The sequence below is a fragment of the Podarcis raffonei genome, chromosome 18, assembly GCF_027172205.1.
Source record: "Podarcis raffonei isolate rPodRaf1 chromosome 18, rPodRaf1.pri, whole genome shotgun sequence".
Classification (NCBI taxonomy): domain Eukaryota; kingdom Metazoa; phylum Chordata; class Lepidosauria; order Squamata; family Lacertidae; genus Podarcis; species Podarcis raffonei.
Window position 1 is genome coordinate 11,120,543 of NC_070619.1, and position 140,963 is coordinate 11,261,505.

Consider the following 140,963-nt stretch of genomic DNA (forward strand, 5'->3'; position numbering starts at 1 on the left):
CACCGCGCCAACCCCTTTATTAAGAACCCCCTCTGTGTGACTCTCTAGAGTTAACAACCACCAAGTCCTCAGCACCCCCCTCCCCCGTCTTCACAACCCAGGAAGGATTTTGGTGTGTGTCCCCCACCCCCGGCGATGTGACCTAGCAACTAAATAACCCCCGGTTTATTTTATTTTTTAATTATTTTACCAAAAAGAGAGAGAGTGAGGAGGGGGGCCGAGGGGGCGAGAAACCATCCCCTCCCCTACTTCACTGACATCTGGGGAGGGCCACGGCGCAGCGGGTTCTCCTGAGCTGGGACCTTAAAAGATGCTGTCGACCCAGCCACGGAAGGCGCCTGGGCAGAACTGACCCGACGCTGAAGGGAACGAAGATCTGGCTCCGCTTTTCGGGTTGTTGCTGCTATTATTTTTCCTCTCTCCGGGGAGGAGGCGAGGTTGTTCCCTTCCCTTCGCCCTCCGCAAATTAAAAACAACAACAACAACTTGGTGGGACCTTAAAAATAAATAAATAAGCCCCTTCTCTCTCTGCCGCCGGCCGCCACCTTAGTTTCCTGTTGGCATTCAGCCGCTCTGCCGCCCTGGTCAATTTCGCTTGGGTGATGGTAAGTTTTTCGCGTCAGTTTCCAAATCCTTTTTTAAAAAATAATAATAATAATATCCCCCCCATACACACCGATTTCCTTGGTGGGGTGTGGCGGAGGAGCGGGTCGGTGGGCAGGATAAGTTGATGGAGGTGGGGTTTGTGGGGGGGGGGGGGGAGAGAGAGAAAGTCCGAGGCAGGTGGGCTGGGGGGGGGGAGGAATAGGGTGCTGGCGGTGGGGGGAGGGGAGAGCCTTGTTAGAATCAAAACAGAAAGGATCTTGGCACGACCAGGGTGGTTGGAAAAAGGGCATTACTCTCAGTCTTTGGGGATGCCCCGTTCCGGAAAGAGCGCGCCCCTATTCGGAAAGCCCCCGTCGCGTTTTGCCGTAGTGCCTTGCCTAGATGAAGACCACCCTCCCCCCCCCACACCCGTCCTTGGTGCAAAGTGTCAGAGTTTAATGTGTGGGGGGGGGGGGACTGGTGCGCAGAGGTGGAGAATGCAAAGCGCTATAAAGTCTGCGGAGTGTCCTACCTCTCCAAATCCGGTGCGCTTTTACGCATGGAATTGGGGAGGGGGGAGAATGCGTAAGAATCTGCGATGGAGGAGGGAGAGAGACGGGGGAGTGTGTGTGGCAATCATCTCTCCCCCCCTCCCTCCCTTCCCCCCCTCTCTTTCTCTTGGCAGCTAGCTCAGCAAACGGTAGATGTAGCGGAAAATGGCCGCTCTGGCGAAGGGGGCGGAGGAGGAAGGGAGCCGAGCTGAACTTGAACATGACGCCTAGCGGAGAGCAGGAGAGAAGAGGGAGACGCCGGGGCTTCTCTGGGCGCCGCTAACTGCTGCCTTTGGCCCCGATCCAGCTCTCGAGCTGAAGAGGGCAGGGCCCCCCTCCCTTTCCCCTCCAACCTTGGAAAGATCTCCCTCTCTCCAACGCCCTCCCCTTTCTCTCTCTATCCTGCGCGTAAAAATTAACTGTCTCTCTCTCTCTCTGGCTAAGCGAGCTGGGCCCTGCGGCAGACTCGGCGAAGGCCGCTTCGTCAGCAGTAAGGTCTTGAGCTCTGCGGAGCCCAAGGTGGACGGGAGAGGGAGAAAGGCGCGCGCACGCGTGTGCACACACACAGAGAGACACACAAACCGGCTGGGCTGCAGCCTTTGCAGCTCCGCCCGCCCCGCACGGGAAAAGGAGAAGAAGAAAAAATTCTTCCTCGCTCTAACCTTTACCCTCCTCCGTCCATTTTCCTCCGCACACCCAACTCCAAGCCGGGTTCAATTCTAAAAATAGATCTCTTTTAAGTGCGGCGATCTATCCTTGGGAAGCCAAGTCGCAGCGAGTTCAAAGGGGATTTTTCTCGCCTCTCCCCTCCCCACTTCGCGCCGCCTGGTAATTCCGCAGGGAGCCTTCGATCGAAGAGAACGATCGCTCGATTAATCGATGGCGATCGGTTTCTGTATCCCCGCGCTGCCCGCGCCTTCCTGGGATGAGCTCCGGGCTCCCCCCCCCCCCGACCCTCTCACGCGTTTACTCTAAAGTAAAGCTCTGTGGAACTCAACGGGACAAGCGTGCCACCGCCGGAGGGCACATCGTACGAGTCTCGAGCTGTTTCGCTCAGGAACAAAATCTCCATTGCTGTCCGTGGGAGCTTACTCCCGAGTAAACACGTGCGAGTCGGATTTGCCCTGCAAAGCCAACTTTAAACTGGCTTTGCTCAATATTAAGCCTGCGGGCTGCTCAGAAGTCGAGGGTCCTGCACCAATCTACCTGGAAGTAAGCCCCATGGGGCTTCCTCATGAGTAGGCACTATAGGGCCTACTCCCAGGCTAAAGTTCCAACGGGTCCTTTGAAAACCAGCGGGGCTTCCTCGCGAGTAAATCTGCCTTTTGTCCTGAGTCAGGAAGTTTTTCCACGGGATGAGCCACGGTCTTGTAGAAGCTTGGGGAGTATTTTTTTTTAAGGGCACGATCCTCATTCGCTTACCTGGAAACCTCATGGAACTGAACGGGGCTTGCTTCTGAGCAGACACGCTTAGGATCGGGGCGGCGGGGGGGGGGGAGAACGCCGTGAAGTTTGCGGAGGGGAAAAGTGCCGCAGTTAGTCCGAATTCTTTCCTCCCGTCGCCGCCTCTTCCAGTCGCACCTCATTCCCCCCAAAAAAAACTCACCCCAAATTCTTTGACTTTGAAGGAAATCTGGAATTTTACGTGGCTGTTCCCGACAGCCGCATAATAATAATAATCCCCGCGCGCTGTGGCTTGGCTAAGCGGTGTCATCTCCCAAACTTTTAAAAATCCGGATTGCGTGGAACACCCTCCCCTCCAAAATAAAATCGGAGTAGGAGAGAAATGAAACGGGAGGGGGAGCAGAAGAAGGTTTGAGGCTCCCATTAGTGATATAGATTTGGCTTTTGGAGTGGGGGCTAAACGCCAGCCGAGGCCAAAAAAATAAAATACTTCGTCGTTTGCAATGTGGAGCAATAATAATTGTAGGAGCTTATAGCGGGAGGATGTAGAAAAATGTTGGAATGAACGTATGAATCACAGCCCTCTCCTTCCAAAGCAAACACACCACTCAAACATTCCAGACAAACCACCCACATCAATTAATAGATATAGCGAATTATCGGCATGTTTGATCGTTCACGTGAACAGTGGTTGTCTGAATGCAAGTCTGCATCTCAGTAAATGGCCCATGAGGTGATAGGTCTCTGGTTGGGGGCCCTACGTCTACAAGACTGTAAAGCGGGGCTCCTCATACACGGCTGAAGATCACCCATGCCCTAAAATAAAATAAATCCCTGCAGATAGAAATCTAGTTCCACAGGGACATCCCTGTCTGTCAGTTGCAGCAAAGGGGGGGCACCTCAAAGACTGGCAGTTTGACGGAGCCAGAGGCCTTGCAGCGGCCGGAGGCAGTGATTTCCTAGTTTCCCTCTTCCCCTTACCTTCCCCCGACCGCAGAATTATGGCTAAATTCTTAATGAAAGGCTACTGTATAAATCATTCTCTCATATATGGCAGTCCTGTAAACAGAGTCGAAAGTCCAGCCCTGCGGATCAAAAAACAACAACTTGATATTTCAGGGCTAGATGTCCCTTTTCATAATGAGAGAGAGAACTGTTTAAATTAACCAGGGTTTTTTTTTACGCTTCTTCCGCGCAGCTATTCAATTGCGCCATTAGAAAGTTCCCCGCTCCTCCAGCAAGCCGCTAGTCCTCATTGTGACCTCATTTTACGCTTCCTATTCATCCTCCTCCTTATTTTGCGCCGGTTTCAGAAGTAAACAGGGCCGGTGTTATTACCTCCAGGCGGATCCTTAACTTCCCAGGAGAGGCAGCGAACTCGCCACGCTTTGGGGAGTTCCCAAACCTCAGCCTTCCTTAAGAAGCCGAGCTCAAGTCAGAAATCATGCGCCTTTTTCATGCGTAACAGAGAGCCGGGTTATGGTTCCATTTCTACAGAAACTCACACCCCTTTTTTAAAAAATAAAAACCCTTCCCCTTTCCCCCTTCTTTTTATTTTATTCTGCTTCCAACTGCCGGCCATGTCCGGAACAAAAGTTTTGTGGTTCGGGAAAAGTTTGGGAGCCGAGTTAATTTTTCTTCTCCAAACGCCTGGCAGAAAGGGAACTGGGCCGCGTTTTCTCTTTTCGGGGGATGGGGGAAGGACATATCAACCTCTATCCAGCCCTCCTCCTGGGTTTTTTGAGGTGGTTTTTGTGTGTGTGTGTGTGTGTGTGTGTTGTGTTTTTTGACACACACACACCCCTTTGCAAATAAGGAGGTGAAGTTGGCGAAGCATAGGTCTTGAGAAATCTGCAACTGGCGAAGGGGAAAGCAGATGGGAGGTGTGGGGTTAAGTCAATCGCGCCTCTTTTTGGGATTGTGCCCTGGTGTGTGTGGTGTGTTGTGTTGTGTTGTGTTGTTGTGGTGTGGTGTGTTGTGGTGTGTGTGTTGGTTTGGGACACACAGACTCACACACACACACACACAGAGAGAGAGAGAGAGAGAGAGAGAGAGAGAGAGAGAGAGAGAGAGAGAGACTGAGTACCACCTTGGCCCTGCGACCCCGGGTGCCCTGCAGCGTGCATGGCCCTGGCACCGAAATTTGTGGGTACCCGGCCCCCTCATGGGGAATTTTGTGGGTGCTCGGGGGTACCCAGAAAGTTAGCTCTTGCGCTGTGGTCAGCATTCCTAGCCGGTCTCTGAGAAATCTCTCTTTGTGATTTTCACAACCCTTTGCAGACAGAGCCCTGAAAGAACCCCCGTTCCAAAAGAATAGGGGGGGTCTCCTTGTTTGTTTATTTCTTTGTAGGGGGTGTCTCCCCTTGTCGTCTGACTTGCTGGGCCGCTTTCCAGCATCTGCTAAAAGTGGTTTTCCAGGGAGCGAATCACTTCACTTTCTATTCGGAGTGGGGTCTGGACAGATCTCCAAAACCCATGGACGCCGCCTCCCATCCCACAGACCCTAATTAAACGGCCTGCCCCCCCTCCCAAAATCCACCAACAAGGCAATTCTGTGGGTGCCTACTCGGAAGTAAAGCCCCATTGAATTCAATGGGGGAGGGCTTACTCTCAAGCCTATAAGCAGCTGAAGGCCCCATTGAACTTAATTCATTTCTGAGCAGTTGGCCTGAAAGGCCGCGATCCCGCGCACATCTTCCTTACCTGGAAGTAAGGCCGGCGAGACTTCGGAGCAAACATGCCCAGGGTTATGTTGAGAAACATCCTGGTTTTATTGCTACTGTTACCAGAATCAACAGCCTGCTGTTACATTAGCTTACCAAAGTATGATTTTTGTTGACGCTGGCGCGGGGGCAGAAGGGAATAGAAGTTGGGAGAGAGTTAGGGCTTCTTTGCCGAGAGCTAAAAACTGGGTTGGGGGCGTAGGAGGAAAGAAAAACTACTTTAAGTTTGGAATTCCCTCCTCTTCAGATGATAGCTGTCTATATACAAGCGCCCTTTCAGGCAATTGTGCGTCGCTCAGTCCTGACTTAGGAAACTTTGGGTACGCGTGCGTTTTCGCTTCGCAAGGTGCGTGCGGAAGGTCGGTGGCAATAATGGGATTTTTTTAAAAGGCGAGAGGGAGGGCGAGAGTGCTCCAGAATAGGAAGAGGTTTCGTTTATTCCTCTCGAATCCCTTTTCCTCGCGAAAGGTGCGCGCGAGCGGGTAGTTTCCTGAGCTGAAAGCTTTGGAGACGCGGTTCCTGCAGCGCGTCGTTCCCCTGTTCCGGCGATTCTCGCCCGGATCTAGAGTGCTGCTGAGTCCAGCCAAGGTCTACTCGGAAGTAGAGCCTCTCAAAGGAATGGGGAGGTCCTCTTCTCTCGGTTGGAGTAACGCCGGGCACGCCTCACGCACCCCTTTCTCGGAGGACTTGATTCTGATTTCTAAACTCTCCCCCCAAAAACCCCACCACTCGGAGAAACTGAGTTTCTTTTTGGGGAGTTTAGCTGTAAGGATCTATGCAAATCCAGATGATTTTTAAAAAAGCAAACACCTTTCTCTCACTCCAAAGTTTGCTCTTTCATTTCAAATCCCCTCCCAGAGGGAGAATATGGGAGTTCTCTCCACCGCTCCGAAATGGACATTTGACTGATTATTATTATTATTATTTATCATCTCAGGCCTGTTTGCTTCACACCTTATAAAAATTCCCAAGTCTGCATCTCAGCTTTTTCTTTTCTTAAAAGTGGTTTCTTTTGGGTGGGTGGGGGGGGGGGTAAACTCCATCTCTTCCCCTCCGTTCTTCCCTTCCCTAGGATGTTAGTACAGCATTTATGGATTATTGTTTTTTAAATCATATTATTTTTAGCCCCCTCCCGGGTTGTGAACCTATCCCCCCTTTTTAAAGCCCATAAATAAATAATTTAAAATAATAATAATAATAATTGTGGACCTTTCCTCTTTTCCCGGAGACGTTGCCGGAGTCGCATACGATCTCATTTCATTATATATATTTTTTAAATCGCCTGCGTAAAGGCGCGATCTTTGGGCACGTCTCCTCGCGAGGAGGAAGGCGCCCCCACCCTCCAGCCCCGGAGTTCGACACGACCTTTGCTCCTAGCTAAAACGTGGGTGCGGGATCGCAGCCTTCGGGTGCTTTCGCGCCGGCAGTTGTGGTCCCTTACCTACCCACCTACCTATTATCATCGCTGTGAATTACCATCCCAGGTTTCCACCTTTTCTCGAAAAGCGACGCGTTAACTTTTTACCAAAGCGCATTGCATGCACGCGCCCTGTGCGCGCTACGCGTAGGGTTGGATACGATTGCAGCCACCCCTCCTAATTTATTTATTTTTTAAAAAGTTGGATTTATATATATATATATAAAATGCTTCTCTTTCGGAGGGTTAGGCGTGCTTTCCTCTCTCTCTCTCTCTCCCCCCCCCGCTCTCCCTGGTCCCACCCCTCCCCTCGGACACCCTCCCCCTCGCCGTCTCCTCCCCTCCCCCCCGCACCGATCCATCGCCGGGAAAGAGAGAGTGAGTGTGTGTGTGTTGGAGAGAGGGAGAGGGAGAGTGTGAGAGGGGGAAACTGTTCCAGCCTCCGAAATGACTCAGTAACTTTTACGCTTGGAGCTGCTTTCTCAAGCCTCTCTCTTCTCCCCCCCCCTCAAAAAAAACCCCTCCTCAACGGTTTACTCCGCGACAGCTTGGAGATGTATTCTTCACCTCTCTGCCTCGCCCAGGTAATTAAGGCCTTTTTCCTCCCCCCCCCTTTTACCAGAGATTTCCTTTCCACCCCCTCTCCTTCCTTCCTTCCTTTTTGCATTGCTAATTTGTATCATTTTTTGGGGGGGGGATTGAAATCTGTTTCCTCTTCGCAGCTCGGTTCCTTTCACCCACCGTCCCCCCTCTCAAAATCCTTTCTCTCCACCCCAACACCCCCCCCACCGGAGAAAAGAGTTTTGTCCATTGCAGAAAATGCGTGGCGGGGCTGCGGGCTTGTGGCGCGCGCGCGGGGGGGGGGGGGCGTTGTTGGAGACAGAGAAAGCGGTCTGTGCATTCGTCCGCCTCTGAGTCAGTTGAGCTTTGCAAAAGGCGCCCGATCTCTGTCAAACACCCCCCCCCTTTCCCCACTTTGCAGGTCGATTGCAATAAGTTTCTCTTTGCATCCTACCCTCCTAAACCACCACTCCCCCCCCCGAAAAAAACCCACCCTCCTTCCCTCCTGGTTGTTGTGTTTTGAGCCGAACTGCTTGCTTTTAACAATGCACGAATCTGGATCAGTATGAGATGTGGGGAGCAGGACACCCCGTAATCTGCACTCCTTAGGGAGCATGGGCTGGTGGTCTGGTGACCGCAAGAACAGCCTCTCTTTCCACACTGGGGGGCGGGATGGAGTGGGCGGCTAGGGTTTCTCGGTGGAGGAGAGGAGAGGCTTAATATCAACTGTTTCCCCAACTATGCACCAAGTTCTGATAAGTTGGCAAAGAGAGAGGGCTGTGTGTGTCTGAGAGAGCACATTTTTGCAAGAATGCCGAGCGCATGAGTCCCAATGTGCCGGAGTTTGCAAGGCTATTCCATGCCACCGTGCGTAAGGGTGAATTCAGTGTGCGCGCTGTGGGTTTGTAAGTATCGGTGAGCCTTCGAGTGCCCCAGAGGTCTCAAAATCCACCCCAGTGCACCAGAGCGAGTGTGCATATGTGCCGTGCGCTGCTGCCATAGGCCCCCCCTGCATGGAAGGATGTGAACCTGCGCACATGGAAGTGAGAATGCTCGTGTGTGCCAGGCGAGGCGGCGTGCAAGAGCTCGGGCGAGCGAGTGTGCAAAAAATGCGCCGTGCGCTGGTGCCACAGGCCCCACATTCCTCCCTGCATGGAAGGATGTGTCCAGGAACCTGGGCACATGGAAGTGAGAACGCTTGTGTGTGCCAGATGAGAGAGAGGCGGCGTGCAAGAGCACGGCGGTCCAGCGCACGTGTCGCCCAGACGATAGTGTCTGTGCGGGGCCCTCGTGCAAAGGCTGCGCTTCGTGCAAGCGTGCAAGCGTGTGAGAGACAGCTGATTGCGAGTGAGGGGTGTGTGTTTGTGTGTGTGTGTGTCTTCCTTCCTGTGCCTACCCCCCACATGCCTGTGGCATCGATGTGCGTCGGCCACCGATCTTCAACGACACTGTTGCACCATGAGGCATGAAATATTCACATGCCATGCTGTATATTTCATGGGAAAAGTCGCTGGTCGGGTTCTCCTGGCGTCATCAGAGCAAGCACAGTTTCTTACATTCCTGTTAATTTTCGGAGGGGTCCCTTTGCTTAGTTGTGAACACATCTGGGTCTCCCCACAAACCTGTCTTCCTCTGGTGCCCTCGTTGTGTTGCCAGTCACGGGATGTTGTGTGGTTTTCCTCGGCTGTTTGTTTTTTCTGTGTGTGTGTCAAAATCCACTGTGGGTTGCAGGTCTCCCTTTGCAAAGGACACAGTGTTCACCCTTCCCTCGATGTGGCCAGCTATAAAATCTTTTTCCCACATGCGAGTTTTCCTTAGCGGTGAAGCATTGCCTTATTGTGCCGGGGGCCTGATATTATTGCGGGCTCCTTCCGACTTTTGCAGCGTACTCTTGCGTCCCCTCCAGCGGGGCAGCCTCTCCTCCTTCCCTCCCTGATCGATTCTTGATATTTTATTTTAATTATTGAACACCCGGCCTCTTATGTAACGACTTCCTTGCTGCAAACTAAGGGTGATTCTTCTGATAAGTAACTCCCAAACAAAGCGGCGTCTCGCAAGAACCTTGACATCCTTTTCTATCAAGGGCGTGGATTTTATTTTATTTCTAAGTGCATTTGTTGTGTGTGGGAGGGGGGAACAAACTGATAGCAAACTCAAGGATTTTTCCTGCAGCGGGGAGAATTTGAATTAGGCCGCCCCAAAAACATAAAGAGGCATCTAGAACAGACAAGGCCCGTGTTGATACAAGCTGGCCTGAGCTTTTGATAGTAGATGTGCAAAGATGTGGCCCAGCCAAGTCACAATTTGGCCCAATATCAATATTCCGTTATCAGAATTCTGGACTCCCTCTTTTTTTAAAAAAAAACACCCTGTTTTTGAAAGCTTTGAGACTTAAATCTTCCCATTGCTTGTAAATCCTTTTTGCTAGTTTTTTTTTTAAAAAAACAGCCTGGTGTTCTAAGTCCTGTCCCTGAGATCGAATAAAATGCCTGGCTTTCCAAGTTTCAGAATAAAAAAAGGGAAAAATCTTGACTTAAATCTTCACCTTGGATCAAACACATGTGAGCCTGTGTAAGATATCAGCCAGTAGTTTCAAAACCCAGCTCTGTGAAACGATTGCAGTCATGGTTCAAGAAAGGGAGGTTCGTTCAGAGTTGTTGTTTTTTTAAGGGTTTTGTTAGTTCAAAACACCTATCCGTGTAGGAAGCTACTCGCCGCAACCCTGTATGATGTATTGCTCTCACTGGGGGAATGGGACAGGTAATTTTGCACCAGATATGGTTTGGTACATGGGACGCGGGTGGCGCTGTGGGTTAAACCCCAGAGCCTAGGACTTGCCGATCAGAAGGTCGGCGGTTCAAATCCCCGCAATGACGGGGTGAGCTCCCGTTGTTCAGTCCCTGCTCCTGCCAACCTAGCAGTTCGAAAGCACATCAAAGTGCAAGTAGATAAATAGGGACCACTCTGGCGGGAAGGTAAACGGTGTTTCCGTGCGCTGCTCTGGTTCGCCAGAAGCGGCTTAGTCCTGCTGGCCACATGACCCGGAAGCTGTACGCCGGCTCCCTCGGCCAATAAAGTGAGATGAGCGCCGCAACCCCAGAGTCGGCCACAACTGGACCTAATGGTCAGGAGTCCCTTTACCTTTAGCTTTATGGTTTGGTACAGTCCATCATGACAGATAACAGGGGCAGAGTACGCTGCCCTGTGCAGAAGAAGGTACCCGTTGTGTGTCTGCAAGAGTCTCTGCTCTAGATTGGCTCCTCTTATTTTTAACCCAGGCAAAAACCAGCTCACTGTTACCAGATGGTTAGGAAACAGCGAACCAAGCAGAACATTTTTTAAAAAATGAATGTAACCGCCTTAAAGTCCCATATACATGGAATGACGTGGGGGCCATATTTGCAACGGAGGAATATTTACGTTTTTCAAGTTTGAAATGTGGAGATGTGCTGTGGATCACTTTCAGTTTCAGCCGCGGGGGGGGCCAAGGTGTGCGGTGTGGAGCCCAGGAGCCAATCGCCAAATAAAATATTTGAGGGGGCTAGCTCCCCCCAAAGTTGACCATAGCTGTCAACATTTCCCTTTTTAAAGAGAAATTCCCTTATTCCAAATAGGATTCCTCGCAAGAAAAGGGAAAAGTTGACAGCTATGCAATTTCCCAGTACAGTGGTACCTCGGGTTAAGTACTTAATTCGTTCTGGAGGTCCGTTCTTAACCTGAAACTGTTCTTAAACTGAAGCACCACTTTAGCTAATGGGGCCTCCCGCTGCTGCTGTGCCGCCAGAGCACAATTTCTGTTCCCATCCTGAAGCAAAGTTCTTAACCCGAGGTTCTATTTCTGGGTTAGCGGAGTCTGTAACCTGAAGCGTATGTAACCCGAGGTACCACTGTAGTGATGTATGGAAGTGAGAGCTGGACCATCAAGAAGGCTGATCGCCGAAGAATGGATGCTTTTGAATTATGGTGCTGGAGGAGACTCTTGAGAGTCCCATGGACTGCAAGAAGATCCAACCTCTCCATTCTGAAGGAAATCAGACCTGAGTGCTCACTGGAAGGACAGATCCTGAAGCTGTGCAATAGCACAGTGTTTTGTGTTGTGTAGGCTCCTGTGATGTAAGTCATGGGCCCCGTTTATTTCCTTGACGTCTGATGGGAGGGTGCCACCACCGAGAAGGCCCTCTGCCTGGTTCCCTGCAACCTCGCTTCTTGCAGGGAGGGAACTGCCAGAAGGCCCTCAGGAGATGGACCCAGGTGTCCGGGGTGGAGACGCTCCTTCAGGGATACTGAGCCATTTAGGGCTTTCAAGGTCAGCACCAACACTTTGAATAGTGCTCGGAAACGTCCTGGGAGCCAATGTAGGCCTTTCAGGACCGGTGTTATATGGTCTTGGTGGCCACTCCCAGTCCCTAGTCTGGGGACTTAGTTGCAGTTTCGGGGTCACCATCAAAGGGACCCCCACATAGAGCACATTGTGGTAGTTAAGACCTATATAGCTTAAGCCCAGGCTATATGAAGAACTGTATTCTCCCGTACGAACCTGCCCTGGCTCTGAGATGTTTGGGCGTTCCCTTCTCTCGGTCCTGCCAACCTCACAGGCTCGCTTTGTTGGGGGTGCAAGACGGGGCCTTCTCTGTGGTGGCTCCTCCGAAACAACTTTGGAACTCCCTGCCGAGAGAAACCAGGCTGTCTCCCTTCTGGCTTTCCTCCCTCCAGCAAGCGAAGGCCTTCCTATTGCAACAGCTGCCGTTTTGAAAGGAAAGGGCTTTCAATAGTGCTGCCATACTTCTATTACATGCATTTTAATAGATACTGTTTTAATTTTATTAGGGTTTAATGAATGACGGCCTTTTATAGGTTTGTAGCGTTTCTGCATTTTTATCTATGGCTGTTTTAACCTCCCTGAGTCCTGATCTGGGGGCTGGAGGGGGAAGGCAGGATATAAATAAAATGATGATGATGGTATTCATGTAATTAAAATAGTAAAAATAAAAATATTCCATGATGGTCAGTGGATGAGGGCACCTATTCTGAAGCCCATTGGGAGTTCAGGTGAGGTTCAGGTGATTTTCTGAGCCAATTTCTCTGTGATTCGTGCAGGAAGAGGGGGAGAGGGCCTTTGAGTGTGTACAGAGTGCATTGGCTATGCCTCTCAAAGGAAAATGAATGCTGCTTTTAAAATCCCATTTTTCTAGGGAAACTCTCTTCTAAGACAGTGTTTATCTTAACAGCTGAATTTTTTTGAAGTACGTGCATTTTTGGATGTACACACACACAGAGAGAGAGTGAGACCAACTCAATTTGGAGGCAATTTAAGGAATACCCCCACCTCTGAGCATACCCAGAGTGCTGCCTCCCCCTCCCACGCAACGGCCCAATAATTCCCAACTCAGGGTAACCAGGTCACAGGTATCCCTGAAGGAGCGTCTCCACCCCGGACACCGGGGTCCATCTCCCGAGGGCCTTCTGGGGGTTCCCTCCCTGCGAGAAGCGAGGTGACAGGAAACCAGGCAGAGGGCCTTCTCGGTGGTGGCGCCCTCCCATCAGATGTCAAGGAAACAAACAACTATCTGACTTTTAGAAGACATCTGAAGGCAGCCCTGTATTGGGAAGTTTTAAATGTTTGACGTTTTATTCTGTTTTTAATCTGTTGGGAGCCGCCCAGAGTGGCTGGGGAAACCCAGCCATATGGGTGGGGTATAAATAAACAATTATTATTATTTATTATTTTGCCCCTTTCTCTCTTTCCATCCCCGCCCCCCAAGACACAACTTCCAATTGAGCGATTTTAAACCCTTGGCAAGGAGTTTGCGCAGAGACATTTCTTGGGATGGGGACGTCATCTCGCATTTGGGAACGTCTGCCTTGCTGGCAAAGCCACAGCATCCAGGCCCAAAAATAGCCCTGGCACACTCGGTGCCACTCCTAGCCAGGACGACGCAATGACCTGCTTGATTTGAGTCCAGGCCCTTGATGGCAAATTCTCTCTCTCTCTTTCTCCAGCTGTCTCTCAGCACCTTGGGACTTTCCCTCGCTCTCGTCTGGGCTCAGCTGCCTCCTCCCTCGATGCCGCTTTTAGAAACCTAGGTCATGATTTTGCATTTCTTCTTCTTCCTGGCTTCCCCGACCTTCTGGTTTCCAAGTTCGTTTGCTTGTTTACTCTCAGGGAAAAACAACAACCCAGAGACATGCATCCCCTCCAACGTTTCTCCCCTGAAAATAGGGACGTCCTATTCCATCCCCTCCAACATTTCTCCCATGAAAATAGGAACGTCCGATTCCATCTCCTCCAACGTTTCTCCCCTGAAAATAGGGACGTCCTATTCCATCCCCTCCAACGTTTCTCCCCTGAAAATAGGGACGTCCTATTCCATCCCCTCCAACGTTTCTCCCGTGAAAATAGGGATGTCCTAAGGAAAAGCTTGACCTTTCGGGATCAAATCGGAATCTGGCACTGCTTCTGTGAATCCTGGGCTGTCCCTGGAAAATAGGGACGCTTGGAGAGTTTTCCTATTGCTTCTGCATGAGTTTCTGTTCTGAGCGGGCCTCCCGATTGCTAGATCGGGGACTCGTGTAGAGACATGGCGGGCTTACCCAATTCAAATCTCAGAGTTTTTCCGCAGCAGAGACTTTCTTGAAATGCGAATACAGTACAAATGTTGGAGTCTGTACATTTGTATCAAAATCTACTAGCTCCTCCCTTGGTGTCCTTCGATTTTAGCTAAGTTTTCCCAATTCCCTGTGCTTTTCTAAAATAAAAATAAAAACAGGAGGTGAGGGGGCTTCTCAAAGAGTTGTTGTTGAGTCATTTAGTCATGTCCCACTCTTTGTGACTCCCTGGACCAGAGCACGCCAGGCCCTCCTGTCTTCCACTGCCTCCCGCAGTTTGGTCAAACTCATGCTGGTCGCTTCAAGAACACCATCCAACCATCTCGTCCTCTGTCGTCCCCTTCTCCTTGTGCCCTCCATCTTTCCCAGCATCAGGGTCTTTTCCAGGGAGTCTTCTCTTCTTGTGAGGTGGCCAAGGTCTTGGAGCCTCAGCTTCAGGATCTGTCCTTCCAGTGAGCACTCAGGGCTGATTTCCTTCCGAATGGAGAGGTTTGATCTTCTTGCAGTCCATGGGACTCTCAAGAGTCTCCTCCAGCACCAGAATTCAAATGCATCCATTCTTCGGCGATCAGCCTTCTTTATGGTCCAGCTCTCACTTCCATACATGAGCCATGCCTGCAGGGCCAACCAAGACGGACAGGTCGTAGTGGAGAGTTTTGACCAAATGTGATCCACCTGGAGCAGGAACCGGCAAGCCACTCCAGTATCCCTGCCAAGAAAACTCAATGGACAAAGACAACAGGCATATAAAAGTTATGACACTGGAAGATGAGCACCTCTGGTCAGAAGGCACCCAACATGCTACTGAGGAAGACCAGAGGATAAGTACAAGTAGATTCAGAGCTGACGAAGCGGCTGGGCTAAAGCCGAAAGGTCGCTCAGTTGCGGATATGCCTGGAAGCGAAAGGAAAGTCAATGATTCAAAGAAAAATATTGCATAGGAAGCGACCAGCATGAGTTTGCCCAAACTGCGTGAGACAGTGGAAGACAGGAGGGCCAAGCGTGCTCTGGTCCAGGGGGTCACGAAGAGGCGGACACGACTAAACAACAACAACATAACCAGAGTTCATTGAACAACAGGAAATGGACACGAATATTCATTTCCTCCTTTCCCCCTCGCTTTCCCCAATTTTGCTCTGTTTCCCCTCTCCATCCTCCCTAAAGGTAAAGGGACCCCTGACCATTAGGTCCAGTCGTGGCCGACTCTGGGGTTGCAGTGCTCATCTCGCTTTATTGGCCGAGGGAGCCGGCGTACAGCTTCCGGGTCATGTGGCCAGCAGGACTAAGCCACCTCTGGCGAACCAGAGCAGCGCACAGAAACGCCGTTTACCTTCCCGCCGGAGCAGTACCTATTTATCTACTAGCTCTTTGAAGTGCTTTCGAACTTCTAGGTTGGCAGGAGCAGGGACCAAGCAACGGGAGCTCACCCCGTCATAGCGGGGATTCGAACCGCCGACCTTCTGATCAGCAAGTCCTAGGCTCTGTGGTTTAACCCACAGCGCCACCCGCGTCCCCTCCATCCTCCCTAGTGAGGGGTATTTAAGGTCAAGAGCAGGGCAGGCTGCTTTGAAGATCCCACCCCTCCCTTTCCTTTCCTAGTGAAAGTTGCATTCAGGGCATCTGGTCAGCAGACGGGGAAGTCAGAACAAACGCAGTCCAAGCGGGAAGGAGCGAGGGAGGGAGAGCGAAGAGAGAAGGAGGAAGGGTATTTCCAAAGAAAGGGCCCAGTGTTTTCTTTGAACAATGTTCAGCAACTAGACTGGGGGAGGCTGGAAGAAAAAAAAGTTGTGCAATCTTATCTCTGCCCTTCTCCTCTCTGCGCACACTCCCTCCCTCTCCATACTTTGCAATCCCGCCCCGTAACTCCCGGGCCAAGTCAAGGATGCAATTATTTTTTATTTTCCTTTCGGCATGTGACGCTCTCCGAACAAATTGGGACGGCGAGAGGGAAGGGCGGAGGCAACTCAAGAGGAAGAGGGGGGAAACGCGCCTTCAAAATCCGGAGGGGGTCTCTCCAGGTCATCCAGCCTGACCCTCTTCAGGGGGGCAGAGAATTTGGAAATTAGGGAGGTGGCGCTGTGGGTTAAACCACAGAGCCTAGGACTTGCCGATCAGAAGGTCGGCGGTTCGAATCCCCGTGACGGGGTGAGCTCCCGTTGCTCGGTCCCTGCTCCTGCCCACCTAGCAGTTCGAAAGCATGTCAAAGTGCAAGTAGATAAATAGGTACCGCTCCAGCGGGAAGGTAAATGGCGTTTCTGTGCACTGCTCTGGTTTGCCAGAAACGGTTTAGTCCTGCTGGCCACATGACCCGGAAGCTGTACGCCGGCTCCCTCGGCCAGTAAAGCGAGATGAGCGCTGCAACCCCAGGGTCGGTCACGACTGGACCTAATGGTCAGCGGTCAGCGGTGGAGATCTCACTGTGCCATTGCACAATGGCTCTTGCTGATGTTTCCCCAAAATCTAGTCCCCCCCCCGTAACTTAAGACCCAGTTTTCTGCTGTAGTTTTGTCAGCAGGAATACCAGAAGCTACCTTTTGTACCGTGTCAGGTTGTCGGTTCCATCAAGTTCAGTCCTGTCTGCACGGTTTGGCAGCAGCTGTCCTGGGTTTCAGGCAAGGAATTTCTCCCAGGGTGCCGTTGGAGGTTGAAGCCAGAACGTCCTGCATGCAGGACATGTGCTGTTCCGTTAGGCTAGGATCCTTCCACTACAGATAAAGTAAGATTAATAATAACAATAATTAACAAGATGAATAATTTATTATTTACACCCCGCCCATCTGGCTGGGTTTCCCCAGCCACTCTGGGCGGCTCCCGACAGAATATTAAAAACACGACGAAACATCCAACATTAAAAACTTCCCTAAACAGGGCTGCCTTCAGATGTCTTCTAAAAGTCAGTTGTTTATTTCTTTGACGTCTGATGGGCGGGCACCACCACCGAGAAGGCCCTCTGCCTGGTTCCCTGTAACTTGGCTTCTCGCAGGGAGGGAACCACCAGAAGGCCCTCAGAGCTGGACCTCAGTGTCGAAGGTCCAGGTTGAAATCTCGGCGTCTCCATTTGCAGTAACCGAGACAGTTGCCTTTAGCGTACGGAATAAGCGGCGCACGACTTCTGAACTTTGCTTAGAGTAGACTTCTTGCCATCAAACACAGAGCTTCTTGCAGGTAAAAAACAATGAAGTTGCTTATGTGATAGAAAAGGCTTCTCATTGTTGTTGTTTTTAAATAACTTTTATTCAAAATTAAAACAAAACATATTATCCAGAAACATATCATCCTTATTTCCCCCCATTTTTCCTCCCTCCACCCACAGAACCCCCCCACCCCCCCGACTTCCCTCAGTTCCAGTCTTTGATTTCTCTAAAAAGGCTGTTGTATAAATCCTCAAACTATTTAGGTGATTATTATCAATAAAAGGTTTGTGAATGTTTATTCAAAGCCAGCCAAGGAGTCCAGTTCGCTTTGTTGGGTCTTCAAATACTTTGCAAAGGGTTCCCATTCATCCTTGAAGTCACAGTTATCTTTGTCCCGCAGCTTGTATGTCAGTTTTGACAGTTCTGCATAGTCCCATCAATTTTTCTTGCCATGATTCTTTGGTTGGGGTTTCTTCAGTCTTCCATCCTTGTGCTATTAAAACTCTTGCGGCCGTTGTCGCATACATGAAGATGTTTTTCAGCTTTTTTGACCGATCTTTCCCTACAATCCTTAATAAAAATGCTTCAGGTTTTTTAACAAATGTTAAATGGGACACTTTCTTCAATTCGTTGTAAATCATTTCCCAAATTTTTTTAATTACCTTACCATCCCACCACATACGAAAAAATGTCCCCTCCTTTTCCTTACACTTCAAACATATATTTGAACTAGTTTTGTACATTTTCCCTAACTGCACTGGTGTTGTGTACCATCTGTACAAGGTTTCTCGTTGTAGCCTTAACTTTCTCACCTTGTGGGAGGGAGTTCCGTAGACCGACAACGTGAAGGAGTCGTTTCTCTCATCCGACACTCAGAGTGAGAAAAAGCTTTTCCTCTATCCTCTTTTTTTCCGTGCCACAGAGGATTATACAAACATTTATCCTGCCGCTACTTGCTCGTCTCTTTCTCGTAAGTCCCAAATGCTTCTGATCGCCGAAGAATTCAAAAGCATCCATTCTTCGGCAATCTGCCTTTTTGATGGTCCAGCTCTCACTTCCATACATCACTACTGGGAAAACCAGAGCTTAATTGTCCAGTAACACCTTAGAGACCAACTAAGTTCGTTCTTGGTATAAGCTTTCGTTTGTATCTGAAGAAGTGTGCATGCACATGAAAGCTTATACCAAGAACAAACTTAGTTGGTCTCTAAGGTGCTACTGGACAATTTATTTTATTTTTTTGTATTTTGAAAATTATTATTATTAATTTTAAAGGAGAAGAGAAGGGGCTTCAGAGAGTGGTTTTCTGAAATGCCTCCATCTTTCCGTTAAACTTTTTTTTGCGGCCACATTTCACAGCGAGTAGAGATGCTCCGCAGAGCAGTTTGCTAAACTGCTCCCTGAAGCAACACTCTGCTATCTCTTAAGCAGAATCCTTGCCTCCCATTCTGCTTGCTCGCTCACCCGCCTCCCTGTTTGTTGTTGGCCACGCAGGAGTTGACGTGGCCCCCTACTGGCCGAAAAACTGAACTTCAGCGTGACGACAGACTTACGTTTCAATGGATAGAGGAAGAAAGTATGGAGACACTAAAGTCCTGAGAATAGTTGGTTAAAATGAATGGGGAAAGCTAGATACTTGTTCGTGTGTGTTTGTGTGTTTTAAATCAGTGGTGGCTAGTCCAATGGGGCAAATGGGGCACTGCCCCACGAACCTCAGTTGTGTTTTGTAGGTCAAAACCAGGAATTGGGGTCCGAAAAGTGGTAGCCAGCTCAGTGTGGCCAGGATTGTTACGTGCTCAGACTATTTTAGAGTCATAGAATTGTAGAGTTGGAAGGGACCCGGAGGATCATCTAGTCCAACCCCCTGAAATGTAGCTGACCTGTACAGGGCTCGAACCTGCAACCATGGCATTATCAGCACCAAGCTTTAGCCAACTGGCCAGCAAGCTACCTGGTTGCTGAATTCTGCACCAAATGCAGCTGATAACATTGCAACCAAGGTCTTTTTTTCCAGCCGGAACTCAGTTCCGGCACCTCTCAGGTTGCCGTTCTGAGAGAACGAGGGAGAAGTTTGTGGTGAGTCCCGGAACCTCTTTTTCTGGAAAAAAATAGCACTGACAGTAACATTCCTGGGGGCATTCGCCACTAGAGAAATTCATGGAGGAGAAAAAGGCTATCGAAAGCCACTTGCCCCAGGGACTATGTTCTCTCCCAGTGCTTTTGCATTGTGGTTGCTGCAAATCGCAGGAGACGGTTTGCTTCAGCCGAGGTGTGCTGGTCCCGAGGGTTAAGCGTGTGGTGAGGTCTGAGTCCAGTCTGAGGTCAAGGGTGCGGTATGGAGGCTGTCCGTCAAAGCTGAAGCTGGGTCCAAGGCAGGGAGTCGGGTGAGGTCAGGAACTCTGGCAGAAGAGCAGGACAGGGTGCAGGCAGGAACAGGCTACCAACAATGTTGCTCCCGCAACCTGGGACTGAGGCTGGCTGGCTTTTATCTGCCCCAAGGCATAGGGCAGCCCCGGTCCACAGGTGACTCGCCTCTCCTGGCCTGGAGGCGAGCCCTCCTCCTGCGGGAACTTAGTTCCCTCTGCCTCTCTGTCCTGAGCCTCCGCAGCTCAGGAGAGGCTGGAGGGTTACCGGACCCAGAGGCAACCTCAGCTTCCTCTGACGGGGCTGAGAGTGGAGCATCTGCAGGCAATGGGTCCTCCATCACCTCAGGAGCCAGAGCAGACTCAGCTGATGCCTGCACCTGCGGATCCAGCACAGGTGAGGACCCTTCAGGCTCAAGCCCCAACCCCGGCTCAGCTGGTTCTGGAGGTGGGGACTCCTGTGCACACTGGGATTCCTCAGGTTCAGCCTCTGAGTCCGAATCCCAGGCCATCACATGAGGCGTCCCCGAAGGAAGTCAGGGCAAGACGAGGGACCTGAGCATGCAGGCTGAAAGAAATCGAAAGATCCATCTGTCTCGAGATGGTCTAATCTCTTTAGCAGGTCTGGGTTCTTATTTTTGAAAGGGAGTGAGGAGACAAAGAGAGAGCTCTGCCCTCATGGCTATAGATAGCCAACGTGTTGAAAGAGCTTTGCAGAAGTCCAGCTCTCTCCCTTTCCACCTCGATGCTTATGGGATGGAGTCACTGGACTGTGAGTGACGGCACAGGGCACCCACTCATGGGACGCAGCGTCAGAAACCTGGAATGGGAGGCGATAGACAAATAGAAGAGGAATGGAAGGGTTTGGAGGTAGCCGTGCCAAACGATGGCCACAAGAGTTGCTGGCTTGGGGGTTGTTAAGGGAAAAATCTGAGGGCTCCCTTGAACAAAAAAACAAAGACACCAACCAGGATTAAAGGTAAAGGTAAAGGTACCCCTGCCCGTACGGGCCAGTCTTGACAGACTCTAGGGTTGTGCGCCCATCTCACTCTAGAGGCCGGGGGCCAGCGCTGTCCGGAGACACTTCCGGGTCACGTGGCCAGTGTGACAAGCTGCATCTGGCGAGCCAGCGCAGCACACGGAAACGCCGTTTACCTTCCCGCCAGTAAGCGGTCCCTATTTATCTACTTGCACCCGGGGGTGCTTTCGAACTGCTAGGTTGGCAGGCGCTGGGACGGAACAACAGGAGCACACCCCGCCACGGGGATTCGAACCGCCGACCTTTTGATCGGCAAGCCCTAGGCGCTGAGGCTTTTGCCCACAGCGCCACCCGCGTCCCACCAACCAGGATTACTTGGAGCAAAACAGCAGCCTGTAGGCTTGATCTTTATTGATCTGTTGCAACAGGGTGCTCCCCTCGCCTGCAGGAGAGAGGAGGGACCCAGAAAAATGGTGTGCAAGGCCTTATAAAGCCTTTTGAAATCGCCACCCTGTAGATCAAGACCACCCCCAGAAACATCATACATACATCACAGAAGGGGTGTAACCTAAGATCACCCCTCAGATACATCACACCTACATCACAGAAAAGGCTGTCTAAAACAGAAAATTTGAACGTTGTTTTTCTCCTGTTGTTGTTTATCTCCTGTCTGGCAGGTTACTTGATTGGATTTCCTGGGGAGCCTAGCCAGTCTTTTGTAGTGATAAATACTTAGTTCCTGGGCCAGGCCACAGGCTCACACCCTATTCAACCACAGACATACCCTTAAGACAGGATTTGTGAAGGAAAAGACAATGGGGAGGCTTTTCTACTTTGACCTTGCAGAGAAAAGATTTGGTCAGTTTAGGAATCAAATGGAGAGGTTGGATCTTCTTGCAGTCCATGGGACTCTCAAGAGTCTCCTCCAGCACCAGAATTCAAAAGCATCAATTCTTCGGCCATCAGCCTTCTTGATGGTCCAGCTCTCACTTCCATACATCACTACTGGGAAAACCAGAGCTTGAACTATACGGACCTTTGTTGGCAAGGTGATGTCTCTGCTTTTTAAGATGCTGTCTAGGTTTGTCATTGCTTTTCTCCCAAGAAGCAGGCGTCTTTTAATTTCGGGACTGCTGTCACCATCTGCAGTGATCATGGAGCCCAAGAAAGTAATGGAGGCAGTGAGAGATTTTACTTTCTTGGGAAGGACTAGACCATGTGAAAAATGAACGGAATATTTCAGCTGCAGTTCATTCATTTTCAGCTTTGTATTCTTGTTATTAAAAAAAGCACCTAGGCATTCCGTTGTTGCACCTGTAACTTAGGTTCAAGGTGCCATTTAGCTCCTAGTTTTCATATCTCAGTTTCTAAGACTATCTTGGCCTCGGCCCAGTACACCTGAAAGAGCGTCTCCACCCCCATCATCCAGCACGGACACCTGGGTCCATCTCCCGAGGGCCTTCTGGCGGTTCCCTCCCTGTGAGAAGTGAGGTTACAGGGAACCAGGTGGAGGGCCTTCTTGGTGGTGGCGCCCTCTCATCAGATGTCAAGGAGATAAACAACTATCTGACTTTTAGAAGACATCTGAAGGCAGCCCTGTTTAGGGAAGTTTTTAATGTTTGATGTTTTAAAACTTTGTTGGAAGCCACCCAGGGTGGCTTGAGAGACCCAGCCAGATGGGCGGGGTATAAATAATAAATTATTATTATTATTAATTATTACAGTGGTACCTCGGGTTACAGACGCTTCAGGTTACAGACTCCACTAACCTGGAAATAGTACCTCAGGTTAAGAACTTTGCTTCAGGATGAGAACAGAAATCGTGCGGCGGCGGCGGGAGGCCCCATTAGCCAAAGTGGTGCTTCAGGTTAAGAACAGTTTCAGGTTAAGAACGGACCTCCGGAACGAATTAAGTTCTTAACCCGAGGTACCACTGTATTTTCAATTTATACCCCCCCTTTTATTTCCCCTTCTCCCTCCGCTGTCTATTTGTCAATTCCTGCTTGTATATTTTCTGATTCCCTTAAAATTAAGTTCTTAACCCGAGGTACCACTTGTATAATAATATTTAGAAAGCACAATGAGGTGATTCGGAAGCAAAAAATATTGTTGTTGTTGTTGTTGTTGTTGTTGTTGTTGTTGTTGTTGTTGTTGTTGTTGTTATTATTATTATTATTATTACTGTTCAAGGCATCCCAGGGCGCCATGCTGGTTGAAAACCACTGCTTTTGGGCACCTCGTTGAGGAGAAAACGCTAGATAGCTTCCCCGGTAGAACACGAGACTCTTAACCTCCAGGTCGTGGGTTTGAGTCCTGCATCGCGGAAAAGAGGGGTTGGGCTAGATGACCCTCAGAGTCCCTTCCACCTCGATGATTCTATGCTCCTATAACTAGCAGAGCCATTGGCTCCTTCTAGGTGCTTTCCCCCAATTGCAACAGCCCCCAGCTGCATCTCAACTCTGAGACTCTCCTCCTTTCCCTTCTCTCTCTCTTTCTCTCCTTCCTTGCCCCCCTCCGCTGCCAATTTCCTCAGCTCCCTCTCATGTCGTGGGGGCAGGCGGACGTGCCCTTTTCAACTCCCGGAGACCTTTGCGGGGGGCCCTGGCAATCCCGTAGCGCCGTGCCAGCCAAACTCTGTCGCTTCCTTGGCAGAAAAGGACGGCAGGCTATTTTTAAATCCAGGAGCGAGAGAGAGAGAGAGGCTTTCCTCTCCTCCAAGCCTGGGGTGTTTTCTGCTTTTTGGAAACCGCCTTCTTGTGGGTCCCAGCTGGAGGGGGGCCATTGGGTGACAGATGGACCCTCCGTGGGTGAGTAGGGCCACTGAAGAGGGTGGGTAGATTTCAGCCAGAACACAGAGATCCCTTATTATTTCCCCCGCCCAGAACAAGGAAGTTGTGTTTCCTGATAGATTCCGCCCCTTCTCTGATTTGCTGGCCTGCCTGTGACTCTGATGTTGCGCCTTTCATGAAAAGCCGACAATTTCCCCTTTGCAATCTCTTCTGAGAGGTTTTCCTTCCCACTTTGACTGCCCCACCCCTCCTCAACCCCTAGGAAAAGTTTGCAAACTGGATCTTTAGGGAAGAAATTCCCAATATTTTAAAACTCGTCATAGGCTGAACTTCGGCACCTGTCTCTAGCGCCGCGACGGTGGTCCTTTTTGAGCACGTGCAGAGTGATTTTTCCTTTCTGCCGAGTCACGCAGACGGTTTCAACGCTTGTAGGCAGTGATATCTGATCCTGGCTCTGTCTGTGTGTGTCATCCGTCATGTGTTTCTGTGTGGCTGGGTCTGGGAGATACTCGATTTTGCATTTTAAATAGGAAGACAGCAGCAGCTTGGTTCTCAAACTTAATCCGTTCCAGACGTCCCTTCCAAAACCAAAGCGTTCCAAAACCAAGGCACACTTAGAAAGTCATGCAAAGCGGATTAATCCATTCCAGGCTTTTAAAAACAACCCCTAAAACAGCAATTTGACATGAACCACTTCTGGCGCAACGGAACACCGTGACGGAAACCAGCGCGCATGGAAATGCCATTTACCTTCCCGCCGGAGCGGTACCTATTTATCTACTTGCACTTTGACGTGCTTTCAAACTGCTAGGTTGGCAGGAGCAGGGACGGAGCAATGGGAGCTCACCCCGTCGCTGGAATCGAACCGCCGACCTTCCGATCGGCAAGCCCAAGAGGCTCAGTGGTTTAGACGTGCCACCCACATCCCTCCTAGCTCGACGGCAGCATCTTTCTGGCGGGGCTAATCTGGCGGGAGGGAAAGTTGTCGGAGTGGCTGATCGGATTTCAAGCCCTGTCCTGGTTCATTGCTGATCTCCCCCCACCTCAACTCCCGTCACCTAATCCCTGGGCTGAACCCAGATTGGCACAGACCGGAGAGAGCTTTTAAAAGCTTTCCACCGTCCTGGGAGGCTGGGCTGCGGAGGTTTATGGCAAGGCATAACAGATTGAGGTTGAATCCTGACAAGACAGAAGTACTGTTTTTGGGGGACAGGAGGCGGGCAGGTGTGGAAGACTCCCTGGTCCTGAATGGGGTCACTGTGCCCCCGAAGGACCAGGTGCGCAGCCTGGGGGTCATTTTGGACTCACAGCTGTCCATGGAGGCGCAGGTCAGTTCTGTGTCCAGGGCAGCTCCATCTGATTCGCAGGATGAGACCCTCCCTGCCCGCAGACTGTCTCGCCAGAGTGGCGCACGCTCTGGTTATCTCCCGCTTGGACTACAGCAATGCACTCTACGTGGGGCTCCCTTTGAAGGTGACCCGGAAACTACAATTAATCCAGAATGCAGCAGCTAGACTGGGGACTGGGAGTGGCCGCCAAGACCATATAACACCAGTCTTGAAAGACCTGCATTGGCTCCCAGTATGTTTCCGAGCACAATTCAAAGTGTTGGTGCTGACCTTGAAAGCCCTAAACAGCCTCAGTCCAGTATACCTGAAGGAGCGTCTCCACCCCCATCGTTCTGCCCGGACACCAGGGTCCATCTCCCGAGGGCCTTCTGGTGGTTCCCTCGCTGCGAGAAGTCAAGTTACAGTGAACCAGGCAGAGGGCCTTCTCGGTGGTGGCGCCTGCCCTGTGGAACACCCTCCCACCAGATGTCAAAGAGAACAACAACTACCAGACTTTTAGAAGACATCTGAAGGCAGCCCTGTTTAGGGAAGCTTTTAACGTTTAGTAGGTTATAGTATTTTAGTGTTTTGTTGGAAGCCGCCCAGAGTGGCTGGGGAAACCCAGCCAGATGGGCGGGGTGTAAATAATATATTATTATTATTATTATTATTATTATTATTATTATTATTATTATACTTCCCACCTTTCCCTTCGAGGAAAACAAAAGCCCAGAACAGATTGGCACCCCCACCCGGTAGGCTCACGTCTCCCAGTCTGTCCAACACTCAGGTATGGTTGGACTTGTACGGTCGTATCTTGGCTCTCAAATGCCTTGGCTCCTGAACAAATCAGCTCCCGAGCCATCAAAAGTGAGCTTTCCAGTTTCCGAACGATTTTCAGAAGCCGAACGTCTGACAGCGGCTTCTGCAACTTCCAATTGGCTGTGGGAGCCAACCGGAAGCCGCGCTTTGGTTTCTGAAAATTTTGGAAGTCGAACGGACTCTGTTATACTTGCATGGTACGACTGTAGTTCCACAGAGTTGTTGGTACTACAGTTCCCAACACCACCCCCTGACTAATCATCATCATCATCATTTTATTATTTATATGACATCCGTCTGACTAGGATGCTTCAGCCAATCTGGGCAGGTTTCCAGCGAAATAGAAAAACACTGTAAAACATCAAACATTTTTTTAAAACCCACTTCCCTAGAAAGGGCTACCTTCAGATGTCTTCTGAAAGTCCATTTAACAATTGCAGACCCTCCAAGTCTCCCTATTTTCCAGGGACAGTCCCGGATTTACAGAAGCTGTCCCGGTTTCTGATTTGATACTAGAATGTCCCACTTTTCCTTAGGATGTCCCTATTTTCACAGGAGAAACGTTGGAGGGGATGGAATAGGACGTCCCTATTTTCAGGGGAGAAATGTTGGAACGGATGGAATAGGACGTCCCTATTTTCACGGGAGAAACGTTGGAGGGGATGGAATAGGACGTCCCTATTTTCAGGGGAGAAACGGAGGGGATGGAATAGGATGTCCCTATTTTCAGGGGAGAAACGTTGGAGGGGATGGAATAGGACGTCCCTATTTTCAGGGGAGAAACGTTGGAGGGGATGGAATAGGATTTCCCTATTTTCACAGGAGAAACGTTGGAGGGGATGGATAGAACGTCTCTATTTTCAGGAGAAAACAAAACAAAAAGCGCCACAAATACAAAAACGCAAAATAAAAAGCAAAAACAGACAGACCTCAGCGTAACGCTCAAATTGGAAGCGTAACACTCAAAACGGATCTATGGCTCTCAAAACGGAGCACGTTCTGCTTCCAAAAAAAGTTCGCAAACCGGAACGCTTCCTTCTGGCTTTGCAGTGTTTGGGTTCCAAGTTGTTTGAGTACCAAAGGCGTTTGAGAACCAAGGGGCCCCTGTAAGGGTTAGTAACAGCTGGCGCAATCCTGTGTCCCTTGCCACGGTTTGTGCTTTTGCGGCGTTCTTGTTCAGGTTACTTATTATTACTCCCCCTTATCTCGGCGCCTTTCTTGGGCTAAGAATGCAAGGCCGCTGGGTTTTCCGTCGCAGGAAGGGGGTGCAGAACAGAGCCCAGGGCGCTTTGATGGTGTGTGGCGGTTTGGTGGCGGAGTGTGTGTGTCTGTGTGTGTGTGTGGACCTCCGTCGCGAGATTATCGAAGGCACAGATGTACACGTCGGCTAATGAATTACTCCCAGCGGAGACCTCACCTGACTTGACCTCCGCTTAGACTGCGCCCCGGTGAGGGAGTGCTGTCCTCTTGTGACCTTGCCTCCGGGAACTGTGGCTTTTGTTGCATGACATCGCGGCCTCTTATCTCCCCAAACCGCCCCCTCCCAACCTTGAACGAAGGGGGGGTGTGCAAGCAGGAAACACGCAAATCCTAAACCGGGTATGTCGGTGACGTCTTGCGCAAATTAATATTCTTATCTCTGTTGGTTGTTTTATTTTACTGCCCCAAAGCCCCAATGCGCAGCTTCGTTTGGAAAACTCGCCATTATCGGGAAACCCAGTGGCATCTAATAAAATGCAACAGAAGTTCGTGCAGTTGTTTATGGGATGGTTGCATCGCCTGTCTTTTATGCACTGGCAGTGTTGGGCTGGCTTTGAAAGAGCATTTCGGCAACTTCACGGAGGGAAAGGAATCTCAGTTGCTGGGAACCGAAGGAGGGGAGAGGGTGAGGCCACACCTGGAATACCGCGCCCAGTTCTGGGTTCGAATCCTGTTTGTGGGTTCGAGGGGCTTCTTGGTTGACCACTGCAAGAACAGGAGGCTGGGATAGGTGGGCCACAGGACTGCCCCTGAGGACGTGGGTGGCGCTGTGGTCTAAACCACGGAGCCTCTTGGGTTTGCCGATCGGAAGGTCGGCGGTTCGAATCCCCGCCACGGCGGTGAGCTCCCGTTGCTCTGTCCCAGCTCCTGCCAGCCTAGCAGTTCGAAAGCACGCCAGTACAAGTAGATAAATAGGTACCACTGTGGCAGGATGGTAAACGGCGTTTCCGTGCACTCTGGTTTCCGTCATGTGTCAGAAGCGGTTTAGTCCTGCTGGCCACACGACCTGGAAAGCTGTCTGTGGACAAACGCCGGCTCCCTTGGCCTGAAAGCGAGATGAGCGCTGCAACCCCCTAATCGCCTTTGTCTGGACTTAACCGCCCAGGGGTCCTGTACCTTTTTTTACCTTACTCTGGATGAATTGACTTTTCTCAACATGTGAGTCCCCAGACGTTGTTGAACTACAACTTCCATCACCCCTAGCTAGCAAGGCCAAAGGTCAGGGATGATGGGAGTTGTAGTCCAACAACATTTGGGGACCCACAGGTTGAGAACCGCTGCTTTAAAGGTTTTGTCTACCAGGGGTGCTCCTCACGTCCTCCGTCCTCACAGCCCTCCCATAAGCTCACAAGGTACTGTAGTTAAGCGTGCCTAAAACGGCATATATTAAAGGAAACTTTGTACCCAAACGTGGGATGTTGGTGGGGGAAATAGCTTTGCAAAAAATGCAGCTGTCGAGCAAAATTGCACAATCAGCGAACAGGTGTCGATAAACCTGTGCTGAGGCGCTGATGTATTTGCACAGGGACCTGATTAAAAAACAACAATGACGAATAAATTTGCAAACTGAAACGTGGGAGGCGGAATTTAAGATGGGGGGGGGGAAACGAAACGAGCCACTGAAATGGGCAGGTTTTGCCCCTCCGTAACTGCTAGGGGGCTGGGAGACCAGGAAACTGCGTCGGGCAAGGCAAAGACATCGCGAAAGGGTTGAAGGATAGACATTCCCAATTAGCAGGGCAGCTGCACGGTTTCATATTACCTGCCCTGGGAAAAAACAGCCTGGCAGCCCCTTTAGATGAGGAAAAGCCATTTCCGTGGCAGGGGCCACGCTTAACCCTTTCCCAGAACTTTGAATTCCTTGCTCCAGTTTTTCCAAATGCCTCCCTTCCCTCCCTCAGCTTGTGTGGTTTTCCTGATTGGGAATTAATTCAGCACTGAGAAACCTGAGGCCTTGGCGGTGTGTGTGTGTGTGAATGTGGCCCTCCGGTGTGTGTGTGTGTGAATGTGGCCCTCCGCGCCTTTCTGACCGGCCCTCGGGACTCTCCTACGGCCACCACACTCCTTGCCAGCTCTGCTTCACATTTCTGGCTGGGATGCCTCTTCTGATCATAGAATCGTGGAATTCTAAAGCTAGAAGGGACCCTGTGAGGTCATCCAGTCCAACCCCCCTGCAGTGCAGGACCATGCCGCTCTCGAACCTGCAACCTTGGCGTTCATCAGCACCACGCTCCAACCCACAGAGCTATTTGGGCCCACAAACTCTTGCCGCCTGGGTGGGGGTATATAAAAAATCGTGTGCATGTGTATTTGTGTAGAACCTAGCGTACTGCGCATGGGTAAAATTTGCATCTGTTTCCACGCCCACTAACACCTTCTGGACCCGCCCACCAAAGCCATGTGGCCCCTGGAAGGTTTTGCAGGAGGGACTTTGGCCCCTGGGCTGATTAAACTTCCCCAGCTTGGATTGAGAGAGAGAGAGAGCAGGGAAATTATTTGGGTGTGTGTGAGAGAGAGATGGAATCTGTAGTTACAGCGGTACCTTGGTTCTCGAACGGCTTGGCTCCTGAGCAAATCGGCTCCCAAACAGCGCAGACCCAGAAGTGAGTGTTCTGTTTTGCAAACGCTTTTTGGAAGCCGAACGTCCTACGCGGCTTCCGGTTGAGCGCAGCTTGTCTTGATTTCTGAATGGTTTTGGGAGTCGAGTGGGCTCCCGGAACGGATTCAGTTCAAGAACCAAGGTACTGCTGTAAAAGGTAAAGGTAAAGGGACCCTTGACCGTTAGGTCCAGTCGTGACCGACTCTGGGGTTGCGGCGCTCATCTCGCTTTACTGGCCAAGGGAGCCGGCGTACAGCTTCCGGGTCATGTGGCCAGCAGGACTAAGCCGCTTCTGGCGAACCAGAGCAGCGCATGGAAATGCCGTTTCCCTTCCCGCTGGAGCAGTACCTATTTATCTACTTGCACTTTGACGTGCTTTCTAACTGCTAGGTTGGCAGGAGCAGGGACCGAGCAACGGGAGCTCACCCCGTCACTGCGGGGATTCGAACCACCGACCTTCTGATCGGCAAGTCCTAGGCTCTGTGGTTTAACCCACAGCGCCACCCGCGTCCCAGGTACCGCTGTATTGATGTGCAACTCTGCAAATCCTGGGAGGTCCGGCAATTTGGGCTGCTTCCTCTCTCTCTCTCTCTCTCTCGCCGGTGCCTCGGAGCGGATCGCTGTGTTTCCACCAGCCCTGCCAAAACCTCCTCCGCCGCAGCAGGTCGGGAGAGCCGCAGGCCGTGGCGTACGAGTGGAAACTGGGGCTCCGTCGGCTGCCCAAATCTGCCGCCTGAAGCTGCAGGCTTTGGGTGGGGCATGTAGGATGAGGGGGGGGGAGGGAGAGAGAAACGACATTTCCAGTCAACCCGTGCGGAGCCAAATTTTCTTGGCACGGCAGCAGGGCGGGGCGTTTGGCTGCTTGGTTTCTGACCCAAATGCTCAATTACTCCTAAGGGGAAGCAGACTTCAAATTGTAGCTGGAAGCTCCTCTGAAGCGGCTGCTTGTTCCGTCCCGTCCCGTCCCGTCCGTATCCTGTCTCCTCCTCCTTCCCACTTGCTCAAGGTCCCTCCCGTTCCCCGTTTTCTTTCCACAACGGCCCTGCCGGGTAGGCCCGGCAGAAAGCAGGCAGTTGCTCTTAACTCGCCAGCTGCAGCGGATGAACAGAAACACTGGCCTCCATTTTTATAGGGTCGCTGTGACCTGTCTAACTTGCAGAGCCGGTCTCTTGCAAATAGTGTTCCCCCAGCTGAGAAGACGGGGATAAAAGTTCCTTAGCTATAAGCTATGAGTGTGGGACGCAGGTGGCGCTGTGGGTTAAACCACAGAGCCTAGGACTTGCCGATCAGAAGGTCGGCGGTTCGAATCCCTGCGACGGGGCGAGCTCTGGTTGCTCGGTCCCTGCTCCTGCCAACCTAGCAGTTCAAAAGCACGTCAAAGTGCAAGTAGATAAATAGGTACCGCTCCGGCGGGAAGGTAAATGGCGTTTCCGTGTGCTGCTCTGGTTCGCCAGAAGCGGCTTAGTCCTGCTGGCCACATGACCCGGAAGCTGTATGCCGGCTCCCTCGGCCAATGAAGCGAGATGAGCACCGCAATCCCAGAGTCGTCTGCGACTGGACCTAACTGTCAGGGGTCCCTTTACCTTTACGGTGGTCTCTATGGGAGTATATTGTATTTAATTATGGGGTATCAGAGTTTTTAGGGGGCTAACCATTCTGGGATCGCTGGGATAGCAGGCTTGTTGGTTTCTGATTGAAATGATTTTTTCAATTTCATTGTTCTGTATGGCACGATGACTAGAAAGATGATCGTATCGTGTACAGAAGAGGCAATCCTTGCTGAGAGAGGTGAATGCCTCTTCTCAGATCAGGCATGAATCCACCGGGGTGTCCATGAAGGAATGCCACTACGCAGAAGAGGCAATCCTTCCTGAGAGAGGCGAATTCCTCTTCTTAGAGCGGGCGTGTATCTACCCAGATGTGTTTGGAGGAATGCCTGTACGCAGAAGAGGCAATCCTTTCCGAGAGAAGGGAATGCCTCTTCTTCGACCAGGCATGAATCTACCGGGGTGTCCTTGAAGGAATGCCTCTGTTCAGAAGAGGCAATCCTTTCCGAGAGAGGCGAATTCCTCTTCTCAGATCAGACATGAATCCACCGGGATGTCCTTGAAGGAATGCCACTACGCAGAAGAGGCAATCCTTCCTGAGAGAGGCGAATTCCTCTTCTTAGAGCGGGCGTGTATCTACCCAGATGTGTTTGGAGGAATGCCTGTACGCAGAAGAGGCAATCCTTTCCGAGAGAAGGGAATGCCTCTTCTCAGATCAGGCATGAATCCACCGGGGTGTCCTTGAAGGAATGCCTCTGTTCAGAAGAGGCAATCCTTTCCGAGAGAGGCGAATGCCTCTTCTTAGACCAGGCATGAATCCACCGGGGTGTCCATGAAGGAATGTCTCTACGCAGAAGAGGCAATCCTTTCCGAGAGAAGGGAATGCCTCTTCTCAGCTCAGGCATGAATCCACCGGGGTGTCCTTGAAGGAATGCCACTACGCAGAAGAGGCAATCCTTCCTGAGAGAGGCGAATTCCTCTTCTTAGAGCGGGCGTGTATCTACCCAGATGTGTTTGGAGGAATGCCTCTATTCAGAAGAGGCAATCCTTTCCGAGAGAGGCGAATGCCTCTTCTCAGATCAGGTATGAATCCACCAGGGTGTCCATGAAGGAATGTCTCTACGCAGAAGAGGCAATCCTTCCTGAGAGAGGCGAATGCCTCTTCTCAGATCAGACATGAATCCACCGGGATGTGCTTGGAATGTCTCTACGCAGAAGAGGCAATCCTTTCCGAGAGAAGAGAATGCCTCTTCTCAGATCAGGCATGAATCCACCGGGATGTCCTTGAAGGAATGCCACTACGCAGAAGAGGCAATCCTTCCTGAGAGAGGCGAATGCCTCTTCTTAGACCAGGCATGAATCCACCGGGATGTGCTTGGAATGTCTCTACGCAGAAGAGGCAATCCTTTCCCAGAGAAGGGAATGCCTCTTCTCAGATCAGGCATGAATCCACCAGGGTGTCCATGAAGGAATGTCTCTACGCAGAAGAGGCAATCCTTTCCCAGAGAAGGGAATGCCTCTTCTCAGATCAGGCATGAATCCACCAGGGTGTCCATGAAGGAATGTCTCTACGCAGAAGAGGCAATCCTTTTCCAGAGAAGGGAATGCCTCTTCTCAGATCAGGCATGAATCCATGTGTTTGGAAGAATGCCTCTATTCAGAAGAGGCCTTCCCTCTTGAGAGAACGGATGGGGGACTCCCTCTTGACCGCCTCTCTTTCTCTCTCTCTCTTTTCCAGGATGAGTTCCACCCCTTTATTGAGGCACTACTCCCCCACGTCCGGGCCTTCGCCTACACCTGGTTCAACCTCCAGGCCCGCAAGCGCAAGTACTTCAAGAAGCACGAGAAGCGCATGACGAAGGACGAGGAGCGGGCCGTGAAGGATGAGCTCCTCAACGAGAAGCCCGAGGTGAAGCAGAAGTGGGCGTCCCGCTTGCTGGCCAAGCTGCGGAAGGACATCCGCCCGGAGTACCGGGAGGACTTTGTCCTTTCCATCACGGGGAAGAAGCCCTCCTGCTGCGTCCTCTCCAACCCCGACCAGAAGGGCAAGATGCGGAGGATCGACTGCCTCCGGCAGGCCGACAAAGTCTGGCGGCTGGACCTGGTGATGGTCATCCTCTTCAAGGGCATCCCCCTGGAGAGCACGGATGGGGAGCGGCTGGTCAAGGCCGCCCAGTGCACCCACCCCATCCTCTGCGTCCAGCCTCACCACATCAGCGTCTCCGTCAAGGAACTGGACCTCTACCTGGCGTATTTCATCCGAGAGAGAGGTAGGCGGGAAAGACTCGCTTCGCGCCTCGGCATCCGCGGGACTTCTTGGCGCAAACGGAGGGGCAAATGGAGTTAGGGGAGGGCGTTTTGTGGCGCCGGATTAAGGGAGGGGCATTTTGTAGTTGTGAAAGAAAGGAGGGCATTTCACAGTTGTGAATTAAGGGAGGGCATTTTGTGGTTGTGCAAGGGCATTGCGTAGTTGTGAATTCAGGAAGGGCATTTTGTGGTTGTGAAAAGGCATTTTGTGGTTGTGAATTAAGGAAGGGCGTTTTGTAGTTGTGAGTTAAGGGAGGGCATTTTGTGGTTGTGAGTTAAGGGAGGGCGTTTCATGGTTGTGAATTAAGGGAGGGCATTTCGTAGTTGTGAATTAAGGGAGGGCATTTTGTGGTTGTGAAAAGGCATTTTGCTGTTGTGAATTAAGGGAGGGCGTTTTGTGGTTGTGAATTAAGGGAGGGCGTTTCATGGTTGTGAATTAAGGGAGGGCGTTTTGTGGTTGTGAATTAAGGGAGGGCGTTTCATGGATGTGAATTAAGGGAGGGTGTTTTGTGGTTGTGAATTAAGAGAGGGCATTTCGTGGTTGTGAATTAAGGGAGGGCGTTTTGTGGTTGTGAATTAAGGGAGGGCGTTTTGTGGTTGTGAATTACGAGAGGGCGTTTCATGGTTGTGAATTAAGGGAGGGCGTTTCGTGGTTGTGAATTAAGGGAGGGCGTTTTGTGGTTGTGAATTAAGGGAGGGTGTTTCGTGGTTGTGAATTAAGGGAGGGTGTTTCGTGGTTGTGAGTTAAGAGAGGGTGTTTCGTAGTTGTGAGTTAAGGGAGGGCATTTTGTAGTTGTGAATTAAGGGAGGGAATTTCGTGGTTGTGAATTAAGGGAGGGTGTTTTGTAGTTGTGAATTAAGGGAGGGTGTTTCGTAGTTGTGAGTTAAGGGAGGGCATTTTGTAGTTGTGAATTAAGGGAGGGTGTTTCGTGGTTGTGAATTAAGGGAGGGTGTTTTGTAGTTGTGAATTAAGGGAGGGTGTTTTGTGGTTGTGAATTAAGGGAGGGTGTTTCGTGGTTGTGAATTAAGGGAGGGCGTTTCGTGGTTGTGAATTAAGGGAGGGTGTTTCGTGGTTGTGAATTAAGGGAGGGTGTTTCGTGGTTGTGAATTAAGTGAGGACGTTTCGTGGTTGTGAATTAAGGGAGGGCGTTTCGTGGTTGTGAATTAAGGGAGGGAATTTTGTAGTTGTGAATTAAGGGAGGGAATTTCGTGGTTGTGAATTAAGGGAGGGCGTTTTGTAGTTGTGAATTAAGGGAGGGAATTTCGTGGTTGTGAATTAAGGGAGGGCGTTTTGTGGTTGTGAATTAAGGGAGGGAATTTCGTGGTTGTGAATTAAGGGAGGGCGTTTTGTGGTTGTGAATTAAGGGAGGGCGTTTTGTGGTTGTGAATTACGAGAGGGCGTTTCGTGGTTGTGAATTAAGGGCGGGCGTTTCGTGGTTGTGAATTAAGGGAGGGTGTTTCGTGGTTGTGAATTAAGGGAGGGCGTTTCGTGGTTGTGAATTAAGGGAGGGCGTTTCGTGGTTGTGAATTAATGGAGGGTGTTTCGTAGTTGTGAGTTAAGGGAGGGCGTTTTGTGGTTGTGAATTAATGGAGGGCGTTTCGTGGTTGTGAATTAAGGGAGGACGTTTCGTGGTTGTGAATTAAGGGAGGGCGTTTTGTGGTTGTGAATTAAGGGAGGGCATTTCGTAGTTGTGAATTAAGGGAGGGCATTTCGTGGTTGTGAATTAAGGAAGGGTGTTTCGTGGTTGTGAATTAAGGGAGGGCGTTTTGTGGTTGTGAATTAAGGGAGGGCGTTTCGTAGTTGTGAATTAAGGGAGGGCGTTTCGTAGTTGTGAATTAACTGAGGGCATTTTGTGGTTGTGAATTAAGGGAGGGCGTTTTGTGGTTGTGAATTAAGGGAGGGCATTTCGTAGTTGTGAATTAAGGAAGGGCGTTTCGTAGTTGTGAATTAGGGGAGGGAATTTCGTAGTTGTGAATTAAGGGAGGGCATTTCATGGTTGTGAATTAAGGGAGGGAATTTTGTGGTTGTGAATTAAGGGAGGGCGTTTTGTGGTTGTGAATTAAGGGAGGGCATTTCGTAGTTGTGAATTAAGGGAGGGCATTTCACAGTTGTGAAAAGGCATTCCGTAGTTGTGAATCTGAGGAGGGCATTTCTTGGTCACAAATCAAAGGATCTCCTCTTGCAGTCATGAATTTTGTAGTCATTTTACAGTCATGAATCACAGGACAGCCTTCCTTGGTTGCGAATTAAAGGATAGGTTTTAGTCATAAACTATGGAACAGCATTCCTTGGTCACAAACTGAGGGGCAAATGGATCTGTCTATTTTGGTTTTTCTTGGATCTTGACCCCTTCCCCTTCTCAGCATTGAGTTTGTCCCATTTCTGCTTGCAATACCAATTTAAAAATTCTGCGTGGGATTTTGCACAGATATTTGCAGGCGTTTCTCCTGGTACAGTGAGGGTCATAACTTTCAGACATTTTTCTTGCGCCAGTTCAGCTATATGACCGTAAAACTGTCTGGTGGGTGGGATCCTGGCTGCAGGGCACATTTTGAGGGATAACACTGTCTCGGTCGACCCCTTCATTTGGGAAAAGTGCAATCCGGGGTCGCGTTGTGTTTTAAACATGGGCCGAATAATAGTGTACCCAAAGGTTGGCGTATTTCAAAAAGTAATATTCCTTAAAGCCCCCAAACTATTGAGCTTTTCAACCACCAACATTGTTGAACCTTTGGGGGTGACCTCCCCCCCAAAAATAGTGATTTTAAGCTTACATCCGGGTTTCCCCAGACATTTTGCAGCATTTCCCCCGGCGCTATTTTTACACCCGAAAACCAGGACATGTCGGGAATTTTCCTGACGGATGGTAAAGGGACCCCTGACCATTAAGTCCAGTCGTGTCTGACTCTGGGGTTGTGGCGCTCATCTCGCTTTATTGTCCGACGGAGCCGGCGTACAGCTTCCGGGTTGTGTGGCCAGCAGGACTAAGCCGCTTCTGGCGAACCAGAGCAGCGCACGGAAACGCCGTTTACCTTCCCGCCGGAGCGGTACCTATTTATCTACTTGCACTTTGATGTGCTTTTGAACTGCTAGGTTGGCAGGAGCAGGGACCGAGCAACGGGAGCTCACCCCGTCGCCGCGGGGATTCGAACCGCCAACCTTCTGATCGGCAAGCCCTAGGCTCTGTGGTTTAATCCATAGCGCCACCTGGGTCCCTATGACAAGCCTAGTGCAGCCCTAATCTAGCCATGCTAATAAATTGCCCCTCTTTGTATAAAAGCAGTATATCTGTCAATAGAACAGGGGGACTGGACAAGAAAGGCATTTCTGAAAAGTAAGAGCTGTTTGACCGGGGGATGGAAGGCAGTTGCGGACTCTCCTTCCTTCAAGGTTTTTAAGAGAGGTCAGATGGTCCCCTTTCAGGGATGCTTCGGCTGAGATTCCTGCATCCCAAAGGGGGTTGGATTGGATAGCCTCTAGGGGTCCCTTTCAACTCTGCAATTCTGTGATTCCGAGGAAAACTGGCCCGAGAAGCAACCCGTTTTGCAGTTCCCTTATCTGGAAAGCAAATCATGTCTCTTGACTTCCCTTGCTCTTCTGCCGGCGGTGAATATTAAGCACTGATAACTTTTAACCAAAAAACCTTAACTTTTAACCAAAAAGCAACAACAACGAGGGATAAAGTGAAGGGCGATCGCTGCACAGCATGCAAAAAATGTGTGGTTTTTCCCCTCCGCTTGCTGCTTCCTGACCCTGACCTCAGCCTGTCTGGGTCCGCAGCCTTGAAATCACCTGATCTAATTGCTACCAAACCCCAGGCAGTAAAATCACAGCTGATAAGGCCTCTTGTCACTTTCGCTCTCGGGAGAGAGCAGCCCTCCCTCCTTTTCCCTTTTAAGGTAGATTCTTCCCCGTTTAAGGCGGAACGGGGATTCGTTCTCGGTCTGCGGCTGCAAAAAGCATGTGTCGTCCCCCTGCAGCCTCAAATTTCTTTGATTCTGTGTGAGTCTCCGACGGGCAACCCTGGTTGTTGAGTTAATTCAGAAAGGGGGGACATGTTTCTGCTGGGGGCTGCACGGTGGGTGGGTCAAGTCGCAAAAGTCTGTGGAGCCAGAAATGCAAGATTTCTAGTGGGTTAAACCACAGAGCCTAGGGCTTGCTGATCAGAAGGTCAGTGGTTTGAATCCCCGCAATGACGGGGTGAGCTCCCGTTGCTCGGTCCCTGCTCCTGCCAACCTAGCAGTTAGAAAGCATGTCAAAGTACAAGTAGATAAATAGGTACCGCTCTGGCGGGAAGGTAAACGGCGTTTCCGTGCGCTGCTCTGGTTCGCCAGATGTGGCTTAGTCCTGCTGGCCACATGACCCGGAAGCTGTACGCCGGCTCCCTCGGCCAGTAAAGCGAGATGAGCGCTGCAGCCCCAGAGTCAGCCACAACTGGACGTCATGATCAGGGGCCGAATTTAGAAGGCAATTGGGCCGGATCCGGCCCCTGGGCCTTAGTTTGCCTATCCATGGTCTACAAAGTGAGTTTCATGGCTGAGGTGGGATTTGAACCCAAATCTCCAAGGCCTTAGCTCGGCACTTGTGGCTGGGGCAACCCAGCCAGATGGGCAGGGTACAAATATTATTATTATTATTATTATTATTATTATTATTATTATTATTGATACTACAGTTAGCATTGGTCGTAAGTAACCTTTATTAAAAGCTTTTAACCACATATCCCATCGCTATGGCGTCTGTTTGCTAATAATCCATGCCTTTGAGCCAATTCGCCCGAATAGTAGATTGCTTTACGTGCGTGAAAATCTTTTGCCCCTCTTTCCTTTTTAAAAAGATCTTCACAAACCCTTCCTGCCATTTACAGCTATGATTCAGGCCGATCTGTGCTATGCATTGTGAACCACGTTTTTCCTCCCCTGCAGAATCCTGGGAGACGTAGTTTGCTAAGGGCGCTGGGAACTGTAGCGTTATTGCGGGGGGACGGACGACGACTACAGACCCTGAGATTCTTTGCAGGCGATGGCGACGCATTTGCTTTAAACGCGCAACCTTCGTTTTTATCCGAAACCTATTCACCTTAATGAATTCAGCAAGGCCCAGAGGATGGCGACTTTTCAAAGCCTGATAGTCACTGACACACCTGCAGCCGCCCACTAGGCAATCCCACTGCCTTGGGGGCTTGGGAGCGACTGCTGCAGTCCAATAACTTTATCTAGATCTCTTGCTGGCTCCCTGGTCCTCCAACTCAGCCGGCAGAGACTCTTGATCTCTGGAGGTCGTGGGTTCGAATCCTGCCTTGGCCCAAAAGATTCCTGCATTGCAGATTCTAGCATTCTAATACGGAGTGGGAACTGCGGCTATGCCCTAACCCTAACCCTGCCTTTTGCCAGCACTGCATTTCACGAGCCGACTTTGCAGGCTGTGTTTGTGGGTTTTTTTGGGGAGGGTGGGGTGTCGGCTTGCGGGCGACGCATAGTTTTAAGATGCAGCTCTCGTTGTCTCTGACATTATCAGTCTGGAGCAGTCGCAGCCGGTCTCTCGCCAGCCCTCCTTACGATATACGATAATGTGTTCTCTCTCTTCCCCTTCTTTCTCCTGCGTCAGCAAAATAAAAAAATTTTTAAAATAGATTCTCAGCCGATTGCTCTGCAAAAGGCAACCCCAGCTGGTTAGAAAGATCTTTTGCATCTCAATTCTTTCCTGGGCTGGATTTTATTTTTTAAAAAGGGGGCAACAGAGGGTGTCTCTATCTCTCCCCGCCACACTTTCCACAAGGGCAGTTGGGTCATTCCCCTTTGCTATTTTCCTTGTTTATATTTTAGGGAGATAATTGCAGGCTGCTGACACTCCTTCGATAACGATAAACGCATCAAGGTGGCACGCAATAAAATAAAATACATTCATAAGTACCGGTCAGTAAAAAGGGAAAAACAAACACTTTTTAAAAGGGGATGTTTAAAAGAAGGCGGGACTGAACTTCCGGTGGCAGGTAGTTCCGCAGGACAAAGCCTCATACTAAGGCCGACTTTCACTAACAAAATGAATAGGGGCAAATGTCAGGTTCTGCACTTAGGAAGGAAGAACCAGATGCACAAATATAGGGCATCTGGCTTACTAGCAACAACCCAATAGCCCCCCCCCAAAAAAAAACACATTTTAAGAGGGCATAGGGTGTAAATCAGATCACCCAAAGACCTGGTTAAAATGGCCCTCAAAAGTGTGTAATGAAGGCACCAGGCAAACTTCCCTGGGGAGAGCATTCCATAGAAGGGGGAGCCACTGCAGAAAAGGCCCCGCTCTCGTGTTGCCACCCTCCGGACCTCTTGAGGAGGAGGCACACGAAGGAGGGCCTCAGAAGATGATCTCAGGGTCTGGGTAGGTTCATATGGAAAGAGGTGGTCCTTGAGGTATTGTGGTCCTGAGCCGCTTAAGGCTTTATAGGTCAAAACCAGCACTTTGAATTAGGCCTAGGAAACTAATTGGTAGCCAGTGCAGTCAGACCAGGATTGGTGCAATATGCTCAAATTGTCCAGTGAGCAACATGGCCACTGAATTCTGCACTGGCTGAAGTTTCTGAACCATCTCCAGAGGCAGCCCTATGCAGAACGTCTTGCAGTAATCTAACCTTGAAGTTACCAAAGCATAGACAACAATAGTTAGGCCATCCGTGTCCAGGTAGGGGCGTAGCTGGGCCACCAGCTGAAGCCGATGGAAGGCGCTCTGGACCACTGAGGCCACCTGAGCCTCGAGCGACAGAGCCAGGAGGACTCCCAAGCGACAAGCCTGCTCCTTCAGGGAAGTGTGACCCCATCCAGAGCCAGCCATCTGGTCTAAGGAACCCCCCATTAACAGAGCCTCAGTCTAATCTGGATTGAGCTTCAGTCTGTTGGCTCACATCCAGTCCATTGCTGAAGCAAGACACTGGTCCAGTATTTCCACTGTCTCTGGTGAGCAATCTGGCCGCTGAATTCTGCACCAGCTGAAGTCTCCGAACCGCCTCCAGAGGCAGCCCCACGTAGAATGGGTTGCAGTAATCTAACCTTGAGGTTAACAGAGCATAGACAACAGTAGTTAGGCCATCCCTGTACAGACAGGGGCGTAGCTGGGCCACGAGACAAAGCCGATGGAAGGCTATGTTCTGCCTCCACTTTTTGCTTCTGAATACCAATGGTTGTTAGGGAGGCAAGTGGCGCTGTGGGTTAAACCGCAGAGTCTAGGACTTGCCGATCAGAAGGTCGGCGGTTCGAATCCCCGCAATGACGGGGTGAGCTCCCGTTGCTCGGTCCCTGATCCTGCCAACCTAGCAGTTCGAAAGCACCTCAAAGTGCAAGTAGATAAATAGGTACCGCTCTGGCGGGAAGGTAAATGGCGTTTCCGTGCGCTGCTCTGGTTCGCCAGAAGCGGCTTAGTCCTGCTGGCCATATGACCCGGAAGCTGTACGCCGGCTCCCTTGGCCAGTAAAGCGAGATGAGCGCCGCAACCCCAGAGTCGGCCACGACTGGACCTAATTGTCAGGGGTCCCTTACCAATGTTTGTTAGCCACAACAAAAATGCTATGGTGATCAGGTCCATGTGGGTTTCCGACAGCCACCTGGATGGTTGCACGAGAGGAGGACACAGGATGGGGCGTGCTGTTGTCCCGATCCACCGGCGTCCTCCTTGCAGGTTCAATACCGTCACCATTCTTAATCTGGCCGGAGAAAGCAGCAAATTCAATCGCACCCTTCTCTTCCTTCCCCTTCCCTCTGCCGTTCAATATTTTCCCCTTTGGATTTTGGATCTGCAACCGCAGTGGGGGGAGGGGGGAGGGACGGTGCGTGCGTGTGTGTATATACGTGTGCCCGGAGTTCCTTCCTTCCGCACGCCTTCGCCTCCTCCAGGACGGCGAGGTCACGGCTGAAAGTCAAAAGCGTTGCAGCGTAATGGTAATCAATCTCCTGCCATCGATCAAATCATATTGCGCCTTTTGCTTAGTGCTCTGGCAAACAAGGAAAGGTTTTACGTAGTGGGAGGTGGTTTATATTTTGCACGGGCGTGGAGCGGAGGGCGCTTGTGCATTGGGGGGTGTTTGGTGGGGGGAGGTTTTTTGGAGAGAGAAAAAAATGCTATTTTTGGAGATGCAGACTTGGCCACAAGGAGCCGGTCAAGAAGATTTTGACCTCCTTGCAGGCAATCTTGAAAGGATCGTCCAGCAAAAATGTGACTCCTGATTGCTGGGAGGTGCTCCAGATCACTGTTGGAAGCTATGAGCCAAGCAAGCCAGCCTCTTGGCTTTAATAATAATAATAATAATAATAATAATAATAATAATAATAATAATTTATTATTCATACCCCACCCATCTGGCTGGGTTTCCCCAGCCACTCTGGGCGGCTTCCAACAAATCACTAAAATACAATAACCTATTAAACATTAAAAGCTTCCCTAAACAGGGCTGCCTTCAGATGTCTTCTAAAAGTTTGGTAGTTGTTTTTCTCTTTGACATCTGACGGGAGGGCGTTCCACAGGGTGGGTGCCACCACCGAGAAGGCCCTCTGCCTGGTTCCCTGTAACTTGGCTTCTTGCAGCGAGGGAACCGCCAGAAGGCCCTCGGCGCTGGACCTCAGTGTCCGGGCAGAATGATGGAGGTGGAGACGCTCCTTCAGGTCTACTGGACCGAGGCCGTTTAGGGCTTTCAAGGTCAGCACCAACACTTTGAATTGTGCTCGGAAACGTCCTGGGAGCCAGTGTAGGTCTTTCAAGACCGGTGTTATGTGGTCCTGGCGGCTGCTCTCAGTCACCAGTCTATCTGCCGCATTCTGGATTAGTTGTAGTTTCCGGGTCACCTTCAAGGGTAGCCCCACGGAGAGCGCATGGCAGTAGTCCAAGCGAGACATAACTAAAGCATGCACCACTCTGGCGAGACAGTCCGCGTGCAGGGAGGGTCTCATCCTGCGTAAAACCATAAACAGACCCTTACTGGTCTTGCTTCTCTGGAGAGGACTGTGTGTACAAAGTTAAAATTCGCACCCACTGCTCCGCCCCCTTTGACAAACCGCTCCGCTAAGAGCCACTTCCCAATCTGCCCTCTCACCTGCCTGCCTCCCTGTTGTTCATTACGCTGTGGTTGGCACGGCCACCTACTGGCGGTTGCAGAAACTGCAGCGTGACGACAGCCTTAGGTTTATATTTATAGAGGAAGAAAGTGCAGGTGCTTCTTATTCAGAAAGCCCCGCGGATATTTGGTGAGGGGTAGGAGGCAGACCTATGATCACTTTTCTAGGTGGTGGCTGGTCCGTTAGGGGAAATGGGGCACTGCTGCCCCCCTACCAGCCTTTTTTGCCCCTCCTTACAACCAGTCCGGAGGGTGCCCTCCGCTGTCAGTTCCATCCACCACCTCCTCAGCCTCAGTGTTGCCCTTGCAGAACTCAGGAGAGACCAGGATGCAGTCAAACTGAGAATCATTTGGTGCTGCTGGTGGTTGTCTATGGCGCCCCCTGCTGCTGGGCTCCCTGCCTTCTAACCTATGAGCCCCACTGGGCGCCAGCCAACTCGGGGAAGTGGGTGTATTCAGCGCTGAGCCCCTCACATTGGAACAGAGGACTCTGCCTTCTATCTATCCCATCAATGTCAACACTGGCTGGAAGTCACTTTCCGTGGGTTTCAGATGGGGAACTTTGCGACCCTAACTGGACACGAACAGGGGTCGAACCTGAGGTCTTTTGCATGCAAACCGGCTGCTCTCCCACTCAGCTCTTCCTCTAAAGATGAAGCAAAAGCATAGTCCTCATGCTTTTGAACGGACAGCTGCTTTTACAGAGGTAGCTAGGAATCGGTTTGAAACCAAGCCAGGGTATCGATGCAGCGAGTCCTCAGGTTCTTCGTAAAAAATGTGGGTTTCTATTTATCCCCCCTCTGGACAGAAATGACCCACAGCTCTGCCCAAGATAAATCACAGGGGTTTGAAAAATATTAGGAGTCCATTCCCCCTCTTCTATTCCTCAAGTTTGCGGAAGGGTTTGCTTCCTAGGCCTAGCGACCGGCGGAAGACGAGAAACTGGAACGCAACGGTGATGAGCAATTTAGGGTCTTACCAGCCTCGTCTGAGACCCTCCCTGCCCACAGACTGTCTCCCCAGAGTGGTGCATGCTCTGGTTATCTCCCGCTTGGACTACTGCAATGTGCTCTCCGTGGGGCTGCCTTGGAAGGTGACTCAAAAACTGCAACTAATCCAGAATGCGGCAGCCAGACTGGGGACTGGGAGTGGAGACCATATAACCCCGGTCCTGAAAGACCTACATTGGCTCCCAGGACGTTTCCGAGCACAATTCAAAGTGTTGGTGCTGAACTTGAAAGCCCTAAACGGCCTCGGTCCAGTAGACCTGAAGGAGCGTCTCCACCTCCATCATTCTGCCCGGACACTGAGGTCCAGCTCCGAGGGCATTCTGGCGGTTCCCTCGCTGCAAGAAGCCAAGTTACAGGGAACCAGGCAGAGGGCCTTCTCGGTGGTGGCACCCTCGCTGTGGAACCCGTCAGATGTTAAGGAAATAAACAACTGTCTGACTTTTAGAAGACATCTGAAGGCTGCCCTGTATAGGGAAGTTTTCAAAGCTTGGTATTTTATTGTGTTTTTAATATTCTGTTGGGAGCCGCCCAGAGTGGCTGGCGAAACCCAGTGAGAGAGACAGCATACAAACAATAATAAATTATGATGATTATTATTGTTCTCCACTTGGGGCAGCGGGGACGGCTTGCTCCTGTGTGTGTGCAACCATCTGCCAGCTTCTCACCTTTCCAAGGAGGCCGGGCTGTTGAGAGCCAGCGTGGTGTAGTGGTTAAGAGCGGTAGTCTCGTAATCTGGGGAACCGGGTTCGCGTCTCCGCTCCTCCACATGCAGCTGCTGGGTGACCTTGGGCCAGTCACACTTCTCTGAAGTCTCTCAGCCCCACTCACCTCACAGAGTGTTTGTTGTGGGGGAGGAAGGGAAAGGAGAATGTTAGCCGCTTTGAGACTCCTGAAGGGGAGTGAAAGGCAGGATATCAAATCCAAACTCTTCTTCTTCTGTTAAGTGGAAGTGACTTGTTGCCAGCTTTGGGGTCAGGGGAGACGAGTTGCGGTATATCTCCCCCAAACTGAGGTCCAGCTCTGAGGGCCTTCTGGCTGTTCCCTCCCTGTGAGAAGTGAGGCTACAGGGAATCAGGCAGAGGGCCTTCTTGGTGGTGGCACCCGCCTTGTGGAAATAAACAACTATTAGAAGACATCTGAAGGCAGCATAGCTTTCTGGGACGGCTTCTGCAAATCAGGAATGCCCCTGGAAAATAGGGACACTTGGAGAGTCCAGAGTATGCATCGTTCTGGCGAGGAGGGAGCGTCGTTCTATGGTTCTCCTCGTGTGCCCAAATGTCCTGCACCGGCCCTGAGCACAGGGACGCACCTCCCTCCAGCTCCTAGCCAATTTGATCTCAAGAATTCCCATCTGCTGGGAGAGGACTAAGCGGATCAGGGCAGGAAGGGCAATGCAGTAGATTCTCTCCCTTGCGCGATGTACTATGCACTTAAACTCTCTCTCTCACACACACACACACACATTCATGTTTTGCAAGCTTGTGGTCACGGCCCCCTCCCTTTCCCCATGCATTAGTAATAAGCTCAACATTGCAGACTGCGGTTTCAGTGGATAGAAAAAACTAAAAACCTCAGAGAAATTCAAGTTTTCCCGGGGCTAAGCGAGAGGTGACCCTTATTCGCTCTCTTCCCCCTTTTATAATGTACCCTGAAAGAGAAACGCAGAATTGCAGAGTCAGAAGGGACCAAAGGGTCATCTAGTCCAACCCCCCCAAAAAGAGGGTTCCTGGGTGGCGTAGCTTGTTACGGGTGCTGAGAGCTGCGAGGGGGCGAGAAAGGAGAGCGAGGGGGGTGAGTCGCGAGGTGGGCAAATTTGCCAACGACACTCAGCCGCTCGTGGGCGAAATCACGAAGAAGGAATCTTTCCAAACTGCAATTCTGCATCAAGAAGTGTAAAGTCCAGGAGAGAAATCGCAATTTCATGTCAAGTAGCAGACCAGGAGGGATGCGGGTGGCGCTGTGGGTTAAACCACAGAGCCTAGGGCTTGCCGATCAGAAGGTCGGCGGTTCGAATCCCCGCAATGACGGGGTGAGCTCCCGTTGCTCGGTCCCTGCTCCTGCCAACCTAGCAGTTCAAAAGCACAAAGTGCAAGTAGATAAATAGGTACCGCTCCGGCGGGAAGGTAAACGGCATTTCCGTGCGCTGCTCTGGTTCGCCAGAAGTGGCTTAGTCACGCTGGCCACATGACCCGGAAGCTGTATGCTGGCTCCCTTGGCCAGTAAAGCAAGATGAGCGCCGCAACCCCAGAGTCGGTCACGACTGGACCTAATGATCAGGGGTCCCTTTCCACAGTGAAAAGGGGACAGACAGATATTGGGGGTCCCCTCTAGCTCAGGCCAAAGGTGGGCTGCCCATATAGACCAGGACTCTGTCCTCACACTGGCCAAAGCGACGAGCAGGAGGATTCGAACGCAAGAGCCCTCTCCCCTCTTGCGGTTTCCCAGCCGTTGGAGGCGAGGCACAGCCGCCGTGGGTAAACCGGTGCTGCCCCCCAGATTGTGTGGGTGCCTCCTCCCCTTATCCCCTTGAATTAAAGATGAGGTTTTTTTTGGGGGGGGGAGTCTGGCCTGCACCTGTCTCTCCCGCCGGCCAGATCTCCCCAAGCTTTGGCAACCTCCCTGCCCCTCTAATGGGCTTTCAGTTCCCCACTTGGCAGCCTGCCCCCCTTCCATTCGATGCCACGCTTGGCGGCAGCTGCCAGGACACCCCCCTCCCTCCCTCTCCCCCAGCCGCCGCCAAACCAGTCTCCTCTCCAGCCCAAAATGCCGCCGTTTCCCTGCCAAGAACTCCATTAGGGAAGCTCATTTCGCCTTGGCAAAGACGGGGATGCCAGCTTCTCGGGGCAGCCAGGAGGGCGCGTAAAAATGATTTCTCTTGGGGATCCGCTATCTGACACTGACAGCTGCCGGGGTTTTCCCCCCCTCTCCCTTTTTTTCTTTTTGGGTGGGGGGCTGGAAAGGGGTGTCTGCATGGCCGAGACCTAAGAGGGGAGCCAGTTCTGTTGCAAGGGCTTTTCCCAGGCAGTTAAGACCCACGGACACCCAATATTTGACTTGCTTCAGGGTCAAGGTCTCCCGTGCAGGTGGTCTGAGTTCGAATCCTCGCTGGCATTTCCAGAAAGGCAAAGGCGCCCTGGGAGCGGCTGCCAGTCTGTGTCTGCAATACTGAGCTAGGTGGACCTAGGGGTCTCACTCTGCACCCCTCCTCTATCCCAAGATCACAGCCCGTTAAATCATCCGGCAGCCAGTTTTTTTGGAGCAATTGGCCCATTTGGATTCAGCCATGCTGGCATTCTTAGAGTATTACCTTATTTATATTTTTATATGTAACTTTTTGTTAAATTTTCTGTCTAGCAATTTAAAGCACTCGCTTTACATCCTTCAGATATCAGTGGCTTCCTTCTTCATTTTGCATATCATAAATCCCTGCATATTTTACAAAAGCCATACCAATCGGTGTTCCATTATTGTATCCATCGAAACTTATTTGCACTGTTGAGTTTATCTTAATGCTGCCCCTGTTTTCAAATATACACAATTTTCACCCATATATTCAATAAACGTTTTCTAGTCTTCTTTAAACGTATGTTCTTCTTGTTCTCTTATTCTATATGTTAGGTCCGCAAGCTGCGTATATTCCATCAGCTCAAATCACCATCCTTCTTCGGTTGGGACCTCGCTCATTTTCCATTTTTGGGTTAACGAAACACGGGCCGCAGTAGCAGCATACATAAATAGCCTTTTTTGACACCTGGGAATTTCCGTCTGAATTATCCCCAACAGAAAGGACTCTGGATTTTTTGGGGGAAAGTATTTTTAAACCACTTTTTCAGTTCATTATGGATCATTTCCCAATGCCATTCTTAAATCCTTTCTGACCTTTGGACGGAATCGCCCCTGGTTTCTTTTCTCCCTCGTTCTTTTTCATATATATGTATATATTCTCTTTAATTCCCACCATGCCTCTTAAAGCAGTGTTTCCGAAACTTGGTTCTCCAGCTGTTTCTGTACTACAACTCCCATCATGCCTAGCTAGCGGGACTAGGGATCATGGGAACTGTAGTCCAAAAAACCCTAAAGCTAAGAATTATAGAATTGTACGGTTGCAATGCAGCTGAAGAGTCACTAGAGTGCTTGTTCTTTTCCTGGGTAGTAAAGAAATCTACAGATTGCCGCTCCCAAAATTCTGCAACGAGACCGGCGTCAAAGATGGCAGCAGTGCTTCTGCGGACTTAAATATTTTATAGAAGGCTTTTAAACGCACTAAGTGCTGGATGGGTTTTTGGGCCTCGATCCAAATGGCGGGTGCTCTTCTGTGTCTTTGGTAGCAGAGAATCGGTTTCTATTTTCATGGGAGAAATGTTGGAGGGGATGGAATAGGACGTCCCTCTTTTCAGGGGAGAAACGTTGGAGGGGATGGAATAGGACGTCCCTCTTTTCAGGGGAGAAGCGTTGGAGGGGATGGAATAGGACGTCCCTATTTTCAGGGGAGAAACGTTGGAGGGGATGGAATAGGACATCCCTATTTTCAAGGGAGAAACGTTGGAGGGGATGGAATAGGACGTCCCTATTTTCACAGGAGAAATGTTGGAGGGGATGGAATAGAATCATAGAATCATAGAGTTGGAAGAGACCACAAGGGCCATCGAGTCCAACCCCCTGCCAAGCAGGAAACACCATCAGAGCACTCCTGACATATGGTTTTCAAGCCTCTGCTTAAAGACCTCCAAAGAAGGAGACTCCACCACACTCCTTGGCAGCAAATTCCACTGTCAAACAGCTCTTACTGTCAGAAAGTTCTTCCTAATGCTTAGATGGAATCTTCTTTCTTGTAGTTTGGATCCATTGCTCCGTGTCCGCTTCTCTGGAGTAGCAGAAAACAACCTTTCTGCCTCCTCTATGTGACATCCTTTTATATATTTGAACATGGTTATCATATCACCCCTTAACCTCCTCTTCTCCAGGCTAAACATGCCCAGCTCCCTTAGCCGTTCCTCATAAGGCATCGTTTCCAGGCCTTTGACCATTTTGGTTGCCCTCCTCTGGACACGTTCCAGTTTGTCAGTGTCCTTCTTGAACTGTGGTGCCCAGAACTGGACACAGTACTCCAGGTGAGGTCTGACCAGAGCAGAATACAGTGGCACTATTACTTCCCTTGATCTAGATGCTATACTCCTATTGATGCAGCCCAGAATTGCATTGGCTTTTTTAGCTGCCGCGTCACACTGTTGGCTCATGTCAAGTTTGTGGTCAACCAAGACTCCTAGATCCTTTTCACATGTAGTGCTCTCAAGCCAGGTGTCACCCATCTTGTATTTGTGCCTCTCATTTTTTTTGCCCAAGTGCAATACTTTACATTTCTCCCTGTTAAAATTCATCTTGTTTGTTTTGGCCCAGTTCTCTAATCTGTCAAGGTCGTTTTGAAGTGTGATCCTGTCCTCTGGGGTGTTAGCCGCCCCTCCCAGTTTGGTGTCATCTGCAAATTTGATCAGGATGCCCTTGAGTCCATCATCCAAGTCGTTGATAAAGATGTTGAATAAGACCAGGCCCAGGACAGAACCCTGTGGCACCCCACTAGTCACTCTTCTCCAGGATGAAGAGGAACCATTGATGAGCACCCTTTGGGTTCGGTCAGTCAGCCAGTTACAAATCCACTGAGTGGTAGCATAGTCAAGACTGCATTTTACCATCTTCTTTACAAGAATATCATGGGGCACCTTGTCAAATGCCTTGCTGAAATCAAGGTAGGCTACATCCACTGTGTTCCCTTCATCTACCAGGCTTGTGATTCTGTCAAAAAACGAGATCAGGTTCGTCTGACATGACTTATTTTTCAGAAATCCATAGGACGTCCCTATTTTCAGGGGAGAAACGTTGGCGGGGATGGAATAGGACGTCCCTCTTTTCAGGGGAGAAACGTTGGAGGGGATGGAATAGGACCTCCCTATTTTCACAGGAGAAATGTTGGAGGGGATGGAATAGGACCTCCCTATTTTCACAGGAGAAATGTTGGAGGGGATGGAATAGGACCTCCCTATTTTCACAGGAGAAATGTTGGAGGGGATGGAATAGGACCTCCCTATTTTCAGGGGAGAAACGTTGGAGGGGATGCACCCCAGTTTCCTGTTCTCACCGCGGCTGACCAGTTGCCCTTAAGCGGGTTCGAGAAACAGAGCCACTCTCCTCTTCTGCATTTTCCAGAAGCTGGTCAGAGGCGTTTAATTCCTCTGACTATGTAGAGCCTAGCCCTTGTGGCTCGATAATCCTTTCCACCTCCAGGAATTTCCCCCCATCCTCAGTCGAAGCCATCTAGGTTGGTCACCGTAGTTCAAAGCCGGACGTTTTCTTTTATCCGTCCTGAAAACAATACGGCGGGCAGCCGGAGAGATAGACAGATATTGGGGCAGCTGCTATCTCTCAATTCCCCTCTCTGGAAAGACTTTTGATAAATAAGCGGCCGTTTTCGTCTCCCTAATTGCACAATTAACAGCGCGCGATTTAATTCGCGTGGCCCCAACACAAAGACCTCTCCGCTCTGTATGTGTGTGTGCCTGCTTTAATCCCCCCCTCTCCTGGCATGATAGAAGACCCCCGCCCCACCCAAATGGGAACCGGACGCCCACGGCTGGCACCATTCGACACCACTCTCTCCAACGCAGGCCGCCGTTGAGAGAGGCCCCAGAGCCTTGGCACCGGTGCCCGTCAGGGAAAACCCGACAGCAGCTGTTGGTCTTGGCACCCCACAGATGAGGCCGCGCAGATGGCAGTGCCAGCCTTGGGCAGATGGGCGGCAGGTGGTGAGGCGACGCTCCCCCCCCCCAAAGCCAGCCCCGGAGTGGCTGGGAAAAGAGCCCCTCTCTTGTCTCTGTCCTGGAAAAAAAATATCAAGTTTTCTCCATATGGCGGCTGGGCACTGCTGGCATCGGCCAACTGGCGAAGCAGAAAACAATGGCTGTGGGGGCTGTGTCCCCCCCCCCCATTGTGGAGGGTGGGTTTTGTTTGTTTGTGATGGGAGAGGGACCCCACTCCTTTTGAATGGGCGCAGATTGCAAGACCCAGACGCATCTTAGTTTAGTGGGGCATCGTCGAGAACGTAAGACGCTGGCATGGGTAAGGATAAAAAGCATAGCTGGTAGATTTGGGGCAAATCTCTCTTCAACTCAGTGTGCTGTTGGCAATCCCGGGTTGACCTACGGAACTCTCCACCACAAGGCGCTGAAATGGATGGAGAGGGGAATCGCCCCTGGGCTTGCTAAAATCTCTTGGCCGGCTGGAGAATTTGTTGTTGTTGTTGTTTAGTCGTTTAGTCGTGTCCGCCTCTTGGTGACCTCCTGGACCAGAGCACGCCAGGCCCTCCTGTCTTCCACTGCCTCCCGCAGTTCGGTCAAACTCATGCTGGTAGCTTCGAGAACACTGTCCAGCCATCTCGTCCTCTGTCGTCCCCTTCTCCTTGTGCCCTCCATCTTTCCCAACATCAGGGTTTTTTCCAGGGAGTCTTCTCTTCTCATGAGGTTGCCAAAGTCTTGGAGCCTCAGCTTCAGGATCTGTCCTTCCTGTGAGCACTCAGGGCTGATTTCCTTCAGAATAGAGAGGTCTGATCTTCTTGCAGTCCATGGGACTCTCCAGAGTCTCCTCCAGCACCAGAATTCAAAAGCATCCATTCTTCGGCGATCAGCCTTCTTGATGGTCCAGCTCTCACTTCCATACATCACTACTGGGAAAACCAGAGCTTTAACCATACGGACCTTTGTTGGCAAGGTGATGTCTCTGCTTTTTAAGATGCTGTCTAGGTTTGTCATCGCTTTTCTACCAAGGAGCAGGCGTCTTTTAATTTCGTGGCTGCTGTCACCATCTGGAGAATAGGATGGCAGAATTGGAATCACGGGATGGCAGAGTTGTGAGGGTCCTTCAAAGGACATCTAGTCGAACCCCGTATGATGAAAGAATCCCTGATTGCTTGCTTACTTGCTTGCTTGCTTGCTTGCTTGACTGATTGATTGGTCCCAGGGCTTTCTGTTCTGAGCTGGGGCTTCTCCTTAAAAAACAACAACACGGTTCTGAATAAAGGGCCGATTTAACTTGAAGCAGATGAATAGGGTCCTAGAATTGTAGAGGTGGAAAGGGACCTCATCCATTCCAACCCCCTGCGATGAAGGAATCTTTTGCCCAATGTCAGGACTCGAACCCATAGCCCCATGATTAAGAGTCGCATAGCTAGGTTTTCAGGCAGGGGGCGACCTCAACAGTACCCAGAGATTCCATTGGGAGTTATTATTAAAACGAGTCCGCATTTTAAACTGTGTTATTAACCTGTATTTTAAATTGGTCCGTCCCCCCAATATTATGTTTTTATTGTAATTTTACTGATGTTAGCCGCCCTCTGGCCGGGGACGGCGGGATATAAATAAAAAAATATTACTATTATTATTGTTTATTAAACTTATTCGTGGCTCGTCACTCAAAGGTCTCGAAGCGACTTGCGGCAAAAGGGGGAGATATTCCTGCGTTTTGCAGCGGGTTGGGCTGGATGACCTTTGGGTGCCTCCTCTGAAATCTATGGGAAATATATACAATACCGTAGGGGTTTTAAAAAGGGGGGGTGTCACATAATTTTTTTAAAATGCCTTTTTTGAGTATTTGGAGCAAAGGGTGAAATTCTAAACCGGCTCTGGGGGAGGAAAGGAAAAAGGGGGGAAATCCAGCTCCTCCTCTCTGCTTTTCCTTTCCTCCTCGCCCTGGCCAGGAATGTGGGTCAGACCCGCCCAGGGAATGGGCTGGGGTTTGCCTGCGCCAGGGGTCAGGCGAGGACGAGGCGTGGCAGAGACGCAAGCACATTCGGGGTTTAAAGGCGCAGGGACCTCGCCTGGCCACCTCTCATCTGTGGAACGCCCTCCCACCAGATGTCAAAGAGAAAAAGAACTACCAAACTTTTAGAAGACATCTGAAGGCAGCCCTGTTTAGGGAAGCTTTTAATGTTTAATAGGTTATTGTATTTTCGTGTTCTGGGGTAACTGTGCCCCTGAAAGACCAGGTGCACAGCCTGGGAGTTATTCTGGACTCACAGCTGTCCATGGAGGCGCAGGTCAGTTCTGTGTCCAGGGCAGCTCCATCTGGTACGCAGGATGAGACCCTTCCTGCCCACAGACTGTCTGGCCAGAGTGGTGCATGCTCTGGTTATCTCCCACTTGGACTACTGCCATGCGCTCTCCGTGGGGCTGCCTTTGAAGGTGACCTGGAAACTGCAACTAATCCAGAATGCGGCAGCTAGACTGGGGACTGGGAGTGGCTGCCGAGACCATATAAGACCGGGCACAATTCAAAGTGTTGGTGCTGACCTTTAAAGTCCTAAACGGCCTCGGTCCAGTATACCTGAAGGAGCGTCTCCACCCCCATCGCTCAGCCCGGACACTGAGGTCCAGCACTGAGGGCCTTCTGGTGGTTCCCTCACTGCGAGAAGCCAAGTTACAGGGAACCAGGCAGAGGGCCTTCTTGGTAAACCATCACTTGAACTATACAGACCTTTGTTGGCAAGGTGATGTCTCTGCTTTTTAAGATGCTGTCTAGGTTTGTCATTGCTTTTCTCCCAGGGCACACATTAGGAACCGCAAAATCGGCCCCATACTCCGAAGAGGAGGCAAGCACCAGCTTCTACAGAGTTGCACCGGGCACCCTCCTTTTGAAACATGCCTTTTTGGGGGCTCACGAGTATTTCATAAAACGCTGGCGCACACACACACACACACCCGGGCACCACTGGGGTGGTGGTGGAAATGCTAACCCTAAGATATTGCAGCCGCTGTTAAGGCGCAGGCGCAAAGGCAAGGGGAGTAAGTTGGCAACCGCCTTGATGCTGCCCTTCCTCTCGCTCGCTCTCCCCCTCCACCCCCCCCCCCAAAGCTTCAGGCTCCATCGGCCAGACCAACTCTGGCAGATTCAGCCAGGATTTGCAGCAGGAACAAATTGTTTCACCCTGGCGATTATATAAGCGGCGGAGGCGATTATACAATCAAGGATCTTCCGGGTTTTATATAAAGGGCTGTTGTGTTCTCTGTGTGTGTGCTGAAACTCAGACTCTGTGGTCCTGGGAAATGTGTTTTGTGGGGAGTTATTTTTTTGCAGAGGGAGAGGGTTGTGTTTCTGCAAAAAAAGGGGGGCTGTTCCAATTTCATATATACATTTAAACACATGCACACACGTATTTGATTTCTACACACACACACACACACCCGTGCCGTCTGAATTTCTGCAGCCAACAATTCTCGCACCCTTGTATTTGAAAGTCTGAACTTCCGCTCAAATGAAGGAAGGGGGGGGGAGAGAAAAAATCTTAATTTCCAGCAGCCCGGGGTGTGGGTGTTTTGCAACGCCTCTCCTGCTGGGCGTGTTGGACGCATTGTTAAAAAGTTTGCAGACTTCAGACTCGCTTTCTGGTTTTCCTAAAGAGTACACTCACACATGCTTCTTCAGAAACGGGGACGGACTGCTGTTGTGAGTTCTGTGTCTTAACTTTTTCAATCTTTTTTAAAAAAAATATTAAAGATTTTCTTGTGATACAAGTTCGACAAAATTGGAGAAAAGTACAATGGGCAGAAACACTTTTTTCCCAGTCTTAAACTCCGTCCCCCAGATTTCTGCAGCGGTGATATCCATTTCTTCTTTCTATCTCTCTTTTAATAGGAGAGTTCGAAGGGACCACGTAGGTATCTATTATCTATTCCGACACCCCATCTCAATATAGGAATCTTTAGCCCAACGTGGGGTTCGAAACCACAGCTCTGAGATTAAGAGCCTTACGCTCTTATCTCAGCCAAATTTTCAAAAAAATATATGCATATTTGGTCTGCGAATCTTTACAAAAAATTGTAAAAAAAAATCCTCCTGAAAATTCGTAAAGCGTCGACTTACGGCACTCATATTTTGCATACTGCTGAAATTTGGGAGCCCAAACCTCACTGCTGGTGGTGAGAAGGGGCATTAAGTTTGGGAGGGTCGCAGTTACCCCCGAGCCTCAGTGGTGCTCACCTGTAAAATGGGCAACCTGGACAACAGAGGCTTCCTAAGGGTCACAGATGGGGAAAATTGTGTCCCTCCTGGGCTACACTTATAAACACCAACTCCTCGAAAGATTCCATCAATGGTATCTCCGAAAAATGTTACACATCACTTGGGAAGGCGAACTAATGCCAGTGTCCTGGAAGAAGCAAAGATCTCCAGTGTCGAAGCAAGGACTCTTCAATATCAACTTCGTTGGACTGGTCATGTTGTGCGGATGCCTGATGATCGTCTTCCAAAGCAACTACTCTATTCCGGACTTAAAAATGGAAAGCGTAATGCCGGTGGTCAACAAAAGAGGTTTAAAGACTCTCTCAAGGCAAATTTGGGGTGTGGGTGGCACTGTGGGTTAAACCACAGAGCCTAGGACTTGCCGATCAGAAGGTCGGCGGTTCGAATCCCCGTGACGGGGTGAGCTCCCATTGCTCGCTCCCTACTCCTGCCAACCTAGCAGTTTGAAAGCACGTCAAAAGTGGAAGTAGATGAATAGGTACCGCTCCGGCGGGAAGGTAAACGGCATTTCCGTGCGCTGCTCTGGTTCTCCAGAAGCGGCTTAGTCATGCTGGCCACATGACCCAGAAGCCGTATGCAGGCTACCTCGGCCAGTAAAGCGAGATGAGCGCCGCAACCCCAGAGTCGTCCGCAACTGGACCTAATGGTCAGGGGTCCCTTTATCTTTACCTTTAACACAATTTTTAAAAAATGTAGTATAAACACCAACAACTGGGAAACACTGGCCTGCGAGCGCTCCAGTTGGAGAACAGCCTTTCCCAAAGGTGTCCTGGGCTTTGAAGACACTCGAACTCAGGACGCGAGGGACAGACATGGTAAGAGGAAGGCACGCTTGGCAAACCCTCACTGGGATCAATTCCCACCCAGAAGCCTGTGTCCCCACTGTGGAAGGACGTGTGGATCCAGAATTGGCCTCCACAGTCACTTACGGACTCACTGTGCAAACCGTGTTTATGGGAGACAATCTTACTCGGCTACCAGGGATCGCCAAAGAAGAAGATGAAGAACTCCAAGCAACCTTGACCATTGGGCTGGCAACATCTGGAGGGGCACAGAGGTTCCCCTACTTTTGGTTTAGCAGCTGTCAAGAGCCGGTGGCTGGCAGCCTCAAAACGGTGGCTGCAGACTAGGTGGACATTGGGTTTTCGAGTTGGGGGCAAAATTCCCAGCTTGAGTAACTCCTGTCTACTCCAACCCTAACATTCTTGCTTGCTTTCCTTCTCTTCCTCTTCTTCTCCCATTTGCTTTCTCTCCCCCCCCTCTGCGCAGAGGGGGCCCTCCCTCAGCTAGCCGCCTCTGATGGGAACTGCGGCCTGTCGTAACCGTAATTGCTCGGGAAAACATCCAAGCCCAAGAGGCCTTTGAAGGAGGAGGCAGTGGCAAATGTGCAGAGCGTACGGCTATCGGCGGGTAGCCACAATGGCCGTGTCTGCCCCCCTGCTGCCGCCTTCACTGACAGAGGCCGCTGAATGCCTATTTCTGAAAAACCACAAGAGGGGAGAGTTGTTCTCAGGTCAGAAGACGAAGCAAACATGTTTCCTCCTCCGGTGGAGGGTAGGACTCGAACCCACGACTTCAAGCGACAAGTAAGGAGCTTCCGACTCAACATCAGGAAGGACTTTCTGACAGGGAGAGCTGGTGGATAGTGGTGAAGTCTCCATCCTTGGAGGTCTTTAAGCAGAGGTTGGAGGGCCATCTGTCGGGGATGCTTTGGCCAAGATCCCCGCATTCCGTGGGGTTGGACTAGATGCCTCTGGGGGTCCCTTCGAACTCTAAGATTCTACGATGCTACGAAAGCAAGAAAAACACCGTAAAAATTCGAAGGACGGTTGCTCCGTCGGTCGTAACGCTGTACAGTAATTCTCCACCCGGAGAAAGATAAAAGATGGAGACTGTTTTTGGGACTACAGTTCCCATGATCCCTTGTCCCGCTAGCTAGGCATGATGGGATTTGTAGTGCAGAAACAGCTGGAGAACCAAGTTTCAGAAACACTGATTTAAGAGGCAAGGTGAGAATGAAAGAAAATATATACAAATATGTGAAAAAGAACGAGGGAGAAAAAGAATCAGGGGCGATTCCGTCCACGGGTCAGAAAGGATTTAAGAATAGTATTGGGAAATGATCCATAATGAACTGAAAAAATGGTTTTAAATTACTTTCCCAAAAAAATCCAGAGTCCTTTGTGTTGGGGATAATTCAGACGGAAATTCCCAGGTGTCTGAAAAGGCTATTTATGTATGCTGCTACTACGGCCCATGTTTTGTTAACCCAAAAATGGAAAACGAACGAGGTCCCAACCGAAGAAGGATGGCAAATTGAGCTGATGGAATATACGCAGCTTGCTTTAAGAGTCATTGTGGGAATTGAAGAGACTAATAATAATAATAATAATAATAATAATAATAATAATAATTTATAACCTGCCCATCTGGCTGGGTTTCCCCAGCCACTCTGGGTGGCTCCCAACAGAATATTAAAAATAGAATCAAGCATTAAAAGCTTCCCTAAACTGGGCTGCCTTAAGATGTCTTCTAAAAGTCAGATAGTTGTTTATTTCCTTGACATCTGATGGGCGGGCGCCACCACCGAGAAGGCCCTCTGCCTGGTTCCCTGCCAACTCGCTTCTCGCAGGGAGGGAACCACCAGAAGGCCCTCGGAGCTGGATGATGGGGGTGGAGACTCTCCTTCAGGTATATGAAAATAATAATAATCACTTATTATTTATACCCCGCCCATCTGGCTGGGTTTCCCCAGCCACTCTGGGCGGCTTCCAACACAATATTAAAATAAAGTAACGCATCAAACATTAAAAACTTCCCTAAAAAGAACGAGGGAGCTAGAGAATCAGGCATCCCTGGAGGGATTAAAGGTAAAGGGACCCCTGACCGTTAGGTCCAGTCGTGGCAGACTCTGGGGTTGCGGCGCTCATCTCGCTTTATTGGCCGAGGGAGCCGGCGTACAGTTTCCAGGTCATGTGGCCAGCAGGACTAAGCCGCTTCTGGTGAACCAGAGCAGCGCCCGGAAACACCGTTTACCTTCCCGCTGGAGTGGTACCTATTTATCTACTTGCACTTTGAGGTGCTTTCGAACTGCTAGGTGGGCAGGAGCAGGGACCGAGCAACAGGAGCTCACCCCGTCATTGCGGGGATTCGAACCACTGACCTTCTGATCGGCAAGTTTTGCATTGTTTTGTAGGGGGTCAGAATAGATGACTAAGCCGCTTCTGGCGAACCAGAGCAGCGCACGGAAACGCCGTTTACCTTCCCGCCGGAGTGGTACCTATTTATCTACTTGCACTTTGATGTGCTTTCGAACTGCTAGGTTAGCAGGAGCATGGACCAAGCAACGGGAGCTCACCCCATCATTGCGGGGATTCGAACCGCCGACCTTCTGATCAGCAAGCCCTAGGCTCTGTGGTTTAACCCACAGCGCCACCCAAACCCTCAGAGAGGTTTGTAGTCCTCAGGTTTGACTTGCAACCAAACCGCAGGGCCTTTCCCCGTCCGGCCAATGGGGAGGGAACAAAGGCTGTTCTCTCCCCAGCTTTCCAAAGGGCGAGGATTCGAAACAGCAGCAGCAGCCAGGATGTGCGCAGTCCAGGCCAGTGCTTGAGGTTTTTAAAATGCATCTAGGTGTCTGGTGTTGCAAATGAGATGTTGAATCAATGGCTTCGATCCAGGTCACGAGAGTCAGGGCTGGGCTCCTCTCCTCTCCTCCCTTCGAAGAAGAAAACAAGCTATCGATTTGCTTGGCTCAGCCATTTCCTCCTTGCCTGCACACACACACCCCCAAAAAGAACTTTTTGAGGGCTCCCTCGCTCCGGTTTAAGCCGTTCCTTGCCAGCTGCCGGGGGCATCTGCCAACAGCCGAAAAAATAATGGTATTGATTGTCAAAAGGAGCTAAGGAGACGCCTCTCCAGCCCAGCACCTCGCAGCGGGGCAACCGGGTGCCTGCGAAAACCCCCGAGAGCAGAATTCGAACTCAAGAGCAGCTCTCCCCTCCTGCGGTTTCCCGCAGCTGGGATCCGGGACTTGATCAAAGGGATCTTTGAAATTGTAATAGGGGCAGGGGGAGAACTAGAAAATCAGAAGGAAATGATGAGTGCTGGGAGGAAGGAGGAGGAAGGAAGAATAAACAGGTGATGGTGGAAGATAACGAATGGAAGTTCTACAACACAGTAGAGTCTTAAAGTTGCGACCAACAAGATCGTACTCAGGGTTGAGACACCTGTCTGTCTCAAGAGACAATGTAGTGTGCCTTCGGGTGGGTGTGGGGGACTCCCTGGTCCTGAATGGGGCAGCTGTGCCCCCAAAGGACCAGGTGCGCAGCCTGGGGGTCATTTTGGACTCAGAGCTGTCCATGGAGGCGTAGGTCAGTTCTGTGTCTAGGGCAGCTCCATCTGGTACACAGGATGAGACCCTCCCTGCCCGCAGACTGTCTGGCCAGAGTGGTGCATGCTCTGGTTATCTCCCGCTTGGACTACTGCAATGTGCTCTATGTGGGGCTGCCTTTGAAGGTGACCCGGAAACTGCAACTAATCCAGAATGCGGCAGCCAGACTGGGGACTGGGAGTGGAGACCATATAACACCGGTCCTGAAAGACCGACATTGGCTCCCAGGGCGTTTCCGAGCACAATTCCAAGGGTTTTTGCTGACCTTCAAAGTCCTAAATGTCCCAGTATCCCTGAAAGAGCTTCTCTACCCCCATCGTTCTGCCCGGACACCAGGGTCCATCTCCCCAGGGCCTTCTGGCGGTTCCCTCCCTGCGAGAAGCGAGGTTACAGGGAACCAGGCAGAGGGCCTTCTCGGTGGTGGCACCCGCCCTGTGGAAAGATAGCTGCTTATTTCCTTCACATCTGAAGGGAGGGTGTTCCACGGGGTGGGCGCCACTACCGGGAAGGCCCTCTGTCTGGTTCCCTGTAACCTCACTTCTCACAATGAGGGAACCGCCAGAAGGCCCTCAAAGATGGATCTCAGTGTCCGGGCTGAACGATGGCGGTGGAGACACTCCTTCAGGTATACAGGACCGAGGCTGTTTAGGACTTTAAAGGTCAGCACCAACACTTTGAATTGTGTTCGGAAATGTACTGGGAGCCAATGCAGGTCTTTCAAGATTGGTGTTATGTGGTCCCGGCACCCTTTCCCAGCCCCCAGTCTAGGTGTCGCATTCTGGATTAATTGCAGTTTCCAGGTCACCTTCCAAGGTAGCCCCACGTAGAGCGTATTGCAGTAGTCCAAGCGGGAGATAACCAGAGCATGCACCACTCTGGCCAGACAGTCTGCGGGCAGTGAGTGTCTCATCCTACGTACCAGATGGAGCTGGTAGACAGCCATCCTGGACACAGAACTGACCTGCGCCTCCATGGACAGCTGTGAGTCCAGAATGACCCTCAGGCTGCACACCTGGTCCTTCGGGGGCACAGTGACCCCATTCAGGACCAAGGAGTCCCCCACACCCGCCCGCCCCCTGTCCCCCCAAAACAGTCCTTCTGTCTTGTCAGGATTCAACCTCAGTCTGTTAGCCTCCATCCATCCTCCAACCGCCTCCAGACCCTCACACAGGACCTTCACCAGTTCTGATTTAAAAAGTCCCTCAAGAGTAGACCCCATGAAAACCAATGACTCTTAAGTTAGTCCTTCCATTTTCTCAGATCTGCTGTGGAAGGACTAAATTAAGGACTAGCGCTGGGGGACAAAACCCTCCCTCCGAACAATAATTCGCGCCGAGAAAAGCCACTTCACCTCTCGATCCAGATAGCAACAGATTCGCTCTTCCGGCCGGCGAAGAATTCAAACGTCTACCGGGGAGGAGGGAGCCCGCCGGAGGCATGGCGATGCTGCAGACATCAGAAGATTAAAGGGCCTTTAATGAATAAATGGAACATTTGCGTCGGACTGGTGTAGACAGGGTGGCGAGCTCAGAATGGCAGCGAGGGAGATATTCACAATAAGCACCTCTGGAGGAAGAAGAAGAAGAAATGAGGGAGAGATTCTGTCCACCACTCACCAGTTTGGAAACTGGTTAAGGGGCTTCCGTGCTGGTCTGGAGTCTGAATTTGGTTTCACGCACGGTCTGAAACAAACTGCTAAGGAGAGCCTTGCTGCATCGATCCATTTTTTTAAAAAAGAAATTATTTATTTGGTTTTTCAGATTAAAATTTTAATCTGTCTGAAACAAACTGCTAAGGAGAGCCTTGCTGTATCGATCCATTTTTTTTAAAATAAGAAATTATTTATTTGATTTTTCAGATTGAAATTTTCCAACATAAAAACAAGATTCCAGAGAATCTCCTGGACTTCCCCTCTTGCGCTTTGTGCGTCCCATTGTCCTCCTGCATCTTTTATGATAATCCAAACGCGGATGGCAAAACCCCGCATCCCTCCCAAAGGGAGTTGGAGTCAGTCCAGTCAGTCCAGTGGCGTACCATGGGTTGCGGTGCCCCGGGGCAAGGGCCAGACATTAGTGGCGATTCTGGTGGGGAAGATTATTATTATTATGACATTTTGACACCCTTTGGTTGATTTAATAATAATATAGTGGTACCTCGGGTTACATACCCTTCAGGTTACAGACTCTGCTAACCTAGAAATAGTACCTCGGGTTAAGAACTTTGCTTCAGGATGAGAACAGAAATCGTGCTCCGGCGGCAGCGGGAGGCCCCATTAGCTAAAGTGGTGCTTCAGGTTAAGAACAGTTTCAGGTTAAGTAGGGACCTCTGGAATGAATTAAGTACTTAACCTGAGGTACCACTGTAATAATAATAATAATAATAATAATAATAATAATAATAATAATAATAAATTTGTTATTTATACCCCGCCCTTCACGGCTAGGACCGGCTCAGGGCGGCTAACATCAGAATATATGATACATTGAAACATAAAGTCAAACAATCGATTAAAACACAGCTGAAATTCAAATTAAGATCAGAATAAGATCAGATGGTGACCCACGAATTATAACTACGACTATAGGGGCTGGGAACACCCAGTCAGCTGGGAGGGATATAAACAGTAAAATTATTATTATGGTGATGACTGAATAGGACGTCCCTATTTTCGTCAGAGGAATGTCAAAGGGTATTTTCTCAGGCGCTTCCCAGTTCCTGTCCTGCGGTTGTTGACAACCCTCCATGGCTTAACAGCTTCCGGAAAACCAGCAAGAAAAACTGAGGGATCATGCGGAATTGGCGAAACTGACGCATAAACTACGTGGCAAGGATAACTGTGACTTTAAAGAAGAATGGGAACCTTTCACAAAATCCTTAAAGAAACAACAAAGTGAACTGGACTCCTGGGCAGATTTTGAGCAAACGCTCACAAACTCTTTATTGGTACTATAGGTAAAGGGTAAAGGGACCCCTGACCATTCGGTCCAGTCATGGCCGACTCTGGGGTTGCGGCGCTCATCTCGCTTTATTGGCCAAGGGAGCCGGCGTACAGCTTCCGGGTCATGTGGCCAGCAGGACTAAGACGCTTCTGGCGAACCAGAGCAGTGCACGGAAACGCCGGTTACCTTCCCGCCGGAGCGGTACCTATTTATCTACTTGCACTTTGAGGTGCTTTCAAACTGCCAGGTTGGCAGGAGCAGGGACCTAGCAACGGGAGCTCACCCCGTCATTGCGGGGATTCGAACCGCCGGCCTTCTGATCGGCAAGCCCAAGACTCAGTGGTTTAACCCACAGCGCCACCCGCGTCCCTTATTGGCAATATGTTGTTGTTGTTGTTGTTGTTTAGTCGTGTCCGCCTCTTGGTGACCCCCTGGACCAGAGCACGCCAGGCCCTCCTGTCTTCCACTGCCTCCCGCAGTTTGGTCAAACTCATGCTGGTCGCTTCGAGAACACTGTCCTACCATCTCGTCCTCTCCCGTCCCCTTCTCCTTGTGCCCTCCATCTTTCCCAACATCAGGGTCTTTTCCAGGGTATTGGCAATTTATAGACAGATAAATTGAGGATTTTTACAATTTTATAACATGCCGAGAAGAACATGTGCTGAGAAACCAGAGAGGAACTGAGGGGGGGGGGGAGAGAATGGGTTTCTTTTTAGGGGGAGGGAAAAAACAGGGGGGGTATGAGGATGATGTATTTTTGATAAATTATGTTGAAATCCCTAATAAAAAATATTTAATAATAATTTTTTTAAAAACAGCTTCCGGAAAATCGTGTGTATAAAAAACAACCCGGAACTTTTGCAAATGGGACGAGGAAGGGAAAAGCTCCTGTCCTTTTCCTCTCCCTGCCTTTTCTCGGTTAGTTCCCCGCGAGACGCTTTGCAACGGACCGCGCCTCTTTGCCAACAAGTACCGGCCAGCGGCTCCGTTCCGGAACCGAAATGAAAAAATATATCGAGAGAGAGGGTGTGTGTTTGTGTGCCAGTGCGGTGACAACCCTCCCCTATTCCTGAGCCCAACGGCCTGGCGCCCTTCCCTCTCTCTTGGCAGGCAATTTGCCTCTTTGCACAGAGAGGAATTCTCAAAAAAAAAAAATTGTTAAAAGATGGCTGCCAAGTGGGGAAGGAACTTTTTGGAACGACGGCGGCGGGTCGCGGGGTGTCCTTTCGCTGCTTGCAAAATGGCTGCTTGCAAACGGTTGCGCATGCATGCGCCGTCGCGCACGAGAGAGGAGGAGGAGGAGCTGCGGGGAGATAGCGGTTGGCATTTAGGACCGTCCGGGAAAAGGCTGGAGGCCTGGAACGAGACTTTTTTTTTTTTTTGGAAAATAAATATATATATATAAGCTGCGAGATCAAGAGCCAAAATTCCATGTCCAAAGTAAACAGCTGGCAAACTGTGTGTTCTTTTTGGTTGGAAGCCTCGTCTCTCTCTCTCTCTCTCTCTCTCTCTCTCTCTTTTCCACCCCCCCTTTCTCTTTCTCTCGTTTCCTCCCTCTTCTCCCTCCCTCGATTTAAAATAAATAAAATAAAATCCGATTCCCTCTCCTTTTGAGAGACTATGGAGCTAAGGGGAAAGAGAGAGGGAAGGGGGAAGAAAACAAAATTTAAAAAAAGAGATTTCCGTATGGTGGTTTGTCCACATTGGCACATATTTTTAAAAAAAGAAACAGCACTTTGGGTTATTTCGTCAGATTCTTGGGGGTCTTTGGAGTCCGTAGGGAATAGAGTTTGTCGACTGCGGCAATTGAGGGGCGTTTAGTAAGTTTTCCCATGGTGGTGTAACAACCTTGACATTTTAACTTTAGGTTTGTTTTTGTGGCAGAGGGGCAAAGGCAATTTTTTTCCGGGGGGGGGGGGTTCTTTCCCTGCTCTCCACGTGGTCCATTCTTCCCCCCGCCCCATCCTCCTGCTGTTCCTCCCCATCTCCGAGGTTTCGAACTCGGCACAAAATGGCCGTTGGTGGGGTGGGTGGGGCGTCGTGGGCCAGCAGGGAAGGGGGAGGCTACAAAATGGCCTCCCCTAACTGCTGACACTCGCCACGTGTTGGGAAGGTGTGTAAACACACACACACACACCATTTTGCTTTCGAATTCCCCCCCCCGGCACAAAATTGTGCAAACACACACCAACACTGTGTCTGCATGCAAACAAAATTCGCACAAACAAAATGGAGGGGAACGGGACGACCACCTCATAATTTCCAGCCAAGGAAAAGCACGCCACATGTTTCCAAATATTTTTTTTTGGGGGGGGTGGCATTTTGCGATAGGGACGAACCGAAGGTGCAGATGCAAAACCGCACCCTGAACGGGACGTTCTCGGGTCCCCGTCCTCGCCGGTCACCCTTTCCGTACAACCGCGCCACGGATCCGGACGGGGAGGCTGCAAAACGGGACGCCCAGGGAGGCCTGTGGATTTTGGGAGCCCGAAAGCGAGCACGCTTGCAGATCGGAGAGAGAGATGGAAAGAGATACGGGGAGGAGAAATATTTTTGGCAGGGCGCTCTGGCGCCGGCCCAGTTCCCAAAGCCGGGAGCGAGCTGAGCAGATGAAAACAGGGGGCCAGGATTTTGAAGGGAGAGTTCGGACAAACGCCATCGTTGGCAACTCTCCTGGACGGGTTATTCCTCCCCTTGTCGTCGTCTTTTTTGCCTCATGGTACCTGGCTGGGCACAGCCTCCGCGTTTTATTAACCACAGCTGCTCTAGAGTCTGCCTGGCAGTTGTGCGCTCTGTGCAGGTGAGCGCCGTTTTAAAAACAGAAAAGAAATGGGAATCGGGCCCTGTTTCCCAGGGACAGCCCAGGATTCGCAGAAGCTGTCCCGGTTTCCGATCCGACCCCTGAAATTCCCCGCTAGTAATTTTGATACACACGCACACACGCCAGCGTTTGCATGTAAGACTCTAAGATTTGAATTGGGTCCGCCCGCTGTGTCTCTGCAAGAGTCCCCGATCTTGTTTGATGTATTACAGTATTTTAATATTTTTTTGGAAGCCGCCCAGAGTGGCTGGGGAAGCCCCGCCAGATGGGCAGGGTATAAATAATAAATTATTAGTATTGCAATCGGGAGGCCCGCTCAGAACAGAAACTCATGCAGAAGCAATAGACAAACTCTCCAAGTGTCCCTATTTTTCAGGGACAGCCCAGGATTCGCAGAAGCCGTCCCGGTTTCCTTTCCGACCCCCGAAATGTCCCACTAGTAATCTCGATACACACGCACGCCCTCCGATGTTTGCATTCGTATTTTAAGAAAGATGGCTGCTGCTGAAAGACTCTGAGATTTGAATTGAGTACGCCCGCCTTGTCTCTGCACGAGTCCCTGATCTTGCAATCAGAAGGTCTGTTCAGAACAGAAACTCATGCAGAAGCAATAGGCAAACCCTCCAAGCGCCCCTATTTTTCAGGGACAGCCCAGGATTCGCAGAAGCTGTCCCGGTTTCCGATCTGACCTCGGAGTGTCCCTTAGGCCACCCCTATTTTAATCGGAGTAATGTTTGAGGGTGTGGAGTTATTTTTCTTATATTCAACTAATAAATTATTTTTTAAAAAGAGGAAATAAGTAATTATAGAACCCTGAGAAGACCTCCGAAGGCAGCCCTGTAGAGGGAAGGGTTTTTTGATGTTTGATGTTTTATTATGTTTTTATATGTGTTGGAAGCTGCCCAGAGTGGCTGGGGCAACACAGTCAAAGAAGTGGGGTATAAATGAGAAAAGGATTATGATGATGGAATAGGACACCCCTATTTTCATTGGAGGGACGCGGGTGGCTCTGTGGGTTAAACCACAGAGCCTAGGGCTTGCTGATCAGAAGGTCGGTGGTTCGAATCCCCGCAATGACGGGGTGAGCTCCCGTTGCTTGGTCCCTGCTCCTGCCAACCTAGCAGTTATAAAGCACACCAGTGCAAGTAGATAAATAGGTACCACTCCAGCAGGAAGGTAAACGGCGTTTCTGTGCGCTGCTCTGGTTCGCCAGAAGCGGCTTAGTCCTGCTGGCCACATGACCTGGAAGCTGTACACCGGCTCCCTCGGCCAATAAAGCGAGATGAGCGCCGCAACCCCAGAGTCGGCCACGACTGGACCTTATGGCCAGGGGTCCCTTTACCTATTTTCATTGGAGAAATGTGGGAGGGTATGGAAAAGGACGTCAGCGTTCGACAACCGAGGTCCCACTGTGCTTCAAAGGTGATTATATACATAACTTTAAAAGATTAAAAACAAGGACAAAAGGTTAAAAGCGACCACCGTGGTCCCTTGGTTCTCAAATGCTTTGGTACTCAAACAACTTGGAACTCAAACACTGCAAACCCTGAAGTAAGTGTTCCGGTTTGCAAACTTTTTCCGGAAGCAGAACGTGCTCCAATTTGTTACGCTGAGGTCTGTTTTTGCCATTTATTTTGCCTTTTTGTGGCTCTTTTTTGTTGTGTTTTTGTGACTGTATAGAACCCAGTTTGGCTACTGATGGACTGATTGTGCGACTGCAGCACATTGTTTGTTGCTTTCATTTTATGGATCGACGGTCTCGCTAGATAGCGAAATCCATGTTCAATTGCTGTTTTAGGGGTTGTTTTTAAAAGTCCAGAACGGATTAATCCATTTTGCATTGCTTTCTATGGGAAAGCAGCACGCCTTGGTTTTGGAACGCTTTGGTTTTGGAACGGAATTTCCGGAACAGATAAAGTTTGAGAACCAAGGCACCACTGTATAAAGGAGGTAGCCTCAATTCATTGTGTTGTTGTTTAGTTGTTTAGTCGTGTCCGCCTCTTCGTGACCCCCTGGACCAGAGCACGCCAGGCCCTCCTGTCTTCCACTGCCTCCCGCAGTTTGGTCAAACTCATGCTGGTAGCTTTGAGAACACTGTCCCACCATCTCGTCCTCTGTCGTCCCCTTCTCCTTGTGCCCTCCATCTTTCCCAACACCAGGGTCTTTTCCAGGGAGTCTTCTCTTCTCCTGAGGTGGCCAAAGTCTTGGAGCCTCAGCTTCAGGATCTGACCTTCCAGTCAGCACTCAGGGCTGATTTCCTTCAGAATGGAGAGGTTGGATCTTCTTGCAGTCCATGGGACTCTCAAGAGTCTCCTCCAGCACCAACATTAATTGTGTACCATCAATAATTTTTAAGGATCTAGTAGGGTCTCAGCTGCCCCCTCTCCCCCCCCCACGGCCACATCTATGACATCCATGGAAAGAAAGACCCTGGTTTGAAAACGGCTCCTGGTTCAAGGATCAGCGGGGAACGTGCTGATTTCTGCCCGGCTGCTCTGCAGAAGAAACAGAAAGAGGGGTTTGCATGTGGGGCGTTTTGTCTGTGGGTGGGTGGGGGGCCAGAAAGAGCAGAGCCTGGGCTGGCAGAGCAGAGTAGGGGGGGTGCGGTTGTCTAATCCAGGATGCTACTAGGAGCCATTAGTGCTGAGCTCAGCGTCTGCTCTGCTGACGGCCCGGAGAGCCTGATTATTTTTAGATAAGATGGAAAGCCTGGAACGGAGAGTTCTGGGCTGCAGCCTGGCCGCGGCGTGAGCTGGGTTTCTGATGAAGGAGGGAGGAGGGGGCCGGCGAGTCGGGTGTGGGGAGGCGAGAGGCGAGTTGCTGCAGTGGGTGAGTTTTTTCTCCCCACCTCTCTCTGCACGGAGAGTCCCCATGGCTCTCCCTTTAACGAAGGCCCGGTCCGGCGCGCACACACACAAAAACTGCAGCAGAAAGTCAACCGGCTGCAATGCAATCTCACCCAAGCATTTAAGCCCAGGGTTTTGCAACCTTTTTGGGCCCACGGCTCCCTTGAACTACAGTGGTACCTCAGGTTAAGTACTTAATTCATTCCGGAGGTCCGTTCTTAACCTGAAACTGTTCTTAACCTGAAGCACCACTTTAGCTAATGGGGCCTCCTGCTGCTGCCGCACTGCCGGAGCACGATTTCTGTTCTCATCCTGAAGCAAAGCACTTAACCCGAGGTAATATTTCTGGGTTAGCAGAGTCTGTAACCCGAAGCGTATGTAACCTGAGGTACCACTGTACATTTTTCTGTGGCACAACTGTGGGGCTCGGGAGCCCAGTTATATCCCCCCTTCCCTGCAGAGCTGGCAGCCACTCACCCTTTTTCGAACCCCCTCCCTTGTGGAGCGTTCCCTCGGCCTCCTCTCCCCTTTCTGCCTTGTCGCTTTCTCATCTCGGTCGGTGGAAAGATTGGACTGTCGGCTGCCCCGGATATAGAGTCCCGTCGATCATCAGCCATCGAGGAGGCAGCTGATTCAGTCCGCATTTAACGCCAAGCTTATCTCGCTAAACCACAGAGCCTAGGACTTGCCAATCAGAAGGTTGGCGGTTCGAATCCCCGCGATGACGGGGTGAGCTCCCGTTGCTCGGTCCCTGCTCCTGCCAACCTAGCAGTTCGAAAGCACATCAAAGTGCAAGTAGATAAATAGGTACCGCTCCGGCGGAAAGGGAAACGGCGTTTCCGTGTGCTGCTCTGGTTCGCCAGAAGCGGCTTAGTCCTGCTGGCCACATGACCCGGAAGCTGTACGCCGGCTCCCTCGGCCAGTAAAGCGAGATGAGCGCCGCAACCCCAGAGTCGGCCACGACTGGACCTAATGGTCAGGGGTCCCTTTACCTTTTTACATTAGCTTAAAGAAAACAAGGAGCGGAAGAGGCGACAGCTGGGGAAACCCAGCCAAATGGGCAGAGTATAATAATTGCTATTATTTATAAAAATTCATGGCCTGCGAAAAGTGAGGAAATCAACTCGAATCTTCTCTAACATGCACATTTTCTCAAAGCAAATTCCTCTTAATGTTTATATTTCCCCAACGTGATGCATTACTGTATTTTACTTTCGCAAATATACATGTTTATATGCACACTTTACCCTGGGTTAGTGCATTTCCGCACCCGTCTCTTGGCTGCGCCGCAAAATTCAGAGAAGCGCAAATCTCGGAGCGCGGCAGTGTTTCGCAAAGGGCGAAGTAGCTAGGTCCACTTCTGAAGGCAAAGGCAAAGGCCAGGCAGTGTGGTACAGTGGTTAGAGTGGCGGACTTGGACCTGGGAGGCCAGGGTTCAAGTCCCCTGTGCTTGGCCGTGAAGCTCACTGGGTGAGAGCAAATGAAATTGGACGAATTTTGTCTCCCGTCCCTCACTCTGTGTATCCGGATCGATCCCAATACATTTTTACAGGGGAGTAATTTCACACATCCAGAAGGATGCACCAATTGAACTTCTGCCTGCCGGCACGGCAGCCCTTTCACAACAGGCAGAGTGTGACAATACCTGCTAATGACCCCCCCCCTTCAACCCTGGACATGGGTGTATTCAGGATTTTTGTCGGGGCAGCCAAAGTTGTCGAGCCTTTCCTGGGAAATCATGGGTAAAAATACCCCGTAAATAGGACATTGCGGGGGGCAGGTTTCTGCTAAGGGTGGGGGCAGAACCTCAAATAACTGAGTACCTTGGTTCTCAAACTTAATCCGTTCCGGAAGTCCATTCCAAAACCAAAGCATTCCAAAACCAAGTCGCGCAGCTTTCCCATTGAAACCTCTGCCCTAATACGTTGACTTTGGGGTGCTATTTTCAACACCTCTTGGTGCACACTTGGCCACAATCCGTGCATTTTTCTGCACATTGCTTGGCCAGAGAACAGCACCACGCCATTCGGGGAAGCATGGGTTTTGGCGGAGGGCTGTGTTTTTGGTTTCTGTAGAGTTTTTGGAAAGAGCAAGCGAGACAGATAAAGGTAAAGGGACCCCTGACCATTAGGTCCAGTCATGTCCGACTCTGGGGTTGCGGCGCTCATCTCGCTTTACTGGCCGAGGGAGCCGGCGTACAGCTTCCGGGTCTACTTATCTATTTATCTACTTGCACTTTGAGGTGCTTTCGAACTGCTAGGTTGGCAGGAGCAGGGACTGAGCAACGGGAACTCACCCCGTCGCGGGGATTTGAACCGCCGACCTTCCGATTGGCAAGCCCTAGGCTCTGTGGTTTAGACTACAGCGCCACCCGCGTCCCTTGTTTCTTGTTTAGAAAACCCAATAAAAAGTTATATATGAAAGAAAAGGAAGTGAAAATCTGGACACAAAAGTTGTGGAGCTTTTTGGGGGGTGTTCGGCAATTTCCAGACGTCTGGCATGCCTAGTCCCTCCAATCTCAACGAAAGAAGATGTCTCCTGGTGTAACTGGTTGGCCACTGGGAGAACTGGAGGCTAGACAGGCTCTATCTGTCCAGCAGGAATGTTCTCTCATCGTGCCACAGATTCATTCCACGAATGGGCATGTGTGGCCATCCATAATCGTGAGCCATCACGCGGGCTAAAAGTAAGCACAATAATGTGAGTCTGCGAGTGTCTGGAGGCGGTTGGAGGATGGATGGCGGCTAACAGATTGAGGCTGAATCCTGACAAGACAGAAGTACTGTTTTGGGGGGACGGGGGCAGGCAGATGTGGGGGACTCCCTGTCCCTGAATGGGGTAACTTGAAGGACCAGGTGCGCAGCCTGGGAGTCATTCTGGACTCACCGCTGTCCATGGAGGCACAGGTTTAGACCACAGCCGCACCCGCGTCCCGGTTTCTTTTAAGCTAAAAAGTCCCAAATGCTGTTTATATTTCTTCCTTTTCGGATCTCTGAAGGTATTTCGGTGCGAGGTAATCAGAGATATCATTAGCCCAGGCCGTTTGCAGTCGCAAAGCTCACGCCTCCATCTTTCCTTTTCAGATTCAGATCAAAGCAGTAGCCCCAGGACGGGAATCGGCTCTGACCAGGAGGACAGCAAACCCATCATCACGTTGGGTGAGTCGAGGAATGCTCAGTGCACAAAAGGGGGAAGAGGAGAAACGTCTTATGTCCCTATAGCAGGGATGAGAGGAAATCACCATGCCACTGGACTACAACTCCCATCATTCCTGACCATTGGCCATGCTGTCAGCTGGGGCTCTGGAGACCCCCATGTTCTCCGTTTTTCCTCTAAGACGTCCTTCTTTCCTCAAGAGGGAATTCCTTTTATACACAGAGGCATTCCTCCGTCTCTCGCATGTAGTGAGGAAACGGTACCTCTTAAGTCAGGTATCTGGGTACCTGAGGGCCTCTAGATGCTACGGCTCCCATCATTCTTGCTCCCTGGCCATCCTGGCTACAGAGGCATCCCTGATTCTCAGGAGGGAATGCCTCTGCTAAACAGGGAGTACCTAAACAGAGATTATCTCCTCTAAACAGAGAATACGTCTTCTAAACAGGGAGTGCTTCTTCTAGACAGAGGATACCTCCTCTAAATAGAGAATACCTCCTTTAAACAGGGAGTGCCTCTTCTAAACAGAGGTTACCTCCTTTAAACAGAGAATGCCTCCTCTAAACAGAGAATACCTCTTCGAAACAGGGAGTGCTTCTTTGAAACAGGGAGTGCTTCTTTGAAACAGGGAATGCTTCTTCTAAATAGAGGATACCACCTCTAAACAGGGAGTGCCTCTTCTAAACAGAGAATACCTCTCCTAAATAGAGAATACCTCCTCTAAACAGGGAGTGCTTCCTCTAAACAGAGAATACCTCCCCTAAACAGAGAATACCTCTTCGAAACAGGGAGTGCTTCTTCTAAATAGAGAATACCTCCTCTAAAAGGATAATAACTCTTCTAAACAGAGAATACCTCTTTGAAACAGGGAGTGCCTCTTCTAAATGGAGAATACCTCCTCTAAACAGAGAATACCTCCTCTAAACAGGGAGTGCCTCTTCTAAATGGAGAATACCTCCTCTAAACAGAGAATACCTCCTCTAAACAGAGAATACCTCCTCTAAACAGAGAATACCTCTTCGAAACAGGGAGTGCTTCTTCGAAACACGGAGTGCTTCTTTGAAACAGGGAATGCTTCTTCTAAATAGAGAATACCTCCTCTGAACAAGGAGTGCTTCTTCTAAGCAGGGAATGCCTTTTCTAAACAGAGAATACCTCCCCTAAACAGGGAATGCCTCTTTGAAACAGGGAGTGCCTCCTGTTTCATCCTGGCAATTTATATATTTTTAATAAAGAGGAAAGCGAAGCATCTAGTTTGTGCATCTAGTTTCCCCGTTTCAATTCCTCCCAGGTGGTTATGCTCCCTGTTCTCAATTAACCTCTCTTTCCCCCTTTTTCTGCAGACGCGACAGATTTCCAAGAGAACTTCGTCACGTCCGGGGTGTTCAGCGTCACGGAGCTGATCCAAGTTTCCCGGAGTGAGTAGGCCTCTCTTTGCCACTTCTTGCATAGCTGGCCTTTGTGAAAACCTGGCCTGTGGTTCTGGTGTTCGTTTGTTTTTTGCGTTGTGCCGGCAGGGCAACTTTTGCACAAGCAGTCTTGCACTCTGCAGCCGCACGGTCATAATTGTGCAAGGAGGAATTGCTGCTCCCAGTCCGTGTCAACAAAACTGATTTGATTCCTAGCCATGATTCAAGATGGCATCCAATTCGGGCAGGAGCGAATGCCTTTGTTTTGCTTCCGTTCTTTTTTAATTTTGTTTTTAAGGGAATCAGAAAGTATACAAGCAGGAATTGACAAATAGACAGCTGAGGGAGAAGAGGAAAGAAAAGAGGGGGATATATAAATCGAAAATAACTTGGGGAGACCTAAGAAATGGGGTGTGAACCGGAAATAAATAATGGGACTTCCGGTTGGACGCGCGATTAATGGCGGACAGGAGCTCTTTTGGGGGGGAGGAAATAAATAATGCAGTAAAGGTAAAGGGACCCCTGACAATTAGGTCCAGTCGTGGCCGACTCTGGGGTTGCGGCGCTCGTCTCACTTTCCTGGCCGAGGGAGCCGGAGTACAGCTTCCGGGTCATGTGGCCAGCAGGACTAAGCGGCTTCTGGCGAACCAGAGCAGCGCACGGAAACGCCGTTTACCTTCCCGCCAGAGCGGGACCTGTTTATCTACTTGCACTTCGACGTGCTTTCGAACTGCTAGGTTGGCAGGAGCAGGGACCGAGCAACGGGAGCTCACCCCGTTGTGGGGATTCAAACCAGCGACTTTTGATCGGCAAGTCCTAGGCTCAGTGGTTTAACCCACAGCGCCACCCGCGTCCCGAATAATGCAATATAATAATGCAATATAAAGCAGTAAACAGGGGAAAGAAAGAACACGTTGACGACAGAGGGTCGGAAGTCAACTTAATGGGGAAATTGCATTACATTTGGTGTCGATTTGCTAAAAAAAACTGGAAAACTAATACAAATAATTAGTTTTGGAAAGGAAGTAAAGGTTTGCTCCCAGTTCTGCCCAAACACTGATGCAAAGCTGTCTGCTTGAGTCCAGGGGGCGTCCAGTCAGATTCGGTCAAAATCGCTGCAGTTGTGTGGCAGGTTCAACCCGCCATCTGGATCCCAGTGAGATCCCGGAGGAAACGCGCTCCTCGAACGCGGGACCCACCCAGCTGGGGGCGAAAGGCTTTCCTCTCAGCAAACTGGAGGGCCCCCCCAACGCACAGCTCGTTGACCTCCTTTCTCCCTTTTTTTTAACATAATTTTAATTTTTTTATTGACGCAAAATTTTATTTTTTTATTGACACAAATCCATAACTTAAAGTATTGCTCAAAAAGAGCATCGTTTTCCTTCCCTCCCTCTTTCTGACTTCCACATATCCTTAACGGATTTGCCGCATTTCTGTAACCACCTTATATCTTCTTTTAACATTCACCCTCTTATATGTAAATCAGCTCCTTAATTTCACGTCACCAAACCTTTCAAGCCAAGCCTACAAACGTTTTCAGGTGTTCGCCATTTTCTTTCAAAGGAACTCTAAATTTGCTCCAGTCCTTTTGAAACAGTTCGTCGCGCCGATTCCAGATCTTCCCCGTCAGCTTTGCCAACTCCACATACAGTGGTACCTCGGGTTACAGACGCTTCAGGTTACAGACTCCGCTAACCCAGAAATAGTAACTCGGGTTAATAACTTTGCTTCAGGATGAGAACAGAAATGGTGCTCCGGCGGTGCAGCGGCAGCAGGAGGCCCCACTAGCTAAAGTGGTGCTTCAGGTTAAGAACAGTTCCAGGTTAAGAACGGACCTCCAGAACGAATGAAGTACTTAACCCGAGGTACCACTGTATTCAACAATTTTTATCTGTAAACTCCCAGAGTAGGGAGTTCCTGCTGCTTCCATCTCTGGGCCAAAAAGTACCGTATTTTTCGCACTATAAGATGCACCAGACCACAAGACGCACCTAGTTTTTGGAGTTGGAGAACAAGAAAAAAAATATTCCGAATCTCCGAAGCCAGAACAAAAAGAGGGATCTCTGCGCAGTGAAAGCATCAATCCCTCTTGCTGTTCTGGCTTCTGGGATAGCTGTGCAGCCTGCATTCGCTCCATAAGACGCACACACATTTCCCCTTACTTTTTAGGAGGGAAAAAGTGAGTCTTATAGAGCAAAAAATACAGTATTCTTGGAGCTGTTGTGGCGTACATAAACAAACATTGACCCCCTTTCTCTGCCTTCTCCGCAGCGCCGGTGGTGACGGGCACAGGGCCAAATTTCTCCCTTGGGGAGCTGCAGGGGCACCTCGCCTACGACTTGAACCCCTCGAGTACGGGAATGAGGAGGACGCTCCCCAGCACTTCCTCCAGCGGGTGAGTCCGGGCTTGGAGTTGTGGCGCTGTGTCCCCATCATTTCATCGCCTTCCCTTGCTACCCCGTCCTTCCCTCAGCATTCTCCCAATGAGCGCCGCAACCCCAGAGTCGGCCACGACTGGACCTAACGGTCAGGGGTCCCTTTACCTTTAACATGGGGATTAGTAAAGGTAAAGGGACCCCTGACCATTAGGTCCAGTCGTGGCCAACTCTGGGGTTGCGGCGCTCATCTCGCTTTATTGGCTGAGGGAGCCGGCGTACAGCTTCCGCGTCATGCGGCCAGCAGGACTAAGCCGCTTCTGGCGAACCAGAGCACCGTACGGAAACGCCGTTTACCTTCCCGCTGGAGTGGTACCTATTGATCTACTTGCACTTTGACGTGCTTTCGAACTGCTAGGTGGGCAGGAGCAGGGACCGAGCAACGGGAGCTCACCCTGTCGCAGGGACCTTCTGATCAGCAAGTCCTAGGCTCTGTGGTTTAAGCCACAGCGCCACCCGTGTCCCTAACATGGGGATTAGCAGCTAATAAAAGTTTGGGTTCTCTTTTGTTCAGGGCTTCCATCTTGTTCCACCTTGTGGCAGGTGGGAGTCCTGTCGTGACCGTCTTCAATAAAGACCAAGCCTACTGGCTGCTGTTTTGCTCTGGTATTCCTGGCTGGTGTCCTTAGTTTTTGTCCAAGAGAGCCCTCAGATTTCTCCGTTAACAACCCAAACGCTAACTGCTCTTCCCCCTTCTGCCTCACCTCAGGAGTAAACGTCATAAGTCCGGCTCGATGGAGGACGACCTGGACGGCAGCCCGGGAGGCGAATATTACACGTCGCCCAGCTCCCCCACGAGTAGCAGCCGCAATTGGACGGAAGACATGGAAGGGGGTAAGTTGGAGGGGAGCCGGGCCGCCCCCAAACCTTCAGGAAACCAAGCATTTGTTTGGGGCTGCACCTTCCTGAGAAGAGGAGGGCAGTATAGATTTAGAACAGGGGTTTGCAGAAGGACACAGTCCAGAGGCTGCAGAGTGGAGAAGCTGGGAAATATTGGGGGAGCAGCAAGAATGAATGAATCTTTATTTGCGTCAGCCGTCAGCCACAGCAATAAAACAACATGGGTCATGTGGCCAGCAGGACTAAGCCGCTTCTGGCGAACCAGAGCAGCGCACGGAAACGCCGTTTACCTTCCCGCCGGAGCGGTACCTATTGATCTACTTGCACTTTGACGTGCTTTCGAACTGCTAGGTTGGCAGGAGCAGGGACCGAGCAACGGGAGCTCACCCCGTCATTGCGGGGATTCGAACCACCGACATTCTGATCAGCAAGCCCTAGGCTCTGTGGTTTAACCCGCAGCGCCACCCTTGTCCCGCCCCTAAAGTATGTTTCTGCATTTGGCTGGTGGGGAACATCGGGGCTTCCCCACCAATGCTCTCCCAGCCGGCCGTCGTTTCCCCTCCAACGAGAGACGTGTTCAGATCCTCTGCGAGAAGAGCTTTATTTCAATCCTGGACTGGATGTTCTGGTTGTAAAATCCTTCTCAATGAACGTCTGGGAGAGAGCTAAACCCTTTAGTGGTGCCGCGTAAAACGACTGCCCCAGATAAATCGCTGGCGGGAGGGCAGGGGCTAAGCCGAGAGGGGATTAACCCTCTCTCTGCCCTGTCTTCCACCCCGTTGCCAGAAGGATGTCGGAGATGGCAGGAGTCGCCAGCCTTCTTAAGCTCAGTGGCACGTGGGTGCCAGTCCCTCTGGTCAATTGTTCCCCTCTGTGTGGCATCACATACAGTGCCGGATTTACGTAATAGGGGGGGGGTGATTTAGGAGTCCAGCCTGTGATGTCAAAGTTCTTCCACGGATTCATAAGTTTAATTTTTAAAAAAGATTCTTTTTTTAAAAAGGTCTTCTGTGTGAGCCATCTCTTATGCGCTGTATTTTTTGCTCTATAAGACGCACCAGACCATAAGACGCACCTAGTTTTTGGAGGAGGAAAACAAGAAAATATACTCTGAATCCCAGAAGCCAGAACAGCGAGAGGGATTACTGCGCAGTGAAAGCAGCAATCCCTCTTGCTGTTCTGGCTTCTGGGATAGCTGCGCAGCCTGCATTCGCTCCATAAGACGCACACACATTTCCCCTTACTTTTTAGGAGGGGAAAAAGTGAGTCTTATAGAGCAAAAAATACGGTATTTTCCATTTTTATATTGTCATATTATTCGTTGAGTTGAGACCTGGTGGGTTTGGGGCAGTATACAATTTTAATAAATCCTCATCCTCATCATTGATCGTGGGAGTTTTAAAAATTATTGGTCAGGCTTGCCCAAGACTCAGACAGAACTGCAACAGGTAGCCTCTTTAATTCTCAAGGTTGTGGGTTTGAGCAAACGATTCCTGCATTGCAAGGGGTTGAATAATAATAATAATAATAATAATAATAATAATAATAATAATAAATTTTATTTATATCCCGCCCTCCCCAGCCGAAGCCGGGCTCAGGGCGGCTAACAACAATAAAACAATACAAAAGTACAACACAAACAACACTCTAAAATCATTCATTATAAAATTAATTTAGATTATCTTTAACGGTTCCTTCCAAACTCAACAGTTCTCTCCAATCTTCTCCAAGTGTCCTGCTTTTCCAGGGACAGTCCCGGAATTACAGAAGCCGGTTTCTCTTCCGCCATCGAATGGCGGATGAGTTTCATGAATTAAATCAGACCGCACCTGATAATTCAGTACAGGATTTACGTATAAGCTAAGCAAGCTCTAGCTTAGGGCCTCACTTTCTTGGGGGCGTCCAAAAAAATTTAAAGGGGAAAAAACTGGATGCACATTTCCAAAATACAAGATAAAAAACCAATAAAATAAAACCTACATACAGCGTTTTGTGTTGTGTAGGCTCCTAGGATGTAAGTCATGGACCCCGCCTGCTCCCTAAAATATCACTGGTTTGCTCCTTTCTGTATATAGGGTGCCTACATTCTGAACGTGTGAATGGCTTTTACAAGTATTGAAGATATAGGGGGAAGAGAGAAATGTGAGCATAGGGGGCGTGATTAGAATATGTGGTTGGTAAATGAATGAAACCGTAGAAGGGGAGGAAGGGAAGTCGATGGTTGTGAATGTTATGGCTATATTCATTGAAATGCAAAGAAAATTGTAATATAAATCAGGCATAGGCAAACTCCAGCCCTCCAGATGTCTGGGACTACGATTCCCATCATCCCTGACCACTGGTCCTGTTTGTTAGGGATGATGGGAATTGTAGTCCCAAACAGGCCAGAGTTTGGCTATGCCTGGTATAAATAATAATAATAATAATAATAATAATAATAATAATAATAATAATAATAATAGGTGCCTTGGAAAGCACATTTAGAGGGCGCAAGGTGCAGAACTTAGGGGGCTTATTGCTGCAGATAAAAACGTCAACTCTTCCTCAAATTCCTCCCCAGGGATTTCTCCGAAAAAGCCAGACATGGACAAGTCTCCCTTCAACAGTCCGTCTCCGCAAGATACTTCGCCCCGGCTGAGCAGTTTTACACAACACCACCGTCCCGTCATCGCCGTACACAGCGGTAGGTCGGGGGTCGCCAAGGAAGGGGGCGGTCAATTTCTTAGCGCCAGGCCAGTCCCTCCCAGCAAAATAAGGCAGGAGAGTTCTCCCTAAAGCTGGAACGTGCCGCTTTGGGTTCATGTGTCTGCGTTGCAGGGAAGCCGTCTCATTTTGAAACCCCTCGCAAGTAGAAAAGTAACAGAGTCCTTGCACTGCTAGCTTTCTGCTTGCAGAGACTCTCAACATGTACCGTATTTTTCACTCTATAAGACGCACCAGACCATAAGACGCATCTAGTTTTTGGAGGAGGAAAACAAGAAAAACAAATATTCTGAATCTCAGAAGCCAGAACAGCAAGAGGGATCGCTGCGCAGCGAAAGCAGCAATCCCTCTTGCTGTTCTGGCTTCTGGGATAGCTGCGCAGCCTGCATTCGCTCCATAAGATGCACACACATTTCCCCTTACTTTTTAGGAGGGAAAAAGTGCGTCTTATAGAGCAAAAAATACGGTATGTGATTCCTCAGCCCCAGCCGTCTAAATTGGCACAGCCCACCTCTTATTTTTTGACTCAAGTTGCTCCAGGCACAATTTTTGAAAGTACTTCCTTTCTCCTAAGGACGTTCTCTCCACCGTTTCTCTCTGAGCACCCTCAGCAAACTACAGTTCCCAGAATTCTTTTCTGCAGCAAACGACCCTGTGATCCTCAGCTGATAAATTGAATAAACGTAATTTAATAAAAGCAGCCTTTCCTGCTGCACATGAGGGGAGGGAGAGGTGCTCCATCTTTGACCAGGAATGAGTGGAAACACCTGTGCCCCCACCCAGTTGCCATATGTCCTCTTTTTCCAGGACACGCCCTCCTTTACAGGATTAAAATATCCAGGCGGATTCTTAAAAAATTGACTTTCCCAAGGAGACCGGGGAGCAGGGAGGCGAGGTTTTAGCGGGAAAGAAGTCCAGGGCTGTGGTCTCCGCAGAGGCGCCCTGGGCGGGGGTCCGGGGGTGTCGCGGCAAGGCTGGCCACCCAGTCTCCTCTCTACCTGACAAGACAGAAGTACTGTTTTTGGGGGACAGGGGGCGGGCAGGTGTGGAGGATTCCCTGGTCCTGAATGGGGTAACTGTGCCCCTGAAAGACCAGGTGTGCAGCCTGGGAGTCATTTTGGACTCACAGCTGTCCATGGAGGCGCAGGTCAGTTCTGTGTCCAGGGCAGCTCCATCTGGGACGCAGGATGAGACCCTCCCTGCCTGCAGACTGTCTGGCCAGAGTGGTGCATGCTCTGGTTATCTCCCGCTTAGACTACTGCAATGCGCTCTATGTGGGGCTGCCTTTGAAGATGACCCGGAAACTACAACTAATCCAGAATGCAGCAGCCAGACTGGGGACTGGGAGCGGCCACAGAGACCATATAACACTGCTCCTGAAAGACCTACATTGGCTCCCAGGATGTTTCCAAGCACAATTCAAAGTGTTGGTGCTGACCTTAAAGCCCTAAACGGCCTCGGTCCAGTATATCTGAAGGAGCGTCTCCACCCCCATCGTTCTACCCGGACACGGAGGTCCAGCACCGAGGGCCTTCAGGCAGTTCCCTCCCTGCGAGAAGCGAAGTTACAGGGAACCAGTCAGAGGGCCTTCTCGGTGGTGGCACCCGCCCTGTGGAACACCCTCCCTTCAGATGTCAAAGAGAACAACAACTACCAGACTTTTAGAAGACATCTGAAGGCAGCCCTGTTTAGGGAAGCTTTTAATGTTTGATGTATTACAGTATTTTAATATTTTTTTGGAAGCCGCCCAGAGTGGCTGGGGAAGCCCGGCCAGATGGGCAGGGTATAAATAATATATTATTATTATTACTATTATTATTATTATTTATTATCTGTCGCCCCCTGCAGGTATCGCCCGAAGCCCCCACCCTTCCTCCGCGCTACATTTCCCCACCACCTCGATCCTGCCCCAGACGGCGTCCACTTACTTCCAACACACAGCCATACGGTACCCGCCGCACCTGAACCCGCAGGACCCTCTGAAAGACCTCGTCTCGCTGGCCTGCGACCCGTCCAATCAGCAGCCGGGACCGGTAAGGAACCGCCTATCTCGTCCCCATGTGCTTTTGGGGTTCGGGGGAAGTCCTGGGACTTGCCAGCTCAGTGGTCTCGCTCAACTCGCTCTTCTCAAGGCCCCCGTAGATACCGCACCGCTGCCCCTCTCCCCTGCACGGTTTTCCCTCACCCTCTTGAGGACTAGCGGATTGTTCGGGCTGCGGCGGTTTCCGAGCGGCCGTGTGTAGAAATGCGCATTACGCCAGGCTGAAACTTCCCAAACCTTTTGGAGGTCGCAAGGTGGTTAGATTGGTCTCAACTAGTGGCAGGGCCTTTTCAGCGCTGGCCCCGACTTAGTGGAACGCTCTGTCGCAAGAGACAAGGGCCCTGCGGGACTTGACATCTTTCCGCAGGGCCTGCAAGACGGAGCTGTTCCGCCTGCCTTGGGTTTGGACTCAGTCTGACCCTTCTGTTTCCCTCCCCTTATGGTTTTGATCTATGGGCTACTTTTAAAATGACGCTGCATTTTAACCTGTATTTTAAATTGGGGTTTTTTTACCGTATTTTTCGCTCTATGAGACGCACCAGACCATAAGACGCACCTAGTTTTTGGAGGAGGAAAACAAGAAAAAAAATATTCTGAATCCCAGAAGCCAGAACAGCAAGAGGGATCGCTGCGCAGTGAAAGCAGCGATCCCTCTTGCTGTTCTGGCTTCTGGGATAGCTGCGCAGCCTGCATTTGCTCTATAAGACGCATACACACATTTCCCCTTACTTTTTAGGAGGGAGAAAGGGAGTCTTATAGAGCAAAAAACCTGGTAATTATTATTATGTTTTTACTGTAATTTTGATGGTGTTAGCCACCCTGAGCCCGGCTCTGGCCAGGGAGGGTGGGGTATAAATAAAATTTATTATTATTATTATTATTATTATTATTATTATTATTATTATTAAAAGGGAGTTGTCTGTGCATCGGGACAGGCTGTGTCGATGGTGAAAGAGGAGGCTCCTTGCTTGTGTTGTGGCACACAGATATCTTATGGGGGGTGACAGCAGCACTCCCGTGACTTCCCTTCGTCTTGCAGGGGGCAGCTTTGGAGTTTCCCATAATGCCCCGGGACACTTGCTGCGTTTTGGGCATATGACATCTTGTTCCAGGGTGTAATGCAGTGATTCAGTGTGTCGTGGCGCCCTGGGGTGCCTTGAATGATGTTCAGGGGTGCCGCTGGGAACAAGCGAGGGTGTTCAAAAAAAGTTTAGGGGCTGCAAGCTCTGCAGGCAAGGGGGGACATAACCGGGCTCCTGAGCCCCACAGGGGTGCCACAGAAATAATGCCGTGGGTCAAGGGAGCCACGGCTTAGAATCTACAACAGTGAAAGCACGACACAAAAGGAAAGGCGAACTAGGAGGGCAGAGGAAAAAGTCAAGCTCGGGAACCGGTTTGTTATAAGGACCAGCAGGTGTCGGCAAGGCTTAGTCCATCGGCTTAAAGCTAAAGGTAAAGGGACCCCTGACCATTAGGTCCAGTCGTGGCTGACTCTGGGGTTGCGGCGCTCATCTCGCTTTACTGGCCGAGGGAGCCAGTGTACAGCTTCCGGGTCATGTGGCCAGCAGGACTAAGCTGCTTCTGGGAAACCAGAGCAGTGCACGGAAACGCCGTTTACCTTCCCGCCAGAGCGGTACCTATTTATCTACTTGCACTTTGTGCTTTTGAACTGCTAGGTTGGCAGGAGCAGGGACCGAGCAACGGGAGTTCACCCCGTCGTGGGGATTCAAACTGCCGACCTTCTGATCGGCAAGTCCCAGGCTCTGTGGTTTAACCCACAGCGCCACCCGCGTCCCTTCAGTCCATCAGCTTAGTTTGCCATTATTCTCTGGTAGGGACTTTATCTTCTTTCCATCTCTGGGCTAGTAACATCTGTGCGGCAGTCGTTGCATAGTGAAATTACCGTCTTCCAAAGCAACTCCTCTGTTCCGAACTTAAAAACGGAGAGCGTAATTTTGGTGGCCAACAAAAGAGGTCTCAGGGCAAAATCGTAAAAAATGTAGTATAAACACCGACAACTGGGAAACACTGGCCTGCGAGTGCTCCAGTTGGAGAACAGCCTTGACCAAAGGTGTCATGGGCTTTGAAGACACTCGAACTCAGGACAAGAGGGAGAAACGTGCTAAGAGGAAGGCACGCTTGGCAAACCCTCACCGGGATCAACTCCTGCCTGGAAACCCGTGTCCCCACTGTGGAAGGACGTGGGGATCCAGAATTGGCCTCCACAGTCACTTACGGACTTACGGTTAAGACCGTGTTTATGGAAGACAACTGGCTCTGAGGGATCGCCGAAAGGAGCAGTAGAAAGATTGGGTTCGATCGCAGCGAGACGGGGCGGCAGCACGGCGTGTTACGAGGGGGGGAAAGCCAGAGGGAGATTTCGGACTGCTTTGAAGCTGGGAATCTCCAGCAGTCTCCAAATCAAACTCTCCCTGCCTTCTGCAACCATCACACACACACACACACACACACACACACAGATGGGTCCGGCCGTCGATATGCATAACATATAAAGGCATCTTTGATGTGCAACTTGCTCTCCACCCTGGTGGGCTCCCAGCTCCATCACCAGCAGGTGGTCCCATCAAAGAGGTACCTACCTACTGCTCAGGCTGCCTGCAGGGCAGCGGGGGGGGGAATAGAGGAGGCCCGACCCCCCACCTCCCCAAAACACACACTGCATTTATGAGCCAATGTTATCTGTGAAAAAACCTTTGTTGATTAGTCGTTTAGTCGTGTCCGCCTCTTCGTGAGCCCCTGGACCAGAGCACGCCAGGCACTCCTGTCTTCCACTGCCTCCCGCAGTTTGGTCAGACTCATGCTGGTTGCTTCGAGAACACTGTCCCACCATCTCGTCCTCTGTCGTCCCCTTCTCCTTGCGCCCTCCATCTTTCCCAACATCAGGGTCTTTTCCAGGGAGTCTTCTCTTTTCCAGAGGTGGCCAAAGTCTTGGAGCCTCAGCTTCAGGATCTGTCCTTCCAGTGAGCACTCATGGCTGATTTCCTTCAGAATGGAGAGGTTTGTTCTTCTTGCAGTCCATGGGACTCTCAAGCGCCTCCTCCAGCACCAGAATTCAAAAGCATCCATTCTTCGGCCATCAGCCTTCTTTATGGTCCAGCTCTCACTTCCATATTTGCTCCTGTTTTATTTCCTTGGGTATGGTCTCCCTGCATAGGGTTGAAGTACGTCTGGGTTCTCCTGGAATTATCCAGAATACGGCACGTCCGGGGGAAACCAGTCTATGTTTTTGTCTCCCCCCCCCAAAAAAAATACAGTCGTGCCAAACGGAATCCGTTCCGGAAGTCCGAAAACGTTAAGCGACCGAGGCACGGCTTCCGATTGGCCGCAGGAGCTTTCTGCACACAATCGGAAGCTGCGCCGGACATCCGGCTTCCGGAAAACGTTCATGAACCAGAACACTTTTCCTGGTTTGCGGCATTTGGGAACCAAGGTGTTTGAGAACCAAGGCATTTGGGAACCAAGGCGTTTGAGAACCAAGGCGTTTGGGAACCAAGGCGTTTGAGGACCAAGGCGTATGAGAACCAAGGTACCGCTGTATACAAAGAACAAATGTAAAAAGTTAAATTACATTTAAACATCTTATTCTAATCGCTCCAGCTAAAAACCTTGCAACTTTTGCTATCTATCGCCTGTTCATCTTGATCTGCCAAGGGCATGGGGACTGTAACAGTGGTTGGGCGACCCGGAATGGACAATAAAAGAGGGGTGATAACTTCGCTCCCCAAATCTTTGTAAAGAGTGCGGGCCGGAAGGACATGAGCCGCCGATTCGCAACTGCCATCTCCATCGGGACATAAGCTTTTTCCCCATTGGGTTGTTTTTGGAATCGTCCCTCGAGTATATTCAGTATGTTCAGTTTTGCGACAGTCAAAACCCATCTATATTTTGGAATTATTAAGTTATGCAAACAGGGCGGCCAAGAGTCAAAACGTCTGGGTGGGGAATAAGTCGTACTGTGGCCGAGTTGTTCTGTCGCTCGATATCGTTTAATTAAATTGCTTGCTTTACTAAACTCCAGTGTGAGTAGCCGTCGTGGGGATAAACCACAAGATTGAAGTTTTTGGTAAACTATTTTAGTCCCGGCGCTCTCTTGCGACTCTAGGGGTAGTTGACCGGACGGATCTGTATGTGTGTTTGTGAGAAAGTCCATGTAAGAAACTAGTCTACTGCATAAAGGCAGAATTTGCATTTGTCGCCCCGCCCATTTTGCCTCTGGCCCCGCCCACTAGCAGCATGTGGTTTTCCCCTGCCCTTCTCATAAATATAGGGGGGTCCACGGATGGCTCCCCCCTTGATCTTTATTCCAGCTTTTGCAACTGCACCCTGCTGATCCTAAAATAAAATAAAATAAAATAAAATGATAAAATAAAGGAATGCGTTTTCAAATGCCGCAAAACAAAGCTCAACAGTCCAGCAATAGTCCTATGCCTAAATTACACCACCACATAATAATAATAATAATAATAATAATAATAATAATAATAATAATAATTTTATTATTTATACCTCGCCCATCTTGCTGGGCTTCCCCAGCCACTCTGGTTGGCTCCCAACAAAAATATAAAAGCACGATAAAACATTAAAAACTTCCCTAAACTGGGCTGTCTTCTAAAAGTCAGATAGTTGTTTATTTCTTTAACATCTGAAGGGAGGGCACCACCACTGAGAAGGCCCTCTGTCTGGTTCCCTGTAACCTCACTTCTTGCAATGAGGGAACCGCCATAAGGCCCTTGGGAAATGGACCCCGGTGTCCGGGCTGAACGATGGGGGTGGAGATGCTCCTTCAGGGATACTGGACCAAGGCCGTTTAGGGCTTTCAAGGTCAGCACCAACACTTTGAATTGTCCTCAGAAACGTACTGGGAGCCAATGCAGGTCTTTCAGGACCGGTGTTATGTGGTCTTGGCGGCCGCTCCCAGTCCCCAGTCTGGCTGCCGCATTCTGGATTAGTTGCAGTTTCCAGGTCACCTTCAAAGGTAGCCCCACGGAGAGCGCATGGCATTAGTCCAAGCGGGAGATAACCAGAGCATGCACCACTCTGGCCAGACAGTCTGCGGGCAGGAAGGGTCTCATCCTGCGTACCAGATGGAGCTGCCCTGGACGCAGAATTAACCTGCGCCTCCATGGACGGCTGTGAGTCCAAAATGACCCCCAGGCTGCGCACCTGGTCCTTCGGGGGCACAGTCACCCCATTCAGGACCAGGGAGTCCCCCACACCCACCTGCCTCCTGTCCCCCAAAAACAGTCCTTCTGTCTTGTCAGGATTCAGCCTCAATCCGTTAGCCGCCATCCATCCTCCAACCGCCTCCAGGCACTCACACAGGACCTTCACCGCCTTCACTGGTTCTGATTTGAAAGAGAGGTAGTCTACCTCGAAATACCAGCTGCTGGGGGGGTCACAAATGGAGACGCCAAGTTGAGCTGGCTGATGTTCCCGTGTTCCCCGATCTTGCCCGGCCGCCGTCCCCGTTTTTTCTAAGTGGGGGGGGGGTTCTCCACTGGGCGGCTCTTTTGAGGGCTCTGTTAACCAGCTTTATGTCTCTTCTTTTGTTTTCCATCTTGTGTCCCCCCCTAGTTAAATGGAGGTGGCCAAGTGAAGGTTCCCGGGCATTACCTTCCCACCCAGATGTTGGCGCCGCCGCCCCCCCCGGGTCTGCCCCGCCTGGCAATCTCACCCGACACCAAACCCATCGCAACAACTTCCGAGGGAGGGACCACTTCGCCGACGTCTCCCAGTAAGCAAGCCTAAAAAACGCCCCCCCAACCCGATCCTGAATCCCGCCCGCCCCCTCCCAAATGGCCCAGCAGCCATGCCCACCCATGCCCAATTCCGCCCACCCCCCCAATCCCCCAAATCCAGACACGCTCACAGACCGCAGTCTTGCGTTTCCATTTTTTGGAGAGGGGTGGGATTCGGAACGTGGCAGCGTTTTTCATAGGAGGGGGTTGGTTTTTTTCAGGGGCGGCAGCGGCAGCAGTAGCGGGGGAGACCTGGGTTCGAAACAGCGGCAGCCCCGACCTGACAATGGGAAGGGCTTGGGCAAAGGGCCAGTTTAAAATAAGGTTACCAGATTTTTTCTCAGCGAATCCGGGGACACTTTTTAACTTGAATAGGTATGATAGTGTTTTGTCTGGGGGCTGATTTGTAAATCCGGGGACTGTCCCTGGGAAACGGGGACGTCTTGTAACCTCAGCAGCAGCCTTTGGCTATGTGCAATAAAACTGACTGACTGACTGACTATAACCTTAGCTTAAAACGCACCTGTTGAAATCAAAACAGTGTCCCTTCTGGTGGTTTGCAACTGAATAGTTTGCGGCTAAATAGAAGCTTTGCGGCTCGTCGATCCAAAACAGCCTCTTGCAGACTCAGATCTAGCCAAAGGAGCATCTGTGTAATGAAGGACTTCCATTGATTATTATTATTAATAATAATAATAACCCCCCACCCATCTGGCTGGGTTTCCCCAGCCACACTGGGCAGCTCCCAACAGAATATTAAAAATAAAGGTAAAGGTAAAGGTACCCCTGCCCGTACGGGCCAGTCGTGTCCAACTCTAGGGTTGTGCGCCCATCTCACTTAAGAGGCCGGGGGCCAGCGCTGTCTGGAGACACTTCCGGGTCACGTGGCCAGTGTGACAAAGCTACTCTGGCGAGCCAGCACCAGCGCAGTACACGGAAACGCCGTTTAACTTCCCGCTATAAAGCAGCACCTATTTATCTACTTGCACTTAAGGGTGCTTTCGAACTGCTAGGTGGGCAGGAGCAGGGACCGAAAGACAGGAGCTCACCCCGTCGCGGGGATTCGAACCGCCGACCATGCGATCGGCAAGCCCTAGGCACTGAGGTTTTATCCACAGCGCCACCCGCGTCCCCCTAATATTAAAAATATTAAAAATACCAAACATTAAAAACTTCCCTAAACAGGGCTGCTTTGAAGTGTCTTCTAAAAGTCAGAAAGCTGTTTACTTCCTTGACATCTGATGGGAGGGTGCCCCAACCGAGAAGGCCCTCTGCCTGGTTCCCTGTAACCTCGCTTCTCGCAGGGAGGGAACCGCCGGAAGGCCCTCGGAGCTGGACCTGCTTACAATGGTCTCACATATAAATGATAAACTTTCCCTGTTCTTTTTCAAAGTCCTTATCTTCTTGATTCCTGAGCTTCCCAGTTAATTTTGCCATTTTGGCATCGTCCATCAACTTGGTTTGCCATTCTTATCTGGCCGGGTTATCGCTTATTTCCATCTCTGGGCTAATAGCATCCTTGTGGCTGGGAATTCTTCTTAAATACCTGGCAGGGAACCTGTGACCCTTCAGATATTGCCAGACTCTCGCCATACCGTCCCTATGCTGTCTGGAACCGATGAGAACTGGTGCACAATGACCCTGTTTAATGAATGTTTCTTATAGCTTAAAAACAGAACACAGGTTTGCATCCTTTAACCCAAAAGCCCACACTGGAATCTAAAACAAAACTCACTCAGTTCCTCTGCCGTGAGTTAGGAATCCCAACACCTTTTTACACAACCAGGCACTGTGATAAAGTCCCTTTTCATTTCCTTAAACCGCTGGAAACGATGGGAAACCGCATAATCATTATAAGAATGATAATTTGAACCCTGCCCAACTGACCGGGTCGCCGCAGCCACGCTGGACGGCTTCTGACCCATATAAAACCAGAATAAAACTCAAGTGTTGGAAACTTCCCCATACAGGGCTGTCTTCAAAAAGTCAAATAGTTCTTTATCTCCTTGACATCTGGTGGGAGGGCGTTCCACAAGGCGGGCGCCACCACCAAGAAGGCCCTCTGCTTGGTTCCCTGTAACCTCGCTTCTCGCAGGGAGGGAACCGCCAGAAGGCCCTCGGGAGATGGACCCAGGTGTCCGGGGTGGACGATGGGGGTGGAGACACTCTTTCAGGGATACTGGGCCGTTTAGGGCATTCAAGGTCAGCGCCAACACTTTGAATTGTGCTCGGAAACGTCCCGGGTGCCAGTATAGGTAATGTTGTGTTTTGAGGCTGAGAAACTGATCTAGATCTGTTTGCTTTGGACTGTGTGGATTCTAAGTTGCCATTTTGGGGGGCCAGGCGGTTAGAAGCTTGTAGTTTTCAAGACGACTTTTTGGTTCCTGAAATTCATTCCGGTTGTACGGATGAAATAATCGTGGGTAGAATTCTGCAGGGTGCGTCGCTAGTGTGGGAAATCAGGCAAGGTCCAAGGATCTTATCCTGGCACCCAGGAATCTTCACTTGGTTGCAAAACGAGGCTGGCGAATTTAGAACTCTGCCTGGGGCCAGTCCCGATCTTTCAGCCTCTCCCGCCTTGCAGGGTTGTTGTAGGATGGTAATGAGGAACGCGAACACCACCTTGAGCTCTTTGAAAGATAAGGGGGCTACAGATGCAAAGGGGGGGGAATAAAAGAAAATCACGGATTGGTGTACTTGAGAGCCCGGCGGGCAGAGGGGGCAACCACAAGGTTGTCCTAAGGGTAACCACAAGGACAAGGAAGGGAGGGAGGGAGGGAGGGAGGGAGGAAGGAGGGAGGGAGGGAAGGAAGGAAGGAAGGAAGGAAGGAAGAGGAAGGGAGGAAGGAAGAGGAAGGGAGGAAGGAAGGGAGGGAGGGAGGGAGGGAGGGAGGAAGGAAGGAAGGAAGGAAGGAAGGGAAAGAAAGAGGAAGGAAGGGAGGAAGGGAGGAAGGAAGGAAGGAAGGAAGGGAAAGAAAGAGGAAGGGAGGAAGGAAGGAAGGCAGGAAGGGAAAGAAAGAGGAAGGGAGGAAGGAAGGGAGGAAGGAAGGAAGGAAGGAAGGAAGGAAGGAAGGGAAAGAAAGAGGAAGGGAGGAAGGAAGGAAGGAAGGAAGGAAGGAAGGAAGGAAGGAAGGGAAAGAAAGAGGAAGGAAGGAAGGGAGGGAGGGAAAGAAAGAGGAAGGGAGGAAGGAAGGAAGGAAGAAAGGGAAAGAAAGAGGAAGGGAGGAAGGAAGGAAGGAAGGAAGGAAGGAAGGAAGGAAGGAAGGAAAGAAAAGAAAATAAAAGTTTGTAGAAAGGCCTCCGCAGAGAGGAGGCGCCTTCATTACGCAAAGTTTCTCTTGTCATTTTTCTCCTGCTGCTTTTATCTCTACTCCCGCCCACAATTTACTTTGACTGTTAATATATGTAAATATACTATAAATAGGCTCCCCTTCGTCTATAACAAGTTCATCATTTCGCTCTCTTGATTTCGCCGCCGGCTTTGCCGTTTCTGCACAGTCCGTCCCTTTCGGCATTCTGCAGCCTCTTAAATGTGTTTGTGGGGAGGAGATGGGTTGTTGTTTTTCGTTTTAACTGTTTGCTTCTGGTTTTTACCTCGTATTTTGTCCCGTGAGCTGCTCTGAGATTTTGTGATGAAGGGGGGGGGCATATAAATGGAAGGAAGGAAGGAAGGAAGGAGGGAGGGAGGGAGGGAGGGAGGGAGGGAGGGAGAGGAAGGAAGGAAGGAAGATAAGAAGGAAAGAAGGAAGGAAGGAAGGAAGGAAGGAAGGAAGGAAGGAAGGAAGGAAGGAAGGAAGGAGAGAGGGAGAGGAAGGAAGGAAGGAGAGAGGGAGAGGAAGGAAGGAAAGATAGGAAGGAAGGAAGGAAGGAAGGAAGGAAGGAAGGAGAGAGGGAGAGGAAGGAAAGAAGGAGGTTTCCGCACGAATGGGTAGGAATTGGTGGTCGGGGGGGTTTGTTTTGTGTTTCTTTTCTAAACCGTGCTGTGTCCCCCCCTCCTTTCTTCCTCTCCCCCCTCCCTCCTTCCCTTCCTCAGCCTACTCCGCCCCAGGCACACCCCCTGCGAACCGCTTCGTGGGACTAGGACGGGACCCTGGCAGCATCTATCAGGCGCAGGTGAGTCCGCCTAACTCTTCCTCGGGGTCACGGCGATGGAAGAATTCCTCTTCTCGGACCAGGGTTGGGGGAGACCTGTGGACCTCCGAAGGTAACCGGACCCTTTGCTTTCTCCGTCCTCCCGCAGCCAGCTTGACCAGTGAGTGGTCAAGGATTGTGGGCAGGGGCGTAGGAAGGGGGGACGGTCCGCCCCAGGTGCCACCATGGAGGGGGGTGACAATTTATCAGGTAACAATTACTGCCCTACTAGGGTGGTTCATAGGGACGCTGGTGGCGCTGTGGGTTAAACCACAGAGCCTAGGGCTTGCTGATCAGAAAGGCAGCGGTTCGAATCCCCGCAATGACGGGGTGAGCTCCCGTTGCTCGGTCCCTGCTCCTGCCAACCTAGCAGTTCGAAAGCACGTCAAAGTGCAAGTAGATAAATAGGTACCGCTCCGGCGGGAAGGTAAACAGCGTTTCCGTGCGCTGCTCTGGTTCGCCAGAAGCGGCTTAATCCTGCTGGCCACATGACCCGGAAGCTGTACGCCGGCTCCTTCGGCCTGTAAAGCGAGATGAGCGCCGCAACCCCAGAGTCGGCCACGACTGGACCTAATGGTCAGGGGTCCCTTTACCTTTAGGGTGGTTCATAAAAAAACTTTCTTTTTTAAATGCCTGCTCCAAAGGTCTTATCTTACTACACTAGGTATTATATAGCTCAGGCATAGGCAAACTCCGGCCCTCCAGATGTTTGGGACTACAATTCCCATCATCCCTGACCACTGGTCCTGTTAGCTAGGGATGATGGGAGCTGTAGTCGCAAACATCTGGAGGGCTGGGGTTTGCCTATGCCTGATATAGCTATTTGTCAACCACGCCATTTCAGCAATTTTTTGTAGTTTATTATTGTCTGGGCTTCTTCTTCCTTCTACCCTTTTGTCACCAAAGGAAATTCCAACGAAATTATCAGGGGAAACTTTTTGGCAGTAAGAGCTGTTCGGCCGTGGGATGGAAGCAGAGTTTGAATGGCCCTCTGTCAGGGATGCTTTAGCTGAAATTCCTGCATTGCAAAGGGGGTTGGGATGGATGACCCCTCGGGGTCCCTTTGCAACTCTACAGTCCTTTGATTCTGTGACGCAGGCCAGACAGCTAACTTGCAATTCTGAGACGTCCAAAGGGAGGAAAAGGCGGCGAGATGAATGCCTTTTCGCAAACCCGTTTCACAAACAGACACATTTTGGGTGCGTGCTTTCCCCTCAATTCATAATAATAATTAATAATAATAATAATAATAATAATAATAATAATAGATTTTTATTTATACCCCACCCTTCCCAGTTCAAAAACCAGGCCCACAACAAATTTAAAACACTTAATTGTAAAAGCAGCATAAAAACACGAATAACAATAAAATTCAAAGCTCAGGAATCAATTTAGGGGAAATCCATCTAATAAGCATTAGATGATCACCACGGCTAGCTGGCTGAATTGGTCCTACTTGGGCCAGCGAGGAGACCAGGGGAGAATTAGCTGTGGGGTCTCAAAGCAGGAAATTTTCATAAAAGGGAAATAAAAGATTTGACACGTGTTTGGTCGGGTGTCCGAAGAAGCGATCTGTGTGACCTTTTCCTCCCTCTGCAAAATCTTCTGCCTTCGTCAGGCAGGGAGACTGGGGTCAGATCCACTCGGTCGGCCCGCAAATCTCTCTTTTCACGCACGATTCTCCGTGCCGCAGTTGGAATATCCCAGAGGGCATATATGGGTCTGGGTGTGTTTTGTGGGGGGGGGGTTCTTGCGGGGGGGGAATTGACTGCAGAGGAGAGGCAGTGCGGAGACTGCGGGTGGCTGGCTAGGAGAGGAGGAGCGCGGAGGGGAAATCGCTCTCGCCAGCTGAGATCTGCTGAATCTGCAAAAAAAAAAGGGGGGGAGGGGAGGGAGAAAAGCTTGTTAGACGCAGTAGGAATTATGGCGCAGCCTCTCTCTCCATGCACAAACACCTCCAGCCAAGACGGCTTGCAGGTCGTGGAATCGTAGAGCGATAAGGTAACCCCAGGGGTCATCCATTCCAACCCCTTGCAATGCAGGAACCTCAGCTAAAGCCAGGGCTGGATGAGGCCCTAATTTCCTGAAAAGTAATGGGGCCCTTTCTATGTCCAGCTGTCCTTTGCCAACAACAAATTGCCGCTGTTTTTTGTGTTGAATATATGCTATATGGTAACATATGGACCTAACAGGTATGTCGAGGTATTTGCATATGCAGAATGTAGGCACCCTATATATAGAAAGGAGCAAAGCAGTGATATTTGAGGGAGCAGGCTAGCAGGCGGGGCCCATGACTTACATCACAGGAGCCGACACAACTCAAAACACTGTTGCTGCATGTAGGTTTTATTCTATTTGTTTTTTTATCTTATATTTTGGAAATGTACATCCAGTTTTTCCCCTTTAAACTTTTTTGGGGCCCCCTACAGAGTGGGACCCTAAGCTGTAGCTTGTTTAGCTTATACGTAAATCTGGCACTGGTTCACAGCAGTGGTGGCGCTGTGGGTTAAACCACAGAGCCTAGGACTTGCCGTTCATAAGGTTGGTGGTTCGAATCCCCACGACGGGGTGAGCTCCCGTTGCTCGGTCCCTGCTCCTGCCAACCTAGCAGTTCGAAAGCACGTCAAAGTGCAAGTAGATAAATAGGTACCACTCCGGCGGGAAGGTAAACGGCGTTTCCGTGCGCTGCTCTGGTTCGCCAGAAGCAGCTTAGCCCTGCTGGCCACATGACCCGGAAGCTGTACGCCGGCTCCCTTGGCTAGTAAAATGAGATGAGCGCCGCAACCCCAGAGTCGGCCGCGACTGGACCTAACGGTCAGGGGTCCCTTTACCTTTACCTTACCTTGGTTTACAACCATAATCCATTCCGGAGGTCCGTTTGCAAACCAAAACAGGGGCGCTTTCGCCAATGGGGCCTCCAGAAAAAAATTGTCCATAAACCCAAAAGAAATGGGTTATTTAAGCTGAAATTCTCAGGAAAGCGAATGCTACAACCTGTAGGGACGTAATTTGGTGGTGGTGCAACCCCGATCACTACCACTGGGGAATATATTGAGGACTAGCGACTTGATTTAAAAATAAAATTTTAAAAATGCTGAGTTTCTGGGGAAAGCAGACGCTGGGTCAGCGCCAAATTTCTACACCTGCTTTTTTCCATCGCAAACACACGCAGAGTGATCATCCATGCCTGCTTCTTGAGTTTTTTCAGGAAAATGAAATTGTGGGCGCTTTGGGGTGGGATTCGCCAACAGAAATAGTGATGGTCTAAGACACTTCCTGGTTCTTTTGGCAAAAACCCAGCCGCTTATTCCTGCATTGCAGGGGGCTGAACCAGAATGATCCCCAATATCTCTTTGAAAACTATAATTCTATGTCTGGAATAGCTCTAGCTAGAAACAGAGTCAAAAAGGCTGTGCTGCCACCTGCTGGCTATTTGCAAAAACTACACGCGGGTGGCGCTGTGGGTTAAACCACAGAGCCCAGGACTTGCCGATCAAAAGGTCGGCGGTTTGAATCCCCGCAACGGGGTGAGCTCCCGTTGCTCGGTCCCTGCTCCTGCCCACCTAGCAGTTCAAAAGCACATCAAAGTGCAAGTAGATAAATAGGTACCGCTACGGCGGGAAGGTAAACGGCGTTTCCGTGTGCTGCTCTGGTTCGCCAGAAGCGGCTTAGTCCTGCTGGCCACATGACCCGGAAGCTGTACGCCGGCTCCCTCCGCCAATTAAGCGAGATGAGCGCCGCAACCCCAGAGTCGGCCATGACTGGACCTAATGGTCAGGGGCCCCTTTACCTTTAATAGGCAAACCTTACTTTGCAGACGACCCCCAAAGTATCTGGCTAGCACTTTTGTTAGGTTATATTTGTGATAAATGTTGAAATAATAATAATAATAATAATAATAATAATAATAATAATAATGTGGGTTTTTTTGGGGGGGGAAATAATTTTCTCTTGTTTCCACTTTCTCTTTCTCTCCCCTCTTGTCCTTCAGTCCTGGTATTTAGGTTAACCGCAGCTTACATTTGGACCTTCATCTTCCTCACCCCCCTCACCCCCCCTCCTGGGCTTTGGGCTTCCTCCGAGGAGAACGATTCACACCCACTCCCGACACCCCCCCCGGCTCAAACCTTGATGGCGGTGCGGAGAGAGGGGCGACGGCGGACTTGGCTTCGGGAGTCCTTGGCGCCACGGGAAGAAGGTCCAAACTTTTGCAAAATGTTTTAAAAAACGAACGAAGAGAAGACTCGCCTGCCCAGCCCACAACCCCTTCTAGCAAGTCTTGGGGGGCCAGAAACAAACACTACTTTGGATAGAGGACGTATCGCGCCTCGCGGCCACCCCGCCGGTTCCGTTCTCAAAAGGGATGTTATATGCAAAATGTTCCTGATCTTTTTTCTCCCCTTGGGAGTGAAGGGGTGGAAAAGAGAGAGACTAGAGTGAGGGGGGGCGTAATTCCGGGCCTGCTGCCGCCCCCTCCAGCACCTTCCCACCCCCCCACCCCGCTCCCCTTTTGTACACCGCCTTCCTTCTCCGGAGAAGACGACGAAACGGCGCGCACGACGGATCTCCGTGGCGCGTCGAGACGGCGGAGGTAGCAAACCCCCTCTCCCGCGAGGGAGAAAAGCTGGACACCTTTTATGCTGCGTCTGTGGCCCCAATCCCTCCCCCCCTACAAAATAACCTGCGCTTTGCTTCCCTGTAGGGGGGGTTCCGCCCGCGGCACCCACCGCATGACAGGGTGTTTGGCGAGATTTCTTCGGCGAAGGAAGAACAGAGCACGTTTCCGCAACTGCGCTCTTTCCACCCAGATGCGCGTAAAAGCACGTTTGAAAGATGCCATCTTCGGGGAAAGGGGTGGGACAGGTGGGGAGGGGGGGCGCAGAAGACAGGGTTGGTCAAAAGGGGCTGTCGGTAGGAGGGTAGACCCGAGCTGCGTCCACGCAGGCAGAGCCCAAACGCCGCACGTGCAAAAACCCCCACAACCCTTTGGAAACTTGAAGGGTTGGCGCGGCACGACTTCTTCCAACACCGGGCAGGGGGTTGGATACGGCCGTACGCTGTGTTTAAACAGCATCCCCACCCCAATTTCCTGCATGGTACTAGAGGTCTGTCTCGAACCCTTGCCTTAAAGTTGGACGTGAGGCCGAGAGAACGGGTTCCCTGCCCAGCCCACGCGGAGAATTGCCATCCTGCTCTCTTACGGGGAGCGGGCTTGCGGCCAGGGTGGGGGTCCTCGTCTCCCCTCAAGCCCCCACCTTTGCCCACCTGCCTGGCAAAACCCCTAGGGAGGGAGGTTTGGGAAAGGTAACGTGCCGGCGGGTTTGCGTACATTTGAGGACCGGGCCCCCGGCTCGGCGGGCGAAGGGGGCTTGTGGAGGGATGTGAGCGAGCTGGTGGCATCCCCCCTCCCCATTCACCCTGCAAACAAACCCCCCCCCCAGCCCTTGTGTACAAAGAGCTATGCATGTTATAGTTAAACCAGCTATGTCAGGGGGGTGGCGTGGATGGCAGCGAGGCCAGGGACGGGACTGCTAATACGGATTGCACATTATTATTGTTGTAGGAAATGCACTTTGAAAAGGAGAAAGGAAGGTCGGGGCGGGAGGGGGAGTTTACGTGGGGGGGGGACAAGGTGAGGAAGGCCCTCTCCCCCTAGTGCTTTTTTGCTATTCTTTGAGGGGGGGGTGCTGTCAAGAGGTGACCACCAGGAAGGCACAGAACGGGGCCTTATTGGAGTGAGTCTTTCAGGACAAAATAGTTAAATCCAGCAGAGGCGTGGAGAGGCCTTACCTTACCCCACAGTTGCCCCCTCCCTCTAGGACTCAATTTATCCTTTTCCTCCCCATTCCTGCCCTCCCGCAAGCCCCAGACTGTGGAGCCCAGAAGCCATCTCTGACTGGTACAAGTGCCTACATTTTAACGCGCCAGTCCTCCTCGCCGGGTTACAGAGAAAGCGGCGACAACCGCGGGCGCAGGGCCCCGATCCGGGCCGAGCTGAACTTGTAGTGCTCCGAGAGAGCGTCATTTCGATAACTCCTCGCACCCCAACCACCACCCTCTTTTCCTAGCAAACACCAAAGCTTTAAAACACCACGGACCTGATCTCCTCCCGTCGTTCGCAGAATTGTAGAATTGCTGAGCTGGGAGGCGGTCGCCCCCTTTCCCCAGGGTCTCTGAGTCCAACCGGCTGCAACGCAGACATCGCAATGGAAGCGTCCACGACAGAGGGCCGTGCAAGAGTCCGTGTGGCGCTGCCAATGCCAGAGTTTTCTGCAAGGTCTGGGGAGCACCGCCTTCGCTTCAGATGGGTCCTTCTCCTTTTCAGCAAAAGCGGAGATCCTTCGAAACGATCCCCGGAGAGTTTCCCTCTGTGTGTTCAAAAGCGATCGATTCTGCAAGGAGGGACGTGTGAGGTGCAGAGGGCACTGCAGCCCTTATCCAGCAGCGGCCCGTCCAAGCAGACCAGCTGGAACGACCACATGGCGTGCCGAGAAAGGAGAAGGAAGTTTTGGAAGCCGCGAACCGCAATCAGTCGTCGCCGGGAGTTTGGGACCATCTGCATTCTCCCTGCCCGCGCTCTCCAAACTATAGTTTCCGGCGTTCGTTGGGGGAGAAGCCATGGCGGTTGTCCAAGTGGTACAAAAGAGGCACGAGGCTGGTTTTTCACCCCCCAGAAGTCTCGAACCTGTTCCTGTCTCCTAGCTTAAAGATCTGAAATGTGAGACGTGTTGTTTCTGGTTTTTATATGTTTGGGGTTGTTGTTTTTTACCCAAACCGGTTTGTGGCGCACCCAATCTCCTTCGCCCAGGAGTCTCTGAGCCTTCAGATGTACAAAAAGAAGAAGAAGAAGAGTTGTGAGTTTTTGAGAAAAGGCACGGACTTCTCCGGCGCAGCTCCTTCGGACGAAACAGCAGCGGTTTTGTGGGACCTTTGACCTGGTCTCGCCTGATTCCCAGGAGGACTTTCCCCCGTTCCCGGGGTCTTCTGTCTTCAGCCCAGCTTCGCGGCCAGAAAGATTGGGGCCGCAGTGCCTGTCGCCCCTCTGAATGATGCTTCCAACGACGACGTCGCTCGCGACTTATCCTCAGGGGCTGTGGCTTCTCCGCCCACCTGGGGCTTGCGTTTGCATATGCAAAAACCCACCTGACCCCTCCACTTCCTCCTCCAAGGCCATGGGGGAGGGGAAAACACTTTGTTAGGTAACCCCAAAGCCGTCCCCTCCAGTGGGCAGCGTTTGGCGGAAAGGGGGGGCAGTTCCCAGCGACTCTTGTTTACATCTCTGCACCTTTATATAACGAGAAATGTTGACGCCAGGTTTAGCCAGTAGTGGGTGGGAGCGACCCACAACCCCGTCCCGTCCCCCCGGAAAAACAAAACAAAACATGGGTTTTCTCCAAGCTGAAATTAAACCACAAAGCTGGTTACCTTCCCATGAGGGTCGTTATTATTTTTTAAAACGGAAATCGTAAAGCGTATATTTGGAGGCGTTTCCGGAAGGAACCGAGAGAGATTTTTTAAAACCCTTTTGCCACTATAGACTGCATGGTGCTTTCGGAACAGGAACTCATGTGACCTAGCTCAACCAATCAGCTGGCTGAGAATGTGTGCATGGCAAGAATACATAAGCCCCGCCCCCTTCTCGCCTCCCCCCCAAAAAAACTTGGCTCCGCCTCTCCGATGAGGAACGAAATGGGGTGGGGGTTGGTAGAAGAAACCCACCGCTCCCTCCCCTCCTCGCCCCCTCTCCCCGCCCGAATTTGCACGAGAGAAAAAAACGAAAAAACGGAAAAAAAACGAGAGAAAGATGTTTTATACCACATAATGTGCCTTGCCTTCTACAGAGAAAAAAATGTATTAACTTTAATGAGATTTAATGCACAGATCTGTTTGCATGCTTTTAATGCGTGTATGGGGTGGGGGGAGATATGCAGGGTGGGTGGGGGGAATTATTGCCTTTTTAAAAAAATAAAATCAGCATTACGGACGGGGTCACGCGAGGGCAAATTGCAATGGAGGAAGTGAAGCGAGGGTTTTCGGATGTTGTTTTTTAATTCTTTCCTTTTTGTGTTGGTCCCGAAGTTTCTGAAAGAGGCTGCCGGGTGGCCGAGATGGCTTTGAGGGGGTTCGGTGTTCTGGGCTTGTGCAAAAAGGTGGGGCGCGTTTCGGGCACACGGGTTCCTCTTCTCCCTGCGCGCAAACGCACACGCTCCTTTGTCGCTATGGAGGGTTGCCCCACTCCATAAATGCCCCTGGGTGGAAGGAGAGGGCCAGAGAGGAAGGAGAGGGCCAGAGAGGACCTCTTCGACTCAACAGGTTTGGCGGTTTTGTGCCACAACCCGCCTCGCCTGTTTAAGCAGAGGCAACCGTGGGGGCGACAAGGGGGTGAATCGGGACCGCTCTAGAACCGCTTTTGGTCCTCACGGGCTACACAGTCCCTTCCTAACTCCTAGGATCATCGAGTCGGAGGGGACCGCACGAGGTCATCCAGCCCAACCCCCCATTGCGCGGGACTCGAATCCACAACCCCGAGATTCGACGTCTCGCGGTCTGCCGGCGGAGCTCGCTTTGGGTGCTTGTAGCATGTACAGAGCTATGCTGGGACTCCTTTGATTGCCAGCAGTCCGTTTTTTTGGGGGGGGGGTCGTCACACTTTTCAGAGCGATTGATTTCTCAAGAGGCGGTTAAAGTACCTTTGTGCTCAACAAGTCAGAGTCCAGTGTGTCTTTAAAAAAAGCAAGCGAACCCCAAGACATGAGAGGCTGTTAGCTGTTTCCCGTTAAGTCCTATTTGCACTTGCTCGGCCTCAACAAATCATAGTATTGTACAGTTGGAAAGGGGCCTCAAAGGTCCTCTATTACAGCCCCCTGCAAAGCAGGGATCGCAGCTAATAATAATAATGTAATAGTAATAATAATTTTATAATTTGCACGGTGCCCCATCTGGCTGGGTTGCCCCAGCCCCTGCGGCCGGCTCGAAACAAAACGTTAAAAACACTATAAAACGTCAAAAACTCTCCACGCAACTTTGATTTAAATACCCTACAAGGAAGAAGAGTCTGTTCCGAGGCTGTTCCCCTGTCTTAACAGCTCTTGCCATTTCTCCGAAAGTAAGTTGGGGGTCTCTGTGCCTGGATGAGACCCAGGGTCTGTCTAGACCAGCAGTTCCCAAACTTTTTCCAGGAGGCCGCCCCTTTCATCCCATAATAAGCTCATCTCCCATGCCCGCCCTATTAAAAAAAGCATTCGAATAAGCGATTTGCAGGAGTGTAACAACAGAATAAAATTCAAAACGGCCGCGGTTAATTCCACACTTACGCCAAGTCCGATCGAAACTATTTAGTTTAATTAACTCGGCAAAGCGAATGAAGAGTACAGTCATACCTCGGGTTACAGGCGCTTCAGGTTGCGTTTTTTGGGGTTACAGACCTGCCGAAACCCAGAAGTACCGGAACAGGTTACTTCCGGGTTTCGGGAGTCGTGCATGCGCAGAAGCGCTAAATCGCTCTTTGCGCATGCACAGAAGCGCCGAATCGCAACCCACGCAGACGTGCCGCTGCAAAAGTGCATCCCGCACAGATCATGTTCGCAACCTGAGCGTCCACTGTATTGGTTTTTTGGTGCCCCTCAACTGCTCCCTTGCCCCCCTCCATAATCTCACTGCCCTCTAACGGGGAACTACGAGCTTCGGGGATCGCTGGCCTGTAGCAACCCCCCCAAAAAAACTTGTCAACAGCATTTGCAACATTATCACCCCAGATTGCCCCCCGGACACCCCAAAAACGGGACCAGCGCGTCCCTTGCTGTCTGTCTCCAGCGTCTTTTCAAATAGATTGCTCCTGCCGCTGGAGGTTCCGCTTCACCATCACTGTTGCAAAAAAAACCCCTTTAAAAATACCCGGTGGGCGTTTCTTTTTGGGGGGGAAGCTGGTGTTCTAAGACTGTAGACATCACCCCCCACCCACGAGAGACAGACAATGAGAATTTGAATCCTGCGCCGCCACCCACCGGTCGGTGCCAACATAGGGCGGCAGAGGCGATTTCCGCCCTGGCTGTGGTTCCACGTCTTCCAGTCACGAACAGAAATGAAAAAATGGGGAGGGGTTTTTCCCCCAATATGCGGCACGCCCCTGTAGGTAATCTCTTAATTATCAGCGGCGACGAAATTAGATTGCCTTGCCTGTTGGGTGACTTGGGGCTAGGCTTGAATTTTGCAAATCTTGACGACTTCTTTCTAATAGGTCAAAGTTGGCAAGCATGGCAGAGAAGGACTGGTTGGGGTTTTTTGGGGGGGTCCTCTCGCCCCCGCTTGCAAGTAATGCCCTTATTCCAGCCCCAACTTTCTACTTCCCGTTGCATTCGGCATTCGGCCTCTGGAGTAGATTGAGGGAGGGTCAGACGTAGGTGTGTGCATGTTTCGAAGTGGAGCGAGGTGCGGGCAAATACCGTGAGGTTCTAGGTTTTTTGGGGGGTGTTGTTTGTTTCAACAGAAAGTTCTTTGCATGTGCTGGGTTGCAAGTGGGCCACCTAACTCCTCCAGCGTTTGAGAGCAAAAAGGCGCTCGCCGCCCCTCTGAGCGAATCTCTGCCCGCTTGGCTGTCTTCCAGTCCCTTGTTGGTCTGTGCCTGCAATACTGCTTTGGGCTGGTGAGAACGCAAGAGGGACGTGCTGGATCGGGCCCCTGCCCTGCTCTCAACTGGCTTGTGCTTGGTGGGAGTGAGGCGATGTCATCCATTCAGAGCCCAGGCTTGGCAGAATTGAATTCTTTCCTAAGGAAGAGCCGTGTCTGGTTCAGTGACTCATGCAGAGAGAGAACAGTAGACTCCTCTGAAGACTGCTTTGAGCACCCTGAAACTAAAGAGGTTTTTTAAGGTGGGTTTTGTTTTGAAAAGTTGGTATCAAAGGTGGGGAAGCAGAGATAGCCATATCTGTTGCTACCTCTTGTCGGTGCCTGGGGGAAAGGCAGGGGGGTTGGGGGGCTGCAGCAGGGGGGGTTAATGAACAGTGGCAGAATTGTGCCATAGGCACATTTGAACCTAAAAGTTATAACCAAGGGAATCACAATCCCGGCAGACCTATGGAGATGTGTGGTTGTGGCTGATTTGCGCCCATTAAATCCGATGGGTCTTCTCTGAGGTTCCAACCCTGTTTTCCCCCGACGCTAGATTCCTTCCATTGTATATCACCCACCCCATCTTCATCCCCACAAAACCTGCATCTTAAAAATGGAACTTTGTGAGTGTGGGGCGTCGGGTGCGAGAAAAGTTCGTCCTTTTTTAACTCGCCGGCTTTCTGCAATTCCGCTTGCTTTCGTTCAGTTGAGCAGGTGGGATGGTGGCTGCGGTTTGAAGGCTTTATATAAAGGGGGGAGAAGAAATTTCCGCGGCAGCTGGCTTCCGGGAAAGCTCTGAGCAGTGAGGTCTTTCCCAACATCCCAGAATACTACCTACTCAGGCTGCAAAAGCTAAGAGGGCCCTTCTGTGTTTGGAGATCCCAAGAAATTAAAAAATTCTGGAAGGAACGCAGTCCAGGACCTGTGGGTCAAATTAGTCCTGACTGGACTCGTCATGTGATCAGGTGATTGACATGTCGGTAGCCCCGCCCACTTACCAAATTTAGCCCTCTGCAGTAGATACCTATTTACACCCATGAAAATTGGAACGCTGTTGAATCCAAGGGATGGATTAAAAAAAAGGTTCAGTTCGCATTTAACTGCAGAGCTATCACATTCACCCTCCCCAAAGGAAAACCGAAACACACCCGCTTTTTGAAATTTGCATTGATCTGAATTTTGCAATGCTGTTCTCTGGCCAAAGAACTTTTGCAAAAAAAAAAATTGCATTGAATGAGGAGGGGAACGGTTCGCGAAAATGTGCACGACAGTCAAAAACCGCATGTGGAAAATGTGTTCGTTGGGAGAAATTTGCATGGAAAAATGCCGGTGAATTTTCGCGAGGGCTTTATTTTTGGCGAATTGCTGCGGAGAACTGAATCTAAGACTGGGGGAAAATTAGAAAGAGAGGGAAAGGAAGTTGATAGGTCCTTCCTTGCCAGGGAGCAATAGATGTAGGGTGGAAATGCCGTTTTAAAAACCCTGACGTTGTCAAGGTAAGAGAACTTATTAGCCACGTTGATGACGTCAATGCATTTTCAGGTTAAGAATGTATTCTGTAGGCAAGATAGGCAGCCAGCACGTTTGCAAAGCTAAGCAGGGTCCGGTGTGGTTTCGAACTGGATGGGGGACCGCGTGTTGGGATTCTGGCATTGCAGAGGTCCCTTCCAACTGTAGGAGCCAACTCCTAGGGGCCGAGGTCCCTTCGGGGTCCCCAATAAACTTTGAGGGGACCGCCTCTCTCCAAAAGTTGATGGGCATCGCCGTTCAAATCTTGCGTCTTGCGATCAGTTGTGCGATCGGTTATACTTTCTTACCCTTCCCCAATATTTTATTCAAGTTGGCACCCCAGATTCTAGTTCTGATTCTGTAATTCTACTGGATCCATCTACACCCACCCCAAAATGCTAAAAAAAGTTCACTTACTTATTATTATTATTATGCACTTAATTTTGGTCTGCTGGTGTATTGACCAGCAACTGACGGAAGAGGGATCTAAAATAAAATAAACGAAAGCACCTTATTTACTGACCACAGGCCAGGCACCCACCCCAGATCTGTGGGGCAGGGTGCTTCGACTTCTTCCCCCAAGGCGGCGCCGCTGGAGATGGAACGTCCTGCCCCCCAATTTCCCACTGATCTGCACGATTCGCACTCGCAGCCCCAGAAAGGACAGCTTTGTGTCACTTGTGGGGACTTGTGGTTGCCCAGGTGTCTCTGAATTGCAACTCCTGTTTGCCCTGACCATTAGGCCATACTGCCTGGGGGGGACTGTTGGGAAGTTGGGGCCAGTGGAGTCCTCCCATCCTTTGCCACAAATCTACAGGCTGTGAATGGGAGTTTTTCCGCAGAGCAGAGGCTCAGGCGTAAATACAAAAGTTCCGCAGAGGTGAAGATTTGACCCTTTTCTGGCAGGCCGTGGTCTTTAACCTTTCCCTCCGTGTTTCCTGTTCGGCCGCTGCCCCAAAAAGAAATCGTAGGCATATTGTAAATACAGCTGGAGATTGCCGGGGATTGAACCTGCAACCTTTTGCATGCAAAGCTATTGGCTTCTCCTAAAAACAACGCAATATTCTAGTCCTCATTGTCCTGGGTGAAGGGTTGGTTTAAGTAGAAAGCTGCTTTATACTGAGTTGGGCCCCCTGGGCAGCCTACACTGGCTTTCAGCAGCTGTCCAGTATTTTGGAAAGCCTTTCCCAGCCCTGCTGGGAGCTGCCGTCGGGAATCGAACCCGGAATCTTCTGCAGGCACTCTGCCCCTGAGCTGAGACCCAGAAAACAGGGCCTCTAATCCTGAACAGCCTCACATCCTGAATTGGCGGAAGAGAGGGAAATTGAGGCGGTTTGGGCTGAGATTCTGCCCGCCTTTTGAAAATAATATTGAGGCATTTGGGCGCATTTCCACGAACACACATAAAAACCACAGGTCAAGAGCCTTGCAGCAACAGCACCTATGCAATCCCGCCGCAGCTGCTGCACTTACGGATTTATTTCTGGCACCCCCGGGGTGGATAGAGGCTGTCTTAAGAGAGGAGGATGGATGTGCAATTGCTCCAAGGCAGAAAACTTTTCTTAAAAAGGAGGAGGAAGGGGCTAGGCCACGGGAACCATAAACAGAATTGGGAACTAAGTTAGGGGGTGCAGAGAGAGGCGTCTCTTTGTAGGGGTGCAGGACGAGCGGCGGTGCCCGGAGGTGATTTCCGACTCGCCCCAGGCGAGCTGCCGTCGGCGGAGCAGCCTTGCCGACAATCAGGGAGGCGAGGGAGGAGGGAGGCTGCGGGTTGAAGAGAAGGAAACCCCAGGGTGTTTGGGGGGGCATCCCATCCTCCATAAGATGTGTGTGGGGTGCTATGGCTTTCCAACAGCTCTTGAATTGAATTGCATCCTCCGTTCCGTCTGGCTAGGGAGGTTGAGGCTGTGAGAGTCCGGCCACAAAGGGAAGTGTGCTGGTCCTGTGGGTTTCCGTGAGGTGTGGTCTGAGTCCAGTCCGAGGTCGAGGGAGCAGTATTGAGGCTGTCTGTCAAAGCTGAAGGCTCCAAGGCAGGGAGTCGGGCGAGGTCAGGAGCTCCGGCAGGACAGGGTGCAGGCAGGAACTGGCTACCAACGAAGTTGTTCCCGCAACTTGGGCCTGGGGCTGGCTGGCTTTTATCTGCCCCGAGGCACAGGGCGGCCCTGATCCTCAGGTGACTCGCCTCTCCTGGCCTGGAGGCGAGCCCTCCTCCTGCGGGAACTTAGTTCCCTCCGCCTCTCTGCCCTGAGCCTCTGCAGCTCAGGAGAGGCTGGAGGGTGACCGGGCCCAGAGGCAACCTCAGCTTCCTCTGACGGGGCTGAGAGTGGAGCACCTGCAGGCAATGGGTCCTCCATCACCTCAGGAGCCAGAGCAGACTCACCTGAGGACCCGGCACAGGTGAGGACCTTTCAGGCTCAAGCCCCAGCCCCGGCTCAGCTGGTTCTGGAGGCGGGGACTCCTGTGCAGGCTGGGATTCCTCAGGTTCAGCCTCCGAGTCTGAATCCCAGGCCATCACAGGAAGACCCAGTTCTGAAGAAGCACTCCCCTTTCCCGGGTTAGAATGCCTCTATGGAATAGAGGCATTCCTTCATCTCTCGCTTGCAGCTGGGAATGTTCCTTAGAGCAGGGGCAAGAGGTCCCCTCACCCTGGTCCTCCGGGGACACACCAAGCTCCCTTCACCCCCGACCGTCGGTGACGAGAACTTCCCCGTAGCGCCATTCGCACTGTGGACTCTGTGCGAGGAAGTTTACTCCCACTTCTATGCAAGGCACGCTTTTGGGGGCGCCCTCCTGCCTTCCTCATGCACTACATATTTTTTATACTTTGGGGGCGGTTGCTTGAAAGGGCCCCGTGGGGGCAGAGAAATCATGTACAGAATATTGTATTTACCTTTATGGTGCTATGCCGGAAAGGGGGGCGTTCTTGGCGCCTGGGTGACGCGGCGACTCGCGTCCGACGCGTCTCTGTGGGTGTCTCCACCCTCCCACCCAAAATCGCTTCCCGGCCCCCAACAAGGCGATTTCGTTAAAGCGATAGGTCTTTCCCCCTTCTACCCCTTTTCTTTCTTTTAAATGGGTCTGGCCGGAGGGTCAAAGGGCATGAGAGTCTAAACTGACAATCCTTCCTTGAAAGCCAGGATAATCTCGCAATTTGGCCGGGGTGGGGAGCACTGTGTATATATATCTATATCTTTTTTAAAAAGAAAAAGAAAACTTCTTTTCCAATATAATTTTATTAAATTGCTGCTTCTCTCTCTCTTTTGTTTTCAAAAGGAAAACACACACACACACAAACACCAGCTTCTTTTAACTTGCACATTTGTGGATTCGAGGTGGGGGGCACTCCCCCCACAAGATACTGGGGGAGGGGGGTTATTAAAATTAAGAAGCGGTGGGTTTTGAGTCGATTTAGGGTTTTCCGTTGTCCTCAAAAGGTCTGAGATGGTGTTGTAGCAGGGAGAGACACCGTAAGCGTTCCCGGGGAAAATATTGGCGAGCTGATAGAAGCTGCCGTTTGACGACGGCTTGTAGGATGAGACGATGTCCCAGCAACAACCCCCAGCTTCTGCCCCCCCCAAGTTTATTTCAGAAGAGACCTAGGACAGCCTTATCCACAGTTTTCTCCCAGCTTTCTTGCAAAATGAGCCGCTTCCGAACTGATTCAGCCTGTGTGTGAAACGCTCCGTCTCTGACGGAACCGCTCCGAATCCAGTTTAGCCGAGGACGCCGGGGGGAAAAGACATGGGAGCAGGAGGGAGAGGCCGCCGTCACGGTCGAAATCCGGATTGAAACCGGATTAAGCGTGGGCGTGACATTCGCCCTCCTGCGCCAGTCGGAGGAGCGGCTGCTTAACCGCTCTGTCGATCGCTGCATCCGTTTCCCCAAAGCTTGGGGGAAGTTGTTATTTGTGGGGGCTGCCTTTGGAAATAAGGTTTTTATTGGGATCAGTCGTGGTTTGTTTGCTTTTCCTGGCGTCGCCCTTTCTGCTAACACACACAGGCTTCCCTGTCCTGTCTCGAACCTACAAGGTTGTGGCGTGCGCTGTGATTTTCTGGTCCCATAACCTGTCGTCGGACAATAATACGGCAAGGACAATAACTGTATACTCACGCCAAGGAAACAGAAGCCAGCAGCATTCTGGAATACCAAAAATATAATTTATGCTGTGCCTATGAAATTTACTGCTGGATTGTGTTTCCTTGAGCCCTAATCACCTATCTACCCCGGGTAATTTTTGCTCTTGTAAATTTGTGGCGTTGCTATATTATTATCCCCACACACACTGGTATGAAAAGGCCCCAAATTCAATACTAGAAGGAGAGATTTGGCACCCCTCATTCTACTTACCTCCTGGCTGTTGCAGTGCTGTCAGGATTGGCCGAGGGGTAGATCAAGTGGGCAGGGCTTGGTTGAGGAGGAGGAGCCAGGTGGGCGGGGCTAAGTTGATTGGCACGCCCACTCGCCCCTATTATGAGTTCGGTCCGATTCAGGAAAACTTGCAGAACTTTCCACAAGCAAAGGAATCAAATGCAATCAGATCCAGAAATAGCTAGATGGCTGACTACACAAAACGCATTCTCAGAAATCGCACCTATACAAATGAAAGAGTTATTAACTGTCCTTGACTACAAATAAAATAACGATTTGACACGGGTGTGATTTGCAGCCGTCAAAGGGACAGGGAAGGGAATTAATTTGGTTCGCTTTTCAATGCGATCAGCCCAACATCCTGGGGTCCTTCGAAATCCGAGCGTCCACAAACTTTGCAGAGCAGTTCTGCAAAGGTTGCCGTATTTCAAGTTGTTGAGTTTCAAAAAACCCGGATGCTAATTCCGTCACTGGAATCCTGGGAAAACACTGTAGATATAATGCACTATATTCCAATCAATTGTCTATTAGGGTAAAAAATGCATGGTTGAGGCAAAATTACCTACAAAGCAACTACAGGGGTACCTCGGTTTAAGAACAGCCCGGTTTAAGAACAATTTGGTTTACAGACTCCGCAAAATCAGAAATAGTGTCTTGGTTTGAGAACTTTACCTCGATCTAAGAACGGAATCCGAATGGTGGAAGGGCACCGGCGGCGGGAGGCCTCATTAGGGAAAGCACGCTTTGGTTTAAGAACGGTTTCGGTTTAAGAACGGACTTCTGGAACGGATTACGTTCGTAAACTGAGGTACCACTGTATATTAATGCAAGCGGATATTTCTGCGGTTTTTTTTTAAGCAAACAGATGCCGAAATCGAATCGAGCAGACTGGATTTAAGATAGGGGGACTGAGAAACTAAGAGGAAACCAAGACTTGACAAATTTATCGGCCCGTACCGCTTTCTCTGACAGCACTGCACAGCTGGGATGTCGCCGTCCCCAAGACCTTGAGCCACACTTTTCTGTTTGTGAAGTTTTATCCTTTTGTCTTCATGTTCCCTGTTGTCGTTGCGTAGTCTGGAAGAGGAGGAGGAAGAGGAAGGGAACGTTGGGGTGGGGTGGGGAGATAACCGAGGCAAGAATGTTTCTCAGAGTCGGGCCAAGATCCAGCTGGCGTCGATTCGCATTTCCTTCAATCTTTTATTTCCTCCGATCCCCTCTTTTCCGTATATCTGACCGGAAGTTCGTTTTCTTTCCCCGACGTTGACGCGCAAACACACTTCTGCCGTTTATATTTTACAGATGTCGCAATAATAGTTTACTCTCTCGCTTGCTGCTTGCTAAGTTAACACACATATACACAGTGTTGTCCACGCCGGGAAGAGCGAACTGAGACCGTTTCCCAGCCAAAGAGGAAATGGATCTGGCCTCAGGGGCGTCCTGTCTACACCGCAGCCTTAAACTGGTTTAGCGGCCGGCCTTTCTCTGCTGGGAACGGTGGGTTGCACAGAACCCGACTCAGAGTAGATGTGTTGGAAAGTTGCACCTGGAACCCTTTGTGTCAAGCCCATCCTTTCGTTCTTCAAGGGGTCTACTCTGAGCACAACGAACTTCCGAGCCCAGCCCTGTCATGCTGTAAACAGGGATTGTCAACCCACAGTTCCCAGGCGCCCGGCTAAACTACAGTTCCCAAGGTTCGTTGGGCGGTTGGGGTTTGTGTGGAGGTTTCGCTATACAGTGTAGACGTACCCGAGGGAACGAAATAATCGGCTGCAACTCAGATCTCGGTCCATCGACACAGCAAACTGCAATTCATCTCTCTCTCCTCATTTCAGCCGGGCTCACCATGGCCTCCCCATTCACTCACATGCACACACAGGCTTGCTTTTCTCCACTGCTTTTCACAATATTTGATTCTAGCATTCGTCATACGCGTACTGTTTTTTGTTGTTGTTTTTTAGCCAATGCACTTTTCTTCCTTGTTTTTTTATTTTAAATGTACCATTATCCGAAAGCCGGCTCTGGTTTTCGTTCCTTTTCTCTCCCCCCGCCCACCCCCCCACCCCCTATGCAAAAGGAAAATAAAAAAATAAAATTCCAAAAGGACAATTTAAAAAAAAAATGAGAAAAAAATAAGAAAAAGGGTGAAAAAAAATAAGAAAAAGGTTGCAAAAAACGAGAAAAAAATGTATAAAAATTAAATAAGCTATGCTTTCAACTCTCTCGCAGCCTCTTGTGTCTTTTGTATATGCAAGTCTCTAGGTTCGCAGTATTATATGCAAATATATGCAAATAACTGAGCTTTTCAGCCTTCTAAAAAGAAAAGGGGAAATACTACATTGCAAAGCAAGCCTCTTGTGTCTTTTGTATATACGGTATATATATATATATAGCTTTTGCAGAGTTAAAGCCAGCAGGTCCAATTGTGGTCCACTATCTCCACCTGCTGACCAAACAGGGTCAGTGTTTTGCCCTGGCTTTTAAAAGCAAAGAAGGGCTAAAAGCTTCACCGGTTGGATTTCCACCTGTCCGGCAGGCGCAAAGGAAAAAAAGAGATATGATAGCCGTTTTCAAACATCTGAAGAACTGTCACGTGGAAGGTGGAACGAGCTCGTTTTCTCCTGCTCCGGAAGGTAGAACTCGAACCCATGGCTTCCAGTTACAGAAAAAGGAGATCCTGAGTAAACATCAGCCGCTCTGAGAGGCAGCTTTCCACAAATATAAAAATAATAGTAATACACGTTAAAAGGCTTCCCTATACGGGGTTTAGCCTCGCAGGTGGCGCTGTGGTCTAAACCACAGAGTCTAGGGCTTGCCAATCAGAAGGTCAGCGTTTTGAATCCCCGCAATGACGGGGTGAGCTCCCGTTGCTCGGTCCCTGCTCCTGCCCACCTAGCAGTTCAAAAGCACGTCAAAGTGCAAGTAGATAAATAGGTACCACTCCGGCGGGAAGGTAAACGGCGTTTCCGTGCGCTGCTCTGGTTCGCCAGAAGCGGCTTCGAGAACACTGTCCCACCATCTCGTCCTCCGTCGTCCCCTTCTCCTTGTGCCCTCCATCTTCCCCAACATCAGGGTCTTTTCCAGGGAGTTTTCTCTTCTCATGAGGTGGCCAAAATATTGGGAGCCTCAGCTGAAGGATCTGTCCTTCCAGTGAGCACTCAGGGCTGATTTCCTTCAGAATGGATGCGTTTGATCTTCTTGCAGTCCATGGGACTCTCCAGAGACTCCTCCAGCACCACAATTCAAAAGCATCCATTCTCCGGCGATCAGCCTTCTTTGTGGTCCAGCTCTCACTTCCATACATCACTACTGGGAAAACCAGAGCTTTGACTATACAGTGGTACCTCGGGTTACATACGCTTCAGGTTACAGATTCCGCTAACCCAGAAAGTGCTTCAGGTTAAGAACTTTGCTTCAGGATAAGAACAGAAATTGTGCTCTGGCGGCGCAGTGGCAGCAGGAGGCCCCATTAGCTAAAGTGGTGCTTCAGGTTAAGAACAGTTTCAGGTTAAGAACCGACCTCCGGAACGAATTAAGTACTTAACCCGAGGTACCACTGTCTGGACCTTTGTTGGCAAGGTGAAGTCTCTGCTTTTTAAGGTTTTAGAGTTAGTTTTTTCCTTGGCTCAGAGTGGGGGTGGCATAACTTCATACCCTCCAACGTTTCCCAAAAGAAAATAGGATAAGCAGGATATTCTGGGATCAAATCAGAAACAGGGGTGGTTTCAGTAAATCCGGGGCTGTTCCTGGAAAACAGGGACACTTGGAGGGTATGGGATGAACCGTCGCCCCCCTGTCCAGGATAATGGGGAGTAACTAAGAAAAGAACAGGGACAAGATGAACTTTAACAGGGAGAAATGTAAAGTATTGCACTTGGGCAAAAAAAATGAGAGGCACAAATACAAGATGGGTGACACCTGGCTTGAGAGCAGTACATGTGAAAAGGATCTAGGAGTCTTGGTTGACCACAAACTTGACATGAGCCAACAGTGTGACGCGGCAGCTAAAAAAGCCAATGCAATTCTGGGCTGCATCAATAGGAGTATAGCATCTAGATCAAGGGAAGTAATAGTGCCACTGTATTCTGCTCTGGTCAGACCTCACCTGGAGTACTGTGTCCAGTTCTGGGCACCACAGTTCAAGAAGGACACTGACAAACTGGAACGTGTCCAGAGGAGGGCAACCAAAATGGTCAAAGGCCTGGAAACGATGCCTTCTGAGGAACGGCTAAGGGAGCTGGGCATGTTTAGCCTGGAGAAGAGGAGGTTAAGGGGTGATATGATAGCCATGTTCAAATATATAAAAGGATGTCACATAGAGGAGGGAGAAAGGTTGTTTTCTGCTGCTCCAGAGAAGCGGACATGGAGCAATGGATCCAAACTACAAGAAAGAAGATTCCACCTAAACATTAGGAAGAACTTCCTGACAGTAAGAGCTGTTTGACAGTGGAATTTGCTGCCAAGGAGTGTGGTGGAGTCTCCTTCTTTGGAGGTCTTTAAGCAGAGGCTTGACAACCATATGTCAGGAGTGCTCTGATGGTGTTTCCTGCTTGGCAGGGGGTTGGACTCGATGGCCCTTGTGGTCTCTTCCAACTCTACGATTCTATGATTCATACAGAGACGCACATTTATACTGAGTCCGGCAACTGTCCACCTAGCACTGCCCACACGCAGCCGCTCTCCATAGAGTCATGCAAAGAGTCGTTCCTGGTGATGCCCCTCTGCAAGCGAAACCCGGGGGGGGGTGGCTCTTGGGCCTTTGCCCGCGAGAAAATGACTCATGAAGAGGCGCATCGGGCCACCCCTTGCGCGGCGCGGTGCTTCGGGAAGCTTTTCCCCAGCGTGGCAACCGTTTTCTCCCGTGCCGGGCGGCGGAGGCCTCGCTCCACCTCCGGCTCCTCCTGCCGCCCCGTCGTCATTTCCAGTGCGGCTGTCGCTGCTGTCACATCCGCCTCCTCGGGAGGAGGAGCAGGAGGCGCCGAAGGGGAGGCGCAGACGAGCAGCGAGCCAGCGCCAGCCGCGTCTCCAAGTTCCAGGCCCCGGGCGCGTAATGCGGAGCGCGGCGGGGGCCGGTTGCAGCGCCCGGGCGGGGGCCCGGAGGCGGCGGATCGGGGCCTGGCCGGTGCTGGGCGGCTAGATCCGAGCAGCTGCTGCCGGGAGAGGAGGGAGGAAGCCAGCCAGACGGAGGGAGAGAAAGAGAGAGACGCTAGCTGTCGTGCGCCAAAGCGCGCTTTGGAGAGACCCCCGTCGGGACTTGGAGAGGGACGCGCGGCGGCGAGGGTGATTATCCGGGCGAGGCGGGGGCGGAGGGGGCGTCACTTGTCCTTAGGATCCCGCGGCGGATAGAGACGGGAGGGTGCAGGGAGGGGAGTCCGTGGCGGCGAGCCCGATCCGGGTTGAGTTTCCTTTCGCTTTGCGCGCGCCTCCCTCCCCGAGGAGCGGAGATTATCCGTGCGCCTTCGGCCTCCCTTCTTCCCCGGGGTGCGCTGCCTTTAGGGACCTCCTCGCGAGTCGGCCCGGCGGCTCCACCGAGCGCGCTGTTCCCGGCGCGGACCGGCAGCGGCTCCCCGGGGTTTCGGGCAAGGAACGGGCTCCCTCTTTCCACCCCACCAGCCCTCCCTGGATGCAAGAACAAGATGCCAGTCCTCAAGGATCTGGGCTAAGGGTAAATTTAAGCCGAGAAGGTGCCTTGTGCAGTGGGCCCCAATCCCTCAGTATTGCCGGAACTGGCTGGCAGCAGCTGTCCTGGGGCTTCAAGACTGAACCCGGGAGGTCGCCTTCTTAAATCTTTTCAACGCCCCCCCCCTTTTTTGCAAAGCACCAAGATGTTAGGCGGTATGTCTACCAGATGCCTCAGCGCTGGTAAACCCACCGAAAGGTCCATTGATTTCAGTAGGTCTGCGAGGAGGAGGAGAACCTAGTTGGGAACTGTTTGCGTTCTCTCCATTTGCGTGTGTATTTTGGTGGGGGGGTTGTTTTGCAAACTTCGACCCTTTCCAGAGCACACACACACACACAGTAGAGCAGTCCGGGTGTCTGCACCTTTACCTGTTTACTCTGAAGTCAGCCCCCCTCCCTCCTGAGTTGCGTGCCCCACCTCCCTCCAGATATACATCTGGCAGAGTTGGATACTTAACGGTGTGTGTTTAGAAGGCAGGCAGCGGCCGGTGATGTCATTATTGTTTTTCCATAGCACACCGTTCGACAGGGTTGTGTATCCTGGAAAGAAAGAAAAAACCTTGTCCAATCCACAGATGGCTCTGCAGCGATGATTTATTAATATACAGTATATATATTTGGAATTTGTAGTTAAGGGAGTCGACTTGGCTGACACTGCCCTGGACTGCGGAAAATGTCTGTGAATATATCTATATACAGTGGTACATTGGTTCTCAAAGATTTGGTTTCCCACCCGGAAACCAATGTCCCCACTGTGGAAGGATGTGTGGATCCAGAATTGGCCTCCACCGTCACTTACGGACTCATTGTTAAAACCGTGTTTATGGAAGACAATCTTACTCGGCTATGAGGGATCGCCAAAGAAGAAGAAGAAGGTTCTCAGACTTAATCTGTTCCAAAACCAAAGCGTTCCAAAACCAAGGCACGGTTCCCCATAGAAAGTCATGCAAAAGGGATTAATCCGTTCCAGACTTTTAAAAACAACCCTTAAAACAGCAATTGAACATGGATTTTACTATCTAACGGGACCACTGATCCATAAAATGAAAGCAATAAACAATGTACTGTACTATAAAATAAATAAGACAGTATTGTAGATGGTAAAAATTAAAATTATTTCCCCCCCCCCACTCTTTATCTGCACTGATGACAGTCATTGTTTGGATGGGGGGCTTTTATCCATTTCCACAGTCACACAGTCCATCCATCAGTAGTTTGACTGGGTTCCACATTCATAGAAACAAATGAATCGAAAACCCTTTTATTTAAAATGCATCTCTGGGTTATTTGTGGGGCCTGCCTGGTGTTTTTATATGAGTAGAATGTGTGCTTTTATTTCTAATGCATCTCTGGGTTCTTTGTGGGGCATGTGAATTCGTTTTTTAATTTGTTATTTCCCCCCCAAAAAAATATACTCTGGCCCCCCACAAGGTCTGCGGGACAGTGGACCGCCCCCCTGCTGAAAAAGTTTGCTGACCCCTGGTCCAGTCCAACCCTTTGCAATGCAGTGGGAAATCCGTACCCCGTTAAAATGATGGAGTCCCTGTGGTTGTTTATAACGCTCCTTTCCTTCCCTTCCCCCTTTTTTTCTTTCTCTCTCACTTTGTATTGGTTTTCACAATATTATAAACAAACAAACACACAAGACAAACAAACATAAATCATAGCCTTATTGAAAATTACACTTATTAACTGTGTTAAGTGACTTCCTCTCTTCCACTTGGTTGAATTTCATTGCATAGCCTTTTAACGGTTTCCCAAATCACAGTTCTTATAAAAATTTAACTTAAACATCAACATCCTTAAATCTTCACCTTATGGAATTAAACATATTAACTCGTCACTTCACATAAATAAAATCCTAAGCCAATTAAGTATCTGCAAGCTGTTTTCAGTTACCGTATTTTTTGCTCTATAAGACTCACTTTTTCCCTCCTAAAAAGTAAGGGGAAATGTGTGTGCGTCTTATGGAGTGAATTCAGGCTGCGCAGCTATCCCAGAAGCCAGAACAGCAAGAGGGATTGCTGCTTTTGCTGCGCAGCGATCCCTCTTGCTGTTCTGGCTTCTCAGATTCAGAATATTTTTTTTCTTGTTTTCCTCCTCCAAAAACTAGGTGCGTCTCGTGGTCTGGTGCATCTTATAGAGCGAAAAATGCGGTAATTTAACTTAACAAATTTAACTAGATAATCATTAAATTTAATCCACTACCTCTTTTTATTTTTAGGACTCTGCAAACGGAAACAGACGTTCAGTCGGAAGACTTTGGAACGCAGCCGTAGTACGCCGGAATGCAGGAGAACTCTCTCATAGTTCTTCGGAGTGGGCATGTCATAAAGACTTGCTCCATCCTGCGGGAGACTAAAACATTTCACTAAGCGCCCTCGGCTTTCCTCTGGCCCGGAACTTCTGTGGGTGTCCCCCCTCCCCAAAAAAACCGTATTCCTGCCCCTCTGGCCACCATGAACGGCCTGACGCTCAGCGAACTCTGCTGCCTTTTCTGTTGCCCGCCCTGCCCCGGGCGCATCGCCGCCAAACTGGCCTTCCTGCCCCCCGAGCCGACGTACACCATCGTCCCCGAACCGGATCCCGTTGCGGGGGGCCCCGGAAGCGCCTCCCCCCGAGGAGGAGCCATGACCCGCTGGAAACTGCACCTGGGGGACCGAGCGGATTTCCAATACGCCCAGCGGGAACTGGACACCATCGAGGTCTTCCTGACCAAGAGTAGCCGGGGAAATCGCGTGGGGTGCATGTACGTCCGTTGCGTACCTGGCGCCAGGTGAGACGGTTTCGGGCTGCGTTTATTCCACCCTATTTCGCTTTCACCGTATTTTTCGCTCTATAAGACGCACCAGACCACAAGACGCACCTAGTTTTTGGAGGAGGAAAACAAGAAAAATAATATTCTGAATCTCAGAAGCCAGAATAGCAAGAGGGGTCGCTGTGCAGTGAAAGCAGCAATCCCTCTTGCTGTTCTGGCTTCTGGGATAGCTGCGCAGCCTGCATTCGCTCCGTAAGACGCACACACATTTCCCCTTACTTTTTAGGAGGGGAAAAGTGAGTCTTATAGAGCAAAAAATACGGTAATTTGTTTGCTACCTTTCCGTCTTTCTGCTGTTGTTATTATCTTCATTGCGAAACAGACAACGCAGGGCGTTCCACAGGGTGGGCGCCACCACTGAGAAGGCCCTCTATGTCCCCCTCTATTTTTTCCTGCCCCCCCCAGGGCCTTCTGGCAGCTCCCTCTCTGCGAGAAGCGAGGTTACAGGGAACCAGGCAGAGGGCCTTCTCGGTGGTGGTGCCCTCCCATCAGATGTCAAGGAAATAAACAACTACCTGACTTTCAGAGGACATCTGAAGGCAGCCCTGTTTAGGGAAGCTTTTAATGTTTGAAGTTCTATTCTGTTTTTATACGTACTGGAGGCCGCCCAAAGTGGCTGATGGGAAAATCAGAGAGCCAGTATGGTTTAGGGGTTAGAGTGACTTACTGGGAACTGAGAGACCCAGGTTCAAATCTCCACTTGGCCCTGAAGCTCACTGGGGGTGCCTTTGTGCCCGTCACTGCCTTTCCGGCTGACCTAGTGAGGTTACAGGGAACCAGGCAGAGGGCCTTCTCGGTGGTGGCGCCCTCCCATCAGATGTCAAGGAAATAAACAGCTTTCTGACTTTCAGAAGACATCTGAAGGCAGCCCTGTTTAGGGAAGTTTTTAATGTTTGATCGTGTTTTTAATATTCTGTTGGGAGCCGCAGAAGGGAGGCAGTGTTGCCGTATGGGGGGTTTGCTGTAACCTGGTTCTCAGCGGAGATTTTGCCGGCTCAGCCACAGACTGCCTACTGGGGAGAAGAAGGGAGGGCGGTGGCCAGGAAGGAGCAACAAGGCAGATGTTAGCGCCACAGCCGTTTCCTGGATGAGGGCGTTTCCCCCATTTGGAATTTCCTGTCCTCTTTGCAACGGATACCAGGATCCGTTCATCCGGTTTCCTGCGAAGGGGTTTGCTGCAAACTGTTAAAAATAAGAGACCTCCTTGCTGGCAAAAGACCTGAATATCACCAGGCCTGCCGCGAAATAACTCTGTTTTATGGCGTTCCACAAGACGAGCTATGATGGTCAATGGACAGCTGCTGATTTTAAACTCCGGGACATAGATTTTTAGTGGAAGGAAACGCTATCTTTAGAACGGAAATGAGTTTATGGGGAGCTTTCCATTTCACCTACTGCGGCTGCGCCAGGAATTTTGTTAGCCCCCTCCCAAAAAAGTTATTGAGCTTGCTTTTTGGGGGAGAAAGCACCCCAAACATGTTTCCATCTGTCCTCAGTGCCGGATTTACGTATAAGCCAAACAAGTTATAGCTTAGGGCCCCGTTCTCTTTGGGACCCCAAAAAAATTTAAAGGGGAAAAAACTGGGTGTATATTTCCAAAATATAAGAGAGAAAACAAGTGAAATAAAACCTACATGTAGCAAAAGTGTTTTGTGCTGTGTAGGCTCCTAGGATGTAAGTCATGGGCCCCGCCTGCTCCCTAAAATATCACAGGTTTGCTCCTTTCTATATATAGGGTGGGATGCGGGTGGGACTGTGGGTTAAACCACAGAGCCTAGGACTTGCCAATCAGAAGGTCGGCGGTTCAAATCCCCACGACAGGGTGAGCTCCCGTTGCTCGGTCCCTGCTCCTGCCCACCTAGCAGTTCAAAAGCATGTCAAAGTGCAAGTAGATAAATAGGTACCGCTCCGGCGGGAAGGTCAACGGCGTTTCCGTGCGCTGCTCTGGTTCACCAGAAGCGGCTTAGTCCTGCTGGCCACATGACCCAGAAGCTGCACGCCGGCTCCCTTGGCCAATAAAGCGAGATGAGCGCCGCAACCCCAGAGTCAGTCACGACTGGACCTAATGGTCAGGGGTCCCTTTACCTTTCCCTTTTATATATAGGGTGCCTACATTCTGCATGTACTGGTTGCAGGGCAACATGGGCAAATGGCTTGAGATACCGATTAGGTCCATAAATGACCATACAGCATCTAGTCAAAGGTAAAGGGACCCCTGACCATTAGGTCCAGTCGTGACCGACTCTGGGGTTGCAGCGCTCATCTCGCTTTACTGGCCATCGGCATTTAAAGGTAAAGGGACCCCTGACCACTAGGTCCAGTCGTGACCGACTCTGGGGTTGCGGCACTCATCTCGCTTTACTGGCCAAGGGAGCTGGCGTACACCTTCCGGGTCATGTGGCCAGCAGGACTAAGCCACTTCTGGCGAACCAGAGCAGCGCACGGAAACGCCGGTTACCTTCCCGCCGGAGCGGTACCTATTTATCTACTTGCACTTTGACGTGCTTTCGAACTGCTAGGTTGGCAGGAGCAGGGACCGAGCAACAGGAGCTCACCCCATCGTGGGGATTCGAACCGCCGACCTTCTGATCGGCAAGTCCTAGGCTCTGTGGTTTAACCCACAGTGCCACCCGCATCCCCTATACAGCATATATTCAACACCAAAAACAGTGGCCATTTGTTGCTGGCAAAGGACAGCTGGACATAGAAAGGGCCCCATGACCTTCAGGAGCTGAGGGCCTCATCAAACCGAAATCCAGCCGTGCACATGAAAGACATTCCCTTCCAACTCTCCTTCCCTTGCAGGTTCACAGTCCTGTTTTCACACGGCAACGCTGTGGACCTGGGTCAGATGTGCAGCTTCTACATCAGCCTGGGCACCCGCATCAGTTGCAACATCTTCTCCTATGACTACTCGGGGTACGGCGTCAGCACGGGGAAGCCCTCCGAGAAGAATCTGTACGCCGACGTCGACGCTGCTTGGCAAGCGCTGCGCACCCGGTGAGCGTGGGAGCGAGGGTGCCCTCTTTAAGTCACTTGCTAGCTCACCATTCTTCAGTGGTCTAAACCCGGAGCCTCTTGGGCTTGCCGATCGGAAGGTCGGCGGTTCGAATCCCCACGACGGGCTGAGCTCCCATTGCTCAGTTCCAGCTCCTGCCAACCTAGCAGTTTGAAAGCACGCCAGTGCAAGTAGATAAATAGGTACCACTGCGCCAAGAAGGTAAACAGCATTTCACATCAGATGTCAAGGAAATAAACAACTACCAGACTTTTAGAAAACATCTGAAGGCAGCCCTGTTTACGGAAGCTTTCAATGTTTTGATGTTTTATCAAGTTTCTGTATATTATTATTATTATACCTTGTACATCTGGAGGCTTACAGCATATGTTAAAACATCAAACATTAAAAACTTCCAAATGCAGGATTGCCTTAAGATGTCTTCTTAAAGTTGTGCAGTTCTTTATCTCCTTGGCATCTGAAGGGAGGGCTTTCCACAGGGCGGACGCCACCACCGAGAAGGCCCTCTGCCTGGTTCCCTGTAACCTCACTTCTTGCAGGGAGGGAACCGCCAGAAGGCCCTCGGAGCTGGACCTCAGTGTCCGGGCTGGACGATGGGGGTGGAGACACTCCCTCAGGGATACTGGGCCATTTAGGGCTTTAAACATGAGCACCAACACTTTGAATTGTACTCAGAAACGTCCTGGGAGCCAATGTAGGTCTTTCAGGACCGGTGTTATATGGTTCCAGCGGCCGCTCCCAGTCCCCAGTCTAGCTGCCGCATTCTGGATTAGTTGTAGTTTCCGAGTCACCTTCAAAGGTAGCCCCACGTAGAGCGCATGGCAGTAGTCCAAGTAGGAGATAACCAGAACATGCACCACTCTGGCCAGACAGTCCGCAGGCAGGGAGGGTCTCATCCTGCGTACCAGGTGGAGCTGCCCTGGTCACAGAACTGACCTGCGCCTCCATGGACAGCTGTGTGTCCAAAATGACCCCCAGGCTGCGCACCTGGTCCTTCGGGGGCACAGTCACCCCATTCAGGAGTGTGTTCAATAATTATTATTGTTGAAACTGAAGCTGGCTTTGCTCTCTCTCTCTCCCTCCTTCCCTGCTTACCTTGCAGATACGGGATCAGTCCCGAGAACATCATCTTGTACGGACAGAGCATCGGGACGGTGCCCACTGTCGACCTCGCCTCTCGCTATGAGTGTGCGGCTGTGATCCTGCACTCGCCGCTCACTTCAGGGATGCGCGTCGCCTTCCCGGAAACCAAGAAGACCTACTGTTTCGACGCTTTCCCCAAGTAAGGCTGCCAAGTGGGTCTGTGTCTGGCATTTTGGGTTGGGGGCTTCCATGTGTTGCCAAATTAGGAAGGTGGGCGGGGCCAAGGGGGCCTGTCCGTCACCGGACATCAACCTCACAGTCCCGACCAAGATGAATCAAATTAGAAGAACAGTGCTAGGTTGAAAATGGTTAAAGGTATGTCCACGACCAGAAGGAGGAGGAGTATCAGGAAGAGTGGATTAAATTTAATGATTACCGTATTTTTCGCTCTATAAGACGCACCAGACCACAAGACGCACCTAGTTTTTGGAGGAGGAAAACAAGAAAAAAAATATTCTGAATCTCAGAAGCCAGAACAGGAAGAGGGATCGCTGCGCAGCGAAAGCAGCAATCCCTCTTGCTGTTCTGGCTCCTGGGATAGCTGCGCAGCCTGTATTCACTCCATAAGACGCACACACATTTCCCCTTACTTTTGAGGAGGGAAAAAGTGAGCCTTATAGAGCAAAATAAGGTATAAATTTGTTAATTTAAATTAACTGAAAACAGCTTGCAGATAGTTAATTGGCTTAGGATTTTATTTATGTTAAGGGATGAATTAATATGTTTAATTTCATAATGTGAAGATCTAAGGATCTTAATGTTTAAGTTAAATTTTGTAAGAATTGTGATTTGGAAAACCGTTAAAAGGATATGCATTGAAATTCAACCAAGGGGAAGCAAGGAAGTCACTTAACAATGTTAATAAGTGTAATTTCCAATAAGGCTATGATTTATGTTTGTTTGTCTTATGTGTTTGTTTGTTTATAATGTTGTGAAAACAAAAAAAAATGAAAAAAAGAAAGAAAATGGTTAAAGGTAAAGGTAAAGGGACCCCTGACCGTTAGGTCCAGTCATGGCCGACTCTGGGGTTGCGGCGCTCATCTCGCTTTACTGGCAGAGGGAGCCGGCGTACAGCTTCCAGGTCATGTGGCCAGCAGGAGTAAGCCGCTTCTGGCGAACCAGAGCAGCGCATGGAAACGCAGTTTACCTTCCTTCCAGAGTGGTACCTATTTATCTACTTGCACTTTGATGTGCTTTCGAACTGCTAGGTGGGCAGGAGCAGGGACCGAGCAACGGGAGCTCACCCCATCAAAGGGATTCGAACCGCCGACCTTCTGATCGGCAAGCCCTAGGCTCTGTGGTTTAACCCACAGCGCCACCCGCTTCCTGAAAATGGTTAAAAAGTCATTCAACTTTAATAGAATTTTTAAAAACGTAAAAAACAAAAAACCAGATGTGTTGAAATAGGAATCGTAAAAAGAGCACTCTTTAAAAGGATTTAAAAGAAGCCAGTACCCGAAAGCCTGCTGGCTGGAAGTACAAGGAGGGAGCCAGTCTGGCTTCTCTAGGGAGGGAGTTGCAAAGTCTGGGAGCAGCCAACACCGAGAAGGCCCTGTCCAGCAATCTCACCAAGTTTGCCTGTGTAGCTGGCGGGAGTTTCAGTGGCCTCCTCTGAAAATCATAAAACCTGGGCAGGTCTGTAGGGGGAAAGATTTAAAAACTAGTAATAATCAGGGCCTTGTTTCATCTGGAACTCAGTTTAAGAAAACTATGGTTTAAAAAGCCATGGGTTTTTTTAAAAAACAACCTATGGTTTAAAAAGCAATGGTTTAAAAAAACCATATTGTTTAAAAACCATGGTTGTTGTTGACGTTGTTAAAAGGCATGGTTTTAAAAAACCAGATGGTTTAAAAACCATGGTGGTTGTTGTTTTTAAAAAGCCATGGTTTAAAATAACCCACCGTGGTTTTAAATAACCACGGTCCAAAAAATATAATCCCCACCATGGTTTAAATAACCATGGTTCACAAAAAAACCCCACCATGGTTAATGTTACGGAGCGAACCAGGCCAATAAGTCATGTTCTTTTCCTCTTCCGCAGCATCGACAAAGTCTCCCGGATCACCTCCCCGGTCCTCTTCATTCACGGCACGGAGGACGAGGTCATTGACTTCTCCCACGGCTTGGCTCTCTATGAGCGCTGCCCGAAGGCCGTCGAGCCACTGTGGGTCGAGGGCGCCGGCCACAACGACATCGAACTGTACAGCCAGTACCTGGAGCGCCTGCGCAAGTTCATTTCGCACGACCTGGCCAGCCAGAACAACTGACAACCGCCCGTCTCGTTTCTCACCCTCTCCTCCGGCCGCGGCTGCGCGCACCTCGGTTCAGAGGATGGTGAGGGGCTCGTGGCTTTAGGGCGCCAGTCCCCTGCCCACCAAAGCGGGAGAGGAGTCCTCCGTTACAGAGGGGCGCCAGTCTCGGGTCTCTCTCGGGGGCATTTCCTCCGGCACCGGGAGCCGCTCGTTCGCCCATCTCTGACGTCGACGCCTCCCGCCCTGGCAACGCGCCGAGCCGCCCCTCTCTGCACCTGCAGACTTGCCGTTTCCGCACATCGCTGTCCTTTTTTTACAAAAAATACGTCGACGACGCCTCCATCGAGACTACGCTGCCTCCACGACATCCCATTTTCTCGGATCCTTCTTTTCGTAACTCTCGGCGCGTCCCAGAGATAGCAATAAGCCTTGGGGGAAGGTGGGGCGGGATAACCCTGGCTCTGCCCCGAGGACAGAGGGTGGGGTGGGGCGCCAAAATGCATGACGGCCAAAACGGTCCGCTCTGCCTCCGCCGCCCGTCGCACAGCGCCACCTAGAGGCCGGAGGACCTCCGTTGAAGATTCTCCTGCTCTGCGGCGGATGGAGTTTTCGCCAGGACACCCTGGTTGTGGAGTACAACCTGTCTGATCTACGCAGGCCAGGATTAAGCGGGTTGGCGGGAGTCAGAGAGACAGCTTGCCTGTTCCGTCCACAAACTCCCGAATCCTATTGTTTGAATATCCCCGCCGTATCCGGATACCCCTATGTGTTTGAGCCAGAATTCACTTAATTCCAAGCAGGGAATTTTTTCGTGTGTGTTTGCGGGGGGGGGGAGGAGAGGGAGTTTGGGGAAAGCCTCCCACCCGTTCGTTTTTGAAAACAAAGAGGAATAAAAGTTTGGAAGACCCAGATTTGTCTCCTGAGAAATGTTGTTGGGTATGTCTTGCGGGGTTCAGGGCACGACCGGAACTGGGTGTGTTGGGGTACCCAGAAAAAAATCCACATTCCTCTCCCCTTTAAGATCCGCACCATCTCGTAACACTCTTCGCTACATCTTCTGCGATGGATTGGGTCCAGGAGAGTCGCTTGCCGGTTCCTTGCAAGGAGATGTTGCTAAGAAACTCACCTGCAAGAGAACGACTTGTGGTGTACACAGTTAATAATGATAATTTTATTCTTCGTACTCTGTCCATCTGGCTAGGTTTCCCCAGGCAATCTGTGTGGCTTCCAGCATATACAAATACATATTAAAACATCAACCATTAAAAACTTTCCTAAACAGGGCTGCCTTCAGATGTCTTCTAAAAGCCAGATAGTTGTTTATTTCCTTGACATCTGAAGGGAGGGCGCCACCACCAAGAAGGCCCTCTGCCAGGTTCCTTGTAACCTCACTTCTCGCAGGGAGGGAACCGCCAGAAGGCCCTCGGAGCTGGACCTCAGTGTCCGGGCTGAAAGATGGGGATGGAGACGCTCCTTCAGGGATACTGGGCCATTTAGGGCTTTCAAAGTCAGCACCAACACTTTGACTTGTGCTCAGAAACGTCCTGGAAGCCAATGTAGGTCCTTCAAGACTGGTGTTATGTTGTCTCAGCGGCCGCTCCCAGTCCCCAGTCTAGCTGCCGCATTCTGGATTAGTTGTAGTTTCCGGGTCACCTTCAAAGGGAGCCCCACGTAGAGTGCATGGCAGTAGTCCAAGCAGGAGATAACCAGAGCATGCACCACTCTGGCCAGACAGTGTGAGGGCAGGGAGGGTCTCATCCTGCGTACTAGATGGAGCTGCCCTGGACACAGAATTGACCTGCACCTCCATGGACAGCTGTGAGTCCAAAATGACTCCCAGGCTGCGCACCTGGTCCTTTGGGGGCCCAGTTGCCCCATTCAGGACCAGGGAGTCCCCCACACCCACCCACCCCCTGTCCTCAGAAAACAGTCCTTCTGTCTTGTCAGGATTCAACCTCAATCTGTTAGCCGCCATCCATCCTCCAACCGCCTCCAGGCACTCACACAGGACCTTCACCGCCTTCACTGGTTCTGATTTGAAAGAGAGGTAGAGCTGGGTATCCTCTGCATTTTGATGGACAACCAGCCCAAACCTCCTGATAATCTCTCCCAGCGGCTTCATATAGATGTTAAAAAGCATGATCAATGGGGAGAAGGAAGAGAGGGATTGGGGGGAGGGGCACGGCCATTTTCCAGCCCCCCCCCCAAATAAGCCTAGATTTATTTTCAAAACCGCCCCTGCAAAATCTGACCGGAGGAGGAGGCCAATTTTGCGAGTCGGTCCTCCCCTTCTGTGGCACGCGGTTGTCCCCAGCGGCCTCCGATTAGCAAAGCGGCTGGAACAGCTTGGGGCGGACTTAATCCCATGAGAGAAAACTGTTTGTTTGCGCCAAATATATATCTATCTCTCTGTCTCCTCTTAAGAGCTGTCAACTTCCTGGTGGAGAGAGAGGCAGGAGGGGATCTGGTGTGCGTCTGAAGTTTGCAGGAAATTGGAGAGGGCTGAGTAATAGTGGGGGGTGCTGGCTTTCCTAATAATAATAATACATTATTTGTTTGTACTCTGCCCATATATGGGACGCGGGTGGCGCTGTGGGTTAAACCACAGAGCCTAGGGCTTGCCGATCAGAAGGTCGGCGGTTCGAATCCCTGCAATGACGGGGTGAGCTCCCGTTGCTCGGTCCCTGCTCCTGCCCACCTAGCAGTTTGAAAGCACGTCAAAGTGCAAGTAGATAAATAGGTGGGAAGGTAAACAGCATTTCCGTGTGCTGCTCTGGTTCGCCAGAAGCGGCTCAGTCCTGCTGGCCACATGACCCGGAAGCTGGACGCCGGCTCCCTCAGCCAGTAAAGCGAGATGAGCGCCGCAACCCCAGAGTCGGTCACAACTGGACCTAATGGTCAGGGGTCCCTTTACCTTTACCTTTACTCTGCGCATATGACTGGTTTGCCCCAGCCGCTCTGAGCGGCTCCCAACAAAATATTAAAAATACAATAAAACATATTAAAAAACTTCCCTAAACAGGACTGCTTTCAGATGCTTTCTAAAAGCTTCCAACATAGAAATGTAAAAATAGCTTTCACATGGCGGGAAACCCCAGGGGTTCCATCGTTCTGTCTCTTTGAAGGGGCTCATTTTAAAAAACAGGGTTGTTTATAACCTCGCCATGATTGAATACAGTGGTACCTCGGGTTACATTCGCTTCAGGTTACAGACTCCGCTAACCCAGAAATAGTACCTCGGGTTAAGAACTTTGCTTCAGGATGAGAACAGAAATCGTGCTCTGGCGGCAGCGGGAGGCCCCATTAGCTAAAGTGGTGCTTCAGGTTAAGAACAGTTTCAGGTTAAGAACGGACCTCCGGAACGAATTAAGTACTTAACCCAAGGTACCACAGTATGCCTAAACCATCAGCCCCCTTTTTCATCGCAGAAATGTTGCGGGTTGGTGAGCCAAGGATATAAGTAACTGTACAGCCTTTAGAAGACATCTGAAGGCAGTCCTTTCCAGTGAAGCTGTTTGTTTGCTTGATGAACTTATATATGTTGGAAGTCCATTCTGAAGGAAATCAGCCCTGAGTGCTCACTGGAAGGACAGATCCTGAAGCTGAGGCTCCAAGACTTTGGCCACCTCATGAGAAGAGAAGACTCCCTGGAAAAGACCCTGATGTTGGGAAAGATGGAGGGTACAAGGAGAAGGGGACGACGGAGGACGAGATGGTGGGACAGTGTTCTCGAAGCTACCAGTATGAGTTTGACCAAACTGCAGGAGGCAGTGGAAGACAGGAGGGCCTGGCGTGCTCTGGTCCAGGGGGTCACGAAGAGGCGGACACGACTAAACGACTCAACAACAAAAATATATGTTGGAAGTCGCCCAGAGTGGTTGGGGCAATCCAGTCGGATGGGCGGGGTATAAATATTAAAATGATGATGATGCAATAAGACACCCCTATTTTCATTGGAGAAATGTTGGAAGGGTATAGATTCGAGGGTTGGCCAAAACCAAGCCTGCCTTTGTGTCTAGCAGTGAACTGGTGGAACTCTCTGCCTCAGGCTACTCTGTTCTGTGGCTTAAGAAATCGCCGGCCAAAGACTTAGCAGTATATAGCTGCTGCTTCTTTGGCGATCCCTTGTAGCCAAATAAGATTGTCTCCCATAAACACGGTTTTAACGGTGAGTCCATAAGGGACTGTGGAGGCCAATTCTGGATCCACATGTCCTTCCACAGTGGGGACATAGGTTTCTGGGTGGGAGTTGTTACTGATGAGGGTTTGCCAAGTGTGCCTTCCTCTTAGCATGTTTCTCCCTTGCGTCCTGAGTTTGAGTCTCTTCAAAGCCCAGGACACCTTTGGGAAAGGCTGTTCTCCAACTGGAGCGCTCACAGGCCAGTGTTTCCCAATTGTTGGTGTTCATACTACATTTTTTAAGACTTGCCTTGAGAGAGTCTTTAAACCTCTCTTGTTGACCACCAACATTACGCTTTCCGTTTTTAAGTTTGGAATAGAGTGGTTGCTTTGGAAGACGATCATCAGGCATCCGCACAACATGACCAGTCCAGTGAAGTTGATGTTGAAGAATCATCGCTTTGACACTGGCCATCTTTGCTTCTTCCAGTACACTGACCTTAGTTCGCCTGTCTTCCCAGGTGGTGTGTTAAAATTTTCATTGATGGAATCTTCCAAGGAGTTGGAGATGGCGTTTATAAGTGGTCCACGTTTCACAAGCATACAGTAAGGTTGGTAGAACAATAGCTTTGTAAACGAGCGTTTAGGTTTCCCAGCAAATGTCCCGGTATATATAGCAAGGACATGGAGAACCTGCAACCCTCCACAAGTTGGGGGCCTCAAAACACACACACACACATTATCTCTGACCACTGGGCATGCTGACCAGCGCTTTTGGGAGCTGAGAGTCCAAAAGCATCTGGGGGGGTATTCAGGTCCCTGTGTTCTTGTTCTAAGAGGATCAACAGCCCTCGCTTGATGGATAAGTTGCCCAGCTGAGCGGAAGGTCACGGAGGAGAAGAATAGGCCCTTTGAGAAGTTAGGTCTGGTATAAGGCAGTCATGAGACCCCTTTTAGCCTGGTCATGGGATATAGCATCAGCAAGGAGCCCCCCGCCCTGCCGCAATTAAGTCCTCTTAAGTCGATTTTCGGTTCCCACTTCCAAGCCCTGTCCGACTCGGGCTTTTCACGTGCTGGTCATATGAATGGCGACAGTATAAAACGGACGCCTGGCGGACCATCGGTTCCATCATCTGGAAAGAAGAAGAGGACGAGGCGAGGGTCACTGAGCTTTCTCGGGACGGGGAGCCCAGCTGCCGCCGGAAAGGAGTCACCCCCAAAAGCGGTGTTGGTAAGGCAGCCGAGAATGGAGAAGACCCCTTTGGTATCAAGGAAGCGGGACAGATCTTGTTTACAAGAGCCTCCTTGGAAGTTTTTAAAGCAGAGGTTGGGTGGTCTCGGCTGCTTCAGCCGAGATTCCCGCATTGCAGGGGGGTTGGTCTAGAGGACCTTTGGGTGTCCCAACTCGACGGTTCTATAATTCTACAGCGAGCGTTTTGCCGCGGACGGGGTCACTGGGTGGGTCCCGAGATGGTGGCATCCACGGCGTACGTTCAAAGCGCATGGCACCACAACCCTCACCCAAAAGTGTAGTTTGCGAAGGGTGCTAGGAACCAATAATAATAATAATAATAATAATAATAATCCCCCACCCATCCGGCTGGGTTCCCCCAGCCACCCTGGGTGGCTCCCAACAGAATACCAACAGCAAAAATAAAAAAGGCGATAAAATATCAAACACTGAAAATTTCCCTAAACAGGGCTGCCTTCAGATGTCTTCTAAAAGTCAGATAGTTGCTTATTTCCTTCCTTCTTTGGGGAGAAGTCAAGGGCTTTAACTGTATCCCATGGAGGTGACCGTCGAATGAGCGTGGCAGTAAGCTTCCTGATAATCTCGGAGCCTGCTTTTTATTTCATGTTCCTAGTCCTCATGAGTGTAACGATTTAAAGAGTGTGGCTTTTGTCTCAAAAGCGGGGCGCTCTTACAGCAGCTTATATTCAGAGGCACGCCATACTTTTCCTCCTCCATGAATTTGCCCAGTCCTCTTTGAAAGCCACCCAAATCGGTGACCATCCCTGGCTCTTGTGGCAGGGAGTTCCACAGTCTGGTGACGCTTTTATCCACTCCATTTGTGAGGCCAGGGAAACAAAAACTGGGAACGGCATTCCAAGCGCCGTCCTGCCGTAAATTTGCACAGTGGCTTTGACAAAACTGTCAGTTTTATTTGCAACTTTCATGGTCACGACAAGCAAGGAGAGTTTAGAGTCTCCGATAAAGGTTAAGGAAACGGAAGGAAATGTTTGCTGTATTCCGCGCCATATATATATATATATATATATATATATTTAATCTATATGCTTAGACGATGAAATTTCTGTGCTAGGGAAAGCTGGATTTAGGGACCACCAGAAGGACGTGAAACCGTCTCTTATTTTGCATGGTTTGTTTTATTCTGCAGAGTTCGCAATTTTTGCATGTGTAATAGCTATGTAATTTCTCACGGAGGGGAGATGTGAGACCTTGAAGCTTCTGGATGTTGTCTTCTGGAACTGACCACACCCTGTCGAGGTTTGCAATCCAGAACTCAACAAAGAGAAAGGATGTGTGCTCCGTTGGTATAGCAATAATAATATAATCATAATCCCCAGCCACTGCGGGCAGCTTCCAGCAGAATATAAAAACGTAATAAAAAATTCCTGATACAGAGCTGCCTTCAGATGCATACTGGATAAAACCTGATTTACCATATTTTTCTCTCTATAGGACGCACTTTTTCCCCTCCAAAAATGAAGGGGTAATGTGTGTGCGTCCTATGGAGCGAATGCAGGGGGGAGGCAGGCAGGAAAAGCCCCAAAAGCCGCACACAAGCTCCGCGCGGCTCTTGCGGGCTTTTCCTCAGGAGGGAGAAGGGACTGACGCGGCCAGTCAGTCCCTCCTCCCTCCTCAGGGAAAAGCCCACAGGAGCCGCACGCTCCTTAAAGGGTGCGCGGCTCCTGTGGGCTTTTGCGGGAGGTGGGGGTATTGCCATAGCCCCGCACACCCTCTCCCGGCTGGAGCAGCAGCCTCTTTAGCCGCGTGCCACCTCACCAGCTGAGAGAGCGTGCGCGGGGCTAAAGAAGCCATAGCCCTGGGCTTCCCCGGCAGCCCCACAAGCTGTGGGGAGGAGTCAGGGCTGGGGTAGAAAATAATAATAATGAATAATCTAAATAAAAATAAATTAGACGTGCTGGCAAACTTTAGCATGCGCTGAAAGCCTCTGTCTCAAGGAGCTGATGGTTTAGGTACATTCAAGTTTCTGGTCCTCATTTTTTTCTTCCCCATTTCCCCTCCCACTTTTGCAGGACGCCGAATCATCTTCCCTTCCGCTTCTCCTCGACACCTTCTTCCTTCTTTCTTTTACATCTCTCTTCGTCCCCTTCTTCCTTTCTCTCTCCCCCTCTCTCGTTCCACTCAATTGTGTCGAAGGCCTTTGGAAGGATGGGACTTGCCCCCCAAGGATTCCCGCATCCCCACCGCTAGGCTTTGTGGTTTTCCCTTTGTCATCCTATGCCTGGGAGATTCCTGGGAGGCTGGGATAGTAAAGGGAAGCTCACCTAGCTATGGGCCCAGCTCGGGGGAGGAAGATTGGGGAGACACCCTCACAAAGCGGCAATGTCACCTGAACGTCACCTCTTCCTACTCCATGTAACTGACAGCTGACTCAGGAAGAATGGAATACATTTAATGATTATTTAGTTAAATTTGTTAAGTTAAAATAACCGGAAACAGCTTGCAGATACTTAATAGGCTTAGGATTTTGTTTATGTTAAGTAATGAATTAATATGTTTAATTATATAAGATGAAGATTTAAGGATGTTAATGTTTAAGTTAAATTTTATAAGAACTGGGATTTGGAAAACCGTTAAAAGGACATGCAATGAAATTCAACTAAGGGGAAGCGAGGAAGTCACTTAACAAAGTTAATAACGGTAATTTTCAATCAGGCTATGATTTATGTTTGTTTGTCTTGTGTGTTTGTTTGTTTATAATATTGTGAAAACCAATAAAATTTTTGGAGGAAAAAAAAGTAACTGACAGCTGACACCGGATCCACACCCGAAAGCTGCTGGACTTCCCTTGTACAGTCTCGGCCACGACCCTTTTATATACAGAGCTTGAGAACTAGAATCTTGACGTCTTAAAAAAAAGAAAGAATGTAAGCTGGAATTGTCAGGGCAATTGCATGGCCGCTGCTGATATAGAGGCTGTCTTCTAAGGTCCTCAGCAGAGGGAAATTGGAGAGCTTCTCTGGTTATAGCATGGCGCCATTGATGCCAAGGTTGAAGGTTTGATCCTCATATGGGATGGCTGCATATTCCTGAATTGCGGGGGGGGGGGTTGGACTAGATGACCCTTAGGGTCCCTTCGAGCTCGATGATTTGTCGATTCTACAATTCTATTCTTCGCAAGAAAAAGGTAGCAGTCCTCTGGAACTCTTCACAGAAAGGATGTGGTTTTAAAAATTGTAAGACGTTGAGATAAACTGTACCTTTAGCATTCTCATTTGTATATAATTATCTCTAAGCTGTACATATTTATTTTTTTTGAAACGGTGGTCTATTGTTTTATGAGCCGCTGGGCAACTGCGGAGAAATGGGATACTCCTTTTGGGGAGTGGGGGCTGGCAGGGGCATAAGAATGTAAGCAGAGACACAAACCCCAAAATGTTGCCTTCAAAAACATACTCCTCCGAATTCAGTGAGACTGGCTGCCTAGCGGAATAGCTCTAAACTTAAATTAAAAAAATAAAAATAAAAAATTGCTGACATAAACACATACAGTGTTAGCTCGGGTTACATACGCTTCAGGTTACAGACTCCGCTAACCCAGAAATAGTGCTTCAGGTTAAGAACTTTGCTTCAGGATGAGAACAGAAATCGGGCTCCGGCGGCGCGGCAGCAGGAGGAGGCCCCATTAGCTAAAGTGGTGCTTCAGGTTAAGAACAGTTTCAGGTTAAGTACGGACCTCCGGAACGAATTAAGTACTTAACCCGAGGTACCACTGTAGAGAAGAGCTTTCCAAACTTTCCGTGCTGGCGACACACTTTTCAGATGTGCATCATTTCGCGACGCAGAAATTCGGCTTTACTAGCAAACCTGTTTTACTAACAAGCCCCTTTCCAACATTTGCGCGACACACCTACAAACCGCAGCCAGCAAACAAACGCGTTGCGGTGCACAGTTTGGAAAGCTCTGAGCTGCAGAATACAATAAAAACGGCGAAGATAAATAAACGTGAAAGTAGAAAAATAAAATGCAGACATAGAGGGCTTTTTTAAAAAAGCAACAACCAGGAAACAACTGAAAATAAAATGCCAATTTCAATTGTCGCATATAAGAAGAAAATTGCAACTAATCGCGGCTGCTGGACTGGGGACTGGGAATGGCCACTAGGACCATATAACACCGGTCCTCAAAGTTCTTCACTGGCTTCCGGTAAGTTTCCAAGCACAATTCAAAGAGTTGGTGCTGACCTTGAAAGCCCTAAATGGCCTCGGCCCAGTAGACCTGAAGGGACGTCTCCACCCCCATCGTCCAGCCCGGACACCTGGGTCCATCTCCCAAGGGCCTTCTGGCAGTTCCCTCCCTGCAAGAAGTGAGGTTACAGGGAACCAGGCAGAGGGCCTTCTCGGTGGTGGCGCCCGTTCTGTGAGGACGAAATGTCTGAATGGTGGGGAGGAACTGAAAAGGCCACCTGGAGCTCCTAGGAGGAGAGGGGGGCCTATGACTATAATAAAAAATAAATTAAATAATAATCAGCATTCCCTGGTGCATGCAAGAAAAGGCAAGAAGGAAACCTCTACTTAAAATAGGCATTCCCTCCCGGGAGTGCCTAATAATAATAATATTTTATTATTTATACCCCGCCCATCTAGCTGGGTTGCCCCAGCCACTCTGGGCGGCTCCCAAAATATATATTAAAAAGCACAATAAAACAGCAACCATTAAAAACTTGCCTGAACAGGGCCGCCTTCGGATGTCTTCTAAAAACCAAATAGTTGTTTATCTTGTTTGTGAGTAACTATATAGCCTTTAGAAGACATTTGAAGGGAGTCCTGTATAGAGAAGCTTTTTAAAGCTTTTATTATGTTTCTATGTGTGCTGGAAGCTGCCCAGAGTGGCTGGGGCAATGCAGTCAGATGGGTAGGTAATAATAATAATAATAATAATAATAATAATAATAATAATAATATCTGTTTGACATCTGATAGAAGGGCGCTCCACAGGGTGGGTGCCACTACCAAGAAGGCCTTCTTGCCTGGTTCCCTGTAGCTTGTAATCTCGTAAGAAAATAGCTCCACTTCTCTGATGAAAATAGGGACGTCCTAGTCCATCCCCTCCAACGTTTCTCCCCTGAAAATAGGGACGTCCTATTCCATCCCCTCCAACGTTTCTCCCCTGAAAATAGGAACGTCCTATTCCATCCCCTCCAACATTTCTCCCCTGAAAATAGGGACATCCTATTCCATCCCCTCCAACGTTTCTCCCCTGAAAATAGGGACGTCCAACATTTCTCTGATGAAAGTAGGGATGCCCTAAGGAAATGCGGCAGCTTCCGGGATCAGATCAGAAACTGGGACGGCTTATGTAAATCTGGGCCTGTCCCTGGAAAATATAGACACTTGGGAGGGTCTGATCTCATGGTTGTGAGTTCGAGTCCTATGTTGAGCAATAGATTCCTGCATTGCAGGGGGTTGGACTAGATGACCCGGGGGTTCCTTATAATTCTACAATCCCTGGTCAAAGAAGCAACTATCTTTGATAGATTGAAGAACGTCCTATTTAATAGAGCGTAGGTGTCCTGGGTGCCTGAGCACCCACAAAACTCCCCATGAACGGCATCGGTCCAGTATATTTGAAGGAGCATTTCCACCCCCATCGTTCTGCCCGGACACTGAGGTCCAGCTCCAAGGGTCTTCTGGCGGTTCCCTCCCTGTGAGAAGCCAAGTTACAGGGAACCAGGCAGAGGGCCTTCTCGGTGGTGGCGCCCGCCCTGTGGAACGCCCTCCCAGCAGATGTCAAAGAGAACAACTACTACAGTGGTACCTCGGGTTACATACACTTCAGGTTACAGACTCCGCTAACCCAGAAATAGTACCTCGGGTTAAGAACTTTGCTTCAGGATGAGAACAGAAATCGCGCGGCAGCAGCAGGAGGCCCCATTAGCTAAAGTGGTGCCTCAGGTTAAGAACAGTTTCAGGTTAAGAACGGACCTCCGGAACGAATTAAGTACGTAACCAGAGGTACCACTGTACCAGACTTTTAGAAGACATCTGAAGGCAGCCCTGTTTAGGGAAGCTTTTAATGTTTGATGCATTACTGTATTTTAATATTTTGTTGGAAGCCGCCCAGAGTGGCTGGGGAAGTATACTGGGAAGTGGCTGGGGAAGTATACTGGGCGGAGTATAAGTAATAAATGATGATGATGATGCCGGGCATCCACCAATTTCGGCGCCAGGGCATGGCACCCACGGGGCCAAGGTGGCTCTCTTGAGCGCGGAGAATGACTTTTCTTTCATGGATTTTTGATGGGCGGCGGAAGTTGTTGAGTTTTATGGGGAGAGATCTCACAAAGCGTTGCTGAGCTTTTGGGGGGAGATCGCTTGGGGGGGGGGCGGAAACTCCACACTCGGGAGAAACTCCCCAGCCGCAGTCTGTGGGCTTGCGCCCCAGCCTGCGCCAAGAGAGACGCGCCGGCATCGCGTCCCAGCCTGGTTTCTTTGCGCTCCACCCTCGGCGCGCTCCTCCCTCCGACGGCACCCAGGGGTGGAGACTGGCCGGGTAGGAGGGTCAAACCGTCGCAGCCTCAGTTGCCCTCGCCCCTGGCGCGTGCACGAGCGCGAGTGCGCGCGCCGCCCAGCCTGGGCGGGGACGGTCGCCGGCGTCCCGCCCCTCCTGCCGTCTCTCCACGTTGCGCCAGGGGCGAGGCGGAGCGGCGGCGGCGGCGGCGGCGGCGCGCAGCCTGTCCATCCGAGGAGGAGGCGAGGAGCCGCCTGGACGGCTTTTTTTGGGGAGAGAGGAAGGCGGTGCCATCATGTCGGGCTTGGATTACCTGGCCGCCGAGTGCCTCGTTTCCATCTCTACCGGAGCTCTCTTACACCCGGCCACCGGAGCCAAGGAGGAGCGCGGGGCGCGCCCCATCGTCGCGGCCCCGCCGGAGGCGGCGGGGGAAGCCCTGGGAAGAACCCCCGACGGCGCAGGCAACCTCTCCGGCGCGGCCAAAAGGCACGGATGCCCGTTCCAGGGCTGCGCAAAAATCTACGGCAAATCTTCCCATCTGAAGGCACATCTCCGGACGCACACGGGTAAGGGCCGCCCCCCCCCCAGCCTGGAGCGAGTCTCTCTCTCTCTCTCCCCCCCCCACCTCCATCTTACACCCCAGGGGGCCTCCCCCCCCTCGATAACATATCCCCAAAAGTGGATAGGCATTCAAACGCGCGCCATGTGATGGATTATGCGGGTTTACTGGGGGCCCCCAATATTTCGTTCAAGGTGGCACCCCGGGAACCCCCAGGCCACCCTCCCCTCCGGGGCCGGTTCCCGCCTCGCTTTCCCTCCCCCGCCCCACTCCCGTGGCCTCCACCCACGTGGGGAGACCGCGCCTCGCTCGCTCGGTCTGGGCGGCGTCGACGCACGCATTTCCTGGATTTTGGGCTCGGGTGATTACGCAGCCCACCCACGTCGCGGTAGAGACCTCTGCGCCGGTCTCTCTTGCCCGCCCTTACAAGGTGCCGCCCGGGCGCGCCTCCGCCGCCTTACACCCACCCCCCACGCCCCCGCGCGTGGGCTGAGCGACCCCGGCCCCACGTGCTCCGAAAGCGCGCCCGGAGAGCGCAGAGGGTGGGATGCGGAGACTCTCCCGAGTGGGCGGCTTGGGTTTAGATCTGTCTCGTATCCTATCGATATGTCCCTTGAGGACCAAAATCCCAGGTTCGGTCGAGCCTCCGCGGCCAGGCGCAGTCTACCTGGGCCGCCGGAGAACAAGCAAACAAGCGTGTTTGTTTCTTTGACTGATCCGGTAGGGCTTTCGCTTGCCAAAGACGGGAGGATGCGCCGGGTTCTGCTTTACGTCCCTGCACAGGGGCGTAAGTGGGTGGGGTGGGGGGGCTAATCAATGCAAATCTGAGGTTCTGCTTCTCCCCCCTCCACCCACCCCACCAAAAGCCTGCCCCGCCCTAGCAAAAAACCTGGCTACGCCCATGTCCCTGCTCCCTAATTTGAAGAAAAACCTTATGGAAATCTTTTCCCGGCTTCAAATCTCGCCCATTTCTTGTTTGGCAAATGTCTTTACATGTGGGGCAGCGGGTGTGGCCGGCCTAGGGTGGCCTGATTTGGGAGGGTGGGCGGGTGGGAGGGACCCGCTGTGTGGAAATTTCAATTTGGGGAGGGGTTTGGCTGCGGCTTGGTTTCTTGGCTCCCCACCCAGACCTGCTGGGCAAACACAACCATTTACACCCCACCGCCACAAAAAAAAACCCCATCAGAAAGTAAACACCTTAAGAGTGGGTGGGAAGGTTGTGGCGAAGTGGGATGGGCACAGAACGGGCAAAGATCGTTTGTGCCAGCCCTGGAATGCGACTCTCTGGGAGACCGGTTACCAACCGAAAACCTGGCCTTTTACAGGAATTTGCAGGCGGGCGAGAGGTAAAATGGCAAAGTGTCCAATTCCGATTTTGTATTAAAAGGGGCGGAACTGTTCGCTGCTAGAAAAGTATGTGACTTCCCTGGTTCATTTGGACATTTGCACCATGCCATCAATGTGCTGAGTTAAAAAAACTCAGATACAGTGGTACCTCGGGTTAAGTACTTAATTCGTTCCGGAGGTCCGTTCTGAACCTGAAACTGTTCTTAACCTGAAGCATCACTTTAGCTAATGGGGCCTCCTGCAGCTGCTGCACTGCTGGAGCACAATTTCTGTTCTCATCCTGAAGCAAAGTTCTTAACCCGAGGTACTATTTCTGGGTTAGCGGAGTCTGTAACCTGAAGCGTATGTAACCCGAGGTACCACTGTATAGCAGCTAATTGCCACATGGCATCTTAAACCAAGGTTACTGTCACCACAACAGAATGTCTGCATCTTTGTTTTTGCCATGTGACTTATTACTATAATCATCGCTATTCATTTATATTAACAAAGAACAAATCTCAAAGCGGTTTACAACATTAAAACGCCAAACAAAACCTGGAATAAATAAAAAAAACCCGCAAGCTTCACGGAGACTTATTTTAATTTATTTATTTTTTCAATTTTTTTTATTGGTTTTCACAACATTATAAACAAACAAACAAACACATAAGACGAACAAACATAAATCATAGCCTTATTAAAAATCACACTTATTAACATTGTTAAGTGACTTCCTCTGTTCCCCTTGGTTGAATTTCATTGCATAGCCTTTTAACGGTTTTCCAAATCACGGAGACTTATTTCGGATCCTTCTCTATAAGTGAAATTTCGCTTTCCCCATATTTATGGACCTGCTTAATTTAGAGAGATGCCCCACAGAGGAGGTCTCTAGGAAGGCAGTGTGGTGTATTGGTTAGAGCGTCGGGCTAGGACCTGGGAGATGAGGGTTCAAATCCCCGCTGCGTCCGGAAACTCACTGGGTGACCTCGGACTCTGGGCTGAGAGACCAAGGGCCAGGAAACCCATTTTTTTCTGCCTGGGGCCACATTCCCCAGTTGACAACATTCTGAGGGCCGTACAGCTGTGGGGAAGGGGGGTTGTGGAGATGCTGCAACAAATAAAAGTTTGCCTGTGGAGAAAAGGCTACACTTTAGGTACACAAAGAGCCGGGGGTTACATCACATGAGCAAACACAAGCACACTTTCCCATCTGATCAAGAAAGAGGCTTTATTACAGACCGCCTTCGCACCAAAATGATATTCAGAAGCTCAAAAGGCAACCCTCTCTTCACTGTAACCGAAATGAAGAGCGGCAAGGATTTTTGCACACAAAAACCCCACCACCCCACCCCGCTCCTAAGTTCCAAAGTTCTTGCTTTCCTCCTGCTCAGGAAGCCCGATAAATGAAGATGAACCGCCATCACAGAATCTCAGATTTCCCCCTCTCTCACACACACCTATCGCCTTGGCGGAACGTAAACTGGTGTTTGTTCATTTCTCCGAAGAACTGGCTGCTTCGGAACGCTGAATCGGTTTAGTGTCCTGATTGTTGTTTAGTCGTGTCCGCCTCTTCGTGACCCCCTGGACCAGAGCACGCCAGGCCCTCCTGTCTTCCACTGCCTCCCGCAGTTTGGTCAAACTCATGCTGGTAGCTTCGAGAACACTGTCCCACCATCTCCTCCTCTGTAGTCCCCTTCTCCTTGCGCCCTCCATCTTCCCCAACATCAGGGTCTTTTCCAGGGAGTCTTCTCTTCTCCTGAGGTGGCCAAAGTCTTGGAGCCTCAGCTTCAGGATCTGTCCTTCCAGTGAGCCCTCAGGGCTGATTTCCTTAAGAATGGAGAGGTTTGATCTTCTTGCAGTCCACGGGACTCTCAAGAGTCTCCTCCAGCACCAGAATATTCAAAAGCATCCATTCTTCGGTGATCCGCCTTCTTTATGGTCCAGCTCTCACTTCCATACATCACTACTAGGGAAACCATAGCTTTAACTATACGGACCTTTGTTGGCAAGGTGATGTCTGCTTTTTAAGATGCTGTCTAGGTTGCCATAGCCTTTCTCCCAAGGTGTCCTGATACACAAATCCAATTCCTGGCACATATACGCAGAGAAAGAGAGCTCTGAATCTCTGAATGAGCTTGGAACAGATAGTTCCTTCGATGGAGAGCTGGTAGCGGTGGTTTCACGGTGTGTTTTAAAGTCCCCATCTTGCAAAGGCACACGCCAGCTTTGTCGAGAAAAACAAAGCGTTGAAGCAGCAGGGCTGCATCTGGGTAAACAGACACTCCAAAAGGAGAGAGAAGAGGGGGGAAAACAAACCCCACGGTATGCAGGCTTCGCTTGTGCAATCCTGACATCTGCCTGCTTGGCTTAGCTTTCCTCCCACAAGGAGATTAAGGGCAGTGAACTCTCGTGGGCATGAGCTAGGTTGCAAAGACATCTGCTGCGGCATGCTCTTCGGCACAGCAGAGCCCAGTTAACCTAAGTCAAGGTTCTAGGCCTCATGCGGCCCAAATAAGGACCGGTTTACGGTGTGCTTCCTTGGTGCTCAAACTTAATCCGTTCTGGAAATTCCGTTCCAAAAGCGAAGCGTTCCAAAACCAATGCGCCCTTTCCCACAGAAAGGAATGCAAAACGGATCAATCCGTTCCAGACTTTTAAAGGTAAAGGGACCCCTGACCATTGGGTCCAGTCGTGACCGACTCTGGGGTTGCGGCGCTCATCTCGCTTTACTGGCCGAGGGAGCCGGCGTACAGCTTCCGGGTCATGTGGCCAGCAGGACTAAGCCGCTTCTGGCGAACCAGAGCAGCGCACGGAAATGCCGTTTACCTTCCTGCCGGAGCGGTACCTATTTATCTACTTGCACTTTGAGGTGCTTGAAAGGTCAGCCCCAACACTTTTGAATTGTGCTCGGAAATGTACTGGGAGCCAATGTAGGTCTTTCAGGTCCGGTGTTATGTGGTCTTGGCGGCCGTTCCCAGTCCCCAGTCTAGCTGCCGTATTCTGGATTAGTTGCAGTTTCCGGGTCACCTTCCAAGGTAGCCACACAGAGAGCACATAGCAGTAGTCCAAGCGGGAGATAACCAGAGCATGCGCCACTCTGGCCAGACAGTCTGCGGGGAGGGAGGGTCTCATCCTGTGTACCAGATGGAGCTGACCTGGACACAGAATTGACCTGTGCCTCCATGGACAGCTGTGAGTCCAAAATGATTCCCAGGCTGCGCACCTGGTCCTTCAGGGGCACAGTGAGCCCATTCAGGACGAGGGAGTCCCCCACACCCGCCTGTCTCCTGTCCCCCAAAAACAGTCCTTCTGTCTTGTCAGGATTTAACCTCTATCTGTTAGCCGCCAAGAGTCAAAATTTATGTCTGTATGTTTAATTTGTATGTTTGTTTTCTTTTTCTCTTTTGTAATCTTAAGTTGAGAGGTGTATGTTGTTGTTGGTTAGTCATGTCCGACTCTTCGTGACCCCCTGGACCAGAGCACGCCAGGCCCTCCTGTCTTCCACTGCCTCCCGCAGTTTGGTCAAACTCATGCTGGTAGCTTCGAGAACACTGTCCCACCATCTCTTCCTCTGTCCTCCCCTTCTCCTTGTGCCCTCCATCTTTCCCAACTTCAGGGTCTTTTCCAGGGAGTCTTCTCTTCTCATGAGGTGGCCAAAGTCTTGGAGCCTCAGCTTCAGGATCTGTCCTTCCAGTGAGCACTCAGGGCTGATTTCCTTCAGAATGGAGAGGTTTGATCTTCTTGCAGTCCATGGGACTCTCAAGAGTCTCCTCCAGCACCAGAATTCAAAAGCATCCATTCTTCGGCCATCAGCCTTCTTGATGGTCCAGCTCTCACTTCCATACATCACTACTGGGAAAACCAGAGCTTTAACTATACGGACCTTTGTTGGCAAGGTGTATGTACAGTGGTACCTCGGGTTAAGTACTTAAATTGTTCCGGAGGTCTGTTCTTAACCTGAAACTGTTCTTAACCTGAAGCAAAGTGCTTAACCCGAGGTACTATTTCTGGGTTAGCGGACTCTGTAACCTGAAGCGTATGTAACCCAAGGTATCACTGTATGTATGTATTTATGTATGTATGATGTGTATGTATCTATGTAGAATAATTTTGTTTCCTGTTCTGGTTTGTGTTGCAATACACAAACCAGAACATGAAACAAACTTATTCTACAATATGCAATAATTTATCAATAAAAGTTTTAAATAAATAAATAAGGAATTAATCGTATCCACCCTGTTACTCCAGCTTAACGTTCCCACTGCGAATGACAACACGACTCACGCTTTGCTTTTCTCTCTTGCTTTTCAGGCGAGCGCCCGTTCCCTTGCAGTTGGCCCTCCTGCCAGAAGCGATTCGCCCGTTCGGACGAGCTGGCCCGCCACCTGCGCACCCACACTGGCGAGAAGCGCTTCGCCTGCCCGCTCTGCGAGAAGCGCTTCATGCGCAGCGACCACCTGACCAAGCACGCCCGCCGCCACCCGGCTTTCCGCCCGGACATGGTCCGGAGACCCGAGTGCCACAGCGCCTCTCCCAGTGACTCCGCCGCAAGCAGCCTGGCTGGGAGCCCCGCCCATGACAGCCCCGCCCCCTGAAATGGCCCCGCCGCTACCCACGATGCTTTGCTGGCCCCAGCCCGCCAGGGACCCTCTGCTGGGCGAACGGGGCCTGTTCCCGGTTCCCATCTTGGGCGCCTCCATTGAGCGAGGGTCACCGCTGGCGATTGGAGGAAGTGTTCCACGCGACTTGCTTCGGTCCATTCAATTGCAACTTTCCACCTTCCCCTGCCGGGGTTTTTCCAGCGTTTAGGGTCCCCTCGCAGCCCGTTTGCCTCGGTTTCCCAACGCAAAGGGGCGTTCTTGGTTGGGTGTCCAAATCGTCCCACCCTGCCGTTCCCTATCACTTTCCGGAAAAGTCCGGATTCTCGGCCCCCTTCCCTGGCTCCCCAATACTCAGGAAAGGATGGGGAATTTAGTCTAGAACCCGCCAAACCTTTCTTTGCCCAGATGCATGGTTCTAGGAAGCTCATTTATATGGTACAATGGGACAGAGATGTCCACAATTGCACGTCACCCGGATCTGGTAACCAAAGGTAGACTGCCTCTGGCTGGGGGGGAACGATTGCGGTGAACAGATGACTCCGAGAGGCTCTTAAACAGGGTACGGTATAGTCCAAGCTGAACCGGCGTTATTTGTTCCCGGAACCTGGTCACCAGAGGTATACCCCCCTCTAAGTAATCTATTCCTTGCTGTCCCGGCTGCCCGCAATTAATCGGAACCCAGCCTTAAAAGGGAAAATAAATACTGTATTTTTCGCTCTCTAAGATGCACCAGACTGCAAGACGCACCTAGTTTTTGGAGGAGGAAAAGAAGAAAAAAAATATTCTGAATCTCAGACGCCAGAACAGCAAGAGGGATCGCTGTACAGCGAAAGCAGCAATCCCTCTTGCTGTTCTGGCTTCTGGGATAGCTGCGCAGCCTGCATTCGCTCCATAAGACGCACACACATTTCCCCTTACTTTTTAGGAGGGGGGAAAGTGAGTCTTATAGAGCAAAAAATACGGTACTTTTGTGGGTGCTGCACGGAGGAGCGATCGCTCCGTCCTTTGCTCGCTCACCAGCTGAAACCCGCTCACCTTCTCCAAAAACCAGATGGGGTTCGGCTCGCAGCTCCCATCAGCCCACCCGAAGGCCAGCATGACTAGTGGTTAGCGGTGATGGGGAGACGAATGCCTCTGTTTGGAAAAAGCCCTCCCTTCCTGAGAGTTGAGGAACACCTCTTCCTAGAACAGGGATGGGGAAGCCTGTATCCTTCTCGTGTTGGACACCAGCGGCCAGCATGCCCAATGGGCGGAGGTCATGGCCACTGGAGTCCAGTAGCATCCAAAAGACCCCAGTTTGGGAAACCGCTCTCCTCTCTGTCTGCATCAGAGGCCTGTTTGATTTGCCTATCTGTCAGTCCTCTTCCCTGGGACTTAGTTGAGCATCACTAGTGGGTAACCTATCCCTAGAATTTGTAAATAATTCCCCCTCCCCTCCGAACCGGGTCCAAATTTTAATATCTGTACATAGAAAATGGAGGACCTGTTTTTATGGGTGTGGCTGTTCTTGTTATTTTTATATCTCTATATATAAAAACAGTGTAATTTATTTTATTTTTAAATGTAGAATCTGCATCGGTCTGGGGGGGGGGGGCGATTTTGACCTGGGAGGGGATGGAGTG

The 140,963-nt window shown here is 50.6% G+C and overlaps 3 protein-coding genes across 6 annotated transcripts; all 3 read left to right on the plus strand.

Annotated features, from left to right (window-relative positions):
* The first annotated feature begins 228 nt into the window (after positions 1-228).
* NFIC (nuclear factor I C) lies at positions 229-96,259 on the plus strand. 4 transcript variants are annotated; one of them, XM_053372562.1, is made up of 11 exons: positions 229-605; positions 32,407-32,938; positions 70,230-70,304; positions 71,643-71,717; positions 73,980-74,103; positions 74,853-74,977; positions 77,544-77,666; positions 79,535-79,719; positions 85,323-85,482; positions 89,520-89,599; positions 93,609-96,259. In XM_053372562.1, the coding sequence occupies exons 1-11, from the start codon at positions 603-605 to the stop codon at positions 93,624-93,626; spliced, it is 1,500 nt and encodes a 499-aa protein (XP_053228537.1). In that variant the 5' UTR covers positions 229-602; the 3' UTR covers positions 93,627-96,259. The 4 variants fall into 4 exon arrangements, with proteins under 4 accessions (XP_053228537.1, XP_053228535.1, XP_053228538.1 ...); XM_053372560.1 differs by lacking the exon at positions 229-605 and adding an exon at positions 7,047-7,264; XM_053372561.1 differs by lacking the exon at positions 229-605 and adding an exon at positions 23,071-23,130.
* A 14,794-nt stretch (positions 96,260-111,053) lies between these two features.
* Positions 111,054-121,924, plus strand: ABHD17A (abhydrolase domain containing 17A, depalmitoylase). The gene is made up of 5 exons (XM_053372565.1): positions 111,054-111,382; positions 114,006-114,557; positions 117,405-117,599; positions 118,721-118,900; positions 120,803-121,924. The coding sequence occupies exons 2-5, from the start codon at positions 114,241-114,243 to the stop codon at positions 121,026-121,028; spliced, it is 918 nt and encodes a 305-aa protein (XP_053228540.1). The 5' UTR covers positions 111,054-111,382; positions 114,006-114,240; the 3' UTR covers positions 121,029-121,924.
* An 11,101-nt stretch (positions 121,925-133,025) lies between these two features.
* KLF16 (KLF transcription factor 16) lies at positions 133,026-140,903 on the plus strand. Its single transcript, XM_053372567.1, has 2 exons — positions 133,026-133,418; positions 139,052-140,903. Exons 1-2 carry the CDS (start codon positions 133,148-133,150, stop codon positions 139,333-139,335), a joined length of 555 nt encoding a protein of 184 aa, XP_053228542.1. The 5' UTR covers positions 133,026-133,147; the 3' UTR covers positions 139,336-140,903.
* Positions 140,904-140,963: the final 60 nt, after the last annotated feature.

What these genes read in the sequence shown, in the direction of transcription:
- ABHD17A (XM_053372565.1), top strand. Translation starts at nt 114,241, where the DNA reads ATGAACGGCCTGACGCTCAGCGAACTCTGCTGCCTTTTCTGTTGCCCG. An exon ending in CGTTGCGTACCTGGCGCCAG is followed by an intron (nt 114,558 to 117,404) that starts GTGAGACGGTTT and finishes CTTCCCTTGCAG; the next exon opens with GTTCACAGTCCTGTTTTCAC. An exon ending in TGGCAAGCGCTGCGCACCCG is followed by an intron (nt 117,600 to 118,720) that starts GTGAGCGTGGGA and finishes CTTACCTTGCAG; the next exon opens with ATACGGGATCAGTCCCGAGA.
- NFIC (XM_053372560.1), top strand. Translation starts at nt 7,235, where the DNA reads ATGTATTCTTCACCTCTCTGCCTCGCCCAG. An exon ending in CAAACCCATCATCACGTTGG is followed by an intron (nt 70,305 to 71,642) that starts GTGAGTCGAGGA and finishes CTTTTTCTGCAG; the next exon opens with ACGCGACAGATTTCCAAGAG. An exon ending in CCAATCAGCAGCCGGGACCG is followed by an intron (nt 79,720 to 85,322) that starts GTAAGGAACCGC and finishes GTCCCCCCCTAG; the next exon opens with TTAAATGGAGGTGGCCAAGT.
- KLF16 (XM_053372567.1), top strand. Translation starts at nt 133,148, where the DNA reads ATGTCGGGCTTGGATTACCTGGCCGCCGAGTGCCTCGTTTCCATCTCT. An exon ending in ACATCTCCGGACGCACACGG is followed by an intron (nt 133,419 to 139,051) that starts GTAAGGGCCGCC and finishes CTTGCTTTTCAG; the next exon opens with GCGAGCGCCCGTTCCCTTGC.